The sequence below is a fragment of the Peromyscus eremicus genome, chromosome X (genome assembly GCF_949786415.1).
Source record: "Peromyscus eremicus chromosome X, PerEre_H2_v1, whole genome shotgun sequence".
Taxonomy (NCBI): Eukaryota; Metazoa; Chordata; class Mammalia; order Rodentia; family Cricetidae; genus Peromyscus; species Peromyscus eremicus.
The window spans coordinates 62,612,409-62,756,587 of record NC_081439.1 but is presented as its reverse complement, the minus strand read 5'-3'; the positions used below and the strand labels follow the sequence as shown (position 1 = coordinate 62,756,587).

Sequence of the window (144,179 nt, the reverse complement as noted above, 5' to 3'; positions counted from 1 at the left end):
TTTGATCAGCCTTGGTATAGGGAGGAGGGGACTGGACCTGTCTTGACTGAATCTACCAGGCTGGGCTGAATCCCCAGGGGAGTCCTTGCCTTGGAGGAGGTAGGAATGGGGGTAGATTTGGGGGGAAGGCTGGAGGTGGGAGGAGGGAGGACGGGGAAATCTGTGGCTGATATGTGAAATTAAGTTAATTATAAAATAAAAATATTTTTAAAAAGCCCGCCCTCATAGTGACACACTTCCTCCAACAAGGCCACACCTATTCCAACAAGGCCACACCTCCTAATAGTGCCACTCCCTGTTGGCCTATAGGGGCCATTTTTATTCAAACCACCACACTACTCTTGCAGAAGGACCCAAGTTCAATTCCCAGAACCCACATTGAATAGCTCAAAACTGTTTGCATTTCTAGCTCCAAGGGATATTCTGGCCTCCTAGGAACCCACACTCATATGCATATACCCATATATGACACATATATAATTAAAAATAAAATAAATTATGAAAATAAATGAATTAGAAAACCATATGATTTATATAGTTGTATAGAAAAGCAAAAGATTAGATGTTGAGAACTATAAAGAAAAGAATAATATTAAAATATGTGATGGTGGGGCTATGTTTTATTTTGTTTGCTATATGTTTACACCATGATCAGGCTGGACTTGAACTCAGTTCAAAGTGTGTTTTATTCACTGTTTGCTAACTCGTAAGTAGTAAATTTGTGGTTGGAAGAATATTAAAAAAAGAAACCAAAAACTTCTGCTAAAGAAACATAGCAATGAAATGATTCCAAATGACATTCTGCTATACCTACAGAACAGTGCCTTACTCAGCCATCACAAGAGAACCTTCTTCTTGCAGTAGATGCTAAGTAACATAGAGACCCATAACTAGACAATGTGTAGATAGTGAAACATTTTGGAGCACTCAGTACTAAATGGGATGCCTTATCAAACCCCTCCTCTTGGGGCTCAAGGAGATATGTGGAAGAAGAGGTGGAAAGATTGTAAGAGCCAGAGCGGACGGATGGCTCCAAGGAAACAGTGTCCTCCAGACATAACAGGACCAACGCACATATGAACTCAGAGACTTGCAGCATGTATAGGGCCTGCACAGGTTCAAGCCACACAGGATCCTAGCACTGAGAGAGGTGGGTGGACATGGGCTCCCATCCTAACCTAGAAGCTATCTGCTACTGGTACCCACTTGGAAAGGTAAATTTAGTTTTCTCTAATGGAGTGTCACTGGGTATATTAACCACGCTTCAGGGCAGGCTCCATGACCAGGAGTTGTTGGTGAACACAAAACTAACTCAATGCTATTTTCACAGACATTTAGTCTCATATAGCTTTGTTTGGGCAATTTTTTCTCTTATTATCTTTTGCTTGTATATTTTGGTTTCTGATTTTGTGAGGGAGTTTTGTTGTTTGTGGGTTTTGGGTGTGTGTGTGTGTGTGTGTGTGTGTGTGTGTGTGTGTGTGTGTGTTTTCTGTTTGTGTTTTGCTTATTAGGGTTTTTTTTTCTTGTTGTTGCTGTTGTTTTCGAGACAAGGTTTCTCTGTGTTGTTTTGGAGCCTGTCCTGGATCTCGCTCTGTAGACCAGGCTGGCCTGGAACTCACAGAGATCTGCCTGGCTCTGCCTCCAGAATGCTGGGATTAAAGGCGTGTGCCACCACTGCCCAGCGCTTATTACTTTTTTTAAGAGAGAAAAAAAGAGTGTGGAGTTGGGTGGGCAGTGAGGAGAGGAAGATGAAGGAGGAGCTGAGAGAGGGGAAACCATAATCAGAATCCATAAACAATTTCTCCCAATAAAAACGACTAAAAACTGAAAATTTTAGAGATCTTGCTTCAACTTCTATTTAATCACCTTTTCCTTAACTCTGGCTAACTGATCTGGAACTTTATGATCTGAAATAAGTGTAGTTTTCTCCAAACATCATGTTCTCTGTGACTTGGAGGCCTTTGAACATGTTGACTCCTTTTGTCTGGAACTGTCTTTTCAAGCTTGTCCTCCCATTCCATTTATCTTCAGTTGGTTAACTCCTACTCATCCGTCATGTCTATACTTAAATTTTACATTCTTTGGGAGGTACTCCTTGCCCTCCTCCCAAAATTAGATTAAGCGTTTTTATGCTCTCATAATACAATCTAGTTCAACTACAGCACTTAGCACAATGTACAGTATTTTTTTAATTATCAATATTTGCCATATACAAGACATGTGTTTTGTTCACCTTTTTATTTCATTATCACCCTGCCTGGCTACAGTAAGTATTCAGTATGTGTTGAAATAATAATAATAATAAAAGAATGATGGGGCTGGATAGATGAGTCAGGAATTAAGAGTACCTACTACTCTTTCATAGGACCTGAGTTTGGTTCCAAGCACCCACTTCTGGAAGATCACAGCCACCTGTAACTCCAATTCTAGTGGTATCCAGCGTCTTTGGGTACTGTGGACACTGCACACATGTGCGCGGACACACACACACACACACATGTATATGTATATATGTTTATAGACACATAAACATACAAATAATTAAAAATAATAAAAATAAATCTAAACAAAAGAATATTATAGAACTAAGTTTAGAAGTGGTATTAGGACTGCAAATATAAATTGGATTTCATTAGATCAAAGAAGGGAGCTAAAGCCCACAGAGTATGAATTACCTAGCGAAGAGAAACAGAAACTCTAAAGTTGAAAATATTTAGACTTTACTAATGAAGGTTAAACAGTGTGAGAAGAATTAGAGATGAAGAAACATATAAAGAACATTTAGAGTTTCTGAAAGATGAACAAAACATTATAGAAATATGGAAACTTGTGGAGGAGTTTCAAGGCATTTTTTCCCAAGCAACGAAAACAGTAGGGAAGCTGTTGAATTATGTAGCTTTTTTCAGTAGCAGTACAGAGAGATGTTTGATTGCACAGAGTTAAGGAGTGAATTAATCTGAAAAAAAAAATATAGTTTGAGCCGGGCAGTGGTGGCGCACGCCTTTAATCCCAGCACTCAGGAGGCAGAGCCAGGCGGATCTCTGTGAGTTCAAGGCCAGCCTGGTCTACAGAGTGAGATCCACGACAGGCACCAAAGCTACACAGAGAAACCCTGTCTGGAAAAAAAACAAAACAATATATATATAGTTTGAATTTAGAAATAAAAACTACACAATAATTTGACAGTCAATATAAGGAAAAGAATATTCTGGGCTGGGGATAAAGCTCAATAATATAGTGATTGCCTAGCATGTACAAGGCTCTACATATAATACCCAGCACAGAAGAAAACGTTATGTATGGGAAAATGGGGATAATAAAGGATTGGGAAGAAATAAGTAAGAAAACCTTTCAGCCGGGCAGTGGTGGCACATGCCTTTAATCCCAGCATTCTGGAGGCAGAGCCAGGCAAATCTCTGTGAGTTCGAGGCCAGCCTGGTCTACAGAGCGAGATCCAGGACAGGCACCAAAACTACACAGAGAAACTCCGTCTTGGGGGGGGGGGGGGAGGGAATCACCCCCCCACACACAAAAAACAACAACAAAAAAAAAACTTTTCAAGAATGCAGAAATAGGGGTTGGGGATTTAGCTCAGTGGTAGAGCGCTTGCCTAGCAAGCACAAGGCCCTGGGTTCGGCCCTCAGCTCTGAAAAAAAAAAAAAAAAAGAATGCAGAAATAGCAGAAAGGCACCCAAGAAAGACAATCTCCATTTCAGCACAGCCCAGGACTCAAACGAAGATTAGGAAGATTAAGCTGAAGTCACTAAGGTAACATCTTATCACAGAATCACCCCCTAGGGTGGGTGCCTACGGGTTTGTTCAAATGGAGTGGGAGGTATCTCACTTGAATATCTAAAGGGAAGAAGGGGTATGAGATCAAAGGAAGACTCAGGGGGTAAGAAGTGCCTAAGGTTGCAGGATTAAATATTTGGGAGGCCACATGTGATTTCTCCAGGACTACTGTCCATGCTGCCTGGATCTTGAGGAATCCAAGTGGTTTTGCAGGATTTACAAGTTACATGTTCAGTGAGAAAGACGGCAGAGAAACGGGTACCTGCATGTGAGAGAAAGAGCAAGACACTGCTTAAAAGAGATTTTAAGACAAAGTATATTTTGTCACCAAAGAACCAAAGTCTCTGCAAAACAACTTACAAAGGAGAAAAAGACAGTACCTAGAAGACCTGAGATGCAAAGGAAATACGGAGGTTTTGCGTCTTGAAGAAAATCAGAGACATAATACTTGCATCTTTATTGAATAGGTATTGAAATTTGAAATGGAAGAAAGAAGGGCATAAAAGCAGAGATTATCGCCATAGGATTTTAGATGTAGGGCAAGTCAAGTCATTGTATAGACTCTTTATAAAAGCTCCAAACAATTGTGTGATTTTCCCCTAAAGTCACAGTCAATGAAAGAACCAAGATTAGAACAATGTTTTTTGTTGTTGTTGTTGTTGTTTCTGACTCTCAAGGTATTATTCTATCATGCTGAGAAAGAGTTGTTTTGAGGGAAGTAGAACTAGTAGTGAGTTCATCAGAATTTCAAAGGACAGCAATAAAAATGCACTTTGATGTTAGCTCAAGTGGAAAGCTGGCTTAGTCAGGTAAGAAATGCACATCAGACATTCTTAGGGCAATAAAAAAGTTTGTATTTTAAGAAAGAGTGAGTATTTAAGGAGCAGGTGACTTCACTTCAGCCACAATGTTTCAAAATACAAAAAAAAAAAAAGCTGGGTGTGGTGCTTTCACATTTCTAATCCTAGGATTTGGGAAGCTGAGGCAGGAGGATTGATTGCTATAAGTTTAAGGCCTACCTGAGCTATGGCGTATTGCATGTCAATCTGAAATGAGATATAGGATGAGACCACGTCTCAAACAAAATTAAACTGAATGAGTAATATGGACTTTGATGAATTTTAAAGTTAACTACAGTACAATATGTATTAATTAGAGAGCTGGGAAAAGGATGGATTGTGACATGTATTGGATGATTAACCAGAATTCCTTAGAATTCACTATGGAATTTTTTTTCTTGAATTGGAATATATAGAATAATTAATTTTACAGAATACTGAATTCCATAATATTTTGACTATTTATATATATATTGATCCTAGGGATTTTCCTAAAATTTAACAAAAAATTCTTTTACTTTTTTGTTTTCCTGTTAAAAGCACAATAGCATAAAATCAATTAATTGAAATCAAGATGAGCAATTTATTTGGATACGAATATGATTTTATCAAGACTGGTTCTGTTTGTATTTGTGGACAATAATTAGTCATTAATATGGGGGTGGGAGATGGCTCGGTAGGTAAAATGCATGCTGCTCAAGCATGAAGACCTTTGTTTGATCCTCAGAACCCACGTAAAAGCCAGGTGTGGTGGTGCATATCAGGGATAGAGGTGTGTAGTAACAGGCAGATCCCAGGAACTCATTGTCCTGTCTGTCTAGCCAAATTTGTGAGTTGCAGGTTCTATGAGAGATCTCGTTTCAAAAAAAAATACCAAGTGGTAGCTCTGAAATCATATACATAAAATTGTACAGACTAAGTAGGTTGTATTTATACACTTTAGGAACACATAAATAAATATATACTTTATATATATATATATATATATATATATATATATATATATATATATATATATATATATATATAATTTCTCTCTCTCTCTCTAAACAACAATTAAAGAAAAAGAGGCCAAGAATTTGAAAGAGAGCAAGGGACATACATGGAAGGGCTGAAGGGCTCAAGGAAGAAAAGGAGGTAAATGATGTAATTGTATTTTAATTTCAAAAACTAAAAAGACATTAATTAAGAAAATAAATAAAATGGAGAGTGACGGAGAAGACACATGTCAAGCTCTGGCCTCCACATGCATTCATGTACACTTGCACACACATATGCACATACACACAGCCCGTTAAAGTCATAGATTTAAATTTTAATATTAATGAATAAATCCTTAAACTGTGACTATTTAGTTGTGTAACAACACTATATAATTTGTTCCCAAGTAAAGGATAAACAAAACAAACAAACAAAACAAATAAAATCTCTAGCACTCTGAATATAGAAAGGCAGGAGGATCAGAAGTAAAAGAACATCTTTGGCTAATACTGAGTTCAGGTCCAGACTGGAGTACATGAGACCCTACTTCAAAAAATATTCTTATTCATTAGTATCTTAAAATGATCTAGAAATAAAAAAGTGTGGCACAATAAATAGGATTTACTCAAGAATGGAAATACTGTTTTATACCAAGAAGTATATTACCTGGGCATGGTGGTACACACTTATAATTCCATCACTGGGGAGGTGGAAGCAAGAAGATTAGGGGTTCAAAGGCAGCTTCAGCTACAGACAATCTGAGGTATATGAGACCTTATCTCAAAAACATATGCATCAATATGAAGCACAATGTCTCCAATATTCATATAGTATGTTATAGAATAATTTTAATGTGGCTTAAATGCAGATAGCTGAGCTTGGTGGTGCACTCCTGAAATTCCAGAACTACAGAGGATGAAGCAAGGTTGTTGAGAGAGGGCAGCATAGTGGGTTGAGGCTGACTTGAGCTACACAGTAAGATGCTGTCTTCCAAAACAAAAACAAAATACATATAATGGGATTGATAAGATAAATGAAAGAGCAAGTAGATGAAAACAAAAATATCAAATGGCACCGAGGCTGAATGTGTAACTGAGTTGTATACATACACATAGCATGCACGAGACTTTGGGTTTAACTCTTAGCAACAAAACACACAGAAACACACATACAAAAATGTTTCCAATAAAAAGTTACCTTAATAGATAATACTCATGTATCTCAAGCTGACTTCACACTCACTATGTAGCTAATAACGACTCTGAATTTCTGATTGTCTTACCTTTAACTCCCAAGTGTTGAGATGACAGGCATGGCCACCATGCCCAACTAAAGTATTTGATTTATTTTAAAAAGCTATTTCTTTCTCTTCCTGTAGCATGATTTTTTCAACGTTCATTTATTTATTATATGTATGTGTCACACACATGCATGTGCAAACTATGGCCAGCACGTGTAGGTCAGAGGACAACTTGTGGGTATCAGTCCTCTCCTTCTATCATGTGGGTCCCAGGGATCAAACTCAGGTTACTTGGTGGCAGGTGCCCTTACCATTGAGCAATCTTGTCAGCACAAAAAGCCATTTCTGATTTTAAATTTTTCTTACACTATTAGGAATAACTGTTTTTTAATCATAATTAAGATTAGTCTTTTATTTATTCATTTTTTGCAAGGCCCACAGAGGTCAGAAGAGGGCATTGGACTCCACAGAACTGTAGTTACAGACAGTTAATGTGCTGCTATGTGGGCGCTGGGAACTGAACGTGAGTCCTCTGGAAGACGAACAAGTGCTCTTAACAACTGAGCCATCTCTCAATCCCTTATAATAAAGATCAATCTTCAAGAACAATCAGTATTATATAGAATACTAGACATATTCCAATGAAAACAATGACATTTTTGAGGTTTTAAGAACATGTTTATGGAGCAAGGAGTAGTGATATACACCTTTAACCTCAGCACTCAGGAGTAAGAGGTTGGTATATCTTCGAGTTTGAGGCCAGCCTGGTCTACAAAGCAAGTTTCCAGGACATCAAGGACTACACAGAGAAACACTGTCTCAATAAAACAAAACAAAAAACAAACAAAAAAGAATGTGTTTATGATTTTAAAATCAATTTTAAATCAGCAATCAAAGTAATGTGTTTCATAATGTTATTTTCACATGTATGTGTCATTATACTTTGTTTTTGCTTGGGGGCCAGGGTCTCATGTAGCTCAGGTAGGCTTCAAACTCATTACACAGCCAACAATGACCTTACACTCCCAATCCTGCTGCCTTCACCCCCAGAGTACTGGGATTATGTTCAATCCCTATCATACTCGGTTTAAAACAATGAATTTTTTTAAATTATGAACATTTAAATTATTATATTCATTCTTACTAAACATAGTTTGAAATTTCTCACCAGGGAAGTAATGTATGAATTAGATATTAGAGCGGGATGGAAGTTAAATCACTATAAATAATTGACTTAGCTATCTCCCTACTGAAACTCATCACTTGTAAAATTACTAGGATACTATTAATAATAGTATTTTTGAATGCTCACCATGCAGTAGGTACAGTTATCAATATTTCATTTCACCTTACTTATCTTGAAAATACTATAAATGTTGTATTAGTTACTTTTATACTGCTGTGCTAAAACTATGTGGCCAAGGTAACATATAGAAGAGTTTATTTGGGGTATATGGTTCTAGAGGGTTAGAGTTCATGATGGAGGGATAGAGACAGGAAGCAGATGGAGCAGAAACTGGGAGCTCACACCCTGAACCACAAACAGGAAGCAGAGAGCACATACTGGAAACTGTGGATGGTTTTTAAAACCTTAAAGCTTGGCCCAAGTGATATACTTCTTCTAGCAAGGCCAGACCTCCCAAGCCTCCCCAAACAGGGCTACTATCTGGAGACCAAATATCTAAATGCCTAAGGCCTCCATAGATATCATTTTCCCTTATAAAGATGAAGGAATTTAGGATTAGAAATTAAGTAACTTGCTTCTAGATCAGATGTCATAGCCTAGTATCAAATTTTTTTATTCAAAATAGACAATATCAAGCAGCTTTAATTTCTATAGAAGATAGCCTCAGAATTAAAAAAAATATTTATGAAATCTGGAGAGAAGGCTTAGTGGTTAACAGCACTGGCTGCTCTTCCAGAGGATCCGGGTTCATTCCCAGCATCCACATGGCAGCTCACAACCATCTGGTTGGCAATCTTTGTCAACAAGTAGAATTTTTCCAACAAAGTACATGGTGCCTGTCCCTTATCTCACATTCTTCCATAATAACAATCATTTTAACCGTTCTGGAGCCCTCTTCTAGCCCTTCAAACAGGTAGAAACAATGAAGATTTTCTGCTCAATAAGTAGAGAGGCAAACAAGATAAGTAGCTGGTTAAATGTTATCATTTAAATAGCCTTCTGAAATTCCAATTAAACCAATAAAATAATAAATGGCATCCAATTAAACAAGTGAAAAGTATGAAGAAGGAAAAAAATCTATTTTCAACAAAAAAGAGAACTATGGTGGTACATACCAACAATTTCAGCACTTGGGAGGTAGAGGGAGGAGAATCAGATTTTTAACCTTAGCACCAACTATATAGTGAGTACAAGTCCAAGCCTGAGCTAGATGGTATCTTGTCTCAAACAGAGAGTGAGGGAGAAAGAGACTGAGAAAAAGAGGGAGAGAAAGAGAAATAGTGGACTACATAGAAGGATGTTTAATATTTGCTAGTTTTGTGACATTGATCAAAACATTTAGTTTATTAGAGTTATTTCCTTATTTCTAAAGCGGAGAATAATGAATGCATACTACACAGGGTTCTTGTGACAACCACCAATAATACATGTGAATGTCTAGCTTAGTCTCTAGCATCTAATAGGTACTATTTATCTGTACTCTAAAGAAGTTGAAATTATGGAATAATAATAATCTTAACAAAGCATGTGTAGAATTCTTATAAAGAAAAAAAATAAAGAATTATGACTGTGGAGCTCTGGATATAGCTTAGTTTGTAGACTGCTTATCTAACATACACAAGGACCTAGGTTCAATCCCTAGTACTTTATACGTTGGGCATTGTGGTGCTTGCTTATGATATCAGCACTCATGAGGCTGAAGCAGGTGGATCTCCTTGAGTTCAAGATCAGCCTGGTCTACACACTGAGTTTCAGGCTAGCTAGGTTACAATGTGAGATACTGTGTCAAAAAATCAAAAAAAGAGCAAAAGGGAAGGAGAAACAAGACAAAATGTTTCTGAAGTTGCTTTAATAAAAAGAAGTATGCTAGCTTGCCTTCACTGAGACAAAGCACCTGAATTAAACAACTCAAAGCAATACAAATATATTCTGGCTCAAAGTTTCAAGAGGTTTAAATCCAGTCAGCTGACTATACTGCTTTTAGCTCTTTGGCAATGTAGAAACATGTAAAAGGGTATAGTGGGCCGGGCGGTGGTGGTGCAAGTCTTTAATCCCAGCACTTAGGAGGCAGAGCCAGATGGATCTCTGTGAGTTTGAGGCCAGCCTGGGCCACCAAGTGATTTCCAGGAAAGGCGCAAAGCTACACAGAGAAACCCTGTCTCGAAAAATAAAAAAAAAAAAGGGTATAGTGGAATTAAAGTGCATACCTCACCCAATCTTGAAACAGGAGTGAAAAGGGTCCAGTGAGAAGATACACCTTTCAAAGGTGTACCTTGTGACCCGCTTCTTTCATTGAGGCCCCCACCTCCTACTAGCCCATTTACCTCAGAATTTACCAATGCATTAATTAATTGATGAGATTAGTGCCCTCTTGATCTAATTATGTCTCAAAAACTCTACATGTTGGAGAAGCAAGCCTTTACTATATGAGACTTCTACAAGTCATGATAAGGAGATAACAAATGAAAAACAGAAATATTGGTGTGTGTGCAATCAAGTTTTGTCAGATGCTCAAATGCAATGTAATATAAAAAAATGAAATCAAAATGGTATTGGTACCAAATAGTGATGGTTGGTTTTAATTGACAACTTGACACAATTTAGAATCACCTAAGAATGGAGTCTCAATGAAGAATTGCCTAGATTATGTTGGCCTATGTGCATGTCTGTAGGGATTTGTCTGGATTATGTTAATTGATGTGGAAAAATGCAGTGGATATTGCTCTGTATGCTGTGAATGTGTTGCTCTAATCGGTTAATAAATAAAGTGCTGATTGGCCAGTAGCCAGGCAGGAAGTATAGACAGGACAAAGAGAGAAGAGAATTCTGGAAACAGGAAGGCTGAGTCAGGAGTCACCAGCCAGACACAGAGGAAGCAAGATATAAAGATACTGATAATCCACGAGCCATGTGGTAAGGTATAGATTTATTGAAATGGGTTAATTTAAGATGTAAGATCTAGCTAGCAAGAAGCCTGAGACATTAGGCCATACAGTTTTAATTAATATAAACCTCTGTGTTTACTTGGGTCCAAATGGCTGCAGGACTGGCGGGTGAGAGAGATTTGTCCTGACCACAGGCCAGGTAGGACACAGGAAAACTTGAACTACAGAAAGACTGAGCTTAAAAATGGGCAGCTCTGTTCCGTAGGGTTAAGTACTGGACTGTTAAAAAAAAATGAGCTGAGCACAAACATGCATAACTGTGGATGTGACTAGCTGCTCCAAGTTCTGGATGCCTTGAAGTGCCTCCAATGATGAAGTGTAACCTGGAGTTGGGAGCTAAAATAAATCCTTTCTCCCCTCCACTGCATTTGACAAGGTATTTTGTCACAGCAACCAGAAAGGAAACCAGGATATAGATCAATAGAAAAGAACACACAAAAAGAAACAGATCTTAATGAACACATTAATGAATGACAATGACTGCATAATGTACCAACTGGAAAACAAAAACATTTAATAAATATTGCCATAAAAATAGCTGTTTTTCACAAAATCCTCATACACAAATTCAGTTGGAAAATAGGAAGTCATACAGAAAAATATTAAATTATTGTTTTGTCTTTTGTTTATAGAGCATATTTTAATTACATACAAGAATGGTTTTCATTATGATATTTTCTTTTTCAAAGTTTTAATTAGTTAGTTTAATATTAGTGTGTTAGTGTGTTCGTGTGTTCATGTGTGTGTGTGTGTGTGTGTGTGTGTGTGTGTGTGATTTGTGTCTGTGGGTACATGAGTGCCAGGGCATGTATATGGAACTCAGAGGAAGTTTGTGGAGTTAATTCTCTTCCTTCTAGCTTGTACATGACTTCTAGGGATCAAACTTAGCAGTTAACCCCACTGAGTCATCTCTTTGGCCCCAGTTTCTTTCTTTCTTTCTTTCTTTCTTTCTTTCTTTCTTTCTTTCTTTCTTTCTTTCTTTCTTTCTTTCTTTCTTTCTTTCTTTCTTTCTTTCTTTTTTTCCGAGACAGGGTTTCTCTGTGTACCTTTGCACTTTTCCTGGAACTCACTCTGTAGACCAGGCTGGCCTCGAACTTACAGAGATCTGCATGCCTCTGCCTCCTGAGTGCTGAGATTAAAGGCGTGTGCCACCACTGCCCGGATCCCAGTTTTTAAAAAAGATTTATTTTATTTGGGCCCATGAGACTGATCAGGGGATGGATAAAGGTGCTTATAGCCACGAATTTGATCCCCAGAATCCAAGGTGAAAGGAGTTAACTCACCCCAAGCTGTCTTCTGATCTCTTCAAATCCACATGAGATACATGCTCACTGACATGGACACACACACACACACACACACACACACACACACAGGTGGGGGAGATAGAGACAAAGACACACACACACACACACACACACACACACACACACACACACACAGAGACAGAAAATAAACAAGGATACCTCAGTGTGTAAAGGCACTTGCTGCCAAGCCTGACAATGTGCGTTTGTTTCCCAGAACTCACATGATAGAGAGGGCTAACTCGGGCAAGTTGTCCTCTGACCTCTACATATGCATAGTATACCACCTACATATAACCAAATTCTTATAAATTAGATAAACACATGCAAAGTGTACTTTATTTTTTATATGCCTGTGTTTGCATGAGAATATATGCATGTTGGGGGGCAAGAAGAGTGCACACATGCAGAGGGCATGAGGGTATTAGATCTATCAGAATTGAAGTTACAGTCTTTTGTGAGAAACCTGGCTTGATCCATGGATGCTGAGATCTGGTTCTCATGATTGTGCAGCAAGAACCCTTCACCTCTGAGTTATCTTTACAGCCCCCATTATGACATTTTTTATGTATGCGTATACTGTAGTTTGATCATATCCATACCCTATTACTTCCTCTGGTCACTTTTCTATTCCTGCTTGTAGTGGTTTAAATAGGAATGACCTCCATAGGCTCATATATATAAATGCTTAGGTAGTGGCACTATTTGAAAGGATTTTGAGGTTTTCAAAACCCAAGTCCAAACCAGTGGCTCTGCTCTTCTGCTGCCTGTGGATCTGGATATAGAATTCCCAGCTACTTCTCTCTTTCTGCTGCCTTTTGAACCTGGATGTAGAATTCTCAGCTACCATGTCTGCTTGCATGCCACCATGTGCCCTGCCATCAGCATAATGGATTAAACTTGTAAAACTGTAAGCAAGCCCCAATTAAATGCTTTCTTTTGTAAGAGTTGCCTTGGTTAGGATATCTCTTCCCAGAAATGGAACACTGACTGAGACACTCTGGCCAATATCCTCTTCCCAAGTAGTCCATCTTCTATTTTCACATCTTTTGGTGTGTTCATATATGTGTGTGGTGGGAATGTGCGCATCCATGTATGCATGTAGAGTCCCAAGGCTGTTGTTCAGTGTCTTCCTCTATTGCTCTTCACATTATTATAATTATTATTAGACATATGGTCTGTCATTAAACCAGTAATACCATGGAATACAACTACACACACACACACACACACACACACACACACACACACACACACTAACCTAGGGTTATGCGTGTGCTTTTAGGTTTTATATGAGTGCTGAGGATCTGAACTCAGGTCTCCATGCTTATGTGGCAAGTACTTTAGCCATTGAGCCATCTTCCCAGCCCCTCGAGTTATTTTTGAAAGGCAATGGAAGGCTGCAAATGTATTTTAGTTGGTAGAGTCTTTCCGAACATTCATGAATCCCTGAGTTCAATCCACAGAATCACCTGTATCAGGCATGGTGACACATGTTTATTACATAAAGATTTGTAATGCAATCACTTAAGAGGAAGAAGCTGGATGATAGGAAGCTCCAGGTTGTCTCTAAATAAATAAGGAAATAAATATAAATATCAGTAGGAAAGAAAGACTGACTATGCAAGAAATCTCAAGATGAGGATTCCTTTCCAAGTTTACGAACAAAAGTGTATTAGGGTAGTCAGGATGCAGTCTAGGTGGGTAATCCAACAATGACTGGCTTGTGATAGAAAGGCCAAGATTCTGGTAGTTGTTTGATACACAAGGCTCGATGTCTCAGAAGTCCCAATGTGGCACTGGAGTCCTGGAAGAGTCCTGGACAGCCGCTGCTCTTCAGTCTGTTGGAATCCCAAAGAAATAGGTTTTAACACTAGTGAAGGAATTCTGTAGCAACAAGGCAGATGGACTTGCCAATGACAGTGAGGACAATCAGTCAAAAAGCGAACTTTCCTTTTTCAATGTTCCTTTTCTCTGGGCTGCCACCAGAAGGTGCCACCCTGATTTAGGGTGTGCCTTCTGGCTTCAAATAGTCTGATCTAGAAAATCCCTCACAGAAGTTAGTATCCAGCAGCAGTTTCAGACAGGTTGACAACCAAGATCCGTCATCACAAATGGAAAATAAATCAACAGGAAAATGGGGAAGATTGACTTTAAACTCTCCCCCATTATAAACAAAGTAAATCCAATTTTCAAAACAAGCTAGGCATTATTATTAATGTCAGTAGTCTCAGTACTTGAGAACTAAAACAGAATGGTGACGTAGAGATTGGCCCTTAAGCTGCAAAATTCTGTCTCAAAAATAAGTAAATTAATTAACAATAAACAAATAACAAAGGGAATAATAAAATTGGAAATGTTCTTGTAGAAACATGCATAAAATGGGTTTATAATCATATATATATTATTGATAAGATGGAAGATTATTGATAAGATGGAAGTAGGCAATTCTGACAATTCACAGATGAAATAAATGGCTAATAAACAGGTACAAAATATATTTTCAGGCAGCCAAATAGTTTCAACTGAAATAATAGATAGATGACAGATAGATAGATATAAATATATGATGGCTTATGATATAGAAATTTTATACAATGCTGAATGGAATATTAAAATTAATAGTTTTTTGTTTTTTGTTTTTTGCTTTTCTAGACAGGGTTTCTCTGTGTAACAACACAGACTATCTTGGAACTTGCTTTGTAGACCAGGCTGGCCTCAAACTCACAAAGATCCACTTGCCTCTCTCTGCCTCCTGAGTGCTGGGATTAAAGGCATGAACAACCACACCCAGATAAAATTAGTGGAAAAGTAAGTTGGAGGAAAAACTCATAATGCACTTGGGCGGTAGGGGCAGGTAGATCTCTATGAGTTGGGAACCAGTCTAGTTTATACACAGAGTTCTAGGTTAGTCAGGGCTGCACAATGAGACCTGTCTCAAAGAATTTCTTTAAAGAAAGAAAAACACAGACAAAAATTGATACCTCATGCGATAAATGATACTTTACTAATGAAAACAAAGAGGAGAAAATTCAAATGTAGAATATTAAGTTAAAGCAAATGTAATGTGTACAAGCCGTGACATTTCTACAAATATTAAGATACTTAATAAATATTATATGTGTGATGATCAAATCGAGTCCAGCACATGATAACCAAGGCTCTTAACACTGATATATGTCCTAACCCCTTACTGTTTCCTTTGCAAGTAGCAATCTGAAAATGTGTAAGAAAATGAAGGAGAAAAATGCAAGCCGAGATTAAAGAAACAAATAATCAGAATACTATTTGGTTTTGAAATATTCAATTACAGCTCCACGAGGAAAAAATGTTAAGAACATACTACGATCATAATTAAATTTATTAACCAAACACCCTTTTAATTAATTTTAAAGAAAATCTGGTTTTATTAGTTTATCTTTATTCAAAGCACCACATATTTTTAAGACCCCACTTGAGACATAATTTGCATACCATAAAGTTCACCATTTGGGTAATGAATGCATAGCCTTTTGAAAGGTAGAGAAGTATTTTAAGCACTGAGTTACATCTCCAGCTCAAGTTCACTGTTTTAAAATGTGAATTTAAGGCCAGCAAGATGGTTCAGTGAATAGGTAAAAAGGCTTGCCACACAAGCCAGGTGATCTGACGTTGATCTCTGGAATTCATGAAAAGGTAAGAGCAAAGAACTAACTCTACAATGCTGTCCTCTGACCTCCACACACGGATCAGAGTATCCACACCTATACACATGCATACCTACAGCACCCACACACTAATAAAAAATGGTTCACTCAGATGGTTTTCTATATATTTACAAAGTTGCCCAACCATTCTAGGTGTAGAACACTTCAGAGGTACTTCCCTCCCAAATAAATGTAATACATGCACACACATCCCCTTGCTCCATTTCCCTAGATCCATGGAACCAATAATCTACTTTTTACCTCCATAGTTCCACATGTTCTTCACATTTCTCATAGTCCCATTGCATGTGGTCTCTTTTCTGATTAGCTTCTTTCATATTTTTATGATCCATCCAGGATGTGTGTGTGTGTGTGTATCATGTCATTACTTTGTTCTTTTTTTTGTTAGAATACTCAATTTGATAAGTAGAGCATATCTTGTTTATTCATTCATAAGTTGATGGGCATTGTGTTATTACAGAACTATTAGAAATAACACTGTGCCGAGCAGTAGCAGCAGCGCACGCCTTTAATCCCAGCACTCGGGAGGCAGAGCCAGGTGGATCTTTGTGAGTTCAAGGCCAGCCTGATCTACAGAGCGAGATCCAGGAGAGGCTCTAAAACCACACAGAGAAACCCTGTCTCGGGAAAAAAAAAAAAAAAAGAAGAAAAAGAAAAAAGGAAATAACACTGTGAATGGGGTTTTTCATGAAAGCCAGGCTGGTCTTGAATTCTCTGTATAGCTGAGCCTAGCCTTGAAATGATTCTCTTGCCTCCATGTCCTAAATGCTGATGACAAACATATGCCACTACAACAGCTTCTTTTGTTGTTTTGGATGCTATGAACTTTGTGTACAATTTTTTTTTTTTTAGGTTGAGTTTCTCTGCATAGCTGTGGCCATCTTGGAACTCATTTTGTAGACCTGGCTGGCCTTGAACTCAGAGATTCCCCTGCCTCTGCCTCCCCAGTGCTGGGACTAAAGGTGTGTGCCCAGTATAATATTTAAGGTTTCTTTCCCTGTTTTTTTTTTTTTTTTTTTTTTTTTGGTTTTTCGAGACAGGGTTTCTCTGTGTAGCTTTGCGCCTTTCCTGGAACTCACTTGGTAGCCCAGGCTGGCCTCGAACTCACAGAGATCCGCCTGGCTCTGCCTCCCGAGTGCTGGGATTAAAGGCGTGCGCCACCACTGCCCGGCCTCCCTGTTTTTTGAGACAGGGTTTCTTTGTGTAGCCCAGTCTTTCCAGGAACTCTCTCTGTAGACCAGGCTGGTCTTGAACTCAGAGATCCGCCTGCCTGTTGTACACAACTTTATTGTACTGATTTTTCCATTCTTTGGGGTATACAGTGACAGTTTAAGTTTTTGAGGAGCTACCGAGCTGTTTCCACAAGCACCGTGTAAGAGTACCAGTAACTCTACATACTCACCACTATTTTTTTATATCCATCCTACTGGATAGAAGGCAGGTATTGTCATATTATGGTTTCAATTTGCACTTTCCTGAGTATTGATATGTTCGTGTTCTCTCTATATATTCTGGTAAGTAGATCCTTATTGCATATAATTTACAACTATTTTCTCTTTCATTGGGCTATCTCTTTCTTTTTCTTTCTCCTCCGCTCCCCTCCCCTCCCCTCCCCTCCTCCTCCTCCTCCTCTTCTTCCTCTCTCTCTCTCTTCTCTCTCTCTCTCTCTCTCTCTCTCTCTCTCTCTCTCTCTCTCTCTCTCTCTCTCTCTCTCTCGACAGAGTACCACCTTGTAGCCATGGCCAGCCTGGAACTGGAACTTTAAATGTAGACCAGGCTGGCCTCAAACTCAAACTCAAAGAGAATTGCCTGCTTTGGCCTCCAGAGTGCCACTACACTGGCCCTTTCTTTCAGTAGAAGGATTTATTTTGCTTCATGTTTTCAGAGTGTTCTTTCTGGCTGGCAGTGTAAAGCTGCTTGATGAATGGCCACAATTTTCTTGATAATGTTCTTTATTGTACGTTTTAAACGTGTTTCACTCTGACAACGCCTACCGTATCTCCTTTTTGTTAGCTTGTGTTGTAGGTATCATAACTAAGAAACACTTGTTTAATATAAAGTAGCAAATATTGACATATGTATTCTTCAAAATTGTATAGTTTTACCCTTTAGAGCTTGGAACAAATATGAGTTCATTGTTCTATGTATTATTATACTGTAGTGGTCTAAACTGATTTTTCTGCATGTGAATATCCATTTGTCCTAGCACTTGCTTTCTTTCCTAAATTGTATTGTCTGGGTACCAGCGTCAACAACTGAGAACAGCTGTGGGCTTAATTCTCAGTTCTCAGTTCTATTCCAATGATGTGGAGAAGCACTTTTATGTCAGTATCGCAGACTCCTCAGGATAGTTGCTTCTAGTCAGTAAGGCTTGAGCATGGCAAGTGTGAGCCTCCCTAATTTATCCTTCTTTCCAAGATGATCTGGCTATTCTGGGTTCCTTGTATGAATCACGTAGTTTCTGCCAAAATTCCTGCTGAGATTTGGCTACAGATTTTATGCAATGTAGCTCAGTCTGAGTGTATTGTTATTTTACTATTATATGTTCCAAATCATGGACATGGAATGGTTTTTTTTGTTTGTTTGTTTCTTTAGGTATTATTTATTTATTGATTAATTTTTTTGAGACAGGGTTTCTCTGCATAACAGTCCTGGCTGTCCTGGAACTGGCTTTGTAGTCCAGGCTAGCCTCGAACTCAGAGAGATTCACCTGCCTCTGCCTCCCAAGTGCTGGGATTAAAGGTGTGCACCATTACTGCCTGGCTCTTTAGGTGTTCTTTAATTTCATTCAATACTGGTTTACAGTTTTCAGTGAACTAGTATTACATTTATTTTGTTAAATCATATTCCTAAGTACTTTATTCTTTTTGCTACTGTAAATTGAAATAGTTTTCACTTCAGATTCTTTACTTCTGGGGTACAAAAATATACATTCTCTCTTGGTCATGTATCATGCATACTGGGTCTGCTCATTCATGTGCTCTGATAACCTTTTACATAAGTGCCTTAAGATTTTTGCTATGTAAGATCATAACGTTTAAAAAAGAGATCCTTTTTCTCTCCCACACCGGATCTATTTTCCTTTTTCTTAACTAATTGAACATGTAAGACCTCTGGGACAAGGGTGAACAGAAATAAAGGGCCACAGATGTAGCTCAACTTGTTGAGTACTTGCCTAGTTTTCACGAGACTCTTGCTTTGACCCCCCAGCATCAAATAAACCAGGTGTGCTGGTACATGCTGCTAATCCTAGCCCTTGGGAAGTGGAGTTAGGGGGATGAGAAGTTCTAAGTCAGCCTTGGCGCACAGGGAGCTGGAGGAGAGTCTGAGCTACATGAGATCCTGTCTGAAAGGGAAGAAATTCTCCCTTCAATTGGATCTCCTGATTATAAGTAAGTAGTACTTAGTTTTTCCCAATTACCTCTGATAGCAGCTCAGGTTTTTCATAGACACCTGTTATTAGCTTAATGAAGTTCCCGCCTTAAACTAGTTTGCTGTAAATATTTATTAGAAATGGTGGTGAATTTGGCAAAATGTGTTGTGTTAATGTGTTTTCTGTCTCTGTGAAAAATGTATGAGATAAAACAAATCAAATAAGAAGAGGTTTATTTTGGCTCAGGCTCTGAGAGATTTTAGTGCATGGTTGCTTAGTTCCATGGACATGAGCCTCTGATGGCATTGTAAATCACAGCTAGAGTGCATGCCAAAGGAAGCCTGTTCACCTCAATGTGACTAGGAAGCAAAGAGAGGGGAAAGGCAGCGTCTTGAGCTCTGATACCTTCAAGGTCATGTCCTCACTGACCTGGCCATACCTTCTATTTATTTATTTTTATATTTGTGCATAATCATGGCACAAAATGGTGGCTTTCCCTGCAACATTTTCATGTATGCACATCATATATTTTACTAATATTCTTCACCTTGTGAATCTTGTTGTCCACAAACAGTGTGACCTCTACTTTCCTGCCATCTGTATACTCATATATCTATGTACATATGTACGTGTGCAACCTAGATTCTTCATGAGAGAGAAAACTGGATATTTGTCTGTCCGTGTCTGGCACATTTTGCTTAATATGATGCTTTCTTTCTCTAGTTTCACTTGTTTCCTTGAAAGTAATGTAATTTTGTCCTTCTTTGGGAGGTAATACTCCATTTGTTAAAAGAAGCAGAACCCCTTAAATTAGTTAACAGCTGATGAGAGGGCTCAGCGAGGAAAAGCACTTGCTGTACAAGCTTCACCTGAGTTTGATTCTTTCTTTTTTTCCAAAACAAGGTTTCTCCCTGTGTAGCCCTGGCTGTCCTGGAACTCACTCTGTGGACCAGGCTGGCTGGCCTCGAAGTTAGAGATCCATCTCTCTGTCTTTGTGCTGCGATTAAAGGCGTGTGCCACCACTGTCTAGCCTGAATTTGATTCTTGGAATCAACAAGGTGGAAAGAGAGAACCTACTCTGTAAAGCTGTCCTCTGACCTCTACATGAGTCCTGTAGCTGGGCCTGTTGGTGTAAGCTTCCAATCTCAGCTACTACACAGGCTGACGTAGAAGACTGAAATTCCAAAGCTTGCCAGGTGTGGCGGCGCATGCCTCCCTGTCTGCTCAGCCTCTGGCAAGTAGTGGCAGAAAACTTAGAAGTTCAAGGTCACCTTCAGGTACATAGTGAATTCAAGATCAGCCTGGGATACATGAGACCCTTTCTGAAACAAACAAACAAAGAAACAAAGAAACAAACAAACAAAGAGCAAAAGACCCTGATAGCTCAAGGCCTACCTAGGCAACTTAGTGAGACCTTTTATCAACAACAACAAAACAAAAACAACAAAATAAAACAAAACACACAGATGTAGATCAATACTAGAGTGCTCGCCTAGTATTTGGAGGCGCTTGGATTTAGATTTAATTCCCAGTATTGTGAGAGAAGGAAACAAATTGCTTTTTTTTTTTTTAATTTTTCAAAACAGAGTTTCTCTGCAGCTTTGGAGCCTGTCCTGGAACTCACTTTGCAGACCAGGCTGGCCTCGAACTCACAGAGATCCACTTGCCTCTGCCTCCCAAGTGCTGGGATTAAAGGCTTCACCTTTGTTTTTAAAGTTAGCTTTGCTGAATATCGGATTCTGGTGTGACATGTTCATTCTTGGGTTACAATGTATATGCTATGCTATTGCTTCTGGCCTCCACTGTTTTTTTTTTTTTTTTTTTTTTTGGTTTTTCGAGACAGGGTTTCTCTGTGTAGCTTTGCGCCTTTCCTGGGACTCACTTGGTAGTCCAGGCTGGCCTCAAACTCACAGAGATCCGCCTGGCTCTGCCTCCTGAGTGCTGGGATTAAAGGCATGCGCCACCACCGCCCGGCTCCCTCCACTGTTTTTAATAAGAAATTAGATCTTAATTTTCTCTTATTAGTGATGCAGTTGTTTTCAAGACTTTCAATTTCAATATTTTTAATATGCTAGTGGACACTATTAAACGTTTATATTTGTAGTTCACTGAGCTTCCTGTGTATGCAAGTTTATTTTTAAACAAAGGCCTCTGACATTGGTGCAATAGCTCTTCAAAATATTCTATTATGTTTCCTCTCATTCGATAATATTTTCACTAACACACACACACACACACATATATAACATACACATATACATATATATGTTGGTGAATATAATGTCTAATTTTTTCCACGATCCCCTTCCATTTGTTCTCTTTAATTTTCATTGATTTTTTTGTTCTACAGAATTCATAATCTCTATTAGCCTTCAGATCAGTGGTTCTCAACCTTCCTAATGCTGCAACCTTTTAATACAGTTCCTCATGTTGTGGTGACCCCCAACCACAAAATTATTTTGTTGCTACCTCATAACTGTACCTTTGCTACTGTTATGAATTGTAATATAAATATCTGATACACAACCCCCAAAGAGATCATGCCCCATAGGTTGAGACCACTGCTTTAGATCAATAATTATTATTTTGCCTTCCTTGTTCAAGTTTTTGATTGTTCTCTTTGGTGAGTTTTAAATTTTAGTTATTATTTTGTATGCTAACCCAGAAATCTACTAATTGAGCCATATCCTTGGTTCATGAAATGTGATTTTACTTCTGTTACATTTTATTTATTGTTCTGTGGATGTGTACTCCTACAAGCACATACCATGGCACATGTGTTGAAGTCAGAGGCCAACTTTCAGGAGTCAGTTCTATCCTCCTCTGTGGATCTAAGGAACCAACTCAGGTTGCCAGGTTTGCTCCACGTGCTCTTAATGATCCTGCGATGTAATTTTTTTTTTTTTTTTTGGTTTTTCGAGACAGGTTTTCTCTGTGTAGCTTTGCACCTTCCCTGGCTCTCACTCTGTAGACCAGGCTGGCCTAGAACTCACAGAGATCCACCTGCCTGTGCATCTCAGCGCTGGGATTAAAGGCGTGTGCCACCACCACCCGGCTGCTGCAATATAATTTTAAGGAGGACAGTAAGTTCGATCTCTGGAACCCACATAAAAGTGGAGAGAGAGAACCAACTCCACAAAGTTGTCCTCTGACAGCCACATGCAGACAGGCTCATGCACACACATCCATACATGCATACAATAAGGGTAAATAAGATTTACTTAAAAAGACAGATAGCTGGGTGGTGGTGGTGGTGGTGGTGGTGGTGGTGGTGGTGGTGGTGCATGTCTTTAATCCCAGCACTCAGAAGAGGTGGAGGCAGGTGGGATCTCTGATTTGGAGGCCAGCCTGGTATACAGAGTTAGCTCCAGAACAGCCAGAGCTATACAGAGGAACCCTGTCTTGAATAAAATCAAACCAAAATAAAATGAAGATGATAATAAAGTAAAGGATACTTCAGTGAATTGTGTCACCTGCAAATTTGTTCATGTTCTACCCTAAGTACCAGTGAATATAACCTTACTTGGAAATAGGTTTTTGTAGGTATAATTAAGGCATTAATGTGAGATCATTCTAGATTCACAGTGGGCCTGAAATTCAATGACTTTTGTCCTCATAACAAACACATTAAGTGATAGAGTGCTTGCCCAGAATTTGAGAGGCTCTGGGTGAGTCCCTAGACTCATATATATATATATACAAATGGACAAAGGGTATGTGAAAATGGAGGAAGATATGTGAATTATGCTGTCAACAAGTCAAAGAATGCTAAGGATCCATCAGAAGCTGGAAAAGGTAAAAGAGATTCTCCTCCAGAGCCTTCAGAGGGAGCCATGAACTCTGCCACAGGCTGATTTTACATTTCTGGCTCTTAGGTGTAAAAGGACAACCCTCTGCTTTCTTAAGCCCTCTGGATTAGAAGTTGTTATGGTAGCCCCAGGAAACTAATGCGTCTACCAAGTAAACATTTTTTATTAACATTTTTTAACATTTATTTAGTCTGTTTGTGTGGGGGTGGGGAGTGCATGCCAGGGCAAGAGCATGGAGATCAGAGAACAACTTGAGTGTCTGTTCTCTCCTTCACTGTATTGGTCTTGGGGACTGAACTCAAGTTGTCAAGCTTGGTGGCAAGCAACTTCCCCCACGGAGCCATTTGCCAACTGTCTTAGTTTTCTTTTTCTTTTTTTTTCTTTTTTGAGATATTTTCATGCAGGCAGGTAGCCAAAGATGGTGCTGAACTTTTAATCTTCCTGCCTCAAATTCTCAAGTACTAGGATTATAAGAACACACCACAATGCCTGGCAACAATTCATATTTTTCTACATAAATCTATTCTTACTGTAACAGATGAAAATTTGCCTCCTCTCCTAATCAAAACTTTGAAAAAAAAAAAAAAACGTAAAGAAAGATAGTAACACGGGTCCGTGGGTAAAAGTACTTGCTGCCAAGCCTGACGATCTGGATTCAGTCCTGGGACCCACATAATGGAGGGAGAAAACCAACCCCCACAAGCTCTCTTTTCTGAGCTTCACATGTACACACATACACACACACACACATACACACACACACACACACACACACACACACACACACACACACACGGGGGGGGGGGGGGGGGTAATAAAAAATGGAGAAAACCAACCCCCACAAGCTCTCTTTTCTGAGCTTCACATGTACACACACACATACACACACACACACACACACACACACACACACACACACACACACACGGGGGGGGGGGGGGGGGTAATAAAAAATGGCCACAGAGTTAAGACTGGTGACTCTGTGTCATAAAATACTTCCAAGTGTCTGATTAGTTAGCATTAGTTCTGAACAATGAATACTTTTTGTGGGAATATACACATTTCAAAAACTTCCTTCTTACCTACTGAGTCCAGAAAATGTATGCTAGTTCATCAGTTTCTTGATCGTCACCTCCAAAAGTCACCCTTACTGACTGCTCTGTGGAAACGGATTTGGACCTTTACATTTTATCTTTCCTCTTCTCAGTTCACTTGTCAGTAGAGAACATTAGAAGCAATGTAAGAAAGTTTGCTTCCGGAAGTTCCTGAAGTCATGGAACACTCTCTCAGTCCCCTTCTCTCTATAAGTAGGGTATCACTGTTTCTCAGGCTGCTTTTGAATTAGCCATGTAGCCCAATCTATTTTTTTTTTTTTTTTTTTTTTTTGGTTTTTCGAGACAGGGTTTCTCTGTGTAGCTTTGCGCCTTTCCTGGGACTCACTTGGTAGCCCAGGCTGGCCTCGAACTCACAGAGATCCGCCTGGCTCTGCCTCCCTAGTGCTGGGATTAAAGGCATGCGCCACCACCGCCCGGCTCCAATCTACTTTTGAACTAAAGATCTTTCTGCCTCAGCCTCCCTAGGGTTGGGATTATAGGTGTATCAGACCGCACAAGGCCAATCTTTCTTTTCTTTACTCCTAATCCATTATCACTTCAAATTCCTGTTAAAACAATTATTTGCCTTGAGGGCAGCTGACATTTCCTCACTCACATACACAATAAATAAATAAATAAATAAAATTTTAAAAATAACTTTTTTTGGGGGGGGAGGGTTCGAGACAGGGTTTCTCTGTAGCCTTGGAGCCTGCCCTGGACTAGCTCTGTAGACCAGGCTGGCCTCGAACTCACAGAGATCCGCCTGGCTCTGCCTCCTGAGTGCTGGGATTAAAGGCGTGCACTACCACCGCCCGGCAAAATAACTTTTATAAAAATTAATTTCTTACCTTAAACTTCTGTAAATTTGTGAGGTTTTTATCTCTTAATTGCATCCAAATCAATAGTTAAGTGAGCACAGGGATAATTATGTCACATATCTTTTGAAATAGAACACAAATATATTCTCACATGACTTCTACAGAAATTCTATAAATTAAGTACGTATGGCAAGTATTATTTATTCTTATACTTTACACATAAGAAATATAATTAATAAAATGTGAGTGCTCTAAAGTCATAGTAGTCATTTTATTTGTATAATGAAGAAAAAAATAACCTATCTCTTAGGTCACTGTAAGAATCAAATGAGCTACAGCAGGTAACACATGTGGTAAGGACTTGATAAAGGTTAACTGTTGATTATATTATATTGAATTATGAAAATTGTTACTATTTCAGTAAACCCCTTCCAATTATTTTCTGAGGTTTTATATTATTTTTATCTATTTTTTTCAAATAATGATCATACCAAAGATAAACATAACATTTCACAATCACCTTGTGGTGTTATTAATTTCTGAATAAAAGAAACAGAAAGAGTTAGCGAGGATATACTAAGTTTATGTTAACTTAATGGAATTCTAGGCCCACAGTGGTACTGGCTGAGCTCACTAAATGAGAAAACCAAACTGCTACTATAGCCATAAATTTAGAAGGTGAATCTTCAAATTTGAGTATTTCAAATGTAAATAATGTATAGAATTCAAAGAGTTTGTTTTCCCATCAGGTTTAACTTCAATGAATTCTGATTTCAAAGTATAGAATGAGAACAGAATGTTAAAAGAAAGTGGGTAAGTGAACCAGTTTACTCTGTGTCTTTTTTATTATAAGATTTTTTATACAAATCCTTTGATCACTGAAGATTTAACTACCCACCACCAATGTCAGTGCTGTGCTAAGAGCTGAGGCTATATATTAAAACAGTTGTAGTCTCAAACCTGTGGAAAATAACTTTGTAAATGAGTGTGGTGACTTATGCCTGTGATGTGAGCACCAGGGAAGCTAGACAGGAGGATTGCCACTGAATTCCAGGTGAGCCTTGGATATATAGTGAGAGCATGTCAGAAAATACTTAAAAGGCAAAACAAAACAAACTATGATTTCTATCCAAATTTTAATGGATATTTAAGAACTTTTTAAGTGTTTTGGCAGTGTTTCAAAACAGAGTTCAAACTTATCCTACAGGAATGGGGAAAAATGCATTGTTGAACATTTCAGAAGGTGCAAACAGCTTCGTGGTTAAAGTGCAAATTTGTCATGCAATATTTATCGGGAGGATATTTTAAGTAGTTTTCTATAAGAATACTATCGGTGTATTCCGGTCATCAGGGAAGTACAGCACTTTCATTTGGAGCAATGCTCCTCCTATGGACACAGAATCTTTTAGTGGCTAGAGCCATTTCCTTGGGGGTAGTAACAGAACAAACAGACCAAACCCTTTCGGTGACCTAAGGTAGTTAGGTCAAGTTAGTCCCTTACAAGTTTCTTATGAAAGGTTCCCTCACCGGAAAGGGTCCGATCGCCCTCACAGGAAGGGTAAGCAACTCTGGAGCTCCGGGACGCCAACGCCACCACAGAGTTTCCCCGAGGTTGCCAGAGTGTCTGCCTGCGTTTAGCACCTCTTCCTCCTTCTCTGGGCAGTAACTAAGCAACTTCGGGCCGGCTTAGGCTGCTGGAGCTAGGCGGCTGCCTTAGTGCCTCTGGCGGCGAGCCGGGAGCGCTGCAAGCTGCTCCCTCCCCTTTCTCTCCCCCCCCTTTCTCTCCCTTTCCATGACTCCACCCCTTTTGCCCCCGCCCACCCCTTAGCGACTTCGGCTCCTCCCTCTCCTTCTCTCTCGCTCTCCTTCCTCCTCCGCCTCCTCAGCTCTCGGGCTAGAATATCTATGGGTCGAAACGTGATGCGATGAATCCGAGAGAGACCGAAACTGGGACGAGGAGTGCGGCGGAAGCGGCGGGACTCCCAAGCATGGGGGCTTCACCACAATAGAGGCAGCGCCCCCACCCGCCCCAGCCAGCCCTCCGGAGCGAAGCCCCCAAACCCCCTCGGGAAAAGGATGGCGGCGGCACCTACCCAGATCGAAGCCGGTGGGTAGCTGAGTCGGGGCTAAAGGGATGGGGGTTTGCGCGACGGCTGTCAGAATTTTTTTTTAAAGCTTGTATTTCTCTTCCTTGCCTCTCTCTTAACGTCTCCCCCCACCCCCCCACCCCCCACCCCTTCTTTAGAGCTGTATTACCTGATCGCTCGGTTCTTGCAGTCCGGACCCTGTAACAAATCCGCTCAGGTGAGAGAGAGAAGGATATCTGGGAGTGTTCGGGAATGGTCCCAATGGGGAAATTGAGGCACCGGGTGAGCAGTGCAGTGGAGGGTGAGGGAAAGGCCGGCCTCGATTAGTCCTACAGTCAGCGGCTGTGTTGGAAGTGGGGAGGGAGGAATGGGTTGGCGCCCCAATCTGCTCCTCACATCCGTGTTTCCCTCTTCCTCAGGTGCTAGTGCAAGAGCTCGAGGAGCATCAGGTATGGACCCTCTTTGGGAAGGACTGGGGAGGGCTGGGGAGAAACTGGAGGAAGGGTAAGGTAGGTCACGGGCCGAGGGCAGGGGCCCGGAGGGAGCCTTCGAGCTGGACACTCCGGGCTGTTGTCACTTGGGGTGAGCCGGGTTCTTTCTCAGAAGGGGCGGACAACGCAGGGGTCTTAACTCGCTGCCTTTTATTCCGGCGGGAGGTGTATTTTCAGGATTTCCTTCCCTTTGGCCTGTCCCCCCACCCCCCACCCCCGGCACGGCGGCAATCGCTGCCGCGACTGGAGAAATGAACATGCTAAAGGGTCTAGGACTGGGCTCCGGGCTGGGTGCTGCTGATGGGGAGCAGAGGCTTTTCCTTCACCTCCCCCCGCTTTTCTTTTCCTCTGGCCCCCAGCTGATTCCGCGCCGCTTAGACTGGGAGGGGAAAGAGCACCGAAGAAGCTTCGAGGATCTGGTTAGTAAACTTTTCATTTCAACTTAGCCCAACTCTTTCTCCACTCCCTCCCCACCTTGTGCCCCCAACCCGCCCCTGACCCTTCAGCCCGCAAGGCTCCGGGAGCCTGCTGTTTGGTGTTCGAACGACTGCCCCTTCCCCCTCCCAGCGTGTCGGAAAGGGTACCTTGCCCTCCTCCAGCCTTGCCTATTTTCACCCGAAAACTTTGAAGAATGTGAGTTGGTTAGTGGAGGTGCTGTGTTGTGGATTATGACTATGTTACAAACATCGGAGAAGGCCCATTGTAGGGGGAGAAGGGACAGAAACCAGGGGGTTATCTTGGGGCACGTACCAAGGACTGACGCTGGCCAATGACAGCGTTGGTAACAGCCCGGAGTTCCGGATTAGTGGAAGAAAACTGGTTTCTGGTTGGTCCTGGCTTGAAATACGGGAACTGAGGCCAGGCTTGGGTGTTTTTTTTTTTTTTTTCTCCTCTCGCTCTCTTTTTTTTTTTCCTCCTTTTTCTTTCTTTCTTTCTTTTTTTTTCTTTTTAGAGGGGAAGGGAGAAGGGGCTCAGAAGGGGAGCTGACTCGTAAATGAGAAAAAACGATGTAAATAAAGATACTAAGGACCACTGAGTAAATTCCAAGATTTGCCGTCTTCAGATAATGGACTACTGAATAAAAACATTGTTGTATATTTCAGATCTTAGAAAATAGCTCATCAATTCATTAGTAAATCGAATTTGTACAAATAACATTTTCACTAAATCAAAACTATGGATTATGACCTTTTGGGAATAGGTGAACATGATTTGGGGATTAGGAGACAACAATAGGCATTTAAAAAAATAGAATATACTTTAGTTAAGGACCAAAGCTATTGGATTGACTGCAAATACAATTCGTAGTGTAAGTACACCTTTTCCTCCGCACTGAGACAAAAAGATGATCCTTTATATTTTGGGAAGGAGGTTTTTGTGTTGGCCCCAGATGTAGAATTGTATGACAATAAAAGGAGTGATAAAATCTAAATTCAGCTTTCTTTCCTCCAAATAAGATCCAAATGAGGAAAATCAGACAAAGTGGAAAAAAAGTTAGAAGGCTAGTAGAATAAATAAAATCATTTAAAATATTCTTATAATAAGAAACATTTAAATTGCTGTGGTATTCATTTTGATAATTTTTGTATATTACAGGAGTGAAGCCAAATAAAAAAAGGTACAATTGTAATAACAGTGAATGCCACCACCATTACTATTAATGGTTATAATTTCTCACATGGCTACAAATTATTTCTGAATACCTGTTACTACTTTTAATTTTTGACCAGAAGTTTTATGTTATTGTTGTTAGATATAAGTCCTACTTGTACCACAGAATGTAAAACCAAAGTATTCACTAATACATGTTTTAGCAGGTAACTACTGATACGTTTGAAAATAGTTTTAATATCTAGGTGTATGGACAATATTTTTGTTTACATTTTCCCTTTCCAGTTTATAAATGTGTGTGCAGGTAGATCATCTTTGAGCAAATGGCAAAAGGAAACTTAAAAGGGAAAATATATTTTAAAAACGAATGAGCCAGGCAGTGGTGGCACATGCCTTTAATCCCAGCACTCAGGAGGCAGAGCCTGGCCGATCTCTGTGAGTTCGAGGCCAGCCTGATCTACAGAGTGAGATCCAGGAAAGGCACAAAGCTACACAGAGAAACCCTGTCTGGAAAACAACAACAACAACAACAAAAACAACAAAAAAGCCTAACATGATAGAAAATTGAATAATTAAAAATTTCTCCTTACTATACAATTTTAAAGCCAATTTACTAGTCCTTTTCTTAAACTGTAAAGGCAAATTTTTACACAATTACAATCAATGTCCATTTTCTGCTTTATATTTTTGACAGTACTTTTGCATGACTAGTGTTATTTGAATAGTCATCCATGTAATGGTAAGAAAAACAAGTACTTGCATTTGATTTGTCCTCAATTTCCAATTGATCATTTTTGAGTTACATTCACTTTTTTCACGAATATTTTTGCATAATCAGGTGGTCTTTTTCTGCTACCTTCTTCCCCAAGAGCCCCCTGGACTAAAGTGAATTTATGAATAAGGTCAAAGGAGCTCATCAGCTTTGTAGCTTTTGTTCTTATATTGAAGATCATTCTCCGGAAGTTGATTGAAATAGACATTTTTTACTTGTACTAAGGCGTACTTAACCTTTAACAGTTACTTTCTACAATTATTGTTAATGCAATTATCTGTTTATATGGACTTGATTTTATTTCATATACTTCTATTTTGTTAGCTTGTTTGAGACAGGGTCACATCCTGTTTGTAGGCTAACCTGGAGAGCTCATTATGTAGTCCAGGTTTGCCTCCAGCTCAAAGCAGCCCCCTGCTTCAGCCTTAGAAATGCTGGGATTTACAGGTATGACCCACTTCATCAGTATTTAGTTATTTAGTTAGTTAGTTGGTATTGTTACACAAGGTTTTATAATTTAGCCAAGGCTGGCCTTGAATTTGTGAGATTTTGTTTAGAATTTAACTATATTTCAGATAAACTATCTACCCTTGCTTTTTCATTTAATGTTTTTTTTTTTTTTTGGTTTTTCGAGACAGGGTTTCTCTGTGTAGCTTTGGTGCCTGTCCTGGATCTCACTTTGTAGACCAGGCTGGCCTGAAATCACAGAGATCCGCCTGGCTTTGCCTCCTGAGTGCTGGGATTAAGGGCGCGCCACCACCGCCCGGCTCATTCAATGTTTTATATCATGTACCTTGTTCTTTTTCTGATTCCCCCTTGTTCACATTTTTTATCCATGAAACTGAAAGCACTAGTTAGTAATTATATTAGAATGGCATAGGTTGTATTACCCTTATTTAATATACAAAACACATGAGGCAATGATAATATTAAATTAAATTTATCAAAGTTATATGTTCAAAAAATACTATATGTTCATTATTGTCTGTAAAAAGAGTATATGCGTTTATGAAGATAATTGTTATCATTCTAAGAATTTGTATTAAAACATTCCGGCTTTAAAACTTTCTTGGCAGTATTGGGGATTAAACCAAGTGCATCGTGCATTCAAGGCAAACCGTGTGACTGAGCCACAGCCCGGGCCCCATTAACAGTGTTTTCACATTGTCATTTGATTCATAACAACTACTTTAAAACAATTTATTAGCATTCCAGACATACCTACATTCTTTCCTTACCTTGCTCAGCTTTTGTCTAATTGCTAACACTAACTTAAATTGGCTACTAGAATAGCAGACTTAATTTTTCAGTGCTGGTAGCATAGTTATTGAATGTGTAAGCATGGACGCAATTGAAACATGTGTGACTTAAAATCTGCTCTGTGACACACAGTCTCAGTTACGAAGAATAGAATGGAGCATGCAAAACCCAAAACATGTGCTCCTCAAATCCAGTGCAGTGCAGTGTCATAATACTAACTGATATCATGGTAGAGCAGGCAGTCTCTGGAAGCTGGTGTTGCTATTGACTTACTACAGCCAGGTACACGTTGTTGCTCACCTAAACAGGTTTTTTAGCACGTACCTAGATTTGGCTGTAGGAAACTCACATTAGTGATTAAAACTTTTCTGGTGATTTATTTGATAATTCTGGAAAAACTGGTATCTCAGTACAAGCGCAGTGGTATTGTAAGTGAAGAGAGTAGATGACAGGGAGGTAAGAATTTATATTTCATGAATTCTGCATACAGAATTTTGTCTTGAAGTAGTTATCCCTGTCTCTCTTCCTGTGTGTGTGAGAAGAGAAGCTGGGGGAGAGATGTGTGTGAATGTGTGTGTGAGTATATGAATTCATGTGTGTTTTCTGTACATGTGGAGGTCAGAGGTTTATGGGATATCTTCCTCAGTCGCTCTGTGTGTGTGTGTGTGTGTGTGTGTGTGTGTGTGTGTGTGTGTTTTACTTTTTAGTAAGCACTAGAGTAAAATTTATTAGTTTTTTTTATTTTTAGTTTCATATAAATACATCATTTCCCCCTTCCTTTTCTCCCCCCAAACCCTCCAATATAACCCTTATTGTTCTCTTTCAAATTCATGATCTCATTCATTTTTCATTAATTATTGTTACACAAATATATCTATCTGTAAATACATATGTATTCCTAAATATAACCTGCTCAGTCTGTATGTTAATTGTATGTATATTTTCAGGGCTGACCAGTTGATATTGGATAATCAATTGGTGTGCTCTTTCCTGGGGAAGACTATTTTTCCCACTCTCAGCATTCCTTATTATTTTTAATAGGATATCATTCATATAGTCTTTAATAATTTCGTTCATATAAACAAAGTATCGGGGTTGGGGATTTAGCTCAGTGGTAGAGAGCGCAAGGCCCTGGGTTCGGTCCTCAGCTCTGGGGGGTGGAGGTGGGGGAAGTATCTTGGTAATATTCACCCCATACACCTTATTTTTTGAGACAATATCTTTCACTGAATCTACAATTTTAATTCAGCTACACTAGCTGGTCAGAAAACCCCAGAGATTTTCCTGTGTCCATCTCCTCAAGGCTAGGATTACAAGCCCGTGTTGCCGTGCACGTGGGTGCTGATTCCAACTAAGGTCCTCATGGTTGTGTGGCAAACACATTACCCACTGAGCCCTCTTCCCAGCCTGCCTGAAATCATCTCTGTCATGTTTTTCACATGACTGGTAGTAGAATTAGTGTGCTTTTTTTCCCTGTTGTTGTTTACTGATTGCTTAGGAACCTTTTTGGTAACAAATAGCAATTTAAAGGCAATATATTGTTTTATGTACGTTTGCAAATACTGTATTTGTGTACACACACACACACATACACAGATTATTTAAGCTGTTAGCTGATACTGAATTTATTCCCTTTATTTTATCTTTTCTACTGAGCAACCTGTAGACCGTAGATGTAGCCTCTGGACTTTGCTTTTCCTTTTTTTTTTTTTTTCTTCTCTTTTCTTGATTTTTATCTTCACTCAGGTTAATAGCCCTTTTAGCACTCTTCCTCCCCCCTCCCCCCTCCTCTTTTGTTTGTTGTTTTTAGACAGTTTACATTGTGGCTCTGGCTGTCCTGGAACTTGCTGTGAAGACCAGGCTCGCCTGGAATGTAACAAGAGTGCCTGCTTCTGCTTCCGCCTCTGGAGTGCTGGGATTAAAGAATTGTGCCCCAGGCCCAGCCACTCTTATCACTTCTTGAAGTGCTGAAACCTAGAGAATTCTTGACCCAAGGACGGTTTGAGGCTTCTTTTTCCTAGGGAAAATCTTTAAACGAGTAGAAAGAAAAGGAAATGCTATTAATACTGATTAAAATTCACAAAGGAGAGTTGTAGGCTGTCTTAAGACCTTGTAACCTGTGCTGTTAAAGAGTGCTCTGGAGTCCCTTTAATCCCAGAATTTAGGAGGCAGAGGCAGGGGAATCCTGTCTACAAAGCAAATTCCATGACAGCCAGGGCTGTTACACAGAGAAACACTGTCTGGAAAAAACCCTAAAAAGAGAGACAGGAAAAGAAGTATTCTGATTAGAGAAGACCCTGTTATTATTTCCATTTCTGCACAACTATCCCTGATTCATATTCAGTAACATTTTTTACATAATTATCGGAAAATCAGACATTTTTATTTCTATAAAGTTGCCACAAGATTTAAGATGTGAGTTTATGATTCAATCCTGACTTTTAAGTAAACCTAAAATATTGATTAGAGAACACTTAAGAGACACAGCTCTTACCTCTAGGGAAAAAAATACTTTATTTTTGCTGGGTTCTTTTTTGTTTGTTTTGGGCTTTTCCAGACAGGATTTTTCTATGAAGCCCTAGCCCATCCTGAAACTTACTCTGTAGACCAAACTGGCCTGAAACTCAGAGATTTGCGTGCCCCTGCTTCCTGAGTGCTGGGATTAAAGGTGTGTACATCACTGCCCAGCTATTTTTGCTTCTTTAGGTCTCCGTATTAACCCCTGATACTTGGAGTTTTGATTTATTTCTATTTACTAGTTTGTTTTCTCCACAGAAAACTGTCATTTCTCTTAGGGCAGTGGAATCTTTTTGAGGGGGTTGTAGGAGGGCATCATCACTTGTCTCTAGGTATACTCTACATCTAGGGTAGTTATGTAGATTGTTTTTTTTTTTTCTGAGACAAGGTTTTTCTTTGTAGCCCTGGCTGTCCTGGAACTCACTCTGTAGATCTGGCTGTCCCAGAACTCACTTTGTAAACCAGGCTGGCCTCGAACTCACAGAGACCTGCCTGCCTGCCTCTGCCTCGAGTGCTGGATTAAAGGTGTGGGCCACCACTGCCTAATTTATTTAAGGTTTTATAACAAGTTTGTCAAGGGTCAAAAAATATTTACCAAGAAAGACGTTAACTTACTACTCTATGCGGAGTCTCCCATATAACATTTACTTGTTATAAGGAACTCAGTTTGTTTGAGTGTTGGAAAATTTGCATAGTTTGCATGTATGTAAATAGACAGTCCCATGAGGCTTTTTTTCCTTTCACATACTGTATATATTTACATGCGACATACTTACTAAATAAGCCAATGTGAACGGTAACTATCATGCGCTGGGACATTAGGATATTGGTTTCTATAGATAATATTTTTAGATTGAATCATCAGGTGCTTTGATTTTAATATTACTTGCATATTTTAATGAAGTATAGTTCTTTTTAAGTATTTGCTTGTTAAAGCAAACTGAAGATATGAAAAATAACACAAAGTATGTCCTTGACCTTTGTCCCAAACCTAAAGGTAAACTTTCTAAATACAAACCTGAAACAGCATGGTTGCTCTTATTTCTGGGCGTCATGATCACTGCCTAAGTTCTACCTATTTGAGTAGATTCCAATTAATTTTGGCAAAAGCTTACAAAACAATTGACCCGAAGTGCTGGGTGTGTTGATATACACTTGTTAGCACTTTTCTTTTGAGAGTCTTGCTATGGAGCTCAGGCTGGCCTGTAACTCAGTATAGAGTGCATGTTGCCTTTAAACCTTTTGGAATCTTCTTGCTTCAGCCTCCAAGTGCTGGAATTTTAGGCATGTGCCGCTTTGCTAGACACTACTAGTTAAGATTCTTTTCTTCTTTTTTTCTTTGAGATAAGATCTCACTATGTATCTGTAGGGGGCCTGGAACCACCAGGTTGTCCTTGATCACACAGAACAGAGATCTGCTTGCCTCTACCTCAGATTCTTTTCATTTTTCTTTTCCTTTTTCTTACTTTCTTTTTTTTTTTTTGGTTTTTCGAGACAGGGTTTCTCTGTGTAGCTTTGTGCCTCTCCTGGAACTCACTTGGTAGCCCAGGCTGACCTCAAACTCACAGAGATCCGCCTGGCTCTGCCTCCCGAGTGCTGGGATTAAAGGCGTGCGCCACCACCGCCCGGCTATTTTTTATTTTTTATTTTCTGTTTTTTGAGACAGAATTTCTCTGTATAACAGTCCTAGCAGTCCTGAATTCATTTTATAGACCAGGCTAGCCTTGAACTCAGAGATTCACCTGCCTCTGCCTCCCAAATACTGGAATTAAAGGCATGGGCCACTACCGCCCAACTCCAGATTCTTTTCTTAACCACTTAATTCTCAGTACTCAATAGATGAAGTCAGAAAGTTTACACATCACTTTTTTTTTTGTTTTGTTTTTTGAGACTGGGTTTCTCTGTGTAGTTTTGGTGCCTGTCCTGGATCTCGCTCTGTAGACCAGGCTGGCCTCGAACTCACAGAGATCCGCCTGCCTCTGCCTCCCAAGTGCTTGGATTAAAGGCGTATGCCACCAACACCCGGTTTGCACATCACTTTTTATTTTTCACATGGTTGCGTTTTTCTATTTTGTACCACAGTTTATATAAAATTAAGTTATAGTGATTTAATAAAGATCTGTAGAATATAGTCATTGGTATGTAAATACTATGGCAACATTTAAAGATGCTATGCTTATTTTGTGTCAGTTTCTTTTATAAGAATTTGTTTGAATTATTTGTGTGTGTGTGTGTGTGTGTGTGTGTGTGTGTGTGTGTGTGTGTGTGAGGAGGGCAAAGGTTTTCTGGTATTACAGGCAGTTGTGAGCTACCTGATGTGGGAACTAAACTTGGACATCTGCAAGGTAGTAAGTATGTGCTCTTAGCTGCTGAACCATCTCTCCAGCCCCGCTGTGTCTGTTTCGTAAAATTGGTTCACATATTAAATACTTGATTTTAATTTTCTTGATTTCATACTTTACAATACTTTGCTCTATGATGGAATAAGTTGATACCTTGGAACTAAGTGGGTTTTTTTCCTGTGTTCTATTTATGATTTTTAGGTGGCAGCCAATGCACACATTCCTCCAGACTACCTCCTTAAAATTTGTGAGAGGATTGGTCCCTTATTAGATAAGGAGATCCCTCAGAGTGTCCCTGGGGTACAGACATTACTAGGTGTTGGTCGGCAGTCTCTGTTACGGGATGCCAAAGGTAAGAATTTTTTTAGATATTTAACACTGTTACAGAGGAAGAGTAGGAGATCAATGTAGTTTCAGATGAATATTCACATGCCTTTAAAAATACTTTCTTTTAGTTTCTATGAACTTGCTGGATTTTATTAATTTTCTAAATATACAAGTGAACGCCCCCCCCCCCCTTTTGTGAGACAGGATTTCTCTGTGTAACAACCCTGGTTGTCCTAGAACTTACTTTGTAGACCAGGCTCACAGAGATCTACCTATCTTTGCCACCACCTGGCTATGAGTAAATTTCTAAAGGTGTAAAATCAAGTCCTTTTGTCTCGAGTACTTGGAAAAAAAAAAGTTTTTCCTTTTTTTGAATGTTTATTTTTTCCTTAACTAACTTTTGGTCTTTTTTTATATAGACTGTAAGAGTACACTATGGAATGGGTCTGCTTTTGCAGCTTTACACAGAGGCAGACCTCCAGAACTACCTGTAAATTATGTGAAACCTCCAAACGTGGGTAAGTAATATGCAAGTTATAAACATATTCTTGATTCTTTGTTGTTGGTGGTGGTGTTTTTGAGACAGGGTTTCTCTGTAACAGCTCTGGCTGTCATGGATCTTGACTCATTCTTGAACTCTTGGTAGCCAAATGTAGGCACCATGATTGAATTTGAAGTATAAACACACTGCTTAGATTCTTAGAGTTAATTTTTTTTTGAAGATTGATTTATATATGTATGTGTCTGTGTATGTGTATACTTTATGCCAGAAGGTGCCCGAGGAGGCCTGAAGAGAGTTGGATCCTGCTGAGGTGGAACTACAAGCAATTGTGAACCACCCAATATGGGTGCTGGGAACTAAAATCCAGTCCTCTGGAAGAGCAAGCACTCCTAACCACTAAGTTTTCTCTTAGTGGGACCATGTACTTTAAAAATAACATATTTATTCTCGTGTGTGTGTGTGTGTGTGTGTGTGTGTGTGTGTGTGTGTGTGTGTGTACATACATGTGTATGTGCAACTGCACAAGTTTGGAGGTCAGAAAACAACTTGTAGATTTTGGATTTCTTCTACCTTCTGGGTCTCAGGTCAGCAGGCTTAGCTGCAGGTACCTTTACACAGAGAGCCATGTCATGGGCCTCAGGGCTGTATTTTTAAAGTCATTTCCTATCTAAAGCAAATGTCACTGTGTAAAAGATGACTTATTTTTTACATTTCATTTCTTTCTTAGCAGAAACTTGGTTTGTTTTTGAGACAGGATCTCATGTAGTTCAGGTTAACCTCCAGTTCACTGTAGCAGAGGACAACCTAGAATTCCTGATCACTTCTGCTTCCTCTTCACAAATGTTGAGATTGTTGTGGTCCCTGCCTCAGAAACATTTTGAACATATAGTATGGGTGGTTTTAGCCATATGGCTTTCTATTTCTAGATCTCTTCATTGAGTTTCCACAAATTTTTACAGGGAACTGTTTAAAGATAGCTTTCAGAAGGAAACAAATGTATGTTCTGTTTATATTTCTTTGCCAAGTTTATAATGATGTTATGTATTTTATATCAGTCATCTTTCTATTTATGTTTTGTTGTTTTGTGACATGGTCTTGCTGTTTCCCATACTGGATTGGAATTCACTGTGTAACCAGGCAATCCTCTAACTTGTCTCTTGATTCTTGGAATTCTAGACATGTAGCACTACACTTTGCTCTATTTTTTAAGCAAAACATCCCCATTTTTAATTTTAGTTTACAGAAACTCACACATCCCTAGTTATTCTTGTGACATCTCTGGCCAAATCATTTTGAAGAATTAATAGTTACTGGTCTACCAAGGTGGCAGATCTCAGTCCAAAACAATTTTGATTAGAACTAGGATTTACAAAGTACTTGTACATCCTGCTTCCATAAAAATTACATATTTTTCTATAGTTCCTAGTGCTTACACACTGTGCTTTAAAATCTGAATAGATAAATTTCAGATCAAAAGACAAGAACATTTTTTTTTTGTTGTTGGCTTTTTAAAAAAAATTTTAAGGCCGGGCGGTGGTGGCGCACGCCTTTAATCCCAGCACTCGGGAGGCAGAGCCAGGTGGATCTCTGTGAGTTTGAGGCCAGGCGCAAAGCTACACAGAGAAACCCTGTCTCAAAAAACCAAAAAAAAAAAAATTTTAGACAAGGTCTCACTATGTATCCCTGACTGGCAACAGAGATCTGCCTGTCTCTGCCTTCCAAGTGCTTGGATTAAAGGTGTGCATCACCTTGCCCAGCTTCTTGTTGGTTTGTTGGCTTTTTGAGACAGGGTCTCATACCCAGGGTAGCCTCATGGTAATCCTTTTGTTTACACCTCTCAATGCTGGGATTACAGACATATGCCTTGTCTATTAACAATTTTTCGAAAGGAATACTATTATATACAGTAAGTTAATAGAACTTATTAACCCCTAGAGGTTAAATGAATTGAGGTAGAGATTATTTTAAAAGATAATTAGAGAAAATCATTGCTTAAACATAGATGTTCATAAGAGAAATTGGTGACTTGGGAGTGAATTGCTAACAGTACTCTTTCATAGTTTGGATGGTACTTGGCAGAATAGACAACTGGGTTAAGCCTTAATGGATTTGTGTTGCTGATAATATTTTTTCACTTTATCAGGGATAGTTTATATACTAGTATTTTTATTTATAGTATATTGAGTTGAATTGAGGAAGGTTTTTTTTCCCCCCATGTACTTATTTGTGTTCAAAGATATATGTAAAATCAGATTCGGCTACCTCTACCTTCAGAGTGCTAGGATTAATGGTGGTGTGTGACACCCTGTCAGGCTTTAAATTCTGTTTTTTCTTTTTGGTTTTTTGAGACAGGGTTTTTCTCTGTATATTCCTGGCTTTCCTGGAACTCGCTCTGTGGACCAGGCTGTCCTTGAACTCACAGGGATCTGCCTGCCTTTGCTTCCCAAATGCTGGGATTAAAGGCGTGGGCGGCCACCACCACCACCACCACCACCACCACCACCACCACCACCACCACCACCATCATCGCCACCGCCACCATCGCCCAGCTCTTTTTAAAATCTTAAAACCTGCCTTGTATTTGGAGAGAAGCTTAGATATAATTCACTCAGTTTTCACATAGAACACACTAGTCAAGTTTAAGAGATTTAAATTTAAAAGATTTAGCTAAATTAGCTAAGATTAAGCTTAAGAGATTGAGAATTCAGACCATGATAAAAACTTTATTTGACTAAGAAAGCAAAGAATATGAATGCCAGATCTTTTAAAATTGTGATGTCAAAGCTAGGTGTGGTAATGCATTCCTGTAATCTAACACTGTAATCTCCAGGATTCAGGAAGTTCCAGGAGGAGACTCAGACAGAGTCTGGGTCAGCTTTGGTTTCTTAGCAAGTTTGAGGCCTGCCTGGGCACTGTGAGAGAATAAAATTACACAAAGATTTTCTGCACTCAGGAGGCAGAGACAAGTAGATCTCTGTGAGTTCAATGCCAGCCTGGTCGACATAGCAAGTTCCAAGTCTACAGAGACAAACCATATAACAAAACATTGTTAATTTCAGGAAGTGTTCTCATTGTGGGGAGCATTTCTCTGTACCTACTTCATTCATTCATTCCATTTTTGGTTTCTTAAGACAGGCTGGCCTCAAGTTGGATTTGTAGCCAAGGCTGACCTTTGAATCATGATCTTCCTTCGATTTTTCTTACTTCACCTCCCAAAGTGTTGAGATTCCGGGCTTGTATCACCATAGCTAGTTTGAAATTAGGGTTTTACAGACAATCAGTCTAACACAGAACTGTAACATGATGGTAAGTCTTAAAAGCTGTATAAAAAAACCTAACAACTAGAGAAAATTTGAACATTAGTGAATATGGAAAGCAGTTGTGTCTAAACCATACAAAGAAAATTTGTAAACTGTGGGTCTACTCTGAGCCTTTTTTTTTTTTTTTTTGGTTTTTCGAGACAGGGTTTTTCTGTGCAGTTTTGGTGCCTGTCCTGGATCTCTCTCTGTAGACCAGACTGGGCTCGAACTCACAGAGATGGCCTGGCTCTGCTAGGATTAAAGGCGTGCCTGGCCTTCTGAGCCTTTCATATGTAAAGTATTTTGTGCTTTACCTAATGATGGGTACTTCTTATGTAATTAGAGTTGCAGAAAAGACTAAAGAAAGGAATCAGGGAGGATATTAGCCTTTAGTCCCAGCACTCTTCAAGCAGTCAGGCCAGTCTCTTAAATTCAAGGCCAGATTGGTCTACTCAGGGAGTTCCAGATTAGCCAGGGCTATATAGTAAGACTATCTCAAAAAAAGAAGGAAGTAAAGAGTCTAAACATTTCTAGGGAATATATCTGAGAAACTAGCTTCTCTGTTTGCAGCATAGAAACCCTAACAAAATCCAAGGAAGTCATATAATTGGTTGAAGATAGTTTGCTTTTCTTATATTTTTTATTGCTATAGTCAGATGCTCATACTTCAAATACACTTATTCAGCTGCAAAAGTAGATAATTAGCTATATTATTTTTTTTTTAAAGACAGGGTCTCAGTATGTAGCCCTGGCTATCCTGGGACTCACTGTGTAGGCCAGCATGGCCTAGAACTCACAGAGATCCATTTGCCCTCTGCCTCCCAAGTGCTGGGATTATAAAGGTGTACACCACCACTGCCCAGCTATATGACTTTTTAGAATCTGTATATCTATCAATCAATCATCTTTTTATTTTTGATGTTAGAGATGAAGCTAGGACCTTATACATATTAGGTAAACTCTTTACCACTGAGCTCTGAAGCTATCTTTTTAATATTTTGATTTTGAAACAGTGTTTTGCTCCAGGCTAGGCTGGCCTTCAGTTTGCTGGCTCTTCCTGCCTCATTGTTCTGTGTGGCTGGGATGACAGGCCTTTGATACAAGGCCTGGCTGTTTTTAAAGTAAAGCATGTTAAAGTGTAGTGATATAGAATAAAATTCTCCCTTTTAAACTGTCCAGTTTACTGAACTTTGACATGTAAGCATTAGTGTAACTTCCAGAGTAATAAAGGATGTAATGTTTCTATCATTTTCTGAATTTCTGTCTCACAACCCCTGAAAATGACTTATCTTTTCTTCTGTGGTTATATATTTGATTTATTTAGAATACCATGTAAGTCTGGCTGGCCTGGAACTTACTATGTAGATCAGGTTCATCATCTCATCTTGTTTTTATTCCCCTATCGTGTTCTTGACCTTGAATTCACAAAGATCAACCTGCTTTTGTCTTTCAAGTGTTAGGGCTAAAGGTATGAACCACCACACTTAGCCCACAGATATATTTTTCAGGCAAGATCTTACCGTGTAGCTCATACTCACCTAGAAATTGCTATGGAGACCAGGCTGGCTTTGAAGTGTAGTGATTCTCTTGAGTAGCTCCTGAATGCTGAGGTCTAGCAGATTTCTTTTAGATGAGCATTTTATGAGACTTAAGTCATATCATATCAGTAGCATTCCTTTTTATTACCCAGTAGTATTGCATTGTATTGATACATTGCATTGTTTGTTTAGTTCCATCCGTTATTGGATATTTAGATTATTTTCATATTTTGGGTATTATGAATAAAGCTACTTTAAATCTTTTTGTATAGGTATATTCATGCATATAGTTTGATTTTTGGGAAGCAAATACATAGTAGAATTGGTAGATCGAATGCTACATACAAACTTATTTTATAAGAAACCATGGAACAATTTTAAAAGTGGTAGTGCCATCTTTATTTCTACCAGTGATACAGACATTTGCACTTGCTTCATCCTCATCGGTTTCTTGTATGATTATTTGGTATCTTTTTACGTGCATATTTGCCAGTTTCTTTATAAAAGTGTCTGTCCTGTGTTCATTTTAAAAACGGTTTGCCGTTTTCTTAACGAGTTCTTAATATATTTTGGTTACAATTCTTTCCTATTTTGGATCAGTCTGTGACTATCTTTGCATTTATTTTGTTTGTTTGAAAATTCCATTTATTTCACTCTAATGGTAGCGAATACATACAGCACAAAGTAAAATCCTAACAGTACAGATCAGGTCTCAGTATTTCAGCCTGAGTTTGTTCTTAACTCTGCCCGTTGCTGGCAGTGTGAACTCAGTCATGCTCCTGGGCTCTTTACATGGCTTTTCATCTAATAATGCCTGAAACCATTGTGAGGACTTATCTTTTTGCATTTTTTTTTTTTTTTGGTTTTTTGAGACAGGGTTTCTCTGTGTAGCTTTGCGCCTTTCCTGGAACTCACTTGGTAGTCCAGTCTGGCCTCGAACTCACAGAGATCCGCCTGGCTCTGCCTCCCGAGTGCTGGGATTAAAGGCGTGCGCCACCACCGCCCGGCTCTTTTTGCATTTTTTAAAGTCTTTAAAAGGACAGAAGCTTTTGATGAAGCCCTGCTCATCAGTTTTTTTAAAGTATATGGGTTTTTGTGTCATATCTAAGAAATAGTTGCCTAACACAAGATCAAAAGATTTTCAAAATTGTTTCAACATTTCTCATCCTTAGCCCTCATATAAAATTTATAATCCATTTTTCAATTACTACAAACAAGCTTTGGGGCTTTTCCTTCAAATACCATTGAATACATGGCTCAATTTTGGGAAGATTTTAGTTAGTTATTGCTAGGTAATAGAAACTACGTTTTCAGTTATTTTTGTATAGACCTTGTGATACTCATTTACTAAATTTGATGACAAGATACCTTGAGATTGTTTATGTGGATGATGTAAGCACACAAAGATAGTTTACATTTTTCATCCTTTTTCCCTTGAATTTCTTTCTTGTACTATGAAGTAGTTCGTTGAAATAGTAAAAATGGAATCCTTTGCCTTGTTCCTTATTTTAAGATTAAAACTAGGCAATTCTTATCACTAAGTATCATCATAGATGCTTTAATTGAATCAATTTGAAGATGATACTTTCTATTCCTACATTAAAGAGACTTTTTAAAAATCAAAAATGGATATATCCCTCTCAATTCTATGATTGGAATTTCATCAATAATTTATGTATACATTTTAAGCAAGTACTTTATCACTAAGCTCTATTCTCAATAGTGTACAGTTTTTTGATTCAGGGTTTCATGTAGTCCAGACTAGGCATGTACTCACTGTATTGCAGATGACGTCTGTTCCTGACATGATTCTCCTGTCTTCCATCCTATGAGCTGGGACTACAGCTGTATCCCACTATGATTTGCTTTATGTGGTGCTTCAGACTGAATCCAGGACTTTGTGCTTGCTAATTCTTTTTTTTTTAAATTCTTTGAGAATTTCAAAGAGTTTCCTTTTCTCATACTCTTTTTAAAAAGGAAAGTTTTACAGAAGTGTTTTGCTAAATACAATTCTGACCATTGAGACATCTCTCCAGCCCCCAAGGTCAGAATTGTATTGATTTGGTAAAACATTGTTGTAAAAATATACTTTATGAAGTTACCAAAGCATTATAAAAGGATTGATATGATATGATCTTTAGAGATCAAACCATTAAAAGTTAAGCATTTTTTTCTGCATAAAAAATGCAAAACTTTCAAATGTAGTAGGGCAGCTTTGAACCCTGAGACTTCTTATCTCTACCTCCCAAGTGGTGAGGTTATAGGCATACCAGAATTTTTGTGGACTGGAGATGGCTCAATGGTTAAGAGTACTTATTTTTATTGTTCTTCTAAAAGTCAGGGGGCAGGGGGTTCAAATCATAGCACCCACATGACAACTTCAGTTCCAGGGTATCTGACATCATCTTCTGGCCTCTGGACACCAGGCCATGCATATGGTGTACAGATATACATGCAGAAAAACACTCATACCATAAATAAATTAAAAAAATAAAATTTCTGACCTCACCTGTATTCTATACCATGATACATTGTTTAGTCTGATGTTCCAATGCTTTGTGCAGTTATTCAGTAATGATGCTTAGCAATGTAATGAAATGAGGTGAGGGAGCATGATGAAGGAATTTGGGAGTTAATTCCCAGATACCATTTTCCATACTAACTAATATACCACTTTAAATATATGTGTGGTTCCCTTGATCAAGGGTGAATTTCTAAATTTCTCTAGAGAAAGAACAAAATATGACTATAGGGGCTGAAGAGATGGCTCAGTGGTTAAGAGTACCTGCTGTGCTTGCAGAAGACCTGGGTTTGGTTCCCAGTACCCCATTGCGGCTCACAAAGCATTATAACTCCAGTTTCAGGGGATCCAACATCCTTCTCTGATCTCCACAGGTACCAGGTACACATGTGTTACACAAACATACATACAGAAAAACTCTCATGCAAATGAAATCTTAAAAATGAGATGGCATTTTTATTTACACTCCAATCATACTATTTCATTAGCTGGATGCTTGTCTAGTCCAACTGGCCGTTTCATTGTGCCAAGATTAAATCACTATAAATACTGAATATAACTTAAATAATGGGGCATATGCAATATTTGTGATGTTGCTTGGGGTCTTACCCTATTACCACTATATGTTATTATTTATTCATCCATTTAAAGGTTAATGTTTGTTATGGGAACTGGTAGTTAAGACTAAAATTTTATGCAAACACAGATCTACTGCTGAGCTAGTTTGTCATTAGGGAAGTAATATTAAAAGTTCAATGTGACTTTCAAAAACTAGTAATTATTATCCATCGTGGCAAAAAGTTTAGAAATTCTCCTATTTTCATATCAAAACAATTGTCATGCAGTTTCTCTTAGAAGGGCAAGGGTATGACTTAACTCATTTAGTTACATATTAACATTATTTCCCAAGAAGAAATATGCATGCTTTTGTATGTGTAGGCTGAGTCAAAGGTGTGATGCATTAAGATGCTATTTTTAAACTTTTTTCACTTTTATCTCCAGTCCAATTAAATTAAAGCTAGATGCTATAATTTACATAGCATGCCTTTAATTTACATTGTGTACACTTTAGGAGGCTTGCATTAATTCTGAAGCCAAATTATTATTTACAAGTTGACATAGGCTTCCATTTAGCATTGATTGTCTCTTGACTTACTGGCCATTGCATGTGTCATAGTTAATGCCAGAATTTGCTTGGAGGTGGGAAGGAAATCTGCCTCTTTTTAATATATAGATAGAAATTTGAAGAAAGTACTCTCAGCTAAACTGTTCTCTTGAGTAGATGACTGAGGTTCTGTCAGAAATATTTACCATTCTTCCTCCTTAATTTTCTGTAGTTCCTATCTCTTTGTCCTGTGTTGGTTGCCTCTCCCCATTTGCTCTTCCTCCTAATTGTACTTAGATAATTGTGCATGTCGTAAGTTGCTTCTAAAGTCCTTGCTTTTCTGTGTCTGGAGAGGAGGAAGAGCTGTTTGTCACACCTGCAAGTAATTACAACTGAACTATAAACTCAGTCCTTTGTATGTGCTACATTGAGTGCTTACTAAATAGTAAATGGATGGAAGTGCTATAATTACTGCCACATGGAAATGGAAACACCGTGGTAACTGCATTGTTTATACAGCTGAGTTTCTAGCCCTTTACATACATTTCTGGAATCAGTATTGCAGTAATATTAGGATTAGTAATTTTAGGACCTTTTGATTTTTATATTTTGAGATTATAGTATTATTATACCATTTCCCCCTTCTCTTTCTTCCCTCAACCCCTAAGTCTATTCTGAACTTTTCTTTTTCAATACAATACAAAATATTTTAGTCTTTTTTTCTGCACTATACATTTGATCAAGTGCTTTACAGAAATATAACTTTATAGTTTATCAAAGGAAGTTTTAAAACAAGTGTTAAATTTGTTAAATTGGAGAAGAGTGTATCCAAAACTTCTGGGTTAATAACCAAATCAGGTTTAAAGGCTTAGAGGACGATTAAAAGGATAAGAAGAAAAATACAAATGTAAGGTGGTTGTGGTGGGGCCCTCAGGAGGCAGAGACAGGAGGATTTCTGAGTTCAAGGGCAGCCTGGTCTATTTGGAGAGTTCTAGGACAGCCAGCGCTACATAGAGACCCTGTTTCAAAACAAAACAAAATTACGATGTTTGTTGTTCCACTTATATTACATTTAAATAACTGCAGAGTCTGACAGAAAGGCTGAGCAGAACTGGAAAAGGTGACTAGCTTTGTTTGTTTGTTTGTTTGTTTGCTTTGTTTTGTTGTAACTCAGTATTACCTAAGCAACAATCCAATGTATGGCCATTACCTAGTAAGCCTATTATACTAACTAGTGTTTCCTAATTTGTGCTGCCCATGAGAACTGTGGGATGGAATTGGCATCCTCTTTGAAAACTATAGACTTTTAGTATGAATGATTAAAGTTTTACAGTTATAATTTGATCCGTAATAACATTGAATTGATGAAAGAAATTATTCTGTAGTTTTATGTATTTACTAGACTTTCCAGCTTTTATTCGAATTTATTTTTACTCCTTCTCTAGTACCTTTCAAATTTAGTGGATATTAATTTGTCTTGTTAAAACATTTCTCAAAAAAAAAAAAAAGAGTTTTACTCAGGCTTCCTGTGATCCTTTGCAGATGTAGAGCTGACGCTGAATTTTACATGTTTTCTTTGTTTGGTTTGATTGTTTTTTACAGTGCTTCAGATGGGACTTGGGGCTTTATGCATGTAACATACTTGTTGTACCACTGAACTATAGCACCAGCTTACCATTTCCAGAATGGGTTTTTTTATGTTGTGTTCCTTTTGTTTTTAAACTTTTTGAGAGAGATTCACTTTGTAGCCCAGGGTAGCCTAGAGGTTGTGATGACTCCTGTGTGTGTGTACACCCACCTGTACCCACACACGTACACATCATGGGGCACATATGGGTCCCTGGCATTGGATTCAGTGAATGAGTCTGGCTCGGTGGCAAGTGCCTTTACTTGGTGCAATGCCTCACCAGCCTTTTCAGGGGTTTTGATGGGGCAGTTTCTTAGTCTGTTACTGTCCTTTGTATTTTTAGCCACTGTTTGCTTAAGGTCCCAAATATGTACTCTTTTCTAATTAAAATAAAAATAAAATGAACATTATTATTAGCCAAGTGACATTTTTATAAAAGAGAAGACAAAAAATTGGTTTGTCTTTCAGTGTCATTTAAGAAAACTAGAAGCTGCCGGGCGGCAGTGGCGCATGCCTTTAATGCCAGCACTGGGGAGGCAGAGGCAGGTGGATCTCTGTGAGTTTGAGGCCAGCCTGGGCTACAGAGCGACACCCAGGACAGGCAGCACTGTTACACAGAGAAACCCTGTTTCGAAAAAACCAAAAAAAAAAGAAAAAGAAAATTAGAAGCATTCTGTTTTTATATAATTTTAAAATATTTAAAGATTAGAAAACTACAGAAGGATTTCATAAACAGTATATAGAACCTATTATATTGTCAAGGGCAGATGAAATTGCTCAAGAGTTATCTGAATCATGTGAAAAAAAATCAGATATTATTACCAACCACTTTGTACACTTCTGATTTTATGTGATTTTTGGTGCTAGTTTGATATGTTCTCTCCCAGCCGATATAAAATTTACCTAGCTTTGCTTAAGTCCCATATTTTTTTTACTGTTAATTGATCACAATATTTATCATTATCATTTATCAAAATAATACATATCAAAATTCAGTGAGTTATTCTTCTTACAGTTTTGTTTTAGGCTCAAGTTTTATTCAGGGTAGGAGCTTTGTCAATACTAAACTGCAGATTATATAGGCTAATTTAATTATGTTTCCTATTTAAAGTGTACTCAGTAAAGAGAACCAAGTGTTAGCCTGTAATCTGACAAAATCAGATTTAGCGTTTCACAGAGTGGGGGAGTAAGCTCATGGAACCATGGAAGGTCTCTGAGGGATGGGAACAGCTTTATTACATTTTGATTAAACTAGAAAACTCTTAGGAGGGTTTAAAGGAAGCCAGATCAGTTCTAGATTGGTGTCCGTTTCTGAGGCAAATTAGGAAAAGGGAGAATTAGCTAGGTATTGGATGTTATTATTAAGCAAAGGTAGTTGAGGAGTTAGAGATTTCTTTCTTGGAGTAAATGAAAATAGCAAATGAGTCTGGGCATATCATTGGTAAGAAAACAGTAATGGCCAAGGAGTAAGTGGGGAGTTTATTAAGGATATTTTAAAACTGATATATAATCTTGGGTAAAGCAGTGTTTCCTGTTAACTTTGTAGCTGCCTTTATCTGTATCTGTCCTCCCGAATTTGAGTAATTTTAGGCTTTTGTTTTAGTTTTCAATTCTCACTGATTGACTCTTTCAGTCCTGGATAGCTTTGGAGTATTTTAAAACAGAGCCTATAAATCTTTTAAAGAACATGATCTGCAGATCGTCATTTGTCATTAAGGTTACTTAGGGACTCCTTGGGGTGTTCTTAATCTGTCGAGTTGAAAATCTTTTGAGGAGAGGGCTAGAAATATTTTGTAGTTGACAATTCAAGGTTCCGCACTTGTGGGGGAAAGTTGTGATATAAACTTCTTTTACTATGATAGTAAATGAATAAATTAGTTAGTGGTCTAGCAGCTCTGAAGTGGTCTTTGTGGAATATTCTTTGATATTCCTTGGGTCTTCTTGAGCTTTCTAGTAGAAGCCAGAATCCCTGCTGATTGTGTTAAGTGTCTCACAGATGGAAGTAAGATTGAGATATATAATATAGACTTTTTATTATTAACATTAAGTATTTTTAGGCTCACATTAGTTGTATATTCTGTAATGTTTAATTAAACAGGTAGCTTTTAAAAAGTGGAAAGACTATTGCAGTGAAATCAGGAAACCTGGGTTAAGTGTAGGCTTTGCCATTTGTTGGTTCTGTGGTACTAGGTAGCATTCCGTATTTCCTTATTTTCTCATTTAAAAAATGAAGAAAATACTTGCTTTCAGATCTATCAGAATTACTGCATACTCGAGATGTTTTGGAATTACATTTTGAACTTTAAATTGTTATGCAAGTGTAATTTATAATTATATCATATTAGTCATTTTTCCCATTGCTGTGACCAAGTGCCCTGAGAAAAGTAACGTAAGGAAAGGGGGTTTTATTTTGGCTCATGGTTTTCAGGAGACACAGTCCTTCATGGAGATGAAGGCATGGAAGCATGTGGCTGGGACTTCCCACATCCCTGTTAATCAAGAAGGAGAGAATGGACGGAGGACAGAGGGGGCTATAAAACTCCAAAGCCTACCTTCAGTGACCCACTTCCTCCAGTGAGGCTCAGTGTCCTAAAGGTTTCACAGTCTCTTAATCAGCCACCAGACGGGAACTGATGAACATTTCTCATTTAAATCACAACAGATTTGAATCATAGTTTCTAATAATACTGTTGGAAATGAAAGGCAGATGAGTTCAGTCATATTCCTTACTTTTCTGTTCCATTCGTGGTATCAGGGACTATGTTGAAGTCCTGGAATTGAGTTTTGTGCAGAATCAGAGAGGAGATAGAGTTTTATTTTTTTATATGAAGCTATCTACTTTCACCACCACCATTTATTAAAGATGTTATCCTTTCTCCAGTGTAAAATTTTTACCTATTTCTCAAAATCAGGTGGCTGTAAATTTAGGCACCTATATGAGTATAGGATTGTATCTGGATACTCAAGTCTATTCTATTGATCATTATGTGTCTTGTTTTCATATTATGCTGTTTTATTGCTATAACTGTGTAGTATAACTTGAAATCTGGGGTGGTGATCTGCCAGCAGTTTTTTTTTTCTTTTGTGATTTTTTTTTTTTTTACTGTGCTGGATGTTCATATTTCCATATGAAATTTAAGATTATCCTTTCAATTTCAATCCAGAACTGTGTTGGAATTTTGATGGGAATTGCTTTGAATCTGTAGATTTCGTTTGGTAGGATGGACATCTTCCTAATACCAGTCTATGAACATAGGAAGTCTTTTCATCTTCTGGTATCTTCTTCAGTTTCTTTTTTCAGTGACTTAAAAGTTCTTTGATTAGATTGATAATAAGTTATTTTTTAGGCTATCGTGAATGGTATTATTTCCTTGTTTTTTTCCTCAATGTGTTTGTCATTTGTATATATGAAGGTTACTGATTTTTGTGTGTTAGTTTTGTATCTAGCTACTTTGCTGAATGTGTTTATCAGGTTTAGCAGATTTCTGGTAGTCTTTAGGGTCTTTTATGTATCCAGTCTAAACTGCAGCTGTAGAAGGACATTTGATTTCTTCTTTCCTCTTTTTGTCTCCATCCCCGCTATCTCTTTGAAGTTAGATTTTATGAAAAGGGAAGTGATTTTAGACTGCCTTCAAGGTTAAATAGGGTATTGATGAGCTGATTGCAGAAGCTAAAGGAGTAGCTAGAGGTAAAGGACATCAATATAGTAATCTGAGAGTTTAGTTTAAAACTGAAGAGATTTCCTTTGGAAATGTCAAATGGCTTCCTCTGTACTTGTACTTGTTCATGTGTATGGATGTGTAAGCACATTAAAGTTTTATACAGTTTTATCACTTGTGTGTCTACCTCTGCTATTGACAAAGAATTTTCATCTCCACAAGGGCTCTTTACGTTGTCTTTTTATAACAGGCCCACCTCTTCTACCTAATCCTAACCCCGGGCTGTATCAATTACTAATCTTATACAGCGGTCACTTAGTATCATGGAGGATTAGTTCTAGGACCATCCTCTTGTGATGACTAAATTAATGGATGTTCAAGGTCCTTGTATGACACAGAAGTGCTATGGTTATATGTTAGTGATAGAGAGCTTTACTACTGTGTGTAAGGCTCTGGATTTAATTGCCAGTACTGCAAACAGTAAAATAAAATAAACAAACACATAGTTTTTGAACATAGCTTATATACCTTGTTCCATATATTTAAAATTGCCTTTAGATTATTAATAATTCTTACAACAATTTTAATGCTATATAATTATTATTAGGAATGGTGACAGAAAAACCATTTGTATGTATTTGATGCAGATGCAGTTTTATTTTTGTGGCTGTTATTAAACTCAGGGCTTCTCACATGCTAGATAAATCTCTTCCCCCTAGGTTACACTCCCACCCCATTGTTTCACATTTGCTTAGTGTGTATGTACACTCACATGCTGTGATGTACGTGTGGAGGGTAGAGGATGACTTGTAGGAGTCGGTTCTCCTTCCACTATGTGGGATCTAGGGATTGAACTCGGGTTGAGGAAGAATCTCTTGGATTCTGTTGCTTTGTGGACTCCAGATTAGCTGGCCTGCTAGCTTTCCAGCATTCTCCTGTCTGTGCCTTCTATCTGGCCATAGGAATGCTGGGATTACAACTGTGAGTCATTGTATATGGTGTTGCTTAGGTTCTGAGGACTGAACTGAGGTCACCAGGACTGGGTAGCAAGTGCTTATACCTGCTGAAGCCATCTCTCTAACCCTCAAAATATTTTCTTCTTTACATGTACATTTTCTCACTATGTAGCTCTTGGCTGGCCTGGAACTTATCCCATAGACCAGACTGGCCTTAAACTCAGAGATCTGTCTGCCTCTGTCTCCTGAGTGCGGGGACTAAAGGTGTGTGGCACCACTCCTGGCTTCTTTCATAGTTTTTATATTCCACATGAATGACATTATGCAGTACTTGTATGTCTGTGCTTATTTTATTTCAGTTAGCATAATTATATGAATTCTAATTCTGTGTTTGCTTAGATGACAGGATTTCATTCATTTTACGGCTTAATAGTATTTAATTGTGCATGTGTGCCACATTTTCTTTCTTTATCAGCTGATGGACAGTTTAGCTTCTGTTTCTTGTCATTTGTAAATAGGACAATAAATATGTGTATAGTATAGATGTTCCTTCTGTATATTGATTTTATTTTCATTGGCTGTATGTTATGTAATGAGATTGCTAAAGCATATAACAATTCCATTTTTAGTTTTTGGAGAAACTTTCTACACTGCTCTCTGTAATGGCTATACTAATTGATACCTCCCTCCACCAGTAGTATAGAATAGTTAGTCAAGGCAATGGGCAGAGGTTAGAGTACTGCTTGAAGCCAGAATAAGTTCTTCTTTCATTGTGGTGCAGGGGCTCAAACCCAGGGCCTGAGCCTGCTGGGCAGGCACGCCTCCTGTCTCACTGAAGGAGGGTTGGGATTAGAGCTGTGCATCACCACAGTGCAGCTGGCTTTTTTCTGTGGGTTGGGGTGTTGAACTCAGGTCATCAGACTTGCATAGCACACACTAAATTTGCTGATTTCTCTCCCAGGCTCAGTAACAGCCATTCTAACTGGGATAAGGTGATTATTTGATTTGCATTTCAATGATGATTTATAATATTGTCAGTTTTATTATATGTATTTTAACCACATGTTTGTCATCTTTTCAGAAAGGTCTGTTGCATATTTTTTCACTGTGCTCATTGGTTTTCTGTTGAGCTTTTGGATGCTCGTATATGTTGTCTATATCGATCCTGTGTCATATGAATAGCTTTTAAATATTTTCTTCTATTCTCTAGGTTGTTTTTTGTCTGTCATTTTTTGTGCAGAAACATTTTAAATTCGAGATAATAATTTGGCCTATTAATACTTACCTTTATTTCCTATGGTTTTAGGGTTGAAACAATCCTTGCCCACAACAATGTTCACTCTTCTCTTGTATTGTTCTCTGTGCCTATATTTATGCCAATACGGTATTGTTTTAAATGCTATAGTTTTAGAATATATTTTGAAATCACACTTGTTCCTCTTATTGAAGATGTGTTTGATTATTTAGGGTTTGTGGCTTCATACAATTATGTGATTTTTCTTCTAGTCGTAAAAAGATTGTTATTATTTTATTAAGATTTTATTTATAAACAGATTGTATTACAGACATTTAACATCTGTGATGCATATTTACTTTTTTGAATCTTGTTAAATTTCTTTAGTGTTTTGTAATTTTCATTGAAGACATCGTTCATTGGTTTACTAAAATTTACTTACAGGTATTTTTTGTAGTTATTGCAAATAGATTAGTTTCTTGATTTTTATCCCCTCTCCACCGTTTTAGAAAGTTCTATATTAGGACTTAAAAAAGCAAAACTCTCAGAAACCTAGTGGTTATTTTGGTAGTTGCACTCCAAGATAATTTGCTATTAGAATTTACTTATTTTACATGTTTGTTTTGCATTCTGCAACTTTGCTTAAGTCATTTATTTGTTTTGATAGCTTTTGGTAGAGTTTTCTGGAGTTTTATTTTTTAATGCTTTGAGATAAGTTCTCACTCAGTAGCCTAAGCTATCCTGTAATTTGCTCTGTAGCTCATGCTGGCCACAAACTATACTCCTTCCTCAGCATCTTTTGTGAGCCACTATGTCTGACTAAGACAATAAAGGAAGTTACACATTTTAGAGTGAAAGCTTTTGTGTTCTAAAGAGCCTTTATTAATTAAAGGGCTATTCCTTCTATACTTACTTTGTTCAGGATTTTATCTTTGGAGGAATATTGAATTTTGTTGATTTCTGTGTCTGGTAAAATAGTCATGATTTTGTGTTTCATTTTCTTGAGTTGTATATGTTGAACTATTTTTCTTCTCTGAGGCAAATTTCAATTGATTATAGTGAATGATCTTTTCAGTGTGCCGTTAGATTTAGTTTGCTGAATTTTCGTGAAGTTATTTACTTCTATTTTCATTCAGGCTTCTTCATCCAGGCTGCAATTTTCTTTTTAGAAAACAAGTTTTGATTTTCCCCCTGTGGTATTTGGGATCAAATCCCAGGGCCTGGTATATCCTGGCAAGTGTTCACTCTGCAACATAGTGACCCCAATTATAATCAGTTTCTTTTTGTTGTGTTCTATTCTTATCTTATGCTGTTTTGTTTTGAGAAAAGCTTTGCAGGCTGGGTAAGCCCAGGAACTCTTAATCTTCTTCCCTAATGCCTTTTTATTTTGCTATTAGGTGATACTGGCCTCTTAGAATGCATTTGGAAGAAATCTTTTTAAAATTTCTTGGGCATACCATAAAAACAATGGATATTAATTGTTCTTTAAATCAACATGTTTGCTGGTTCTGATATTTTCTTTGAGTGGAGACTTAATTATTGCTTCAATTTATTATCTATTGTTGATCTGCTGAGGTTTTCTATTTCTTTACAATTCAGTATAGAAACATGTATGTTTCTATGAATTTGTTCATTTCTTCCAGGCTATCACATTTGCTGATGCCTTTTTTCATAACTTCTAAAAACCCTTTTTAAATCTGTAGAGTCAGTTGTAATGTGTCCCGTTTCATCTATAATTTCACGTAAATCTTCCCTCTTTAAGGGTGGTTAAGGGTTTGTCTACTTTTAAGTCTTTTTGAAGCAGTGTTTTGTTTCATTTAATTTTTTTGTGTGTATGTATGTATATATGTACGTATGTGTGTTGTTTTTCTTGTATTTATTTAATGTGAATGTTCTCTGATCTTTTTACTATTTTTCTTTCTAGTTATTTTGTTTATTTTCTCATTTTTCTATTTCTTTAAGATGTAACAATGGGTTACTTGTTAGAGATTTTTCTACTTCACTCATTTAGGTGTTAATTATTCCACCATGTCATATTAGTTGTTTTTGGTTAATAGATTTGTATGGTTTGATGTTGGACACATACATATTTGGAGTTATTTCCTGTTGTTTCATTGATCCCTTTATGTTATATAATGCCTTTATCATTATTTTTACTGCTTTTCATTTAAAGAGTATTATATCTTAAATGAGTGTTCCTTCTTCTGAATCTCTTTTGAGTGGGATATATGGATATATTAGTCTATCTTTTCATTTTCAGTCTATGCATAATTTTCTCCTATGGAAAGTAAATTTCTTCTTAGCAGATTATTGTTCAATAAAGTTGATTTAAAGATAGAATTTGGCTATACTGAGCAGGCTGTTCTCAGGCATGTGAGTTTAAGTGATCCTTCTGTATTACCTTCGAAATAACCAAGGTTGTAGTGCATACTACCACACTTCGCTTATATCTTGGTTTTTATTTGCTTTTTTTTTATTCCACTAGTCACTCTAATCTGTATTACTTCAAAGAGAAAGTCAAAACGGAACTTTTTGTAAACTATTCCCTAGAGTCTCAGAAATTGTGACAAGGTCCTTAGAATCCACACTATTGTTGGTTTGCATTTTCGAGTGTGTTCTTCTTCATTTTCTATCTTTAGACTTAGTTACATTTAAATACAGATCCCAATGAAAACTCTGTAAGGCCATAGAAAGCGAGAAAAATACTGAATTTCTAATTGTACCTGTAGGCAAATATTTCTTCATGTGGTTGAATCATATTGAGTCTGGCTTTCTATAAAAAAGACCTTTTTAGTGTGCTTTAAATTTAATTGTTCAGAAAAGAACTGTTTTCAATACATTAATAAATAGCATAGCATAAGAAGACATATCTAAAATGTATAACTCCATTTTTTATTAATATATAAAATATACTAGCCAAGTGTGGAGCATACACTGTAATCCTGGTACTCAGGAGGCTTAGACAGGAGGATTGCTGCAAGTTCAAGCTCAACCTGAGATATGAAATGAAACACCATTCCAAAAACCAAACAAGCAAAAAAATTAAAATTTAGTGTAGAGTGACAAATATTTTATGGCTGACTATTGCTTTTCAATTTTAAACATTGTGGCCTTTCTACCTGTTTTATAATTTTCAGTGTGTTTCAGCATAGGCTTCCTGACATTTGGGGAATATAATAGTATTCTAGCTTTCGTATGTAAGGGCAATAGATGAGAATGTACTTTGAGGTATTTGTGGCAGAAGTAATGCATTTTCAGTGATCCTTCTATTTCTTGCTCACTGACCTAGGTGTTTTAATGTGATTGACTGATTTAGGAGAACAGACTGGTCTTAAACTGTTGTGGGAATAAGCTGGTGTACTGCTAAAGTGTTCTTAGTATAACAACCTTACAGTAAGACTTTGATTTGTTGTCATTGTGCCTCCGTTTTTTACATTTATACCTGAGAGTATACTATTAAGCATTAGCATTTAACACAAGATAGTAAATTAGCACATACTACCCCACAATGTAAAAATGTTCTAAAATAGATAAAACTTCTTGTTCTCTAACATTAGAATCTTAACAGGTTTTTGGTAATGTTTATAAAATGATGGGATGGATTGCTAACAGATATATTCTGAAGCAAGGAGTAAAATAAGAAAAGAATCATATTCTCTTTTTTCTTAACAAGACAGGGTCTCATGTACCCCAGGCTGTCCTTGAACTCATGTAACAGAGGGTGACCTTGTTCTATGATTTGACTGCTTCCACCTTCTGAATGCTAAGATTACAGGCATGTGTCACAATGTCTAGTTTTATTTGGTATTAGAAATTGAACCCAGAGCTTCATGAATGCTAGCCAAGCACTCTACGAATTGAGCTGTATTCCCATTCCAAGAATCTCATATTCTTGTAATAATTCAGTGTGCTATAGGGTGACATAAGCCTGTTGTAATCCTAGATACTTGGAGGCTGAGGTAAATGATTTGTAAGTTCACGGTCTGCTGGGGGCAAAGAGAATGTTCAAAGCATTGTATTGAAATCTTGTCCCCAAAATAAAATGTGAAAATAAAAGCAGTTGGTGATATAGCTCAAGTGGTAGATAGAGTGTTGTCCTATAACAAATGAGGCCCTAGTTTTACTCCTTAATACCTCACCCTACACACACACACACACACACACACACACACACACACACACACACACACACACAAAAGACTAAATGAAGTAAGTTAAGTTTAAATTTATTAACTTGGATTATGATATATCAAATAAGAACTTGGAAAGAAAAGGAAAGTAGGTGCTAGTTCACTCAGTTGAAGGAGTGTTTACTTGCCTAATATGCTTGAGGCCTCAAATACATTTGGCATGATGGTGCATGCCTACAATCCCAGCACTTTTGGAAGAAGCAGTAGGATCAGCATTTCAAGACAGTCTTGGTTATATAGCCAGTTCCAAGCTAGTATGGGATATGAGACACTGCCCTACCTACCACACACAAAGACAGAATTTAAGGACTCGGGCTAGGAATAGGTCTTAGTTGTACAGGTGCTTACCTAGCATGAGTAAAGGCCTGGGTTTGATCCTCAGCCACATAACGAGGGATGTAAGCATGTAAAATGCTCTATTAATAGTCTGATGTATGCACATTGTTGCACACTTCGAATTATGACATTTTTCTGTGACTTTAAGTATTTGGTAGTCTTAATTTCTGAGGTTAGTTTAACAGGACTTAAAATCTAGAGAGTATTTATCAGGAAATAGATTAATATGTCTAAAATATAAGAAATAGAAATAAGCACTATTATTTTCTCAGTCAACAAGAAGTGATATGTGAGTATCTAGCTGTTTTAAAAGGCCCAAATGAATCTAAGCCTACTACCTTACTCAAGTTATTTTCAATGACAGATAATCTTTATAAAGCCAAATTAGACAGGACAAATGCACCATGAGCCAGTGAGCAAGCATGCAGAGGGAAGGAAAAGTTTCAGAAACTATAAAGTGGTGACTTTAGCTTTTACTCCAGACAAAATTTTAGACAAGTCTATCGAACAAGAGATTGGTTTGTATTTTTAGAAACAGGAGGAGATTATTAGAAACTTTCATATTATACTTACTAAGAAAGAATCAACACTAGTTTTATTTCCTTTTTTTGTTACTAGGTTCTATGGCTTTATTTATTTATTTATTTATTTATTTATTTATTTATTTATTTATTTTTACTGGAGCTGAGGACTGAACCCAGGGCCTAGTGCTCTACCACTGAGCTAAATCCCCAACCCAGTATTATTTATTCTTATTGGCATATATTCATTGCATATAGTACATGGTTTCATAAAGGCACTTTCATATAAACATATACTTGAGTATTTCCCATGCCCCACCCCCAGTCCCTAGTATATCAAATTCTTTACATTTCACACATAAATGTGGTCGTGCTTTATCATTTTGTGTGTGACTTCATTTACCACAATGTCCTTCAGTTCCACCCATACATGACATTTCATTGTGTATACATGCATTTTCTTTGTCTATTCATCTGTTGATGCCTAGGCATCTTCCAGAACTTGGCTCTTCTGAATGATGCTGAAGTTAACATGGTAGTTCAGATATTTCTTCATCATTACAATATCATTTCTATCAGGCTAATTACTTGAGGAACCTCTGTACTATTCTGGAAAGTGATTTTATATATATAATTTACATTCTCATTCTTAACATGTATTCTTAACACTTATTTATCATGGCTGTGTATTGTGTGTTTCTTTCTTTCTTTTTTTTGGTTTTTCAAGACAGGGTTTCTCTGTGAAACAGTCCTGGCTGTCCTGGAACTTACTCTGTAGCCCAGGCTAGCCTCGAACTCACAGAGATCCGCCTGCCCCTGCCTCCCGAGTGCTGGGATTAAAGGCGCACGCCACCACCGGCCCGGCTGTGTTTATTTCTTGAGGTGTATCTATGTGTGTGTGTGTGTGTGTGTGTGTATGTATGTATGTATTTTTTCACGAGGTGTATCAGTCAAAGGACATTTTTCAGGAATCAATGCTTTATGTGTGGATTTGGGAATTGAACTCAGGTCCTCAAGCTTGGCAGTAGGCACCTTTACCCTACAGCCTTTTACTTGTTTTTTTCTTGTTATTTTTTTACAGCTTCATTTGAGGAATATCTCTTTAGGTTCATTGCACATTTTAAGAGTTTTGTTGTTAAGGTCTTTGAATTCCTTGTAATCTTCACATGATTTGGATACTAGTGTTTTATCAGATGTGTGATTTGCACATTCTTTCTCTTAATTGGTGAGTGAGCTCATCATTCTGTTGTTTTCTGTGGTATAGAGTTTTTTTGTTTGTTGAAATCTCATTTGTTCTTAATTTTTCATTATATGTGTTGTTTATAGTGTTGTACAAAGTACTTTTTAGTGGCTTTATGGTTTAAGAACTTTCATATAAGTCTTTGACCCATGTTGAATTGATTTTTATATGTGATATGTCCATTGTCATTCTTTTGCATGTGGATATCCTGTTTTCCCAACAGCATTTAATGATATATTTATCCTTTCCCCATTGTATGTGTTTTGAACATTTATTGAATGTCAGTTTATTTTAAATCCTTGTTATTGGACATCCTATTCTTTTGTGTTGATTGTATATTGTTTCTTTGCTAGAACCATACTGTTTTGTTTATAGTAGCTTTATAATGTATTTTTTTTTGGTTTTTCGAGATAGGGTTCCTCTGTGTAGTTTTGCACCTTTCCTGGAACTCCATCTGTAGTCCAGGCTGGCCTCGAACTCACAGAGATCCGCCTGCCTCTGCCTCCCAAGTGCTGGAATTAAAGGCGTGCGCCACCACCACCCAGCTATAATGTATTTTGTAATCAGATAATATGATGCTTTATGCTTTGTTCTTTCTACTCTAAAATCCTTTGACTATTTGGAAATTTTGTAGTTCCGTTTGGATTTAGGAGTATTTTCTACTTCTATGAAAAATGTCATTGGAATTTTGATAGTGATTGACTTGACTCTATAAATTACTTTGGTCATTTATGTTATCAAATGGATGACTGCCTAACAAAAGACTCAACTTCATACTGTGTATGGATGAATCACTATACATCTAATGAGATATGTAGTAAAAAAATATATTGCATTCAAATGGAAACCTAAACAGAATTAGGAGTAACTGCAAATGTTAGACAAAATTGACTTTAAATTAAAAATTTTAGGAAGAGAAAATGGAATGCAGCCCCACTAAAAATATTGTATAAAATATTCAGTGTATATGTGTAAAATGTATCCAAAACAAATTAAGTTTTTTTTTTTAATGCCGAATGCCGTTTATTGAAGGAGGGAGGAGGTCTTAAATACAGGCTTATGGCACAATGGGAGAACCCCCCCCCAGAAGGAAGACGTTTGTTAGCTACTGATGTTTTACAATCTTGCATCTAAGCTGTTAATGCCCATTATGCAGGATACACAGACAAGGAACTTCCTTTAAGCATTCAGGAGAGTGGAACCCGGCAGGGAATTAGCATAGGGAGGATATCAAGGTCAAGGTCAGCAAATAAGGCAACAGTTACCCAAAACTGGGGCCAGGGCCCTACAGGTCCCCCTTTTACTAAAACATGAGATTCTGACTTAGGTTGCGTGGGACATCAGCAGGTCACCTTACCCAACAAATTAAGTTTTTGTTAAGCTTGAGTCTCATCCCCAGGATATCTCATAATTTATATGCAAGTAATTCAACCCCCCCATCTGCAATTGTAAACATTTATTTTTCCAAGCATTTTTGTATAAGAAATCCATCTGTACGTGGAGGAATCATACCACACTTATTATATACTGCAAATGTAGTCCAGAGAACAGATTATAGCAATACATGTCTGTATGAAATAACCTACTACACTTAAGTGAAATGAAAAAAACAAGACTAAAGTAACCATAAATTCATTAGAAGAAGAATTAACGACTACAAGAACAGTACGAAAGATCAAGTTAATAGTGGTGGCTCATGCCTGTAAGTTTTCGATTCCTTGATGATTTCATCCGTGTATATTGTGTGAAATAATTCATTTTTGGCAGTCTACCTTCCCAACAAGTCCCTCTCCTATTTTCATGTTTTGTGCAGTGTTTTGACTTTTGTTTTGTTTCTGACATGCTGAGTTCAATTAGGGTTGCTTGCATGAGCAAGAGGAATGCATTCTTTATGGGAGCATGCAAAATGTGTCATGCCTAGACCTTGAAGAAAATAATTCCCTCTCCCCTTGCAACCTTTATCTACTAATAGCTCCTCTGGGAGGGCTGGGATCTCATGATCCATGAGTCCCTCTCCATCCATGATAGAATGTTAATGGGCCAAGTCTTTGGTAAGTTCTAAGTCAATGTTTGAAAAGATATGACCAAAGCCTTAGTTAGACTAATTTTAAAAAAGGGAAAGATTCAAACAGATGAAAGTAATTAAAACTCATAACACAGAAATACAAAATTCATAAGATGCAACTAAACATCAACAAATTGGATAGTCTATACTACAGTGAACAAGTATATAGCAAAAATTAAATAGCCTAAAAGAAACAAAGATTTCTCAAAAAATGCAACCTACAAAAAAAAATCAATCAGGAGCCCTGTGGTGGTGGCACATGCCTTTAATCCCAGCACTTGGAAGGAAGAAGCAGATGAATCTCTTGAGTTTGAGGCCAGCCTGGTCTACAGAGCAAATTCCAGGACAGCCAGGGCTACACAGTGAAACTCTGTTTCAAAAAACAACAACAAAAAACAAAAACAAAATTAATCATGAAGGAGCAGAAAATCTGAGCAGAATTGTAAGAAGAGACTTAATTAAAACTAAAAGCCTCCTAATAACTTCATTGCTGAATTCTACCAAACTTTTAGAGAGGGACTAATTTAATTCCTCCTCAAACTTCTGAAAGTTGAAGGAGGTACTGCTTCCAACCACCAATATCTTGATAATGAGATCAAAGTCACTGCCAGTATCCCTGATGGACATAGGTAACAAAAATCAAACAAAATGTTAACAACTAACACAGCACACTGAAATATCATAAAACACGATCAAGTGTAATTTATTCCCATGATGCAAAAATGTACAGGCAAATTAATGACCATGATATAGCAATTGATAAAATGAATTGGAAAATACTGGACACATTCTTCTCTAACATTATAGAAATGCATTTGACAAAATTCACCATCCATTAGTGATAAAATTACTAATAAGTATAAAATGTATATATCCCAGTGCTGTGGGATGTTCTGTATGTCACATGTGTTGCTGATTAGTCAATAAATAAATAAATCACTGATTGGCCGTTGGCTAGGCAGGAAGTGTAGGTGGGACAAGGAGGAGAATAAAGCTGGGAAGTGGAAGGCTGAGTCAGAGAGACACTGCCAGCCACCACAATGAGAAATAGCATGTGAAGATGCCGGTAAGCCACGAGCCATGTGGCAAGGTATAGATTAATAGAAATGGGTTAATTCATAATAGAAGAAGTAGATAGCAAGAAGCCTGCCACGGCCATACAGTTTGTAAGCAATATAAGTCTCTGTGTTTACTTGGTCGGGTCTGAGTGGCTGTGGGACTGGCAGGTGAGAGAGATTTGCCCTGACTGTGGGCCAGGCAGGAAAACTCAAGTTACATCCCAGTGAAGTAAAAGCCATATATTTCAAGTCCACAGCTAACATACCCTTCAGTGATAAGTGGTTTTTCATCTAGGATCAGGAACTAAACAAGGATGCGTTCTCTGTCTACTTCTGTCTAGCTTAATACTGTATATTGTTGTCAAGTTGATTGGAAAAGTAAAAAAGAAATAATACATCTGATTATGAAAGGAAAATGACATATTTATTGATGGCATAATGTTATACAGAAAAAATCTAAAAGACTGCACCAAAAAGCATTTGAAACTGGTGAGCAATTTCAGTCAAGTTTTCAGGTTACAAAAGCAACACATGAAAATCTGTGGTGTTTCTGTACCCTAATGATAAACTAGTTGAAAGAGAAATTATGAAAAAAAAATCCCATTTATAGTATCCAGTAATAGAATATATAGGAATAAACTTAACTAAGAAAATGAAAATTCTCTGATTAAAAACTGCAGCACTGATGCTATAAACCAAAGACTGTATGAATAAGTGGAAAGATATCTGTGCTCATTGCTTAGAATTCTTTTCTGGCTCTACCTGTTCTTCAAAGTTATTTATTTATTTTATTTCTTCCTGGTCTTAATTTTTTGTTACTTGTTTTCATCCTGCAAGAGTGATTTTTCAGTGAAGGTGTTTCTCCTACCCCCAAATCATATTTAGCAATGTAGGGAGCTATTTTTGCTTGTCACACTTGGTGCTGGTCGTGCTGTTAGCCTCCAGTGGGTAGAGCCCAAGGTGGCTGCTAGAACACCTTACAATGAACAGATCCACCCTTGTAACAAAGAAATATCCAGCCCAAAGTGTCAGTTGTTCCTCAGTTGAAATGCCATACACTAAAACAATATAACTTTTCTTCTGTGTACCTAAAAAAAAAAAAAAAAAGAAAGAAAAAAGAAAAGGAAGGCAGAAGTAGTTGTTGAGACAAGAAACTCAAAGCATTAAGAAGTATTTGACTAGAGAAGGAGCATGCTTACTCACTCCTGTCTTAGAGTTGTAAAAATTTCTATTTGGCTGGATAGGGAATGGCTACTAAAAAGAAATCCTCTTTTTTTTTTTTTTTTTTTTTTTTAAGAAATCCTCTTGTCTAGAATTTATCCTTACAAATTTTCTGTCATTTATATTTCTAACCATTACTCATTTACTCATTGTCTTAGAATATATAAGTGCTCAGATCTCTAATATGTTCTAATGATTTGCTTTCAAAGTTTTCTGATTACGACATTCATCATTCATATTTTTGTAATTTTGCCAGTTTTAAGCGGCCAGTGGTTGTACCTTTTCCTGAAAGGTAGACTTCATAGCTGTTTATACAGTAAGGCACTAAAAGATTTCATATTTTTATTGTGGCATGGTCTAATTATACTAATCTTGCAAGAACTGAACTCTTGCCTTAAGTTTGCTGTGCTTAAATATAGAATTGTTACTGTTTGTACCACACAGTTTTTGCAGGGTGCTAAGCTGCCAAAAGGTTTGCCTCAAAGTGACTTTGAACATACAGAGGTTCTCTGTTATGATTAAAGTACATGTTGTGAGTTACTTGGTTTTTTTTCAGTGTGCTAAGACAAGATTGGAAAGATTTCACAAGAAAAATGTGAAATGTGAATGTTGTAAATCCTTACATTATAACCAAAATCTCTATTTTAGAAGTGAACACAATCTAGGTGGTATTTGTTGAATTGTTCAGGTTATATTACAATCTTGGCAATTTTTAAAATTACACATATTTTTTATTTATTGTTTCTTGTGTGTGTGTTTGTGTGAGAGAGAGAGAGAGAGGGAGAGAGAGGGAGAGAGAGAAGAGAAGAGAGATAAAGCTTCAAAAGTTCAATGATAATAAACCAGTGGAAGAAACTCTAGTTAGAATCCTGAAGGTGAGAACTGATAGTCCTAAAAGGGATTATTCTTTTCCTTTTATTTAATTAAATTTATTTATTTATTCATTTATCTATCTATCTATCTATCTATCTATCTATCTATTTATTTATTTATTTTGCTGCTTAACACTTATGTAATGTCATAGAAAAGGAAAAAGAGAATGTGCTTGAGAAACTACAGAAAGCCAAGTAGAATATCAGACCCCTGAGACCTAACAGAACAGTATTGTTCGTCTGTTGAGTATAGAAAATAATGAAATGCATAAGGGAATTTAGACCTCTCATTATTGTAGAATTTGTATGGCAGGTATCCCCTACTTTATCTTATTTTAATACTCATAATTTAATAGAGTAAGTTTCACTTTTAGATTTTAAGATGTATTCTCGTATTTCATTTTATTTGCAGTGAATATCACCTCAGCCAGGCAATTAACCGGATGTAGTCGCTTCAGCCATGTTTTCCCCTCATCTGCTTACCAGCACATTAAGATGCATAAGAGAATTCTGGGGCACTTATCTTCTGTCTACTGTGTAGCATTTGATCGAAGCGGGAGGCGAATTTTTACAGTGAGTTAAAAATTTACAATATATGACGTTACAACTGAAGCAAGACTCTGTGCCATCCATTGTATTATACTTTATAAGTAATTTATTTTATTTGGACTTACTAATTCAAGAAAAGTTGTGTTGAAGTTGTAAATAATTTTTCATTTTTATAAATGAAGGGTAAGCTATGATATCCACTATCTTTTGGGAAATTTATTTTCAAAATTATGCTTTCAGGAGTCTATATAAACTCAAGATGGTTAATTTATGTGAAACAAATATACTCAGTTTTATTCTGTTTTACAGGCATTTATTAAAAGGCATTTTCCATGTGTAATTGCTGCAAGTTTGGTTTTAATAGTTATATCACCTTCAAGATTAAGTAGTTGAACTATACATTGAGGATTTTACTTACATTATATATATTTCTTTGATTTTAGCATTGGTTATTTTTAAAAACTCAATTTTATTAAGTTTTACTAAGTCATATTATTTGCCTTTAATGAAATCTATAGCATAATAATGTCTAAAAAAACTGATGTGATTGCTTCTTTACTGATAACGTAAGGTGAGAGAAGTAGCACAATTTCAACTCTCTATTTATATCCTACAACAAAGGAAGTGCTTTATATTTTGAGAAATTAAAACTCCTTAGATTGTATTACAGACTCTTCTGCTGATGACTTATGGCTCTAACTATGTGATATAATAATGGTGCATGTCTTTTAATAAATAGGTAAATACTTTACCATATTAGAATAGAATTCATTTTACTATATTTAAAACTCATTTGGAATTCTTAAAGGGAAGTACAACATACAGATTTTCACTAGGGATTATTATTGGCCTCGGGTCTCCAGAGAAATCCCTGTAGATTATAGACTTAAATTTTGAAATATTTGCAGAAAAAAAATTATTAAGATAATTAAGCCAGAGGCTGCTAGGCATATAGAAAGAAGCAATGGCAGAAATGCTTAATAGCTAATCACTTGAGTCTATGCATAAAATATTTAAAATGTTTTTAGGAGTGTTAGTTTTGAAGACTTTAATCATAAATGCTACTATTGGTTTGGACAATACTTAGTTCTAGCGTTTAAACAATGCTTATATTTGTTACTGGGTCCATATATTTTTCCTTAATAACATGTTTGCTTTGTAATGTTGCTTTCCTTCTGGCTCTAAATGGCAAATTTCTGTTTCATTATGAGTCTTCTGTCTTTTGTGTTGCTGTAGGGTTCAGATGACTGCTTGGTGAAAATCTGGGCTACAGATGATGGACGCCTCCTTGCTACACTTCGAGGGCACTCTGCTGAAATTTCCGACATGGCTGTCAACTATGAAAACACTCTCATTGCTGCAGGCAGCTGTGATAAAGTTGTGAGAGTATGGTGTCTTCGAACTTGTGCACCAGTTGCTGTCCTTCAGGGACATTCAGCTTCTATTACTTCCATACAGGTGAGAACAATGATACAGTCTCTGACATATTAATAAATGTAGCTGAGGATTTTCTCATTTGAGATTATGAATTATATTATTATAATTATGAATATATTTATGAATTATTAGTATTATGAATATATTATATATTACATGGATCTGTATTATATGGATAATAGCACAAAGAATGACAACAGGAAAATGCTGTCATAGAGCTTTGTTTCTCTTCTGCAGAGAAATTTTTTTATTTTTTTTCCTTTTTTTATAAATCTGTACCTTTAGAAATAAATAAAAAAAATATAATGGAGAAGGTTCTTCAAATCTTGACAGCATGAGACAACATATTTATCTATGGGTATATGTGAAGAGGGTATTATACTTTTAAATGCCTGCCTGCACACTAGTAAATACCTGTTCAGATATATAAACAGGTTTTAACATGAATATTGGTATACTCTGTTAATATTTAATTCAAAATGTATGCCAGATTTAGTATGTGTGTGTACATGTATTTTTAATATTAGGAAGAAACTTATATTTTTAGCTTCAGTGATTTTTTTTGTTTCAGTTTGGTATTTGATATAAAAATATGTTGTTGATATAATATTTTGAGCAGATGTTGGTAGTGAAAGTCCCTGATATCTCAAAAGCCGTTACTCTTAACAAAACTAAGCTGAAGTTTTACCATTCTGTTTTTCTCAAGAGAAAACCAAAAAAGTCTTTTTAAACTTTTACATGTAGATAATAGTTTTGTAAGAGGTCATTACTTACATTTATCATGTGCTATTTTAATAACATATCACTTATTTATAGGGATGCAGCAGAAAGTGCACGCATTCTGTATTGAATGAAAATTTTTCATTAAAATTTTGATTGGTTAAGATTATTATGTGGATTGTTTGGAGGCATAATCTTACTATATATATAGCCTTGGACTTTGAAAAATCTCACACCTGCCTTTAATGATATCATTTGGCCTTGTGTTTTTGAATTTTTGTCTGGATGCCGATTAAACTGATATATCAAATATCCCCATCTTGGGCCCATTTTATAGCTATGTTTTTGCCTATTCAACTGTGTACTTAGCATCATCACAAGAATGTCTCCTGGGTGTCTCAAACTCAAAATTTAATTCTTCCTCCCTCAAATTTCATTCCACCAAATCTTTCCTCATCTGTTTAAGTAATTTTTTTTGTCACAAATAAAATACCTGAAACATTTCTTACAAAGTAAAGAGGGTTTATTTAGCTCACAGTATCAGATATAAAGTTGGAATGGCTGAATGCAAGCTCCACAACTACTCCTAGTCTGTATGACTTCATGCTGTAAATAAGAAAGGCAGAAGAAGTATGATGGAATAAAAAAAAAAACGAATCATGGAGGAGGTATGTGTGTGTAAAAGCTTAAATCACTGTAGGAAGTCCCATCAACACAGTGGAGGTGGGTACAATCCCTTGAAGGCATACCCTCAATAATCTCTAGATTTCCCCTGATGTCCCTCCTCAGAAAGGTTCCATCATCTTTAATAACCTTTAATATGTGGACCTTTGTGGAGACATACAACAGCCTAACTATAGTATCATCTAAGCATATGGTGTTTCATGATTTTAATTAATGTTTATCTTCTTGTTCCCTTTGTCTAATCTGTCACCCAATCATGTTCTACTCTCAAAATATACTCAGAATCTGGAACATTCTCATGAATTACATCTGTACTGTGTTGTCTAAAGCTGCTAACATCTGTGGCCTAGATTGTTGAAACAGACTTCTCATTGCTCTTCCTGCTCTGAATTCTCCCTTGTCCTAGTCCAGACTCTCCATGGTAACCAAAAGATCTTAAAATAGACATCAGAACCTAATTTATAGCTTCTGTTCTCCACGTTAGAGGCTACAAGCCTTTCCAGTGATTCACAGGACTGTACCAACTGGAAGCCTATAGACATTCTCAGCCTCTAGATTTTCCTTGACCTCATCTCCTGTTACTTGCTTTTCATTTTCACTCTGTTTTAGTTCCTGGTAAGTTCTGTGTTGCTTCTTCTCCTTTTCCCCTTTTCTCCTTCTTGCCATCCTCTTCCTCTTATCTCAGCCTCCCATATATTATGCTAGGCTGAAATTCCTGATTTTCTCTTACTATTTTCTATCTCTGGATTAGTCATCCCCAAATACTCACATGTTTTGTCCCCTCACTTTGTAAATATTCTATGCAGATCTTATCTTCTCAAGGAAACCATCTCTGACTTTACCATTTTAATCTACTAACGATCTCTGTCTTCTTGCTGTATTTTTATTCATTTAATTAATTTAATTTTTTAGAATTTCACACAGGAGTACTGTATTTACATCATTTTCACCCCTCCCTCCAACCCCTCCTGTGCCACCCTCTCAAATTTGTGACCTCTTCAATTATTATTGCTGTATCTATGTACGTGTGTGTGCGCGCGCACGTATGCGCAACCTGCTGAGTATTCTTAGTGTTGCTTATATATGTATGTATTTAGGGCTAACCACTTAGGATTGGCTAATATAGCAACATACTTATCCCTAGAGAAAATTGATTCTCCCCCTCTCAATATCTCTTCATCTAGGGGTGAGGCCTTTTGAAATTTTATCCATGCACACTGGCATTTTGGCATGTCATTTTGTTCACAGCAAAAATTTCCCTTTGGCATTCTATATTATTTACTATGATTTATTAACTGTCCTTTCATTCACAATATATTATCCTTCCAATTTATTTCTTTTATAAATAACATCGAGATAAAATTTCAGGTTCCTTTTATGCTATTTATTTTTGATCAATTTTCTATAAGAGTTGTATATCAATTTATATGTTAGAAATATATGGGCTTTCTTTCATGTCAGATATGGTGGCACATGCCTTTATTCCTAGGAGGTAGAGTCAAGAAGATCTCTACAAGTTTGAGGCCAACCTGGTCTACGTAGCAAATTCCAGGACAGCCAGGACTAAATAGAGAGACCCTATCTCAAAAAGAAAGAGAAATATATGTGCTTTTTTTCAACAGTCTCCAACATTATTTAGCAAATAAAATAATGTAATTAATATATAGCAACATGTCAACATATAATAAAGCAATTTAAATTTAATGGGCATAATAAAGGTTTCAGAATTTTTTGAGACAATGAAATTCTCATTGTTTATGTTCTCATTCCTATGGATGACAGATCAGCTGCAAATTCAGACTAGTTGGTAAATATTTTAGATTTTGCAGAATATGCGGTCTTTGTAAAATTACTCAACTTTGTTCTTACAATTGATAAAATAGCCATAGACAGTATAAAGTTACTGTGTTCCATTAAATCTTATTTATACAAATGGGCAGCAAAGCTGACTATCATATGTGGGCCATAATTTGTTGCCTCCTACTATAGATTGTAGATTAAGCTTTTAGTAAAAGTTTATTTATCTGAAGTTTGAAACTATGTAAAAGGCATGCTACCTGAATCCTGGTTTCTTTATCTCTTAAGTACTAATAGATAACATTAATGGACAATCTTTATTTCAAATTTAAGTCTTTAGGATGAACTAATTAAATTAATTTTAATATGTATAATGATTTATTTTGATTTGAGTTCAAAATGTTTATCAATCTCATATATTAATCTTTAATTATTATTTCAATGGAAATAATTATCTCCATTTGGAATTTTAATTCTGGTATTAATGATTGAACACAGAGCCTTGTGCATGTTAGGCAAATATTCTACCATTGAGCTATATTCCCAGCCCTTCAGTTTTGATTTTAAAATTCATAGCCATACTGGGAAATATAGTCTGATTTTAAACTTTTTCCTATGTCTTAGCCATCTTGAAGACTGATGGTTCCTCCCTTCTCTCTGATTCTCTTCTGAGGAGATGTAAAATACCAAGAGTCAGAGTCTGAGAAGTATACTGTTATAAAGACTGTGGTCCATTTAGAATGGTTGTAATTCTTTAAATTGCAGACTTACCTGTGTCTATTTTTTCTCAGTCTGTTTATACTACAATGATATTAATAAAGATTTAGTATATTTAATTATATTCAAGAAAACAATTGAAAATGATTTAAATTTTAAAAAGACAAAATCCATAGAGTGTAGTAACATAAACCTGTAATCCAGCATTCCATAGGCAGAGGTAAGTGCAGGGCCAGCCAGTCTACATAGTAACATGCAGGCAGGGCAGTTTACAGGAGTTGGTTCTCTTCATCTACTGTCTGGATTCTGTGACTCGAACTCAGGACCTCAGGCATTTTGGCAAACACATTTATTCACTCAGCCATCTCACTGGACTGATACTGAATTCTTAAATGATTTATTTATATATTTGTACAAAATAGTTTGAACAGGAAAGCTTTATTTTTGTTTTAATTCTCTTTTTTAAGTTTTGTCCATCAACTAAAGGCACAACTAGATACCTCACTTCAACTGGTGCTGATGGAACAATTTGTTTCTGGCAGTGGCATGTAAAAACAATGAAGTTTAGGTAAGTTTAAATACATTTTAGAAATTTGGGAAAAATCAGTTTGTATATCTTCATTACCTTGGTGATATAATAGTTCATGTTTTGAAATATGTACATGTAAATAAACCCCTTGTGTGTATTTATAGCCATACTTATTTTCATGTTTAGAGATAGAATAAATATTTTTATAAAATCAGTGTTAAGGCTGTGAAATTCATAGGGAAAAGTGTGATAAGATGTATTTGAACATTTCATAATAATGGCATTAAATAACAGCAATATGTTTGCAAAACTGTTGTCAACATCTGACGTCATCAATTATATTTATGAGGTTTAAAAAATTTCAACTGAAAATGTAATAGCCATTATTAGCTTCTTTCCTTTAGCTTTTTAAAAATAATATTGATGCTAAGTAGATCAATACTCATCAGTGTGCTAGGATTTTTGCCCTTTAGATGAGCCTGATAGAATTAAAATTTTTTCTTTATTCTTTTAGAGATCGCCCAGTAAAATTTACGGAGAGATCTAGACCTGGAGTTCAGATATCTTGTTCATCTTTCAGTTCTGGTATGTATCAAAATTTGATGCTTTTAGTACTCAAAATCATCCATGTATAAAAGATTGATTTAAATTTTTTATGAAGAAAAAGTATGTGTGCTTGAAAACTAAACCTACCAAAGTTGTAAACCGTGTGTTATATGCTACATGAACCTTTTTGATTAATTAGCACCTAGTAATAGTTTTTCTTAATTTAATACATTTTATATAATGCTGGTTTTATTTGGCAAAGAGTAAACAGTCCCCAGCCCAAATACCCATTAACCAAATTTCCTAGCTTAACTTATAGAAAATGTACATAGTGGTGGCTTCATATATAAGGTGTTAAAAGATAATTGTAACTATTCTTAGAGTTTTGACATAGTATTTCTATATAAAATATAGTTAATTATTAAAAGCTTTGACTTTTATTGTTTTTAATCAATAAGCCTATGTTTAATATGTAATTGGTACATTTTGTTAGGTGAAGGATATATTTGTCTTAAATGTGTCTGTCTTTTTATCTTTCTCTCTCTTTGTCTCTTATGGCAATGAGTATTGGACCTAAGGCCTTGAACATGCTAGCAAGCACTCAGCCACTGAACTGTATCCACAGTATTCTATCTTCTTTTTTACTTTTTATTTATTTATTAATTTTTAACTTTTTAAACCTGGAGGTCTTTTTTTTCTCCCCTGAGACCGGGGTTCTCTGTGTAACAGCCCTGGCTTTCCTGGAACTTGCTTTGTAGACTAAGCTGGCCTCCAACTCACAGAGATCTGTCTGCCTTTGCCTCCTAAGTGCTGGGATTAAAGGTGTGTGCCACCATGCCCAGCCAGAGGTCTTTAATTTTTAACATTTATTCATTTATTGTATATGCGTGCATATGCGCCGTGGCACATTTGGGTAGGTCAGAGTACAGCATTTGGGAGTCTTCTCCCTCTACCATGTGGGTTTTGAGGATTGAACTCAGATCCATAGAGCTTGGCAACAAGCACCTTAATGCACTGAGCTGTCTCATTGGCCCTTACTTTCTTATTTGGATGCAAGATTTCACTTAATTGCCCTGGCTGACCTTGAAGTCACTCTGAAGCCCTGGCCAACTTTTAGCTTATGATCTTTCTGCCTTAGCCCCCTAGTAGCTAGAATTATAGTTGTGTTAATTGGCACAACTCTCTTGTTTTTCTTGAATTTTATTTCTTTTTCTTTGAAATATTAGTATGATATCAGTATTTGGAAGAAAGTTTTGTGTTTCTTGAAGGCTTGTTAGTAATACAAAGTAAAGAATTAAATAGAACTAAAAAAAGCTCCTTGGTACTATTTGCTTTTGTTTTGTTTTTTTATCTTTCAGGTGGTATGTTCATTACAACAGGTAGCACTGACCATGTTATTAGAATATACTATTTGGGTTCTGAAATACCAGAGAAAATTGCTGAGTTAGAATCACATACGGTAAGAGCAAAATAAGAAACTTGTATATATTCCCTTATTTTTTTAATCTCCCTCTCTTGTCTTTTCTGATCTGTACCATACTTTAATGTAGATGAGTATTAAAACTTTTAACTCAAAAGAAAAAAACCTTTTAACTCAAGATGCCTCTTTAGTAATAAAGATAAAAGTGAAATTCTGGAATTATTATGGTTTTAGTACATAAGAAGAGCCAATTTGACTGTACATAAAAGTTCATATACTTAAAAAGCATTTTAAATATATTCATAGGAAAAATACTTTATGAATTGAGCTTATTGATTTCTATGTTTTTCACAGTATCATCAAAGGCTCAGTAGAATCTAATCTTCCTTAGCAATAGCAGTCTTCATTTATTTTTGTTATTAATGTTTTTTAGCATACAAAATAATCATATTCAGTGTCATTTTCATACGTAGATCTTGTGCTTTGTTCTTATTAAAACTCATTCCTCCCCCTCCCTTCCTTCTTTTGATGTATCCCTTTCCTCTCTTTTCATTTAATTTTACATATATTCAATTACCCTCTCTTATTCCTCTCATCCACTTGAGTCTCTTTCTCCTCTCACAGTCTTCTTTCTAATTTCATATCATACACATACATACATATGTAAATATATGTATATATACATAAGCGTGTGTGTGTTTGTATCTAGATTCCATGTATGAGAGAAAATATATTTGACATTCTGTGCCTGGTTTATTTAGCTAAACACAATGATGTCCAGTTCCATCCAATTTCCTGCAAATGTCATGATCTCATTCTGCTTTATACGTAGACAGAATCACATAATATGTATGTTCCACATTTTCTTTATCCATTCATCTACTGATGGACATTTAGGATAGTTCCACTTACTAGTTATCCTGAGTAATGCAACAATGAACATGAATGTCCAAGTATCTCTGTTATAGGTTGATTTAGAGCCATTTATATGAATACACAAGAGTAGTATACATGAGTCATATGGTAGTATTCCTTTTTAAATTTTCAAGAAATATCTATACTGGTTTTCATAGTGCCTCTCACTTTACATTCCCATCAGTAGCATAGGGGATGCTTTTTCTTCATATCCTGGCCATCAATTTTTTGTTGTTTGTTTTCTCTGTCATAGCCATTCTGACTATTCTGAGGTGAGATGGAATCCTAATGTAGTTTGAATTTGCATTTCCCTGATGGATAAGAATATTGATGCCTTTTCAAATATTTATTGACCATTTGCATTTCTTCCTTTGAGAACTGTGCAATTTTAGATATAGCAGATCCAGCTTGCTCTCATCTTGCTGCTTCATATTCTAGATACTAAATGTTGGAAGTTTATTTAAGTTGTGCAAGAGAAAAACTTAGCCCATGGTCAGGACAAATCTCTCTTACCCACCAGTCCCACAGACACTCAGACCCAACCAAGTAAACACACAGAGACTTATATTATTTACAAACTGTATGGCCGTGGCAGGCTTCTTGCTAGCTGTTCTTATATCTTAAATTAACCCATTTCTTTCTATTAATCTATAAGTTGCCATGTGGCTGGTGGCTTACCGGTACCTTACATCTCGCTTGTCATGGTGGCAGCTGGCAGCGTCTCTCTGCCTCAACCTTCCACTTCCCAGAATTCTTCTCCTCCTTGTCCCGCCTATCCTTCCTTCCTGGCTACTGGCCAGAGTTTTATTTATCAATCAATCATCCACAGCAGCTAAATATAAGAAATCCATTTGAGCCCAGCATGATAAGGAAATCCCTCTGCACTGTATAGACAAGCATGGTCTAGTTCATAGAGCCCTGAGAGAGGAGAAATACATGAGTCGGAAAGAATTAAGGGGGGAATGAAGAAAATTTAATTTACAGGGGTCCAGGTAAGTACAAAAGTGTTACCAAGTAAAAATCTCCTGTTGGAATGAGTGACTTACCACTCATGTTAGTTGTTAAGGTTATATTATTTCATCAGGACATCTAAAATTAGTTAGGAAAACTGTCAGTGAGAATTCAGAGGTTATCAGTAAACACCACATTGAAACTATAAAACAATATAAATCAGAAATATGTGGCTATATAAATAGCTTAATTTAAAAAATTAAATTAATTATAAACAAATTGCTTCTGTTTTATTAAAAGTTAAGTTCAAGTGCAATTTGACAACTGGAGATTGTGAAAATGAGTATAGTGTGTGAGGATGCATTTTAGCTTCATTGTCAAAGAAAGTGAAAAGAGTTGTAAATTTCAGCTTACTCTTTAAAGAACACATGGAAAACAAGTAAATAAATAGTTTTCTGAAGTTGTACAAATAAAACAATTGGGAAATCTCATGGAACTCAGTTGTCTTAAGAGGTAGGAAGTCACTGGTGGCTGTTCCCCTGCTTCTCTGATCGTTCAGGTTCTTACCCCATAACTGACTCCTGGCTTTTATTGGTAAAGAATGATGAGATTTACACATCATTCTATTACTGTGTTGTCTTAGGGAGGATGTAATACAGTGATACCTATTCAGAACTATGCATCTCTTGAGATGATTTACAAGCAGATTTGTTTATGTCTAGTTTGTTTGAGAATGCCACCAACTTACTTATTTTGTACATTGTTAGAGGCTTCAGTGATTTATTGTTTTAAGAAATTTTTTTAGAATTGAAAATCATATTTAAATAGAATCTACTATGTAAAGCTGTTGTGTATAAATTTAGGAGGGCATTTTGTTTTTCACATAACTTCATTTTATCATTTTAATCAAAAGTCTGTTCTGTTTTAGGATAAAGTTGTTGCTGTTCAGTTCTGTAACAATGGAGACAGGTAATTATGGAGTACATATTTGTATAAAGAAATATTTGATGCTTTTTTAAATTACTCCTTCCAAACCAGTACGGTTGCTATCCAGACATTGACTTCTCAGGAAACTCTCTTAGAAATCCTTTGCTATGCTAAACGTCTGTGTTCACATCACCTTCCCCAGAGCTAAGCTATTTGAGCTCAGTTTACCGTTACTGCAGTTGCACCTAGAAATTTTGTACCCCAAGCCACCTTCTGTAGACCTGGAGATTCCCTATTATACCCCAGTTTCACTAACTGCCAAAGGGTTTTTACATGATCTTGGTTACTTGAATTGTTTGGCTAGTTTGTAAAGATAAAACCTAAAAGATGCATTTGTGCAGAGGGGGAGATTATTTTGTATAGTCCGTGGTACTGATGCTGTCTGCTATCGTTGGGAGATAACGTTAGACAAAGGAGCTCAGAGTTCCTTCTCACCTTACAGACACATGCATGAGGCAGAAAATAGCTATTTTGTTCCATCACTAGGTTCAAAGTCCATGTCTGTCTTCCTTGATATCTTTCTCTCTCTGAAATTTTTTAACTCAGTAGTGACCATAGTCTATCAGCTCTTCATCTTCCCGAGTTCTTTCTTGTTTACTTTGCTTTTTCTGTTTTCTTTTTTACCACCTAACTTAATCAAGAATTCTTCTGTTATTTGATTAATATGTCTCTGACAAGTAAACATTTGTTCTATTCAGAAAATTTTTTTAGCATTTTCTCTTCTATTGCTCTAGAATAAATTTTAAACATCAACATGGCATTTCCAGATTCTGGACAACAACTTGACTTAGTTAGACACAGGCATTCTTTTTTTCATGTGAATCTGTACATTTTCCCTAGTTGCTTTATGCATTGTTCCTATTCCATATGTTCATATTATTTCATCCATTACTTCACTTCTACTTTCCCTCACATAAGTCCTAGCCAGAAATGTCATTCCCTACCTTCTACCTTATTTTTTTCCTCCTACATGTCCTACCTCCCTTCTCCTTGTCTCTTTTTCTTCTTCTTCCTTCTCTGCCTCCCTTTCTCTCCCTCCTGATTCTATCTTGTCTATGTCTCATCTGGCCTTGAAGGTTCATGTCCTACTTGGAGCCTTTCCTGGGGCCTCCAGATTTTATATTTATTTTGCCATCCTCTGAACATTTGTATCACTGGTCTCTGCTACTCATAAGACACATTCCCTATCTCTGTAAAAGCATATCTTAGATACACTTAGCTGTGAACTCTCTAAAATATCTGATCTCCAAATGTAATAGTCTATGCTGGTCTAAAATTTGATAAAAAAAATAGATCAAGTTAGCATACATTTGTATCTATATGCCTATATGACAACTCTGTGGGTGACTGTTTTATTTCTAAGTACTTTTGAACAGAGTAATTACAAAGATGAATTTTGACCAACTTTGTGAACTATAAAAGCAAATAACGAGGGTTGACAGTTTATCTGTATTAAGAATGACAAAACCTAAAAGCAAAATTTAAGAATAACTTAACCATATTACCATTCTTAATTGACTTTTAAATCTATTTGTGTGTGTGTGTGTGTGTGTGTGTGTGTGTGTGTGTGTGTGTGTGTGTGTTTGAGACAGGGTTTCTCTGTGTAGTTTTGGTGCCTATCCTGGATCTCGCTCTATAGTCCAGGCTGGCCTCAAAGTCACAGAGATCTGCCTGGCTCTGCCTCCCGAGTGCTGGGATTAAAGGCGTGCGCCACGGCCACCCTGCTTTAAATCTGTTTTTATTTATTTGGGTGTATGTGTTTGTCTGTGTGTGTATTTGTGTGTGTTAACCACATATATGTGGGTACCTGCATAGACCAGAAGAGGGGCTTGGATGTCATAGAGCTGGAGTTATAAGCAGATGTAGGCCATATGACATGGGTGCTGAGAGCCAAATCCAGGTCCTCTAGAAGAGCAACAAGTACTCTTAACTGCTGAGCCACCTCTATGAGTTATTATTATTATTATTATTATTATTATTAGGTTTTTTTCGGTTTTTTGTTTGTTTTTCGATACAGGGTTTCTCTGTGTAGTTTTGGTACCTGTCCTGGATCTTGCTCTGTAGACCAGGCTGGCCTCGAACTCACAGAGATCTACCTTCCTCTGCCTCCTGAGTGCTGGGATTAAAGGTGTGTGCCACCACGACCTGGCTAATTTATTAATTTTTTAAGATTTAGGATTTTTTTTATTTTTAATTGTGTGTGTGTGCATGCATAAATAAGTGTCCACGTATGTGTGGGTGCCTAAGGAGGCTAGAGATCAGGTCCTCTTGAGCTGGAGTTAATAGATTGTGAGCCTCTTGATATGGTTATGGTTCTGGGAATTGAACTTGGGTCTTCTAGAAGAGCAATATATGGTCTTAACTGCTGAGTTATCTCTATAGCACTTATTTTTACTTTGAATTCTGTGTGTGTGTGTGAGTGTGTGAGTGTGTGTGTGTGTGTGTGTGTGTGTGTGTGTGTGTGTGTGTGTTTCTACAAGCGGGTATGTGAATCTGAGTATAGTTGCTTACAAAGAGAGTCAGAAATCCTGCATTGGAGTTACAGGCCTTCTTAACCACTGAGCCATTTCTTCAGCACCCATGTTACTATTTTTTCCTACTAAAAGAACCTGAAATTTTAATTTCTTGTCTATTTGTAAATGTGTATTTCCAAAGCATTGTTACTACATCTTAACTATCAGAATTTTCTTTAAAAAATTATAGGATATTTAAAAATTTAATATTCAATATATTAAGTATTATAAATTGATCCTTTCTTACAACTTTTCTTCAGATTCTTATTTTTTTTCAAAATATAGGGAAACAATTTGGCAGTACACATCAAGAGCTTTTAAAGATATGCCTCTTTTAACTCAGTACAATATATGAGATTCTACAAAGACAGCTAGAGATGCCCGTCATAACATTAAGTTTAAAGCTGTAAAGTAAAACGAATATGTCTTAGTTAGGGTTTCTATTGCTGTGAAGAGACACTATGACCATGGCAACTCTTTTCTAGCTTTTAAAATTTTTTTTTATTAAGAAAAGTTTTTTATTCGTTTTCCATGCCAATCAAAGATCCTCTTCTTCCCTCCTCCTGCTCCTCCAGCCTCCCCCTCCCAACCCACCCCCTATTCCCTTCTACAAGAAGGTAAGACCTTCCATCAGCCAACTCTTATAAAGGAAAACATTTCATTGAGGTGGTGGCTTACAGTTTCAGAGGTTTAGTCCACTATCATCATGGCAGGAGCATAGTGGCATGCAGGCAGACATGGTGCTGGAGAAGGAGCTGCTGCTACATGTTGATATGCAGTCAGCAGGAAGTAGACAGAGAGTTCTGCATCTTGAAGGCAACAGGAAGGGTTCTGTGACACTGTGCGGTATCTTTAGCATATATGAGACCTCAAAGTCACCTCCACAGTGACACACTTCCTCCTACAAGACCACACCTACTCCAACAAGGCCACACTTCCTATTATGAGCTTCATTAAGTAAATTTTGATATATCCATATAGTTGAACACTTACTGAAATTGATATAGCTTTATACTTATAAATGTAGATTAAGAGCTACAAAATACAGTTATGAACAATCTTGTATATGGTGGGATTCTGTTTCCTAAGGGGGAAATGGGTCAATATATATGTTTCAATGGATTTTTTTTTTCATAAGTCTCTTAGTATATAGCTCGTGCTGGCCTTGAACTTGTAATCTTCCTGCCTCATCTTGAGTGCAACAGGCATGCAAACATGTCTGGTTTAAATGCATGTCTGAAAGATCAGAAAAAATGCAATATCAAACTTGTGGGTGAACAAATATACTATAAAAGGTAGCTCATAATAAAAATGTCTGTATATTTATAGTGTTGTACAACCTTCAGTGTTAATCTTTGAGCAAACATGTTCTTTAACCCTATAGCATGCTCATTCCCTTTAGTTGTGAATCCTCAAGCCTATCATCACTCTTTCCCAGCACTGGGCAACTGTCCTTCTCTTTGTCATTAAACTTACTTGTATGTTCAGTATTCACCCACATTACAAAATGTATCAGGTTTTATTATTGAATAATAGTCTGTTATATGAATGCCATACTTTTTTTATCCACTGGTAAACATTTCATTTTTTCTGCTTTGGGGATTATTGAGTGTTTATGTGGACTAATGTTTTCATTTCTTTTGGTGGATTTGTCCCTGGAATAGGATTGCTGGGGCGAAAGGTAACTTTATGTTTAGCATTTCAGGAACTGACAAACTGTTCTCTAAAATCAGTGTACTGTTTTACATATTCCAGTAGTGTATGAAGGTTATTCATTTTATAATCAAGAAACTGTGATGAGTTTTGGAAAAATAACAAGGTTATTTTAACTTTTTTCCAGTTTAAGATTTGTTAGTGGAAGTAGAGATGGAACAGCAAGAATATGGCAGTATCAACAACAAGAATGGAAGAGTATAGTGCTAGATATGGCTACTAAGATGAGTGGGTAAGAATGGATGTTAGACATTTCAGGGGGTCTCCCGTGGCTTATCGTCCTTTGCATTGCCCCATATTTAATAATGCCTATAATGTTTATGTTAGTAAATAGTTTGAAATTAATTACTAGACATGAAATTTACACCTTTATTCAGTCTCTTAGCAATTGTTCCTTTGCTGTTTACCTTTTACTCTAATTACTGAGGACTCCCTTATATTTCATATTGTTAGCATTTATACTTGGCATTATATATGCATTTAATCAGTATCTGCTTTCATCAGAATACTTATTAGAAGATATGTCAGTCTCTTTGAAATAATTAGATTTATTCATGTTTGACCTTTAAATTGATTACCTTATTATTTCTTACTCAGAACCTCCTGCCCAGAGGTGGTACTGCCCAGAGTAGGCTGGGCCCTCCCCCATCATTAATGGTTAGTCAAGAAAATGCCCTAGAGTCTTACTTAAAGACTTAATGGAGGCACTTTCCCAATTGAGATTCCATCCTCCCACATGACACAAGCTTGTGCAAAATTGACAGAAAGCTGACCACAACTATTTACCTACCATATTTTTTAACCTTCACTGCCATCAATATATGAGTAGTATTCCATGATGGGGTACAGGTTTTTTTTTCATATATACTCTTAGACTTTTTTTATCTAATCATTTGCATTCTCATAGAAAATTTTGTCATAGTTTGCTGTTTTGTGTTTACCTTTGTTAAAATATGCAAGATACAAATATTTCAAATTTTTGCTTCAGGAATAATTTGACATCTGCAGAGGACAAAGTCACTAAGCTAAAGGTGACCATGGTGGCTTGGGATCGTTATGACACCACTGTTATTACTGCAGTGAACAATTTCCTTTTGAAGGTTTGGAATTCTGTCACAGGACAGCTTCTTCATACTTTGTCTGTAAGTATTATACTTTTTTTTTAATAGTTTAAATTTTTCTTTTATTTTTTATTTTTTTAAATTTTTTCAGATTTTTTTTATGCCGAATGCCATTTATTGAAGGAGAGAGGAGGTCTTAAATACAGGCTTACAGCACAATGGGAGAACCCTGGAGGGCAGACGTTCGCCACAGATGGTTTACAATCTTGCATCTAAGCTGTTAACGGCCATTGTGCAGGATACTAGACAAGGAACTTCCCTTAAGCATTCAGGAGGGTGGAACCCGAGAGGGAATTAGCATAGGGAGGATATCAAGGTCAAGGTCAGCAAGCAAGGCAACAGTTACCCAAAACGGGGGCCAGGGACCAGTATTATACTTTTTAATAGGAAAAGAAACTAGGCCTAATGAAGTGGTGTGTTGTAGGTCCAATGCTTAGGAGGATGAGGTATGATGATTACTTTAACCTAATTTGAGAGCAGTCTGGTCAGTATAGTGAGACCTTGTCTCTAAAAAGAATGAAAAAGGTCAAAGTACATTATTCTACGAACAAGACATGTAAGTTTTACTTTGATTTCTATTGCTTACTAGCCTTTGGAGAATATTTTGGGGGTCTTTTGGTACATCCACCAGATAGGTTTAATACATGATTCACCACTGAAAACAGGAATGTTTTTATTATTAATTAAATTATTCATTCATTTCACATCCTGACCACAGTTTCCCCTCCCTGCTCTCATCCCATTCCCCCAAAACAATTCCTTCCCCATTTCTGTTATAGCTGTTAATTTAATAAATCTTTGTAAAGTTCCGTCTTTGTAATTACCTTAAAGCCTTGTTTAGTGACACTCTACTTCTGGGCTGACTCATAGATCATCTGTTTTCACTGAATTGTATAGTCATAGACAAAGCTACTTTTCTCTTTTTTTTGTCTTTGTTTTTTTCCTTCTTTGTTTCATGTAGCCCAGGCTAGCCTTAAGTTTTTTATTTAGCAAATGAGGACCTTGAATTTCCTGTTCTTCCTGGTTCCATCTCCCAAATCCTGGGATTATACGCATGTGCCATCACATGGTTTTATGCAGGGGTGTGATATTAGGCAAGCACTCTGCCAATTGATCTAAATTCCAAGCCCTTCATTTCATATAGTACTTACATTTCAATTGTAACAATTTATATCAGGATCTTGGTGGGGCATAAAGCTATTCCATTCAAACAATGCCTCCTGAGCATCTACTGTGTGAAAGGTTCTGGACCAGGTATTAGAAATCAGTGGAAAATTAAGCAAAATTTTCTCCTTGCAGCTTATTAAAAGAGAATACCTTTTATTCAAATAAGGGTTGATTCTGAAAAGTGCAAGATGTACCAATTCAAATTTCTACCAGTGATCAGATCTGATCTGGGAGAGACTTTTTCCTAATGTACTCTGAAGTAGATATGCAATTACCATTTGAATTATCAATATCAATTCATGCTTTATTGACTATTCTTTTAGGAAATTGAAAAATAGTGGCTGTTCAGATTGGTTCTTTAACAGAGGTCTTAGTTACAGAATAGAAAGAACATTTTTAGTAGTCACAGGAAAGAATTTTGGTTGTCTTCAAGTTATTGATGGTACTTTCTGTAGTGGAATTTTACCTATTCATCTTAGCAATTTATATTTTGGCCCGGTCTGCACCTATTTTTTTTTTTTGAGGTAAGCTTTCACTATATAGTTCAGATCAGACCTGTGAGTTCTGACACTGCAGATACCATGGTGAAAATGTTAGATGGAACCAGTCAAGGTTTTTTATCATGGTGGTAGGGGTGGATGGTAATGAAATATAATATTCTATTTTCTTTTTTCCTTTTTTTGTCCTCCAACCCGTATTTTACTTTGAGATCGTATCTTGTATAATTCCGACTGGCTTGAAACTCACTTTATAGTCACAGGTGGCCTCTGATTGCCCGCATGCATGCCTTGACTGCTGGAAGTACATATGCCATCACACCCTGCTTGTTGTATTTGCTGTGGCTTTTAAAAAATTATTGAAGTCCTACATCTCCAAATTACATTTCAGTGGTTAGTGAGCCTTAATTATCTTTCCGTGTCTTATCTAAGACTATCAGGTTTATAAAACCAGCAGTTCTGCATTTAAGGCCCTCTAACTAAAATATTTATTTATGAAGTACCCATGAGTGGATGCTAGTCAATTGGTATGTATTAATTCATCTCAACTAGACTTCTAGTGCTCAAGATCTTTTGGACAAATAAACCAGACATCTGGTGTTGCTTTTCATTTCTAATATTGATTTTCATCACAGGGGCATGATGATGAAGTATTTGTTCTAGAAGCACATCCATTTGATCAAAGGATCATACTTTCAGCAGGTCATGATGGGAACATTTTTATTTGGGACCTTGACCGAGGGACCAAAATTCGAAATTACTTTAATATGGTAAGAAACCTGTGTTTAAAGTTCATATTAAATCTTACTTTGCTTTTTTGATAATCCAGTGGCCTAGGACAAAGGAACAGCTTGTCATCTGTGTATAAGTCAGTGAAATAATTCAGAGAATGATTCAGGGGCTTAGAGTTAGATCTTTCAGCATGGCTACTTATTTTGGTGTTAGCATATTTCATATTCTGATATGTACATCTAAACTGAAATGTTCAATCAAATTTCTTACAATTGGATTGAAAATGTAAGCTAAAATACCAAAAGATCAATGTTTAAACTGTAATTTCATTTCATGAATACAAAGAAAAAATTAAATCATGAATCTGTCAATGGTATACACCTCAACTGTGTGAGTTTCATAGTCCAAAACTTACTTGGAAAATATATATTTGTACATATATACATGTTCTTTTATTGTTGTTGTTGGAGGAGACAGTGTCTCATATAGCCCAAGTGTACCTCAAACTTTCAGGGTAACCAGCAATGACCTTTAACTCCTGATCCCCCTGCCCTACCTCCTGTGTGCTTGGATTTCAGATGTACACTGCCATACCTGGCTGTGGCTTATTTATTTGTTTCTGAGACAGGATCTTGTGTACTGATAGAGATGGCTGTGACATAAATCTCATAGAAATAACATAAAGACTTGATTAGTTATAATTTCTCTGAGTAAAACATCATTCTTCTATGATGAGCATACTCATATCTCGCACGTTTAGGGTCCTTTTCTTAAGAATAGTTCCAAATAAACAATGCTAAACTGTGGCTGGACCTTTGAGCTCACTTCTGCAGACTTTATATATAGATCCAGATCATTGATAATACTATGTCTTTTGTTAGTGGATTATTTGCATAGTTTACTTTTAAGATAGTTACTGAAAGGCTTATCTTATAACTGAAGATATAAAAATAATATCTTCACTTTGTTGAATAGCACCATTGTCAGTTTGGGTGCATATAGATCCTTTTAACTCTCCTCCTTCATCCATTTATTATTTCATACGTTATTATGTTAGGTGCAGTTGTTCATTGTGTCCACCTCAATTTTCTCCTCCATAATTATAGTTCAGAGATTTATTGTTTACTCTAGGGTTCTGGCTACAGAAGCCAGAGAGTACACTGGAATGTTGATTCATCACATAATTCAAGGGAATAGCTAGGAGAAGCTATTGCCTACTTAATATTTGAGAAGGACTCTTAAAATGACTTAAAAGACTCCTCTGAATTTCAGATTGAAGGCCAAGGTCACGGGGCAGTGTTTGATTGTAAATTTTCACCAGATGGAAACCATTTTGCCTGCACAGATTCCCATGGGCATTTGTTGCTCTTTGGCTTTGGATGCAGTAAATACTATGAAAAGGTTAGTATATATAATTTTTGTTACAGACAATAATTTGGGATTGTACCATTCATTGAAGGTTTTCATTGTATGTATTCATGGAACATGGTACTGTGTTGCATAAGGAGATTTTTGTACAAGTCTATATTGTATATTGAGAATATGTCCTTCCCTTCCCCCCAGATAGTTTCACTTCTTCATTCATGTCATAAATATAGATTGCTTTTTGTATCAATATGAAATCTACGACCCATGTATGAGAGAAAACATATTTCTCTTCTTCGGTGCTTTAAAGTTTTCAGTGTACAAATTTTTTATCTTCCTTGGTTAGGTTTATCACAAGGTATTTTAGTTTCTTTCTGAGGCTGATATGAGTGGGGTTGTTTTCTTGATTTCTTCTCGCGTGTGTTTGTCATCAGTATAAAGAAAGGCCACTGATTGTTTCACATTTATTTCGTATCCTTCCGCTGTTCTATCAGCTTTATCACCTCTAGAGTTTTTCTGCAGAAGTCTTCTAAAATGTTTTTTAGATTTATTTATTTTATGTGTATGGATGTTTCACTTGCATGTATATATGTGCACCATATGAATGCCTGGTGCCCTCAGAAGTCAGAAGAGGGTACCCTGGAACTGGAGGTACAGATGGTTGTGAGCCAACGTGTGGGAACTGGGGATTGAATCCAGTCCTCTGCAAACAAGTGCTACTAACTGCTGAGCCACCTCGCCTAGTCCCATGTGGTGAAGTCTTTAGAGTCTCTTGTGTATACAGTCATATTATCTGAAAATAAAGCAACTTTGATTTCTTCGTTTCCTGTTTTTATCATCTTTATAGCTGTCTCTTGTCTTAGTCTTCTAAGACTTCAGACACTGTATTGAATGAGAGTGAAGAAAATAGGCCTGTTTATTCTGGCTCTTGTTGAAAATACTTTGAGTTTAACTTATTTACTTTGGTGCTTACTATAGTTTTTTTTTCATATTTATCTTTTATTATGTTGAGATGTTATGTGTTTTGAACTTCATTCATTTATTTTACGTGTATGGGTATTTTATATGTATGTATGTTGGTACATCACACGTATGCCTGGTGCCAGTGGAGACTAGGAAAAGGTGTCAGAGCCCCTGGAACTGAGGTTACAAATGGTTGTGAGCAACCACGTGGGTGCTGGAGATTGAACTCCAGTCCTCTGGAAGAGCAATCCGTGCTCTTAAGTGCTAAACCACCCGTCCAGCCCACATTTCTTTTCTTAGAGATTTTATTCTCATGTGTAGATTTGTGTGTATCTGTGTGGGTATGTTCACATGAGTGCAGTGCCTGTGGAGGATAGAAAAGGCCGTTGGATCTCCCTGGAGCTGAAGTTGCTGGTAGTTGTGAACTGTCTGATGTATGTGCCAGGAAATGGATGTGGGTCTTCTGGAAGAGGAGTGTGTACTCTAAACTGCTGTGCTGTTTCTTCAGCCCTCAAGATGTGCTGCTTCTAGTCTTTAGTACTTTTGTCATACCGGGATTTGTCAGGAAGAAGCCTTTCTGTATTAAATGAGATGATCCCCTGATTTCTGTCCCTGAGTCTATTTGTGTGATAGATTTATTGACTTAGATATGTAGAATCATCTCTTGTGAATTGAAGCCAGCTTGATCATGTTGCATGACATTGTTGATGTGTGCTTGAGTTTGGTTGGAAGTATCTTATTTTTGCTTCAATGTTCATTCGGGATACTACTCTACAATGTTATTTTTGTTCTGTGTTCATCTGGTTTTTGTATCAGGGTAATAATGGCTTTGTAAATAGATTTTGGTAGCATTCTTTCCTTTTTCTGTTTTATGTAATTACTTGAGGAGCATTGGTGTTAATCCTTTAATGGGCTGATAGAATTCAGATTTTTTTTTAAGTTGAGAGTTTTTTCCCCCTGATTGGTTCAATCTTGTTGCTTGTTATACTTCTGTTTAAATTGTTTATCTCGTTTTCAGCTAATTTTGTTAGGTCATATATGTAGTCCTCCATTCACATCTTTTAGTTTTTCTGCTAAAAGTCTGGCATCAAACTTACTGCAAACCTCTCCAAGTGCTAGGATTATAGGTATGCTGTAGCACACACAACTCTTTCTTTGTATTTTATTAGCTATGAATCTAGGGAGACTGTGGAATATTATAGTGGGAAGAGACCTCACCATCATTGAGGTTAGCTCAATAGCTTTTAATATTGTTGATTTGGTTGATGTTTATCACTCTCATTATGCATATTATGCTTAATTTATTCTTACTTGAATAAAAATAAGAACTCAAGTTATATAGGTTTGTGTGTTTGTTATAAGTCAAATCAAAATACACAACTTCTGATAGATTGTTGCCTTATTTCTTATCCTAATTAGGGAAGTATAATATGAGGTCTTCAAAATAATGCAAATCATAGAATTTCATAGATAAGAAAACTACTATCTAGGTCATTTGTTTCTTCCTAGAGGAACATATGACAACATAGAACTATGAGAGAACATAAAAACTGTGTGATTCAAAATATATATGTGCTATAGGAACAAAAATAAGGGCCCAGACTATACATCTCTGGTATGTTAAACACTAACAAAACATCTCTCACAAAGATTCCAGATCAGATGTTCTTCCACACTGATTATCGACCACTTATTAGAGATGCAAATAACTATGTATTAGATGAACAAACTCAGCAAGCTCCTCACCTCATGCCTCCCCCATTCTTGGTGGATGTTGATGGAAATCCTCATCCTACAAAATTTCAACGGCTGGTACCAGGACGGGAAAATTGTAAAGATGAGCAGCTTATTCCACAGTTGGGATATGTGGCTAATGGTATGTTATCTCCTAAAGCAAATTTAAAGTGTTGCAGATGTATGTTCCTTACTAAATTCTGAAAGAGGTTATAACAGGCATTATATATTATTTTTATTAATTTTTACTTGTACATTACAGCTTAACAGAGTAGTTTTTCATTGTTTAGCTCTGCTATGCAAAAGTAACTGGTTTAAGACAAACAGTAACATGCCCAAGAGGTAATTTGTTCACCTACCACAGTGGAAACCATTACCATATGTATGACCTTGTTCTGTATAGTGACTTCTGGTAATGATTAAGCTTACTAACTTTACTATATTAAGCTTAATTGGTAAAATTATATTGATTATAGTATGAATAGCTCATTTTGAAAGCTGCTAGTTAGTGAACCCCCAAAAAGGAGACTAGGTTTCTTTAGATAGATGTTTCAGCTGTGTAGACTGACTGTCTTTTCTGCTTCATCTTCCATAGAATGCCTTTGTATTGGTTTGATACTTAACAATTTTCATTTAGTTATAGAGGAGTAAGTTACAGATTTGCAAATAGAATTTCCTTTCCTCCTTAAATTTTTTTTTTGAGACAGGATCTCACTATGTACTCCAGGCTAGCTCATTTGCATTTCTGTCTTAGGCTTTACTGTTGGGATTACAGGCATGTGCCACCACACCTGTCTTCTGGATTTTCTTTCTTTGCTAGGAAATTGATGCTTGAATTGACCTTCATTAAATAAAATGAAATAAAAATTTGTAAGGCAATGTAGTAGCATTTGGTTACTCTGATGATTTAATATTTATTAACTAAGAGAAAAATGTAAATAAGAAATAGAATATCAGACTGAAACTATCTAAATAAAAACTAATTTAGCATACTTAGTATTACAAGAACTAATTACTTTAATATTCTGTCAAATGCATTTGATCTAATTTCAGGGCGAGATGAAAAACAGGACATGATGCATTTAAGAAAGATAAAAGTTAAAGTTTTCACTCAGAAGTAAATATTGAATTTGAGTTTATCATAAAAATAATTTTCTACTTATTAAGACACTAGTGTTATAAAAACGAAAATACTTATTTACTTAAAAGACTTAATTTCTTTCAGAATGAAATTTTCATAAGAAAAAGATGCAGAATCTAGGTAACTGTGACTAAGCTTGTTTATAAATTACTTAGGCCAGGCATGGTGGCTCACAGCTGTAATCCCAGCACTCAGAAGGCTGAGACAGGAGGATTGCCATGAACTCAGGCCATGCCAGACTATATAGTGAGTTCCAGACCAAGTTGGGTTACAGAGTAAGACTCAATGTAAAAAAAAAAAAAAAAAAAAAAAAAACTTACTTAAATCTCTAATTCTTAGAATATAGCATATAAAAAACTTGTTTTAAAATGGATTATTTAACATTATAATCATTCCTTAAAATGCTTAGATAACAATGTCTAATTTAGGACTATTGGTTAAATCAGGTACAAATGCTGAATCATTAAATATATTTTTAAAAACTCCCATAAAGTGTTATTTCATGTATACTTTATTTTCAATTTAAATTATTTCTAATTACTTCTCTCACAATTTATAAGTTAAGCTTACTTTTTTTTAGACCATATGAAGGTATACTAAAACGTAATAAATTTATCTGACTTTCTTCTGTCTTTGGTCTCATTAAGGTGACGGTGAGGTGGTAGAACAGGTAATTGGGCAACAAACCAATGACCAAGAAGAAAGCATTCTTGATGGGATAATCAGGGAGTTACAGAGAGAACAAGATCTCAGACTAATTAATGAAGGAGATGTTCCACATTTTCCAATTAATAGATCATATTCTGTTAATGGTGGTAAGTAGTTGTATATTTGTGGAAAGTACAAAAACATATTTTAGCTATTTTACTTATGCCATGTATAATGTGATAACATTTCATATTTATAAATGCAAACATTTTAATTAATTTATAACTTTAATATCAGGTATTCCAAAGTAGTATGATCTCATTGTTACCATTTATGACTAAAAGGATTCAGCTTCTTCAAACAAATGTAGGTAGTGTATTGAAATACAATATTCTTCCTGACTCAGTTTATTGTCTTGGAATAAGTCTGGCCCTTTTGTTGGGGACCCAACCTATGAAGTTTTTAAACATAAACCACCTTAAGTGTAGAAAGTGCCATTCCAGTAGTTGGCCCTTCTTGTTGAAAGGACAGTAGCAGCATATCATCCTTCACTTCTGAATGAGCGAAATAGGCTAGGAGAAAAAAGTCTGGTCCTCTCTTAGGGAATACAGATACGACTCCTGAACAGGCTTGCACAACAGCTTATTCTGAATACCAGTAGAAGCTATTATATAATTAATTATTCTTTTCCGCATTTACTTTGCGTGTAAGTGGTGTATATGTGAGTATGTGTGTGTCCACGGTTTAGAACTCAGGTCACCAGAACAAGCACCTTTACCTGCTGAACCATCTTGCTAACCCCAACATGAATATTATTATTATCTATTGTACATCTTCTTTCACTTACCATGAAATGTGCCTATGTACCTGAGATTAATATGTATATATATTGAATTGTTTCAATCCTAATTTGTCAAGAAATGTAAGTTTTTTGAGACAGTGTTTCTTTGTGTAGCCCTGGCTATCCTAGAACTCGCTCTGTAGACCAGGCTGTCCTCTAACTCACAGAGATCTGTCTGCCTCTGCCTCCTTAGTGCTGGATTAAAGGTGTGAGCCACCTCCACCTGGCAAGATTTTTTTCTTAGTGCTAAGGATTGAACTCAATGTCTTATGTAGCAAAGTCTCCACCACTCAACTACATCTTGAGCCCATTATTTTTGTTTATGATTAAGTTTTGCTGCATTGTCCACAGTGGCCTTAAAGTTGGCAGCCATCATGCCTTGCCCTCACAAGGACCAGGAGTTTTAGGCCTATACCAGTGTGTCTGGTTGTTTCTTTTTATACTTACATAATTACTGTAATTTTTTGGTAAGATCACATCACATGTAGGTTTGCACAGAAATGAACATATTATTTAAATTTGAGGCAATACACAGAATGATTTTACTTATTTCTTGAGTATTTCACAAAATTATAACAAAACGGTTCTTCACTTGGGTCCCTTGGGGCGTCTAACTCAGTTAAGTTTTCCTGAACCTTGGACAAGATTAGTAGACTGGCAATCCTGTATCACAGAGTTTCTTAGATCCTAATTTAGATGTTCATTAGGGAAATCAATATTTAGCTCTACTTCTAATACTAACTTGCTATAGGTTAGAAATTCCATTAGCCAATGGAACCCCACTCACTTCTGTTTGCAATGCTCATTTTGTTTGGATTGTTTTTGAGTGCTTATTTCTATAGCTGACATTTACAGTTTTCTATTTCTGTTTTATTTGCAAATATGAAAAAATTAACAGGAAGCTTATTAGAGGAATAAAAGAAAAATTTCTGTCAGTGCATTTTTCTTATTGATTATTAATCTTAAAATGAATTTTGATATTAAAAATGATTTGCTAGCTGGATGTGGTGGCTCATGCTTTAAATTCTGTCATGGGAGCAGGATCACAGTGGTTTCAAGGTCAGTCTGAGATGCATAGTGCGTTCCTCAACAGCCTGGGTCACAGAGTGAGACCCTGGTTGTTGTGGGTTTTGGTTTTACATTGTTTTTTTTTGTTTGTTTGTTTTGTTCTGTTCTCTCTCTCTCTCTCTCTCTCTCTCTCTCTCTCTCTCTCTCTCTCTCTCTCTCTCTCTCTGTGTGTGTGTGTGTGTGTGTGGTGTAGTGTATGCATGGGGAGGCGTGACTGTCTCTCATTGAATCTATTGCTAACCAATTCATCCAGACTGGCTAGCCAGCAATCCCATGGCCCCTCTTTCTGCTTCTCGGGCTGCTGGTGTTACAGGCACAGACACTGGAGCTGTGTGCTAGACATCCAGACTCAGGTCCTCATGCCTGCGTGGCAAGCGTTTTTCTGACTCAGCTGTCTCCCGAGTGTCTGCTTGTACTTTTCAATTTTTTTGTTGGTTTTGAAAGTTTTAAAAGTTTTATTCTGAAATATTATTTTTAGCAAGTATCATACTCTGTAGCCTAGGCTAGCCTACAACTCATAATCTACCTCAGGCTTCCAAGAGTTAGAATCTCAGGTGTGCATCTCCACACTCACTTAGTTTATTGAGAAATGTCCTAATTAAGTAAACAAAGATAGATAGAATTTAGATTTTTTTAAAAGGTGCAACTTAAACTATTATTATTGCATACGTGTGAGTCTTTCAGATCATATTTGAGCATAGTTTTGTATTCTGTATTTAATAATGTCTGATAAGCAGTGCTTTGAAAAAAATGAAAGGAATTGAACAAAATTTCAACATTTATTCAGTACCTTTATATTTATAACAGTCTAGAAACATGAAGATGGCACAGAAAAATATAGAACGGGGGCAACAGTTACTTTCATATTTCCAGAAGTCTCTTTGGTTTTTTGCCTCCTCTCCTCTCTTGTAGGGATCAAATCTAGGGCCTCGTACATCCTAGGCAAGCAATCTAACACTGTTACAGTGCCAGTCCAGGCATCCTGTCTTTGAAATTTATGTTTTATTTAGAGCTCTAATCTCCAGCACTGGTGTCTTTGTTCAGAAAACTGTTTTTCCTTGCTTTTGCTTTAGCTCTGAGTAGTCCAAATATGGACATACCTTCTTCCCCAAATATTGGGCTTCGGCGTAGTGGTCAAATTGAAGGTGTTCGGCAAATGCATAACAATGCTCCTAGGAGCCAGATGGCCACTGAACGAGATCTCATGGCCTGGAGCCGAAGAGTGGTGGTAAATGAACTAAATAATGGAGTCAGTAGGTGAGTTGATATGGTAACCTTCATAAGAATATTCTAAACTGTATGTTTACAAATGAATTATTTTAAATTAGCCTAATAACCAAGATATTCTAATCTAGTTGCATCATGTATTAGTTTTTCCATATTAACTAATTCTAATTAGTTTATGTTGTAACAAATATCATCTTAAATGTGCTCAGCTTTTGATAAATGCTTTGGGAAATAGTGAAAATGTGAAGCATTATTGCCAATGCATTAGGTTATCATCTAAGTTAGGGTAAGAATACAAATATTATTCAGAAAGAATTCATAATAGATCATATGTGAACATGAGTAGCATATTTATCATGTATTTCACAGTGCCACGAAAAATGATCACCAGCTAAATATTGGAGCAGTTTGTATATGCAATGTAGATGTGCTTGAAAATGTTGTTTAAATGGTCTTCGTTGGTGAAAAGATTTCATTGACATAATTTCAAATCTAGAATCACTATTCTTACTTGTAAAACTACCTTTTATTATAATATATAATTAATCACAATGAGAAAATGGTTATATATGTGCTATATATTTATATATGAACTATTACAAAGAACATATATAATTTATTTTAACCATACCACCTAGCCAAGTATTTTTAACAGATAATCCAAAAGTAGCAAAAAATATTTAATTTCCATTTTCCCCTCTACTTTCTGGTGTAAGTAGGAATCAAGAAAGAAGACATCTAATTTTACGAGTTGCAACTGCTAGAATAGAGAAAATTGAAAAAAATCTTGTTTAAAAGTAAACAGGAAGCAGGGTATTAAATATTTGCAGACTAATATTCATTGCATTGTTATTCAAATGAGCAAGTGGTGGAACAAATCAAAAATAAATCAGTAAATAAATAGATAATCATACAATGGTATTTTATTAGTCCATAATAAAGCCATTCTGGTAAGTGCTGAAACGTGAATAAAATTTGAAGCTATCCTGCCAGGTGAAAGAAGAGAAGACATACACAAAAAGGACAAATATTGTGGAACTCCACTTAACATATAATATTTAGAGCTGGCAGATTCATAGACATAACAACAGATATCAGAGGTTTTCAGAGCCTAGAGGAATGGAGAAATGAGAAGTAACTGCTTAATAGGTACAGAATTTATCTTGGGAGTGATGGAAAACTAGTCGGAATAGGTAGTGGTGGTGATTGTAGAACATTGCCACTTTGGATATAGCTAAAATGACTACAGAGATAAAATTTTTATTTTGAAATTGTTCAGTTTTCAGATTCGATGTTTAAAAACTATTGGATTCTTTTTGATTATTTTGACTTGCAATATTTTATTAGGGTTCAAGAAGAATGTCGAAATGCAAAAGGGGACCTAGAAATTAGTCTTTATACAGTTGAAAAGAAGAAAAAGCCATCTTATCCTATCCAAAGAGTAAGTTTGCTTTTTCCGTGCTTTGTAATCTAATGTTTGCAAATAGAAGTTATTTGAAAGGCAACAGTTATCAATCAGGAGGATATTTAAAGTTGATATCTGCTTACAGGGATCCTAATTAAACCTCAAATCCATACACATACTTACCTATATATACATACATACAAACATCCATACATGTTCATGGTTATTAACAGAAACATTTAAATAAAAGGTTGTCTTTTAGTGTATATTATAAAAATACTATTTTCATATGGTTAAATACAACTAACTTTTTATTGATCATCCGTCACAACGTAAAGCAAATGCTAGATCCATTAGATGAGAGGTTGACAAGCTCATGAATGAAATCCTGTTTATTTTAGTTAATTACATTTTATTGAAGTATAGCCACATGCTCAGTTATAGCTTGCCTTTAGTTGTTTTTTTGTTATATATAAAGACAGAGTTGAGTAGTTGGAATAGAAATTATTTTACCTAGAAAGCCAGACATTCTGACCTTCTACAGTTTGCTGACCTTACTGCAAACCCATGTATAGCCTACCTAATCATGTAAGCAAAATCTAACAATCCATTGAGATGTACTGGATTCATTTCCCAGTAGACCCTGCTATGCAATGAATGGGATACCTGTACTGCATTTGTCCTAATAAGCTTATTAATACTCCTCATTCACCAGTCAAAAGGCATCAAATGGAAACTATTTCTTCCCAGGTTACAACCACTCTATCGAATATGGTTAATTGGAGACTCTGATGATTTTTCAGTGTTTACAGGAAAGCTAAGCAATGTATCCTGAATTCTAATTATTTTTTCAATATCAATGAACAAAATTAGGGGTAATTATCATAAATACCTCAAAATATTTGTACGTGATTTTGATACCTGCTTTAAATGTGTATATTGTGGGTTTTTTTTTTTTTTAGTTTTTTAAATCTCTAATACAAATCTAATCCATGGTTTCTTTTGTTTTGCTTATTTGCCAATTGTCAATTTATCTGGAAATGCTAGGGTTTAGACTAGTTATATAAGCATTTAGGTATTTCGGCCAGTATTTAGACATTTTCATATACGTTGAAGATGAAAGAAGCCAGACATGGTGGTGCTTATCTCTAATCCCAAAATTTGGGGGCTGAAGTAGAAAGATAATGAGAGTTTGAGGTCACTCTGGATAACATAGTAACATTTACATATAAGGAAAAGAAACTGGCCCTTCAAGACTGGAAGAGTTTTAAACTTACTCCCAATGACATATTAAGGCTGTAGCTTTGCTGTGTGACATTATCAACATTAATGTTTTCTACTTATATGTATTAGATATTGCAGAAAGGTAGATATTACATTAAATTTTATTTGTTAAAATTAAGTACCTTTTATTAATAGTCTCCTGATGTAACCCTGCCTAGCCTGGAAGCCCTGGCTAGCCTAGACCTTGCTATATAGACCAGGCTGGCCTTGAACTCAAATAGATTCACCTGCCTTTGTCTCTGACTCCTGAGCACTGGGATCAGATTCATGTGCCATCAAGCTGGGCCCCTAATTAAGTATGTTTTAAACCCGTATACTGAATTGATAATCTGCCAGCTCTGGGTTAGAATATCAGCTGAACTGCCTGTTACTAAAATTGTCTGTTTTACATTGTTCACAAAGAGTAGGACTAACTCCAGTGAGATAGAAGAAGTTAAGTTCCTTGCTTGTTATCTGATTGCATACCTCTGTGCTCAAAAATAGAATTTTTTTCGTTTTGGTTTTGGTTTTTGAGGCAGGGTCTTTCTATATAGCCTCTGCTGGCCTAGGAATTACGATGTAGACCATGCTAATCTTGAACACAATGCTCCTTCTGCTTCTTGACTCTTGAATGCTGGAATTACAGGCGTGTGCCATCATGCCAGGCAAGACCTGACAATGCTTTATAAGGGATTTATGCTCAGGGTTAAAGATGACAGCATATGGTGCAGGGCTCTGCAACAGGCTGGAATCTTACTATTTTTCTTGTTGTTACTATTTTTGAGACCATGTCTCATATAGCCCAGGTTTGCCTTGAACACTGTAGTTGAAAATGACCTTGGACTCCTGAAGTCCATATCTTACTTCAAACTCCTACCTCCATTCATAGGTTTGGGGAGTATAAGTATATGCTACATATCTGATTTGAATACTTTTTATATGTGGATTATTTTGAGTCTTTCATCTTCTATGCTTAATATAATCTAAAGTTTATTTTATGTCTATTGATTCTCTCCGGGCATTTTTCTACAAGGAAGATGTGCTAAATTGCTTCTAAAAATTATTTTTCTGGGGCCAGAGAGATGGCTCAATAGTTAAGAACACTGGCTGCTCTTCCAGAGTGCCCAGGTTTGATTCCTTGTACTCACACTCACAATCATCTGTAATGCCCATTTGAGGGCAACCAATGAATGCTCTTTGTGGCTTCCATAGGCACAAGGCATGCATGTGATATACAAACATGTGTGGAGGTAAAACACCCATATACATGAAATGAAAAATAAATACAGTCAGAGTCTCACTCTAGCCCAGGCTGGCCATGAACTTATTTATGGTCCTTCTGCTTCAGTTTCCCGAGTGCTGGGATTACATGTAAAGCTGTGTGAAATTGACTTAAAGATATTTAATAATCCTTAAGAATCTTAAGAATGCTAATCTAGAATGAAAGAAATATAAATGACTAAGTCTAATTAGTCTTATATTTCTTTTAAATAAATAAAGTACATTTAAGGATTACATTAAATATAACATGGGTTTTTATTCCTGCTATGATAATTGTGAATAATGTGCCATCTATAAACTCTAAAGGGGCAAATTCTTGCAACCTAGGTATTCAGTTTTGTATTCCTTCTTTTCAAATACAAATGTATTTTTCCTCCTTTTTTCCAGAATGATTATCAGCCCAGCTGTGGGCGGTCTTTACGGAGAACACAGCGCAAGCGTCAGCATACTTATCTAACACGGTCCAACATAGAGCATAACTCACAGGCGTCATCTCAAACTTCAGGTGTACAAGAAGATTCAGACAGCTCCTCAGAGGTTAGTTAGAGCTGCTATTATTTATTTAATGTAAATTTTGTTGTTTTCTCTTTTGTACCATTCATTCAAGTTTACTTTTAAAAGTCACTTGAATAGAAAATTAAGAGGTTTACTCATTAATAAGGCGCTTACACGGATTTGGATATCCCATTTAGTCCTTTTGATTGTCTTTCCTTACTTCTACCTAAATCCTAACTTCTGCCTAAGATACTATCTTGGCAAGAGTATAGTATATGCCAGAAAAAGTTTGTCTCTGTGACAGTGAGATAAGATAGTGACAGGAAATCTTCCTAGAAATGGAAAGAAATAAGACATAAATAATAGAAATAAGACAAACAGTCGCAGAAGTGATTCACTCTGTAATTGGCTTGTACATCCATTTTATTTTATTTTATTACCAACTACCTATTCTGGAAGTCATTGAGTGTTGATTTATCTCAGACCTATCATGCCAGTGAACAAAGAGTATGGCAGTTCTTTTCGTCTTGTTCCTCTGTTCCCCAATCCTATTGTTCTTTTAGGTGCATGAGAGTTTTACTGCACATTGACATTATATAGTACTTTCTTTCTTCTGCTATTCATGGTTCTTAAAGTAATATTTCCCCTTTCCTCCATGAATATCTTGACGTTAAAAGTGTACTCACATAATATTTTTAAAACTTTTTTTAGTATGTAAGAAGGCTATAAGTATTTTGAGATTTAAACAGTTTTTTTAAGAAGTAAAAATGTTTTATATCAATAAACAGTATAATACCAGACCTTGTAACATAGCCAGTAGGTTTGTTTGTAAATTTGAGATCTATGTCGAAAATAATTATGTGCATTTGAACTAGAATGTTTGATGAAGTAATGAAGTGTTATAAATCAAATAGTTTTTTCTGTATTACACCAGCTGCTCCGAACATATATCTGAATTGCTGTCTCTTTACTCTAGGAAGATGAAACTATTGGTACAAGTGATGCTTCTGTGGAAGACCCTGTGATTGAGTGGCAAAGTGAAAGTTCCTCCAGGTACTTTTAATTGACCCCAAAATATTCAACATTTCATATGAGGTTACGATTTTGTAGGAATTTGATAAAGTCATAGATAAAATAGTATCATGTAATAGAAAAAGTTCTGGGTTTGAAACCTACGTACCATTTATTTCTTCATGACTCCAGTACTTTCTCTGGATATAACTGTAGAGGTTTGTTTCCTTTATTTATAAAATAAGCTTTTTTTAAAATTTATGATTCTGCTTCTTTGCAGTTTTGTATAATTATTTCAGGTTTTGGTCTTTTGAGATAGAGTATTATTATGTAACTCTGGCTGTCCTTGGACTCACTATGCAGACCAAGCTAGCCTCAAACTCACAGCAATCCTGCCTGCCTTTGGGCTTAAAGGCATGCACCACTATTCCCAGCTTTTATTTCAGTTTTAAAACTGTATCTCTTTCATCATTTCAGCAATAGGATTGATTATGTTTATTTTTAGGCTGTTTTGTGTTTCCAACAGGGATTTTAAATCCTGCTATAGTAAATTAAGTGTTTTTATTCAAGAAGCATTTCATTAAAATAAAATAGTGATCAAAATTCTGTATTTTCTTCTTTCTTTTTCAGTCCTTGTCATGTAAGTGCTCTTCGATAACAAAGTGATCACTTTTCCATTATAATTTTGATTTATTTACAGTGATTCATCAAGTGAATATTCTGATTGGATAGCAGATGCTGGGATAAATTTGCAGCCTCCCAAAAGACAAACGAGACAGGCAACACAGAAAATATACAGCAGCTCTGAAGATGAAAATGTGAAGTCATTGGAAGATAGGCAGAAGAAACCTAAACAGACTAGAAAGAAGGTTTGTAATATATAAATTGTTTATCTTTGCCTTGGTTTTCTTTTTTGCCTTTGATATTTGAATATTTAACAGTGACATGTGCTTTTTGTCTAAAAATTACATTGTCTTAGAAGCCAATTAAATAAAATTTTAATTGACTTGAAAGCATTATTTTTAATTTCTTATTATCAAAGGTAACAGTTAAATGTCATCATTATAATATGTTATTAGACTAGAATGTTGACAATTGCTTGTTAAAATGTAGCAAAGTTCCACAAGAATAAGCCATTAATAATATAAAATGATTGTTCTTGTCATTACCCAATTATAAATTTGTATTCCTATATACATTTTACTCATAGGATAGAAGAGTTTGATGAATTTGTATTTTATTTTACCCCATTATCCTTCCTTTCCACCACCATAATTTAATTTAGGGGACATAATACTTGAATCTGCATAGTTCTTTGAATTTGATAGTTTAAGTTTACATGTTAATGTTGTGACAAGAATATGCTGTTTCTATACTTTCTATTTTAAAAGAATTGGTGTTCTCTAGAACACCAAAAAAAAGAATCTGTGTATCTAAATGGAAAATGGCTGATTCCCTTAACATGAGATCTGCATATTCTTCTTACACAAAATTTAAAAGATATTAGTAAACTAATATAATAATCCTATTAGTATTCGTAAACACCAATACTAGGGTTTGAACCTACTGCTTCACACACTACCACTGAGGTATATATACCAGCTTTTTTATGTACTTTTTCATTTTTTAGACAGAATCCAAGTTGCTCAGGCTGGACTTGCGCATTCTTCTGTCCCAGCTTCCTGAATATCTGGGATTACAGACCTGCAATATCTGCTCTGTCTTAAATTCTTAATAGTCACTATTGTATTACTATTGTTTGAGTTGCTGTGGTCTAGAAACATGAAGAGAAAAAATGTGTTATTTTTAGATGGTAATATAATGTCAAGCTATTATCTGGGATCCGTTCCTATTGGATATGTTTAAAAATTACGTATTTTCAATGTGAATTAAGCCTGCTATTTTAAATAATATTTTCCTGTGTTTTTCATACTACTATTCATGAGTTTGCACTTATGAACTATTGTTATAAATATTGTAATTGGGTTTTTTTTATTTGTTTTGTTTCAGAAAGGGGGACTTGTTTCTATGGCAGGCGAACCCAATGAAGAATGGTTTGCCCCTCAATGGATCTTGGATACCATACCACGGCGTTCTCCATTTGTACCACAGATGGGAGATGAGGTACTTGTTGCCCAATAAAAATCCTTTTGCTTTAAGAACACTACTGGGCTTGAGAGATGGATCAGCAGTTAATAGCACTGTTTTTCCAGAGGACCTAGGTTCGATTCCCAGCAACCCACATGGCAGCTCACAACTGTCTGTGACTCCAGTTCCAAAGAATCTAATGCCCTCTTTTGGCCATGGTGGGCACCAGGCATACACATGGTGCACAGACATTCATGCAGGCACATAAAGTAAAATAAACAAACAATAACAGAAAAAAATTTTTTTAAAAGAAGAAACAATTAACATTGCTGTGCAGTGGTGGCACATGCCTTTAATCCCAGCACTTGGGAAGCAGAGGCAGGCGGATCTCTGTGAGTTTGAAGACGGCCTGATCTACAGAATGAGTGCCAGGACAGTCAGGACTGTTACAGAGAGAAACCCTGTCTCGAAAAACCAAAACAACAAACAAACAAACAAAAGAATAATTAACATTATTCAGTCTTGGTATATTACATTGGTTTTAATTTTTAACTTGATTTATTATTGAGTATATGTGCATAGTTGAGGGGAACAGAAGCTACAGAGCACAGATGAAGTAGAGGACAGCTCTGTGGAATCATTTCTCTTTCTGCCTTTTACATGGGTTCCAGGAATTCAACTCAGGTCACACAACTTGGACAGCAATTGCTTTTAATGACTGAACCATCTTGCCAGCTCCAGGAAAGTCATATTGTAATTCTGTTGTAACTATATATGTACTCTTTGTGTCTTTGGTCAACTGCGTATTTCTTGAGGAACGTGACTCAATATAATCAATTTTTTATCCTTCGTAGGGGTCTGATATTATGGAGTCAACATAGTAGATGCTAGGTTAACATGGAGTTAAATTTATTTATGACTGATTTCTAAAGTTATGAAAACAGTTGGTTTCAATTGTAATTTTGTAGAAATGAGTGGTACTTTGAGTCCTCATTCAAGAACTAATATTGTTTAAAAAATTCAACCTGATAGAAAATATGCTAAAGCAGGTATGTCCAATCCAGAATATCTGTGAACGTGGTCCAACCCATTTGTATATAATATTATATTGCAAGATCAAGAAGTTGAATCCCTGTGCTAAAGAATAATTACTGAATCTGTGATTGAAGAAACGTAAATACTCATTTATAATTAGGCATAGAAAAATCTAATATAATATTACCAAGTAGAAACTTTTAGTATCTTAGTGAAATTATGGTTACCTTGGAATGTCCTTCCTCTAGTTAGACTGTTTTGTCTTATGTATTGACTGACTAAATATTTAAGCCTTTTTTGTGTGTGCTGGGGGTTGAACCCAGGGCTGATACATACTAGGCAGTTGTACCATTCTGTTGTACTCTCAGCCCCTGCACACCATTTTTAATTCAGAATTAACTATAGGAATGTGAAATTGTCATTTCAATAAGCGACAGAAAAAAAACCAAGTAAATAATGAGACCAAATACAAATTTGACCTAATTTTCTCTTAAAGAGATCTTGTAGCAGAGACAGCTATCAAATAACATTATGAATAAGCTATCCTTTGCTTATTTTGTTTAGGGATTATTAAAATGTTCCTTTTTGGTGATGTTGACTTTTGGTTATTGCTTGTTTGCATTACTGTGCTAATAAGTTTCTGATGATTAGTGCTGTATTATAAAACTTAAAAAGCCTTAAAATTTTTGACAAAACTGAAATCATAATTTATTATATTTAATGCCTGTTTGGAGACACATGAGGTCTGTGGTAAAGTTGAATTAGTTGTAGAGGACTTCACAGAAGAAAATAAGCCTCTGTATACTTTTAAAGTCTGATGAGACCCTTCTCTCCACTTCATGACCATGTCTGTCAGTTCATGCCTTGATGGAATCACTGTCCTTGTGTTTTATTAAACTGATTTCATCATATGCTTCAAGCTTATGTATTAGGCTATGACAGTTCTTTAGGGGAATGGAGAAACTATTGTAGTGAATCCAACAGTTACATAGCAATTTGAGAATGTTTTTTAAAAGAGCTCATAAAGGCACACATGTACTGTTCATGTAATCAGTTTCTTAATTACAGCATTACTTAGTACTTTGTCTGGCTGTTAAACCCTTGTTATTTTGCTTAGAATAACCCTACTGATAAGCGATTGTTTCTCAAAATGCTTCTTCTTAAAGGTCTAACTCAAATGCCAAATTCTGGTTTGCCTTACCTCTTTCTGTATGAGTTTTCATACCTATATTGTATGTGTGATTGTGTATGTGTTATATTACTTTCCCTTTAAAGGAAAATATTACATTTTAATACCTTATGATAGCATCTAGTACTTTGTGCTATTTTGTCAGTATTGAGTATTAAAATGAATATATAATAATGTCCTTAGTTTGCATTTTAACTCCTATGATTTTTATTTACTAATATTTAAATACTTTCAATTCTATGTAGGTTTTTTGTTTTCTTAGGTTTTGTTTGTTTTTTTTTTTGTTGGTTTTTTTGAGATAGGGTTTCTCTGTGTAACCCTGGCTGTACTGGAACTCTCTGTAGATCAGGCTGGCCTCGAACTAACAGAGCTCCATCTACCTCTTCCTCCAGAGTGCTGAGATTAAAGGCGTGCACCACCACTGCCCCACTCTTTATGTAGGTTTTGATTGATAGAGTATGCTCATGTATTTTTTGGCTTTATATAATAGGAATTTGTTCTCCCAAACCATTTTGAAAGGTAAAAATATTATAATGTGGCATTGGCAGAACCGTGTCCTCTCCCAAATCTTTAAGGCTGAATCCTTCCCCACTTCCCCTACCTTTTGGTAGTTCTCAGAATCATTGGTGTTTGTCAACATGTGGCCCCAGTACTTCAATTTCTATCCTACCTTCATGAGGCAGTCTTCCCTCTAATTCTCTCTGCATCTTGCTTTCTGTCGTCTTATCTGTACAATCATTTAGGGTGTACATACATCTGCAATGCACTCACGTACACTTAAATTGATTATATCTCCAAAGATAGTATTTTCCAAGTAAGGTCACAGTCACAAGTGTGCGAGTGTCTGTGTGCCTGTGTGTGTTCGGGTACACTGTTCACCTGCATTTGAGAATTGAGAACTGAAAACTTAGGAGCATTTCATTGAAGGCAAGGAGAAAGGAACTTGCCTTACTTAAGTGCCACCACTGTGGCAGTAAGACCAAAGGGTCCAGAGGGAACCTAGGGCTCCTTCATTCTCAGATAGTAATGTCAGCAGCATACCTAAATTAACCACAATGCTGGATCCACAGTCTGATGCCTCCTTTATGTGCTCACTTGATAGCATTTGTGGTTGGGAAGTACCTTTTTGTCTTCTCCATAAATAACTTACAGTAGGAGTTCTGTCTTACAGGAATGCTATGAGGATTGGTTAGTGTACTATATGTGAAGCATAGTCTCTTACATGAGAGCAAATAGAAAAAGTAGCTGTTATTACCATTTGGCCATTGCTACATGGTATGAAGTATTTGAGGCATGTCACAGTGTGTCTTATTTACAGATGAGATGGCAGATGTAGACGAATTGCTGAATGGTCTTATTAAATAAAAAACACAGAGCCAGATATAGGGGTGAAAACCTGAGAGATCAGGGAAATAGGAAAAGCCACAAGCTAACCTCACCTCACCAGCTCTGCAGCTTCCTGTCTACCCATGCCTATATGCCTTGCTGTTCTGCCATCTCATTTGCTCTCTCTGCCCATCTACATCACTTCCTCTTCCTGCCTAGCTCTATTACTTCCTGTCTGTCTGTGCAGACCTCCAGACCTCCATGGTTAACTAGTGTTGGAATTTAAGGCCTGTGCCATGCCTGTCTCTGTTCCCAGTGTGGCTTTAAACTCAGAGATCCAGACAGATACCTGCCTGCCAAGTGACAGGATTAAAGGCGTGTGTTACCATTGCCTGACTTCTGTATAGTGGCTGGCATTTTCCTCTGATCCTCAGATAAATTTTATTGGGGGACCATAGTACATCACCACAGGCAGAGAATTAGAAAGGTAATCAAGTTGCCCAGATTTGCATGTAATTAGATGTTAGAGTCACAGCATACTGGTACAGGACTTTCAGAACCACAGCATCTCATGCTTTTATGAGAACTGGTCTACAGGATTCTGCTAAAGATGAGAAATTGAATTCCTTGGGTTACCTTGCTCATACCTCATTGTATATTTTAAACTCTCCTAATATGGTATTTCATGTTACCTTATTCTATTTGTTTATATCTGTCAACATTCTGAAACCACTGAGGAAAAGAAACTTTCCTCAATAAATGTAGACAATAGTAGTAAATACTATCTTTTAAGAAATTGAAATGTCTTACCAAATGCTTGAATTCCTTCTGTGCTCAGCTAGTGCTGATATAAACTCTTGCAACAAACACTCGATTTGTCTTCATATCAATACTGTATGTAGTTGTTTTCCCAGGTGCTTCACACTGAAGAAAAAAAATCATGGATGTACACAAAACTGGTTGCATTTCCAAGAATTGTTTAAACTCATAAGTAGCATTCTAAATATCTACAATTTAAATTATTATTGAATGTAATAGCTTTCCCTATGGCACTTTCATGAATGCTTGGTTTGGGTCGATTCTCCCACTCTTCATTGCCTACATCTTCGTGCCCCAGTTCTCCTCTTGTACCCTTCCACTTTTAGCTCGTTCTATTTAATGTCACAGGTGTTCTATTGCCCTCCCCTCCCCCGACCTTGAAACCTCTTTTTCCTCAGTTGACTTTTCTTCAGTTGACTTTTGCAGCTGCTTGGGAGAAAAAGACTGCATATATTATTTATGCATTGTGAAACTTGGCACAGGGTTAGATAGACATGAGTGTTGAATGAACTTCATTTGACCAGGAAAAGTTTTTAAAAATTATAATTATTTTATGTAAATGGAAGAGGATGTTTAGACAGTATATATTGGGAAGTGTAGAGTTAAAATAAATATGACTGTGTAATACATTGTTTTCTGTTTTAGCTTATTTATTTTAGGCAAGGACACGAAGCATATGTGAGAGCTGTAAGGAAATCAAAAATATATAGTGTTAATTTACAAAAACAGCCATGGAACAAAATGGATCTCAGGGTGAGTTTGCCTGATGGACTAGAATATAATCAAAGGGTTTGGGGATTAAGTTGCGTTAAGCTTTTTTTTTTCTCCTTCTCAGTTTCATGGGTATTTTGATGGTATTGTATTTGCAAAATTAATTGAGGCATGGTATTTTGTACACTGGATAATATATAGTTCTTAAAATTTGTATGCTAAGGTGTAGTGATTTATACCTATGGTCCCAGTTCTTTGGGAAGCTGAAGCAGAATTGCTGAGAAAGTGAAGCCAGCATGGACTACATGGCGAATTCCAAACCTTCCTAGGCTATAGTGTGAGACTCAGTATCAGAGAAAACAAACTGGAACACTATTTTCAAAAAACATTTTATGGGGCTAGAGAGATGGCTCAGTGGTTAAGAGCACTTGCTGAGGACCTGAATTCAGTTCCCAACACCCACATGGCAGCTCATAACTATTCATAACTACAGTTCCAGGGGATCTGATGTTCTCTTCTGGCCTCCACAGGCACCAGGCACTCACATGGTATTCGTACATACTTGCAAGCAAAGCAATCATACACATAAAATAAATCATTAAACAATTCTTATGCTGTGTGTTATCTTATTTGCCCTACTTTTCTGTAAGCTTTGGGTCCTCATGTTGTTACTGTTTCTCAACTACAGAAAAGCAGACATTCCTTAGTTTGAATAGTTTCCCTATCAGCAATTGAGTACATTCCAGAGTAAACTGTGTGTAGTACAGACATTCTCAAGGTTCTGGTAGTTTTGAAATAGGTTAAATAACATAAACCACAAGAAACTTAAAGACTTGTATTTTGTGGGATCGTCTCTGTTGATGTAATACCCACATTGCTTTATAACATCAACTAAAACAGAGAGTTGTTACTGTTGAGAAATTTTGTCTTTTTGTTTTGTTTTGTTTTTGTTTTTCGAGACAGGGTTTCTCTGTGTAGCTTTGCGCCTTTCCTGGGACTCACTTTGGAGACCAGGCTGGCCTCGAACTCACAGAGATCCGCCTGGCTCTGCCTCCCAAGTGCTGGGATTAAAGGGATGCGCCACCACCGCCCGGCGAGGAATTTTGTCAGTTAATATGAATTTATTCTTTCTCATACATAAAATATGTATAGGCAGGCATAAGTATGTATTCCTATTTGAGTTTTATTTTTTTTTTCTGACTTAGAGAAAAACAAAGGGAAGTTTTACTATGATTTTGTATGGAAAAATAAGAGTTGCTGTTTGTTTATCTTGAAGATAAAAGATATTCAAGTAGATATTTAGACATTTGCAGATAAAATATTAATGTTTTAAGGTATTAAAATATCCTGTCAAATCATCTTTACATGATCATCTCTATTGCCTGCTTAATCTATTTAGAATCAGATGAGAATTGAGTACTCTTCTAGAACCAAGGGAATGGATAAGATTTATAATGTCTTATTTCTAATCACAGCTCTGTGGTTCTAGGAAATTATTCAGGGATAGTATGTGTAAGATATAAGAGCATGGGCTTTGGAGTAAGACCTGAATTTCAGCTCTAGCTCTCCTATATGCTGATGTAAACTATATCCAGGAAGATTAGTTTTTTTTCTTATTTCTTAAATGTGATCAATAAACTGTAAGATTGTGACATAATGCTCTGTCTGAAAATCTGTCATCTCAAATACATGTACATATAAATATGTATGATTATTTATTAATTTTGCTAATAGGGTGGGTGTTTTTTCACTAGACAGTATCACAGTCCCCGTGAAGTTTGATTTTTTTTTTTTAGTAATTTTTCTAAATTTTGAGATTATAATATAATTACATCATTTTCCCTTCTCTTCTTGTCAAACCCTGCTGTGTACCCCCTTGCTCTCTTTCAAATTTCTGATCCCTTTTTTTAATTGCTGTGAATATATATATATATATATATATATATATATATATAAAATTATATTTATTTGTATATATAATCTGCTCAGTTTGTATGTTATATGTGTATATTTCAGGACTGTCCATTTGGAATTAGAGGTATCCTATGTGCACATAATTAATGTGCTCTTCCCTGGAGAAGACTTTTTCTCCCACTCTTAATTGCCTGTAGTTCTTTTTCCAGGGTTGAGGGCTGTTCAGTATTAAGGTTCAACTTAATGTAGTTCCTACCATTTGATGAATAGTCATATGATTTTTTGATTCAACAAGTTATAGTGTTTTATTTGTATATATTTAACATTAATAAAGAAAGAGGCCAGCAGTTTGAGAGTGGAAGGGACTTGGGAGGGGCTGAGGGAAGAAGAAAAAGGGGAGGAAGTAGTGAATTAAATTTTAATTAAAAATGAAAAAATAGAAGTAAAATACCTTTAAATAAAAAAATAAAAATAAAACTTCATGACTGCAACTGTTACTATATTAGACACTAAATAACATTTTAGTATTCAGAGAATTCTTAAATTATTCAGGTAATACTGAAATGTATTAATAAAAGGTAGTCATTTATAGAAAAATAATGTATTGGTGCTTCCATGAATAGGAGCAAGAATTTGTTAAGATTGTAGGAATCAAATATGAGGTTGGACCACCCACGCTATGCTGCTTGAAACTTGCATTTTTGGACCCCATTTCAGGCAAAATGACTGGAGAGTCTTTTTCTATTAAGTAAGTAGCTGTTTCTGATTCTATGTTTGTTTGTATGACTTTTAATACATTGTTACTAATGTATTTATATTCAATTCAGAGCTCAAAAGCAATGGGAGGGGAAATACTGTAGCACTTCTATGTAGTTTGGAATTCCAAAGATCTGAGTTTAGTTCTTGGTTTGTTGCTCTGTATATTGTATGATATGAATGGATGAACTGATCCCATGAGCAAAGCAGGTTACTTAATTTGCTCATGTAAAATGGACATGCCTGAATGCTGACACTTTCTTTAGAATTGTAGGAAACCAGACAGATGTTTATATATGTTTGAAACCTAGTAGTTGGTGTTGTTTTTGTTACTAATAATAGGGATAATAAGTAAATAACTATTTGTAGGATTTAAATTTAAAATTGAAGGGAATGAAAAAAATATAAATCCATATTTTTTTTGAGGCAGGGTCTCATTTTGCAGCCCTGGCTAGTCTTGAAGTTTCAAGACCCACCTGCCTCTGCTTCCCAAGTGCCAAGGTTAATGGTGTGTGCCACCACACCTGCTGATCCATTTTTTTTTTAAAATTTTGATGAAGATCTTCATGTTAAATTTTTAAAGCCTTTATTCATATCTTTTTATTATTTAAGTAAAGGCATTTCTGGAGACCATGGAGTTTATAAAATTTTGCTTAATGACCTCTTTGTCAAATATTTATCCTTGGAAATGGAGCAAGTGATAAATACTATTATATTACAGTATTAAATGCTTTATTTTCTATGTAGGTATCATGACATGCCAGATGTCATTGATTTCCTTGTGTTACATCAGTTTTATAATGAAGCCAAAGAAAGGAACTGGCAGATTGGTAAGTATAAATTGTCACTCATAATTACTAAGCTTGAAGTACAGTATTAACCCTGGTTTAACAAAAGGAAATTAGTTTAAGATTTAACTGAAGAAAGAAGTCAAATTTATAAGGCGAACAAAAAAATTAAACATGATGTCAAGTAACTTGATTTTTTTTTATAAATGGTTCACCCTTGTACCTCATTTCACACTATATGGTTTTACTTGCCTATGTTCAGTTGTAATTTAAAGATATAAAATGGAAAATATCAAAATAATAACTCAAAAAATTTTGTTCCTCATTCTGCATACTATAATGAATTCTTGAACCATCACATTCCTTCTTCCCTGGGATGCCCGTTTTTCCAGCAAACATGCTGAACCCACCTTTACTTCTCAGCTGTGTCTTCCAAATGCTCTGGGTATTATAGTGCTTAAATTCCAGTACTTAATGATGTCATAGCCTAATATGTGACAATGCCTACATTATTCACTGCACTTCATCTCACTGTACCAGCTCCCATGATCACAAAAAGAAAGGGTGAATATAATACAATAGACTACTAAAGAAAAACCATATCAGAAGCTTTTATTACATTATATTATATTTTAATTGTTGTTTTATTATAGCATACAACTTCTAATCTCTTACTATGCCAGATTTATAAAACTGACCATAGTTGTGTGTGAAAATGCTAAACACAAGCTACTTCTGTGTTCAAAACTATGTAAGCATGTGAGTGGGAACAGAGCTCATTTTGTTTTAATTTTCTTAAATTCCTTATAGGTGATAGATTCCGCAGTATAATAGATGATGCCTGGTGGTTTGGAACTGTGGAAAGTCAGCAACCTTTTCAGCCAGAATATCCCGATAGCTCTTTCCAGTGTTACAGTGTTCAGTAAGTATAGCTCATTTGTGACTCTGATAAATACTAAGTGCCCTACAATATCAATTTTTTCACCTGAAATTTGTTTTCCAAATAGATCATTGTATTCTTTCCTGTGGATTAATTTTAGATATATTCTTGATTACAGCAGCATCAGCAAAGAAGCAAAGCTACTATAAAAGAGTGGGCTTCTGTCTTCTTAGCTTCCTATTGGTAGCATATTTTCTCTGTCAGTGGCTTATTACTGTCTTTATATAAGCAGAGTTGTACTTTCCTGAGTACTATGTTGCTTTTTTCTAAATTTCACCCTCAAGAAATCATGCAAATTGTGTTACTGCATGAAAGGCAATGCTTGGGAATCTGATTTGCATCTTCTTCTTTTGTTGATAGCTGGGACAATAATGAAAGAGAAAAGATGAGCCCCTGGGATATGGAGCCAATTCCAGAAGGAAGTAAATATACCTTTAAAAATTAACTATAATTCTTGGGAAAGCAAAATGACAGCAGTCTGATGTTGGGAGCTAATCGTTTTGTAATTTTTTATTTTGTACCTAGCTGCTTTTCCAGATGAAGTTGGTGCTGGTGTTCCTGTGTCCCAGGAAGAACTGACCGCTTTGCTATACAAACCCCAGGAAGGAGAGTGGGGGGCTCATTCCAGAGATGAGGAATGTGAACGAGTTATTCAGGGCATCAACCACCTTCTTTCCCTGGGTATGGTGAATGAAAACAGTAGGAAAAGAATGGGGAGCTTGGAAAGCCAGCAGAATTTTAAGTTCTACACAAAGAAATATTGTTTATCACAGTATACTTTACATTTAATTCAACAAGCATAATGATTTTGGTTTAATATTAACATTTTATGGTTTTGGCTAAAGTAGTTACTAATAAAACTTTTTCATCATTCTGTGGGCCAATAGTGAAGGCAGGCATATAAGCCTCTCTTTCTTTCCTGAGTCATTTTGGCTCTTTAGCTATTTCCTGAGCCTGACTTTGGAAGGAAGGGTTCCTTGGTAAAGACAGTGGGTGAGAAATGTATTTTACCCACATTAATAGCTGTATTTTCTAAAACATATCACTGGGAGAAGTTCGGCATTTATTCAGGAAAGACATAAAAAACTGAAATTTGGCACATTTCTCATTTAATTTTGTTTTATTTTATCTAATTTGAACAATATATCATGCATGATTCAAAGATACTATGTCCAAAGAAAAAGCGACATTAATTTATATAATTAGGTATATTGCACTATGTGAATATTCACTATAACAAGAAATGCTGTTCTCTGTAATAGCTGGGTATTTTCTTTGTTTTGGTGATTTTTGCAGATTTTGCCAGCCCTTTTGCTGTTCCAGTGGATCTCAGTGCCTACCCCTTGTATTGTACTGTAGTTGCTTATCCAACTGACCTCAATACCATCAGACAGAGACTTGAAAACCGCTTTTACAGGTTGGTTTTCTTTTATACTTTATTACAGAAGTCGTAGTTTTATGTTTCTTGTGCCTTTTTAAGATCCGTTTTGTTTTTTTTTTATGTCTGAGATAGTCATCCAAAAACATGCTCCAAAGTTCCTCACATTTTATCATACTAGCAGACTAAAAATCTATATGGAAAAAAGACAGAGTGGAAAACATAAGTAGCACAAGTGTGTGAAACACAAAAACTACAGTAAATTTGTTTATTCAGTGCAGATTAGGTAGTAATCCAATGTATCATGATCAAGATGCTACAGAGATAATGCAGCACATTTAAAATCCTCCTTGGGGAATTAAATATATATAAATAGACCAAGTTATTTGTTCTTTATTTTAGCTGAGGAGAAAAATTATTATAAAAAGGTTTTGGAGGTCGGTTCTTGGTGCTTTACAATAACTGCAGTATTCTGTCAGCTAGTTAGTCTGCCTCTGGTACTTGAGAAATGGGTGCAGTTTATAAAATTGGTATTATTTCATTTGATAATATGTCAGACATAATTAGGTGGAAATGTGTTATTTTCCACACTAAAGTTCCTTCCTTCCTTTTCTTCCTTCCTTCCTTCCTTCCTTCCTTCCTTCCTTCCTTCCTTCCTTCCTTCCTCCCTCCCTCCCTCCCTCCCTCCCTCCCTCCCTCCCTCCCTCCCTCTCTCTCTCTCTCTTTCTTTCTTTCTTTCTTTCTTTCTTTCTTTCTTTCTTTCTTTCTTTCTTTCTCTCTCTTTCTTTCTCTCTCTTTCCTTTCTTTCTTTCTTTCTTTCTTTCTTTCTTTCTTTCTTTCTTTCCTCCCTTCTTCCCTTCTTTCTTTCCTTTGTCCCTTTCCTTAAACTACACATGATTTTTTGATTTATCAGTGAACTTTTTGGTTGGTTTTTATTTATTTTTATGTGTGGGGGCGTGGCATCACACCTGTGGCACCACACACATGTGGAGGGCAGAGGACAGCTTTCAGGAATTGGTTCTCTCCTTCTGCTGTGGGATCTTGAATGTCGGGATCAGGTTTTCAAGTTATCCACTGATCCGTGCTGATGTTTTAAACATGCATAAGTCACACAACATATATGTATCACATACATGTATTGAAATACCTTTGACATATTGTGATAAAATGACTAATAGTCTAATAATGCATATTCTAGGCATATAATTCAGATGTATCAGGCCAAGACTAACAGGATTTTTTTTATTTCATAGGAGAATATCAGCATTAATGTGGGAGGTACGCTATATTGAGCATAATGCTAGGACTTTCAATGAGCCAGATAGTCCTATAGTTAAAGCAGCCAAGATTGTGACTGATGTCTTACTTCGATTTATTGGGTAAGATGTGGTGTTATCTTCTACAGAGACTAACATTCTATTTTTTAAATATTGGAATGTATTTTGCCTTACTTATCTTGTTTCTTAGGGATCAAAGCTGTACTGATATTTTGGATACTTATAAGAAAGTTAAAGCAGAAGAACTAAACAGCAGTGATGCAGAGGAGGTACGGACCACAGCTTGATGATTATGACTGTTTCTTTTCTGGTATTTGGGGCACAGTAAATATTAGTGTATACTATAATTGATTATGAATAGTGAAAATTTTAGGAAGGTGGCTGAACATCTGAATCTTTAATATTAACATCTTGTGACCTGTATTCAGATGGTATGTACCAAAATTTAATGATGTGCTATATACAAGGCATTGTCAGAGATAGGTAACCAGTCATCCCATGAAACTTGGTCCATTTATATAATGAACAATCAACAACTGGTTTCTAGCCCTTAAAAAAATAAGACAAAGCACTCGCATTTTATTTTATTTGGTGAGTTTCTTGTGTGTTTTTTGTCTTTTCTTTGCATTCAATATTTTAAAAGAATGTTTACTTAGAGCTAGGCAGCGGTGCTGCATGCCTATGGCCCCAGCACTTGGGACGCAGAGGCAGATAGATCTCTGAGTTCTATGGTCTGCCTGATTTACAGAGAGAGTTCCAGGACAGCTAGGGCTGCACAGAGAAACCCTGTCTCGAAAAAAAAAAAAAAAAACTGTTCAGTTGATGCTAATTTTAGTAATGATTTTATTTCAATATTGTATGTAAAATAGCAAAAGATCTTTAAATAATGCATTTCAATGTCTAAATGTTTAGTAGATGCATGGAGTTGCTACCTCATTCCTTTTTGGAAGTTTTAAATACAGTCAATCTTTTCTGAATGAATGGAATTAATCCTCTCAGCAAGACCATCATGTACCACTAGCTAATTCAGAATGTTTAGTAGAAAACAGTTCATCCTACAGATAAAATAAAAAATTCAAATATGCTAGATCCTATTGGAGGGCCATAAGATACTTTCCATGTTTATTTTGATGTAGCTAGTCTTTCTTGTCAGACTTTCTTTGGACCACCAGCTCCCAAATAATGACATGGAGACTTATTATTGATTATGAAAGTGTGGCCTTTTGCTTAGGCTTGTTCCCAAGTAGCTCCTATAACTTAAATAACCTGTTTCTATTCATCTATGTTCTGCCACATGGCTCTTTACCTCTCCTCCATTCTGTGTGACTGACTCCCTCCATGTCTCACTGGCATCTTGTCTCCTGCCTTCTGCAGCGCCAGATTCTAACCCTGAGTTCCTCTCTCTGCCCAGAAGTCCCGCCTAGTCTCTCCTGCCTAGCTATTGGCCATTCAGCTATTTATTAAACCAATTAGAAGGCGCCTTAGGCAGAGACACATCTTTACGGTGTACAACATCTTGTTTGCATCATTCATCTTTAAAATGGTGAATCTCATGTGATACTTTCCTGGTAAAAATTTATCTGACTATAAAATCATGTATTTTAATATACCTAAATGCTATTTATACAAGTAATATGGAAAATGTATAATACACTGGTTAGATATTAACCTATTAAGAATCCAAGCAAAATTGTTTATTTTTTCTTATATTTTTTTCTAACCATTAACATAAACATATTTTAATTTAGGATTTGATATAATAAGAATTTCTCCACAAACTCGCACTGTTTTGCTTAGACTAGAAATTTAAGGTAAAGTTTTAACAGCTTGATTTAATTGGAAAGTAATAGCAATAAGTCCTTATCTCATTTCTCCTATGTATTGTGTAGTTATTTTGCCCTTTACCAGTGGTGCCTAGGCCTTGACTTTGGGTTGACAGACTTATCTCTCAGAGACATAGTTAACTGAATTAGGATAAATTTATAATTCCCTAGGGAAAATGTACTAATTCTTGAAATAGTATATTTAATTGGGAAGTATTCCCAATACTGATATATCAGATGAATGAGTTAAATAGAATAAGGGTTTTTTTTTAATACTCACATTTATTTGCCTACAGAGTTCACCTTTTTCCTCATTTCCTGTTCTAGTTTAAAGGGAAAGCCTTCTCAGTTCTTCCCCCAGTGTATTTTCTAACCTGTCCACAGCGTATTGGCAAAGTTGGAAGTGAATCTCCCTCCTACATTTGCTCTGCTGTCTGCTCCAGTGAAGGAAAGTTAACTGTCATTGTCTTTCCCATTCACTTGTGACCACCTATTTACTTTTTAACACTTGTAATGTAACTTAGCAGCTCTCACTTTCCTCTTTTAATTTAGGATACAGAAATGGTTGATTTAGATTCGGATGGTCCTGGAACTTCATCTGGAAGAAGGGTGAGTAAATCAGTGACTTGCTGAGAACAAAAAACATTTCCAGGTTTCCTCAGTCACTAGATGCTGAAGTCTTACCCCAATCTTTGAGAGTAGCTGGACTCTTGGAAGCAAATACATAGCTTACACGTGATGTAGGTTTATTAGAGCAGTGGGTCAGGATATACAGCCCAATCACAGGAAAAAAGACAGCGAGGGCTGGATGAAACCATACAGGTTCCCATATGTCCTCCCTCTCCTATGAGGGGCCATACAGCACATTCTTCCCACAGCAATCAAAACAGAAAAACATGTGTGTGATTAGTGACTCAGTTACCAAGAATTTTACTAGTGACTGCTGCTAATGGAGGCAACTTCTGACTAAGGCATACCTTCATCCCAGATTCCCACAAGAGAAAGCAGGCACTCTGCACAGATTAAGTTGTTTATACTGTTTAAATAAACAGTCTTTACAATTCAAGAAACAGTTCAGGCTCCCAAATACTGGCCACAGGCCAGCATTTGAAGTCAAGGGGAGTGGGGAAACATTTACTTGTCTGTACTTTATTTGCATTTGGGTTTTTTTTTTTTTAAAGAAAATTCAGAATACTAGACTTGATGGCATTCGCTTTGGTTTATTTTTTGCTAGGCAGAATGATGCTTTAAACTAAGAAACATAAGCAGTAGCTGTTGTGTCTTATACAGGGGACTGCCATTCAAATGACAGATACGTTAGCTCAGCTGGCTGGAGTTTGACTTGGATAATATTAGGCTTTTATGAGAAAATCAAGGAATGGTTATGGAAAAATTAATTCTGTTAAATTTGTAGGCCAAATGCCGAGGCAGAAAACAGTCCTTCAAGTGTAATCCTGATGCTTGGAAAAAACAATGCAAAGAACTACTGAGCCTTATTTATGAACGTGAAGACTCAGAGCCGTTTCGACAGCCAGGAGATCCTCATTCCAGCGAAGTAAGCTTACCATTGTTTAAATAATTGCCAACAGGATGATTTCCCATTATTTATCCAAGCCTAGTATCTATCTATGAACAATTTCCACAATTCTTTCCATTTAGTCATAACTTTTGAAAATAGTTATCATGGACTTAGTATGTAAATTATACAGTTTCTAAAAGAAACTTGAATCAGCTGGAGGTGGTGGCACATGCCTTTAATCCCAGGCAGAGGCAGGTGAATAACTGGGAGTTTGAGGGTAGCCTGGTCTTCACAGAGATCCAGGCTAGCTAGGACTGAATAGTGAGACCCTGTCTAAAAGAAAACAAACAAAAAAACCCTTTTCTTTCCTTTCATGCTTTAATTTATTTGATTAGTATAGTCTACAAACTTCTAATGACACCTTTACACACTATAGACTTAATAATAATGTCAGATCTGTTTAATTTATAGTAAATTTGTTATCAGAATGGCTACTTAGAGTAATCCATATACCAGCATTACTTTTCAACATTATGACAATTTAGATTATAGAATTACTTTTTACTTTTAGACAGGGTCTAACTGTATACTCCAGGTTGGGTGGGACTACTGTGTCCTAAGCTGACAATTTGCTTCTCAAATGCTAGGATTAAAGCATGCACTGCTCTGCCCTGTGGCTAGGATTTCTTTTTGTACATATATGACAACTCCATATAGTGTAGACACTTGAGAACATCGTGTGTATGTCTTGGAAAGAAAACTAAGTAACAATATTACATTCAACTAAGTTTGATTTGTTTGTAGGAAGTTTAAGGAGGACACATTAGGCTTGTGTCTTTCAAAGCAGAATATGGTGAATACAGAATTCTTTCAAGTAAAATATCATTTTGATTTGTGGATTTTTGAGCCTGGACTCACAGTTTCGTGATACTCTGGAGCGGTGATGTGGAAACCGTCTGTGTTCTTTGTCCTGACAGGCTCAGCAACAGCAAGAAGGAGAACCCTCAGCGTCAGCTCTTCCAGACAGACAAGATCCATCTCATTCTGAGGTAGGCTTAGACTGGTTTTGTGGTGTTCTGTTTGAAATTTTTCACACTGTGCGCAAATTTTGTGCAATTTGCTCAATTTGCCTTTCAATTCAACTTAGTTTCTTTTTTAAGTTTGTTTATTTATTTTTTTTTGGTCATTTTAATTTTTTTATTTTGGTTTTGGAATCAACATGTGTTCCCAGCTGTTCTTCATGACATCATATAGTTGTTTATTTGGAAATACAGGTAGAAAGCCATGCAGCAAAGCAGAGAATGTTCAGTGTACTGTATTAGGTCTGTAGCATAGATGCTAATTCCCACTTGGGTCTCCTTAAATAGTCAGCTGAGTAATCTGAGTTTTTGTCTTATTACACATGTTCTGACATTATTCCTTATGAAAGTATTAGTGCTTTATAAGGCATAATCTTTTGGAATATACTTTTGGTGTTTTTATAACTTAAGGAAATCTATTTAAAGCAATTGTTTTTCATACTTTGGAAAACATTTTCTCTTCTTTATAATACCTTTTTTTCTGTTACTTTTTTCCTCTTTTCACTTTCTTCTTAGACAAAAATGTGGTAGTTCTACTTCTTAATATTCTAAGTAACATGAGTGACTGAATACTTACTATGTATTTTACTCAAATTCATGAATTCATGGTAGGAGGAAATATAAGTCTGTTTGAGATATTATCATATACTACAGCCCTAGGAAAACCATAACTAAAAAGACTTAAGCTAAAATGGATTTTTTTCTTTCTCCTAATTAAAATCAAACTAAGCTCTGAATCAGTGAGACTGACAACTAGAGATGAAATAAAAAATCACGTTGGTTAAAGATCCAAAAGGAAGCCAAATGTGATGGTGCAGAAGTAGAACCCCAGAACTTGGGAGGCTGCTATGGGAGAATAATGAGTTTAAAGGCAGCTTCCACTGCATAGAGAGACGGAGCACAAACGACCAGTTAACTTTGACTTTAGTGACTACTTATGTGAAATCTCATAACTCAGAATGCTGGAAATGTGTAGGTAGTTTGTGCAGTGGAACTATTCAGTTACACCTGAATAATCCCATCATCTGTCCTTAGGTAACTTCATGGTATCAGCAGCTCAAGCCAGTGACTTTGACTTTTCTCTTCTAACCCTTTAAACTCCTAGTATTTTCAGAAACCTAAAATGGAGTGGGTTTGGGAGTGGGAATAAGTAGTTGGTAGACAAGGTAGTGTTTGTGTCAAGATAACTTGCATCCGTGGGTAATGTAATTCTCAGTGCTATTTTATTTAGAATTGTTTTGTAATTTGAGTATTTAAATGTAACACATTATTATTTGTAGGATTATCAAGATGTTATAGACACACCTATGGACTTCAGCACTGTGAAAGAAACTTTGGAATCAGGAAATTATGATAGTCCTCTGGAATTTTATAAAGATGTTCGCCAAATATTCAGCAACTCCAAAGCTTATACTTCTAATAAAAAGTCAAGGGTATGAAACTAATATTAAATGGGCAGTTATGTATTTCAGGCAGTTTTCCTTCCACAGTTTTTAAGATTTGTAAACAAGTATATTCTACTATTTTGACACAGTTACTGAAGTTTCATTCTCAGTATCTTTTCTGAATTCTGGATTTTTTCAAGGCATATGTAAATATACTTTCAGAATAACCATTCTGAAATTAAGCAGCTTTTTTTTTCTCTTATCTTACTCTTCTTTATTCTTTAATGATAATTACATCTGCCAGAGAAAAGACAAAGAAAAAAAAGTTAATAATTTAAATACTCAAATCTCCAGGAAATGAACTGATAAATATAAAGGTAGTTGACAATATTAATTTATATGAAGTGTTTTAATTAGCTCTTAATATGGATATTCCCATTGCTATCACAAGTAGCGATCCCTATTGGGAAGTTACAACTTTATTCATACTCATATTAAATAAATCCCCTATGTGTTGTCAAAACTGCAAATATCCCAAGAACAAGAAATAGTAACAGTAATATTTATCTTTTGGAGTGACTAGTGTCCAATTAACTGTTAAATTAGTTACATGCTAGGTGTATATCTACCTGTTTCAACTACTTTATATACAATCAATTTTCACCAATTTCTCTAGGTGTAATTCTTTTTACATTTGCTTTTCCACTTTCATCATAATTTTTAGAGTAACACAGTCTCTGTAGAAAGTTTGGAAAATATGGAAAACTATTAAAAATCAAACTTTATCACATTTTTATTTATAGTTAATATTTATTGTGCTTACTTCTAGGCCTATCTATGCTAATACTTAACATTCATATGCTTTTAAAACTTTAGGTTTCATATTTCAAGTTATTGTTATATGTATTATGACTTTAAAAATAATTTTTATTAATTATTTGAGAATTTCATACAATTTTTTAAATATAATCACTTATTACCCTTCCCACCCAACGTTGAGATTACTTTCTTCTTTTAATTCATTTCTCATCAAGCCAATTTGTGTTGCCCAGACAGTCTGGCAATTGGGGCTTGTTCTGTGTGTCAGACCTTGTTCTGGTCAGCCAACCAGGGGCTCACAGTGTTTAAAAAAAAAAAACAACTTTCCTGCTCCCAGCATCCATTAAATGCTGTAAATCCTCTGCTAGCGGTAGGATTACATGTCAACCTTCCTGCCCTCTAAGCTGAAATTTTTGTCTGTCTGGACCTTGTGCAGGTCTTGTGCATGCTTTCCCATTCTCTGTGCATCTGTCCTGCTTTGTCTGCCAAGCACTGTTTCCTTGAAGTCATCCACCACCTCTGGCTCTTACAGTCTTTCTGCCCTCTCTTCTGTGAAGATCCCTGAGCCTTGGGCTGAGATATGAAAGTTTTAGTGGGGCTGAGCACTTTACCCTTTGTTTTCTGCACATTGACCAATTGTGGGTCTCAACTTTAAGTGCCATTTTCTGCAAAGAGAAAGTTTCTCTGATGAGGGTTGAGAGATGATCTGATCTATATTGTGACTGTTTAAAATAAAGTTATATGATCATTTCATGGTTTATTGGGATTTTGTTAGTTTTATTTTTTACTAGTATCCAAATTTGGAGTCTTAAAAAATAATTTCCCACTTTACACAAATAATGACTGTAGCCAATGTCTTTAATATCATTGAATATGCTTATCATGGGTGTACAGTTCCCTGATGGTTCCTTACAACAGATTCCCAGAGGTAAAATTATTAGCCAAAGGACAGGTATATCTTTAAAGTTTTATGGTACATATTTTAAATTGTCTTATAGAATATTGTTTCAGTGAAAATTCCCTCTTATATAAGGATTTTTTCCCCTGTCTTTCACAGCACCAAATATTATCTTTTAAAGTTTATATTATTTTTTAATACATGAAAATGACATCTTAATTCCTCAAGAATTTTTCAAATAGATAGTATGTGTTTTTCATCTGCAATGATGTTCATATTGGTCCAGATATGTTCATGCTTTTCTCATAACTAAAGGTAACTGCTAAAACAAGGCTATACTTTCTACCTTTCCAGATCTATAGCATGACGCTGAGATTGTCTGCCTTATTTGAAAGTCACATTAAAAATATCATCTCTGAATATAAGTCAGCAATCCAAAGTCAGAAGAGGAGAAGGCCACGGTACAGAAAGCGCCTGAGAAGCAGCAGCAGCTCATTATCTAGCAGCAGAGCTCCTAGGTATATTATAGCGATGTGGCATTTTACGTTTTAAAGCATTTTGTATGTGTTACCTCATCTGCAAAAGTTTATGAATAAATTCAGGATGTCTCAAGAGACCCAAGAACTCTTGTTCCTGTGGAAAAATGGAGTTTGTAAAGTATTGTTTATGTGGGTTTCACTATGCCTTTAAATTTTTATTTATTTATTTATTTATTTATTTATTTATTTATTTATTTATTTATTTATTTATTTTTGGTTTTTCGAGACAGGGTTTCTCTGTGTAGTTTTGCGCCTTTCCTGGAACTCACTTGGTAGCCCAGGCTGGCCTCGAACTCACAGAGATCCGCCTGGCTCTGCCTCCCGAGTGCTGGGATTAAAGGCGTGCGCCACCACCGCCCGGCGCAAAGATTTATTTATTTATTATATATACAGTATTCTGCCTGCATGTACACCTGCAGGACAGAAGGGGGCACCAGATCTCATTACAAGTGGTTGTGAGCCACCATGTGGTTGCTGGGAACTGAACTCAGGACCTCTGGAAGAGCAGTCGGTGCTCTTAACCGCTGAGCCATCTCTCCAGCCCCCCTATTTATTTTATTAAGTGATTGAAGCTTAACTTTGTCAGATCACCTATTTTAGGCATTTCACTTGAATTTTAGGTAGTTGCCATTTTGGTCACCTTAAGAATTTTGTGTCATGTTATTTATCATATTGAGTTAATAACAGAAAAAAATGGTCATAATTATATATTTTTTTATTTACAGTCCGAAAGGGAAACAGAAGCAAATGAAGTTACAGCCTAAAAATGACCAGAATACCTCAGTGTCTTATGCCAGGACTAGTTCTCCTTTTTCTTCTCCTGGTAAATATATATTTGGGTTTTGTGCTCTACAGTTTGATGCTGATTAAAGGATATAGAAGTGCTATCACTCTTTATAGTGCAAAGAGCAATAGATTTGGATTTAGAAAAATTGCATTTTAATCATTATTCTACTTGCTAGTTGTGTGGCCCTCCAGTAAGATACTAGGTAAAGTGATTTGGTTTCTTTGTTTGACTATGTGATTTTTCAAATTCATTTTTAAAAAATTTATTGTGTGTTTATAAGTATTTTGCCTACATGTACATTTGTACACCATCTGCATGCCTGGTACCTGCAGAGGCCAGAAGAGGATGTCAGATCCTCTGAAACCGGAATTACAGATTGTTGTGAGCAACCATGTGGGTGCTGGGAATCTACTTTGGATCCTATGGAAGAATAGCCAATACTCTTAAATGCTGAGCCATCTCTCTCTCTAGCACATAACTAGATGAATCTAAATGTCCTTTTGCAAGTTCTGTAACTGTATGATTTTTACTATCCATATATTTGTCAACATAAAACTTGAAGGTAAAATATGTGATGGAGGTGTTTCCTTTGGTGGTTTTTTGACATTCTGTGTTTGAAAGTTTAGTGATGATAAATTATTTGTTTTCTTGTTGCCAAATATTCATATTTACTTTGAGGGTTGGACTTTAGGGTCTGAGTTTCCAAAAGTTGGGAATATACATGTGCTACCAGTTATAAAGCAACATTTAATTTTATCATAAGGTAGTAAATGTAGAATTTTAAAAGCAGCCTATATTAAATTTCCTGAAAAAAATGAAATTAAGTTAACATTATATATAATCTTTTTAAATGTAAGTTTCAGATGCTGCTGAAGGCGTTTCACTATATCTACTTGATGATGAAGGAGATGGGCCATTTTCTCCATCGAGTTTCAGTGGATATAGCCGAAGTGGAAATAGCCATGACCCAGGGAAAGCCAAATCATTTCGTAATAGAGTCTTACCAGTTAAACAAGGTAGGAAATTGAGTATTGGAGAGGTAGCTTATTCTCTATTTTCTTATGATGAATGATGAGTCATTTTAAAAGCTGATGTATTAGGGTAGTACAACTACTATGTCTTGGTACTTAATAAGAATTTTAATACAGTCAAATTTATGTCAAAAGAATTTTATAGCCACAATTAGGAACAGATGTGTACTATTGTTTTTATAATAGTTGTTGTTTTTACTATGGTTGAACAAAATGTAAAATGAAATGAATAAGGAAAAAAAACTAAATGAAGAATTCTTCCTCCAAGTGCATAAGAACCATACTGTCAGAAACATTGAGGATTTTTCATATATTAAGCCATGTCAATAAGAAATGAGAAAAACTCAAAACTCATATTTTAAAAGGTCTCATTCCCACAGGCTATTTCAATAACTTCATATTTGAAGAAAAAAATGTAGGGCTTACAGAAATCATTGACCTAATTCATGATCATATTTTGATTTTATAAATATTTGAACTTTACTATTATTTGGAAGCTCTTATACAGGGTCCTGTACATACCTTGAACATGCTCAAAGAAAGTTCTATGTTCAACTATTTGAAGTTTGTAAAAATATTTAATTTGTTTTTACAAATATGTTACTGGAATATCATTTTAACTTTATATACATTTTAGTGGATATTAATTTTTCTTATTCATTGTTTTATAATCAACAGATGACCTAAAATAGACTATAAGTGTATTATTGGTTATATGAAAAATATTGGAACATGTTGTAGTTGATTTGAGTTAAAGACTGACAAGCAATTGAAACTTACTAATTTAAAATGTTCTTTTATAGTTGCCATTTTATAATTTTGTTCTCTCTGATTCTGTTGCATTGTTCATATTTAGGCCATAGACTTCCTCACTCTTCTTCATGGGAAAAGCTTATAGACAAAGTAGCCTGTATTTCCTGCCTCTTTTTTCATCCAGGACCCTTTATCTCTTTATAGCCTGGTTTCTGCACCAGGCACTCTCCAAAAAGCTCTTCCCCCCAAATCACCGGTAATAGAGACAGCCCAGCCGGTGTTCCTTTTCTTAGTACGTGACTTCTTGATCTCTGTGTCACTTGACACTGTTTACCACCTCCTCTTAAGCTCTTTTTTACTGTTTAATAGACTCTACTGGGATTCCTATAGAGTTCCTTTGCTTTGCTTTGCTTGTTCTGAGCTTTATCTGCAGTTTTCTGCTATTGTAGCTCACTTGATTTTTGGCTCCTGCAAATAAAGAACTCTAATAAATCTGTTGACTAAGCCAGTCATCATATTTCTTATAGATAGGCCAGAGTCTCACTATGTAGTTCTTAGATGGCCTGGAACTCACTATGTAGACCAGGTTGGCCACAGACTCAGAGTTTTGCCTGCCTCTGCCTCCAGAGGGCTGGGATTAAAGGCATGTGCCACCATTTCTAGTTTAAACCAGTCTGCTTGATGCTAGTGGCTGTGTAGTGTATCAACTCAAACTTCTATTCGTTCCACCAGTCTCATTTCCAAGTGCTTCCTAAAAATAAGTTCCATTCATGTTCATTATCTTTGTGTCTCAAGGTCATCCTTTTCATTCAACTTAAATCTCTTCTTTTCAAAGGTGTGCTCTCACTATGTAGTCTAAGCTCACCTCAAATTCTCTTATCTTTTTGACTTACCCTTCGGAATACTGAAGTTTGAAGCATGTACCACCATGCCCTACTCAGTAATTTTGAACTCTCCATTTACCTCTCACATCCACATAGTTGTAAAACCTTGTTAAATCTGTATATCTTTTTAGATTTGTGTTTGTGGTTATGTGTATATGTCTGTGTCTGATTGTGGGTTTGTGCATGTTGGTGCAGTGCCCCAGAGGCCAGAAGACAGAATCCGATTCCCTGGAGCTGGAAATATAGGCACTTTTTAGCTGCAAGAACAGCAAGCCCTCTTCACCATCTCTCCAGTCCTGTTATAACTCTTAAATACTACTGAATATCTTATCTCCCGTTTTTTTTTTTTTAACACCAACTTAGTCTCTAGCTGAGTATATTAGTCACGTTAGGTAGCTATAACAAGATACCAAAGTGAGCAGCTTAAACAACAGACTTTGATTTTACCACACTTCTGGAGGCTCTAAGTCCAAGGAATCAAGGTGCATGGAGATTATTATCTGACAAGCTTAATTTTCCTCAGGCTTATAGAATACCACATTTAAGTTGTATTCTTTGTCGCCATTTATCTGGCTCTATATTTCTGTTTTTGTGTGTGTTCCTCTGTCTCTGCCCCTACCCCCTACCGTGTGTGTTGGGGGTGGGTGGAGAGATAGAAACTTCCAAGTCTCTTCCTTTTTCTATGATACTTAAGACCTTGATTAACCTTCAGTCTCTAAATGAAGTCACTTTGGCAGTTAGGGCCTCAGTGTAACAATTTTATCTTTAAATGTTAACATAACATAGCTTGCTTTCCTCGTCCATTTTTTTCCCTTTGTTTTCTCTCTGTAGACTGAAAATTTCCAGAATTCTCTCTCTAGCTCCAATCTTATGAGATCCAGCTTGTATACCTATATGATTTTTCATTTCTTTTTGGGTATGCTTATGTATGTACATGTACAAATGTATATCAGGAGCTGAACCCAGGATTTCATGCATGCTAAGCATATTACCACTGAGCTACCTTCTGTTTGTTTTTCCATTTCTTTTTTTAGATTTCTCCTGGCATCTAGAACGAGAAAACCTGACTTTTTTTCAGCACACTGCCGGAACTTGTTCAGGCTTCACTGTTTCTCATCTTAGCCAACAGTTCGGCCCATCACCCAGTTTCTAGACTATAAAGCTTAGGAACTGTTTGGTTCTTAGTATTTGACATGGAAACCCCCTCAGCAGGTCCCATTGTTTCCACCTTTGAAATAAAGGATTTGTTCTGGTGGGCCTTCCATGAGGAAATGTTCTAATAGATTGGCTATCACTTCTTGACACCTCATTATGTCTTACCTAGACTACTGACTGCAGAGGTCTTTTAGCTGATCTCCACTTCTGTTTAACCACCTTCTACAATCTGTTCTCTGTGTAACAGTAATAGTTTTTAAATGTAAATCGGATGTTGTCTTTCTCTAATCATCTACCATTTCATGTTTCTAGTCCATCCTGGCTGAACTAGATTCCCTTAGATCTTTTTCTACTGCTCAGATTTACCCCCACATTTCATGTCATTCATTATTTAAATATTAAACCCTAAGACATCTCATTGATTTTAAATAGTACCCCAAAACATAGTCAAATACTTTTTTGCTCTTATTTTCATTCTTTAGCTCTCTACTTAAAATTGCATTAGTTATTTATTCACTTTGTTTTTGTCCAGACTCTCCCCAGTAGTATATGAGTTAATGATATATGATAGCAAGGACTTTATCTCATTCATCATCAAGTTCCAACCTCCTACTAATACCTGTTCCATACTAGTTAATTGCTAAGTACCTGTTAAATGAATGAATGAAACTTGTAATTTATGCTTCCTTATCATTATTAAATTTTTGCTAAAATTTCCGCCCAGACAACCTACCAATCCTTCAGTCTACTTTCTTACTTCAAAGAAGCAGTGGAACGGGAGTCAAACATTATCTTTCATTTCAAATAGATCTAAGTATCTGTTCCAACACCTTTGATGATTCTGTCCAATCAGTTTGGGGCACTAGATATTTTTAATAGATTTTTTTTTATTTTGAGTTTGAATGGCTATCTTACAATGTCAAGACTTAATTTTTAAAAATCATTCATTTTGCTTTAGATCACTCCGTTGATGGGCCTCTTACAAATGGTGATGGCAGAGAGCCCCGAACAGGAGCCAAAAGAAAACTACTCAGTGCATCAGAAGAGGACGAAAGCATGGGAGGAGGAGGAGAAAAAGAGATGAAAGAAACAAAAGAAAAAGCACATTTATCCTCCTCAGAGAGTGGAGAGTTAGGATCCAGTTTAAGTTCAGAAAGTACCTGTGGCTCTGATTCTGACTCTGAATCTACTTCCAGAACAGATCAAGATTACGTAGATGGCGATCATGACTATAGCAAATTCATACAAACCAGACCTAAAAGAAAACTCAGAAAACAACATGCCAATGGAAAACGAAACTGGAAGATGAGAGGCACAGGAGGAAGAGGCAGATGGGGGAGATGGGGGAGATGGAGTAGAGGAGGCAGAGGAAGAGGTGGCAGGGGACGAGGGGGTCGAGGAAGAGGTGGAGGTGGGGGGAGAGGGAGAGGGCGAGGGAGAGGAGGAAGAGGTGCCTCTAGAGGAGCTGCCAGAGCCAAACGAGCACGTGTTGCAGATGACGAATTTGATACGATGTTTTCAGGACGTTTCAGTAGACTTCCTCGGATTAAAACAAGAAACCAAGGCAGGAGGACTGTTTTATATAATGATGATTCAGATAATGACAATTTTGTGTCCACTGAGGATCCTCTGAATCTTGGTACATCCAGATCAGGCAGAGTACGTAAAATGACAGAAAAAGCCAGGGTTAGCCATCTCATGGGATGGAATTATTAACAGTTAATGAATTTAGAGTAATTTTTAAAAATAAAATCAATGGCCTTCTACTGCAGGGAATTTACCAGAAAATCTACAAAGCAAGTTGTGTGGGGACTTTTGCTTCCTTTCACATTGGTGCTTTTCCATTATGCCAGTATACATTTGTTTCAAGACTTTTAATCTCCACACTTCATTTGTTCAAACAAGCCTTACTCATTAGGCCTTAAATTAAAACAAATTCTGCCCACACATATACATGTGTACACATACACATGTGTGGAGATGCATACACAAGCGGGCATACACATACATACACATACACACACACACACACACACACCACAGACACACTACAGATTTACTACATAAAAGGAGCATTCTGCTTCTTAAGAGTAGCATGACATTTTTATCTCAATAAGATATCCCTCTTTGCTTTTGTATCACAGAAGTATAGCACCTTCTTACAGAGTTTTATATAGTTTGTTTTTGCCATTTGATTCCTATACCCAGTAATAATAACTTTTGCACAATACACCAATCCTAAAGGCAGCTATTAAATGTTTACAGTTTCTATATTGTAAGAACGATCTGGATTATTTTACTCTTCCCAGGCCAAACTTTCATGAACTGTACTGAACTGAAGTATATATTTATACTGCAGTTTTGGGGTGGGGTGGGGGGTATCTTGATATGCTTTTCATTGATTTGCTTAATTCACGTTTAAGGTGAGAAAGGGTTGGTGCCTTGTAAATATGTAGCAAATCTTTGTGGTGTGTCCTGATGTGTGCATTAACTTTATTAAAAGAGAATACTTGAGGTATCAATCTAGACAAGGTGCCAAATGCAAAAGTTTCTTGCATCCATTTTTCTTTTCCTGTTATATTTTATTGCATTAATAGAAACTTGTGTAGCTTAATAGTAACTTAAACATTTGAAAAATCCTCATCCACAAAGAGTAACTTCTTTGAACAGTAGCTCAGCTACCTCTATTAACTACAACTACTGGAAATCCTAAGGAAAATAGATGCTGTTACTCATTACTAAGGAGAACTAGAACAAGCTTGGTAGGGATGAATACTCCTAAGTTATAAGCTGAGAATTTTCAATAATCATATTGGCTCTCAAATTAATAGTTGTAACAAAGTTTCCTAAGTATTATATGCTCTAGGCTTTTGTAGAACATATTTATGTAAGTAGACTTGTTCTACTGCTTATCTATCTCTGCAACCACTTACTATTTCACAGCTGTGAGTTACTAGTTTTCATTTGAATCTTAAAAGGTAACCAAGTACCTAACTTGAGTTGGACTATTTTGGCTAGCTGATACTTAGAATCAACTTTAATGGGTTCTTCTATTCTCATTCCAAAGGGTTCTTCTGTTCTAGACTTCCAGAAAAGAGCCTCATTGCACTGCAGACAGATATTTTGAATCATTATTTTATAGTTGAGAAAAAAATCTTTAAAATCTTTTTTGGTCTTGTTTACAGTAGTAGAGTGCACATGGTTCCATAAGTGAGCTTCAGTCCAAGATCAATTGTATTCCTCAAAGTTGACATCACAGTTACGCTACTTAGTTAGATACTCCAATTCTTGAAATGGGGGGTGGGGGGGATAACAATTGATCTCTGCTTTTGTAACAGCAATTTCATTGCACTTAGATCAGACTTGTGTGATAAAACATTTTCTTACTGTACACCTGGTAGTCCAGGATATTTCCTAAGCTGACATGTTTGTCTCATGCTTTCAATCATTTCATGCATCTGAAAATCTGTGAAGTGCAGAGGAAGGAGTGCACACATAACTTTGCTTTTTGGTGGGATTGGGGAGGGGTGGTTATTCTTGAACTAATACCCGTAAGCAATTTTCACTTGCAGTAGAAATGATGTTCAGGCTTTAAGAAAGTAGAATGAACTGTTAATGGCACCAATGTCTGTTACTAGAGAGCAGACCAAGCTGATCTTTTTGTTGTTGTTGTTGTTGTTTTTCTTCACTAGATACCAAAACTATTTCTGGTTATAACTCAGCTGCCATTTTAACCATAGTATAGATTCCAAATGTTCCCATTTTGAGAGTCTACATTTGATTTTTACTAAAATATACAATTTCAGTTATTCATCTCTTGGGCATTTAGACTAAATTGTGCCTATGATTTCCTCAAGTCAGTAACATTTTGTCCTACAACAACCAACATAATATAGTTGCTTAAATTCCTGGATGTACCCAAATATGTGTACCATTTTAGTGTGAAATTTGTGTTGACATTCTTCTATGAAGAGCTGACCTCTTCAAATGTAGAAGAATTGCCATTTGTGAGATGTTAGCTGTCTGGAGCTTTATTTATAATTTATTTTGAAAAATAAAAATGCCACATTTATTCCCCAAATCTCAAGATTTTCTAGGCTTACATAATTAGAATAATAAGGCTAAAGACATTTTTAAGCATATTTTATATGTAGTGAATTACTGTGAAATACTAGTGAGCGGCATTTTGCTGTGATGTTGATTTCAGTTATTAGAATTTAAAGAGTTAGTCACCAGGGTATGTTAGGTGAACGTAGTTATCATTTATTATAAAACAAACAGATACTTTTCTGTTTGCATGCAAATTATTTTCATAAGTGTGAAAATAAAAAGTCTGGGAAATGATATTTTTACTTTTTTAATCTGGACTTCCCCTTTTCCTCAATTTATATTTTAGGTTTTTTAACACCACTTCCTACAAATGTGTCATAATTTGTATCATATTGAATACGTTATCATTTCATTTTCTAGAGATCTTTTAAACCTAAGTAAGATCTGGGTTCAGCCATAGAAAGAAAGTAGGGAATGAGTTAAGAATTCTGCAAATGAAGACCACTGTTCTATTTAGGCCCATGAGAGCATACATATGTATAAGTTTAATCCTATGCTATATCTGAATAGTCAGTAAGCTATAATATTTCTCATAAATACTAATGTTCAGATTCCAAGCTTTATGATCTTAGCATGTGTATATGTTTATAAAACTGAATCCTGTGTTTCTTCACTGGCTTGCTGTATGTATCTCATCTAGCAATAGGATATGCTCTCCAAAACAGTCACAAACCTACTAGCCTAATAACTAAATTTGTTTTTGTATAAGTGTTTGTGTACTTCTATGTATGTAGCTTTTTTCCACTTTGACGTACCTTATCCCAGACATTAAAAAAGAGAATATTTTATATGGAAGACACTGTCTACCAATTATTTGCCTCTTTAGAGCTCAGCCTGTGCATTTATTAATGCTTAATCATCCATGTCATCATGTCTTTTAGATAACCAATTCTGATTTTGTCATACAACTATGCCCCTCTATTCTTTTAGTTTAATTTGCCCTTTGTTTATTTTTCTCTTTCCCTCCCCAGAAATCAGACTTATTCTAAAATTCCTCCATATAGTGTTTTGTTTCACCCAGAGGCAAAGCAACTGAGTAAAATACCCAAGTGTCATTCTACAAAATTGAGTTCTCATACATCTAAATTAGATTTCAGATATTTTAAAGTAGATTGTCATCAGACAATACAGTGATTAAAAGAGAAAGATGTGAATACCACTTCTAACTTTTTAATAAAACTTTTTTGAGCATTTTTCAAAATTTGTAAGTTTGTGGTAATGATATATATGGAATCATTTTATACACATTTGCCAACTGGTACTTATCTTTAAAGTTGAATCTTCATCCCTTAGAAAGGAGTCTTAACGTGATTTTCACTACATTTTGATGCCCAGCCATTTAAGCCATTACAATAACATTTGAAATCTGAAATGAATAGTTCCAGGGGAAGGAATAAGACTTTCGATATAAAGTCCTTTATTTTAATTGCTAACCACATTCCACAACATCTTTGTGGTACAAAAGGCTTTATGAATGTTTTATTGAAAATATTCTAAGATCACTTTTAAAGCTTGTTTTTCAAATTAATGGTGAAATATTTGCATGCTGTTTTTACTTTACATCTCTTAGGAAAGCTTCTTTACCAAGTGGTAATTTGTCATAGTTCCACAGTTTGGGTTAAAATCCAGTATAAGGTTAAATATTTTCATGGTGCTGTATTTTGGGGAACATGGCTAGCACTCAGGTTTCTTGATACTTAGTCCTTGCTCTAGTCTTCTCACCCTTGAGTATTACTCCGGCCATCTTTCCTCTCGTGCTTGCTCTAAGCTCCACTTCTCTTTCTGCGATGGAGATTGCACCTCACGTAGCATTCTTCAACCAGACTGGAAATTTCGGATTCATTTCTGAGAGAAGTACAATAGAAAGGCCCTGCAGTTTAGAGTTAAGGTGTGTTTATTTACATGTATGCCCATTTCTTATTCTTATACCTCTCTTAATTAAATCTAGAATATGGGACTTAGACATATAAAAGCATGGTAATTATTTTCTAAAAAAATAAAATAAAATTATTGCTACATATTGAGATCGCCATTAGTAATTTACTTTTAAAAATCCCATATCAAAATACCTAGAAACCCAGTTGGAAAATGTGTTCTTTGCATATGTCACCAAATATACATTAGGCAGTACTACAAATGTTAATTCTTTAAACAATACTGTGGTGATGGCAATCAGTAATTTATTTCTTTGTTCTGTAACTTATCATCTCTGTCTTTTGTAGTCCTTTACACAGTATTAACAAAACTGTACTTTATGTTTGTTCTTAGTGTCCATAAGTTTTAAGATGGAAAAACATTCATTTAATAGTTGATGTGATGCTGTCTATGGGCAGAATGTCCATTAAACTAAAATTGAGTGGGGAGAAAAGGTAAACAAAACTGGCTTGGTTTATAAAAGATGTTTTGTTTGGCAGTTGTCGGTCATTATAAGCAATTACCTTCAAAGACAAAAAATACTGGACTAATTTGTTTCCATTCTTTATGGGATGTTTACAATAAAATTCCAAGTTGTTTGGAATCAGTTGCACTCTCGCTGCTTTATGCCTTAACTCATACTAGAGATAAATTAACAAGACAAAGAAATATAAGAAATATGAAGTTAACCTTTCTACTGCCCAGCTTTAGAGATTGTATCGTGTAATCCTTGGCTCTTTGTCATAAGATATTTTCTTACTATCATTTTTTAATCTTGGAAACTCAGTTGCTTCCTATGAAAGAAAAGGTGTTTCCTAGTTCTCGCTGATGTGCTTTGGATCACCATTAGGTGATGAGTATGATGTTAACACTTTAAAATGTGGGCTGCTTGGTGCCTTCAATAGCAGCTTCCAAAACACTCGTCTGATTGTTCTGCAGAGTTTCTTGAGATGGACAGATTTCTAGTATATTTCTTGTTAAAGTTTAGCAGCTAAGCTATGGAGACCTAGTACTTTTTATTTGGGGTTAAATTGCCTATCAACTTTGAATTTATTATAAATGGTGCTTTAATTCAATGTCAATCTAGGAGGGAGAGGAATGAAGTGAGCCAGCAGCTGAACGTTTTACCAGGAACACTCGTCTTTGGCCATTAATCTATCTCCACAAGTTTTCTCCCAGTGTCAAGAATTCTACCGAGTTCAAGATAAATAAGCTGGCTAAAGACTGCTCTGCATCTTTCATATGGAGGCTGTTTTGTGTTTTTAGAAATAAATGAGATGACTCAGTTTAGGTCACCTCTTTTCTGACATTGGATCTATTGACTGACAGCCCAGTTTTCACAATACCCTGAGTGAGGTCTGGGGATACTTGTTATTTTTGTTTAGCTGTTTGATTGCTTAAAAATAGCCCTCTTTTACAATGTAAACATGTTACATTAAAAATTATTTGTTAGCAGGATTTGGTATTTTCTTCACTCGCTAGATTTCTTAAATAGAAAAATTAAAGAATTTTTATGACAAAACTTTACTGAAGTATTCAGAAGATTGTTTGCCTCGTTGAGAAGATCAAGAGAAGAAGTGCTCTTTGCCCTCTCTATATATTATTTACCCCTTACTTAAAGCTACTTTCCAAAAATGCACAAAATAAATTGAAACCAATACATTGAGCTTGTGAGTTAATTTTTACATGGGACTTTGGTGCTATATTTAAGCTCATGTACTTCATTTACTGTCTTAAGTTTTTTATATAAGTACTGAAGGCATTTTTATGCATAATGCTGGTAGACCAAATATAATATTAAATAAAATAAAAATTTTTATGGTGTCATTTTTCCCAAAAAAATTGGAGTAACATTTTTTTCCTCGTTTTGTAACTTTTTAGTAACGTTTCCTTTGCCATCTGTAGTAACTGACTTAGTAAAGTTACTTCTCACCTCGAGTATAAACATCTAGTAGCTAATTTTAGCAAAATTGTTAGCATACTAATCTTTCAGCATATCCTAAGGACTTTCAAATCTCTGTGATGCTAATATGCTTTCATTAATTTGTAAAGTTCTACTTAATAACTTGGCTACTCAGTACCCTTAGAGTCTTCAATTTTATAAAATTTCTTGCAGACATTTTAAGAAACAACATTTCAAATAACTTAATACAGGTCACTAATATTAATTGATAAATTTTATTAATTCTTAGAGGTGTTATGTGGTTCATGTTTGTCCTGTTGAAATTCCAACCAGAATTTGTATAGTAGTACATTAGTTTGTACTAGGAATTTTGTGTACTCTGTCAAGTACTTTATGGAGGAAACTTGTCCTAAGACTTTCTAGTTTTACAAAATTCATTTTGAATGAAATATGCCTCCCAAATTGTATAATAGACATTTTCACAGGAGATTTTGTTACTTTTGGGTATTGTTCATTTAAAATGTCAGTAATGAAGTGCTGATAGTTCTGGATTGTTTCCATATGTTAAGTTTAATTTATAAACTAGAGCCACCCTTGTATACAAAAACAAAACAAAACAAAACAAAAAACCAACCCGTAACTGTTACTTAATCTAGTCTGACTTAATAACATATCTTGCCCTTGACAGTTTTAGTTACTAAATCTTTTATCACATACTTCTAATTGTTCAACTGAAAATTGTCAGGGACTGAGTCATATTCTTTCTCTGAGTTACATAGTGCTTTTCTTCCTATAGAATATTTACCAGCAGCATTTACAAGAAATGGCAGCAGGAAGACTGTGCTGTTCCTTCCTAGGGTTGTTCATCTGTACCTTCTGGGTTTTTAGCACTGTAATTTCTTAAAGAGCTTTATAGTTTACAAAATTTATCCCTCAAATATAGTCTCAATCACTAGAAAGTATCTGTTGACTCCCATTTATTTTCTCAAATGAGAAAAATGAGTTTCAGTAAAATCAAGTAATTTGCCTAGGTCCATGTAGCTAGTAATCAAAAAGTAAATCAAAAATCCTTGATTTATCCTGGCGGGTGGTGGTGCTGCACACCTTTAATCCCAACACTCAGAGGCAGGGGCAGGGTGATCTCTTGAGTTCCAAGTCAGCCTGGTCTACAGAGCCAGTTCCAGGACATACAGGGTTATACAGAGAAACACTGTCTCAAAAAACCAAAAAAGAAAAAAAAAAGAAAAACCTGATTCATCCAGGGTACCTACTTATAGTTTTTCTTTAATTCCGCTGGCTTGCTTCCCTAACTGCTATATGAAATAGAAAGTCCTAAGTCATGTATATAAGTGTAACTTAAAGAGAACTTTTCTGTTTGCTTCTGGTCCAGATTTTCCCCTGCTTTAGTATATGTGCTGCCAAAGTGAGCACATGGTTCACATTTTTAATGAGGATGTTCACTGAATTGTGTCTTTAAGCCTCTTTCTTCTTTGGGGACATGGTGGTTACAGGGTCTGATGCCGTGTGTAATGTGAGTCATGGGATTGTTACTGATACTTTTGATGCTGTTGTGTCCACATTGAGCTGATGAGAACTACTATGACTCGAGTGGTCCTTCAGTCATGATATGGTACTGTGTGGTGCTCTCTTTTCCATTCCTTGGTAACTAGAGGGGGTGTGCCTGGCACAGTATCATTTCGTTATGCTGCAAAATGATCTGACAAGGCTAACAACAAAAGGAGAGAGAATCCACTCTGGTTCAGGAAGAAGGTTCTATTCCCTGTAAAATGGGAAAAGTTGGGTAGGTAAGGCTGACTTATTTGGAACTATGGTAAGTCTGGATACTTGTTCAAATAAGTTGTGGACAATAGAGTGTGCTCAGTGAGAGGAAGAACAGTAGAGGAAATGAAACAAGACCTTGGGACTCTAAAAGACAGGTTGTAATCAGTGGTAGTGCAGTTCATATTTTAGTAAAGAAGTGTTGGAAGAGAGAACACGAAATCAGGAGAAATCAGTTTAACTTACAAAAAAAAATCGGTGAATGAGTTGGCCAACAATGATGTCAGATGGCCTGAATAACAGCTGAATTAATCACCTATATAGCATCTTAATTTTTTTCCCCCAGAGCATGGACGCATGCTTGCTGACTTCATTCTCAAGTAATGAGGTTTCACAATATACTTTTATTTATTTATTTATTTATTTATTTATTTATTTTTGGTTTTCCGAGACAGGGTTTCTTTGTGTAGTTTTGATGCCTGTCCTGGATCTCGCTCTGTAGACCAGGCTGGCCTCAAACTCTCAGAGATCCGCCTGCCTCTGCCTCCTGAGTGCTGGGATTAAAGGCATGCGCCACTACTGCCCGGCTTTTATTATTGTTTTTTGAGATAGAATTTCTCTACATAGCCCTGGCTATCCTGGAACCCACTGTGTAGACCAGGCTGCCTGGAATTCACAGAGATCCTCCTTCCTCTGACTCCCCAGTGGTGGGATTAAAAGCATGCACCACCATTCCTCACTGGGATTAAAAGCATGTACCACCACTTCTGACTTTGCAGTGGAGTTTTAAAATTCTCCAGGACTGCTTCGGTTACATTTGATTATAATCTATCTTATTTTAGGGTGCCACAGTTTCCCTTCTAAATACCTACTTGTTCTTATTCCCATCCAAGGAGGATAAGTGTTGGTTCCAACAGATAGCTTATGAAATTCTAGTAGTGTAAAAAAACCAAAAAACAGAAAGGGAATAGAAAATAGCATATTACTTTTCTCTGGACTCCCTGCCTCCTTTATAGAAAGTCATTTCCAGTCTGTTGTCACCCTCAAAATAAAACACGACAATTTCTATTATGCCTATTTATACTAATACTTATCTTTGCTTGCATTAATAGAATAGAATTTAGAAATCTGTTCTTTGCGTTGTAATTAGATATCGTTCTGTGCTCTGCCCTGTATATTTCACAGTGTGTCTTTGGATGAAAGTGCCCGTGTTACCAACACCTAAGGTGGTTCCTCCATTTTTCTCTCTACAGTTAGCAGATAAAAATTGGTGGAAACAGTTTTTACGAGAACTGGGCAAAAAGAAATTTCCCTCTGCCTTGCCATTAGTGATATAGACAATATGAAGCTAGGATATAGGAATGTGTAGATTTGGCTGAGTGACAAGTTCCTCTCCTTTGGGTGGCCTACCTTCATCCCTGGCATGGAATTTCCTGGAGAAATTCTAACCCTTAGGGCCCCTGACCTTAGGAGAGGTAAGGGAGAGAGGGAAAATGAGGAGACACCTTAAGGTCTCTAAGATTCATCTCAGGAAAGAGAGGCTAGCAGGTTTGGGGGGATAATAAGGAGTGAAAATCTTCAGTGTTGAGTGGATGTAATTTGTTCCCAAACAGCAGCCTGGGATCCAAATCACAGGGAAGCTCCTGAGGTGTCTTTTTGTATTTTTGCTGTGAGATGGATGGGAATGGGGGCATTTCCATTTTTTAGTGCTAATCTGTAGTAGTTTAATGTCGGAATCATTGAATTGCTTAGAATAAATAGGCTTCCCGAAGTGTCAGACCTTATTAGGAAGTCATTACCATTAGCCTCATTTACCAGGGAAGAACTTGCAAAGTTGCTAAAGTTCTCACTGGTGATACATGGCCAGCTTTCCCCTTGGATCTCAGCAAAGGTTGTGTGGATTGGTTTAGTCAGAAATTCGCTGAGTCGCTTTGGCCGAGTCTTGTTTTCCTTGGTTCCGGTTGTTGCTATCTGTGCAAGGTTGAAATTGAACATTAACTTCTAAGGGGCTCCTTGTTCTGTTCTTTGAACTTTCGTGCTTGCTCTTTTTGTATCTTCTTCATCTCTAAAGTGAACTGCTATTGAAGGTTCCTTGTTCTCAGGAGCTTGGTAAGCCCCATGTCCTGGTTAAAGTAACTTATTTGAAGTGTTTGGGAGACTTCACATTTTGTAATGGAAAGTTTATCAAATCCAGTTTAGGACATGTAAGGTTATTGGGAATTGATTAATGGCATAGATAGCAATATGAACTCCAATGACTTCCTTCTCAGTGAAACTTGTGGGAAATACTTTTGAAATCACTAAGAAATGCTGGAAAAGGTCCAAAGGGCAAAGGAAAATAGACAAAACTATTCAAGAAAACCTATGAAAATTCATTAAGTGAAAACCTGGTATTTAAGCTCCTACACACACTTTCTTCCTGGTTGGAGGATATATCAATACCCCTGGGCCTTGTGCTCCGCTCAAACACTGAAATTCTGTCTTCCTGCTGCAGCCTCAGATGCCAGATCCCGATAACCCTTGCCCCGGCTTATGAAATATTTAAATACCATGAGAAAACCTCAGCTACCGCCCTGCCCCTGCTAAATGCTCAGCTCCCAGAAAGTGTGTGTAGGGGGTCTTTCACTCAGAAGTTTGACATTCCAGAGCCCTGACTCGCAGATTTTGCCTGGGGTTGGGGAGAAACCAGAAAGAAACTGTAAAACACTGATCTCATCCTAGAGGCAGGAAGTATTGCCATGAAGTCTAAAAGTGATCTTAAGGACAGTGAAATGATGGTCTAGGGCTGACCTGCATATGGTGTCTTGAAGAGATTGTGGAGAAAACTGAACAGATTGCTAGGCAGAGACAGGGACGGGCAGGGAACGGGACAGTTTAGATTGGATTGATTTTTTTTTTTTTTTTTTTTTTTTGGTTTTTGGTTTTTCGAGACAGGGTTTCTCTGTGTAGCTTTGTGCCTTTCCTGGAACTCACTTTGGAGACCAGGCTGGCCTCGAACTCACAGAGATCCGCCTGCCTCTGCCTCCCGAGTGCTGGAATTAAAGGCGTGCGCCACCACCGCCCGGCTCTGGATTGATTTTAAGTGTAATTTATTCTGGCAATGAATGGATTTTAAAGTGTAGCCAGAGGTAGAAGAGACCTCTACCAAATGATTGATTTGCTGAGGTGGTTATGAACATACCACAGGCTGAACTGCATTCAGGAGGGAAGTGAGTCTTTTAACAACTGGGAGAGAAAATTTTCAATAAAATAATCCAGCTAGTTACTAAATATATATCACTACACATAACCAAGCAAATAACAGTATTAAATGTCTAACCTCAGGGCTGGAAAGCGGTATCACTGTCTAGAGTTGCTACACTACATCATCTAAAAGGCCAGCCACTTTCCAACAAAATATATACAAGTTATGAAAATGAAAACAAATATGGCAGAGGGAAATTAATACATGTAAATAATAACATCAAATGTGAATGGACTAAATAATCCAATCAATCAATAAATTCTTAAACAAGGGCTGGAGAGATGGTTCAGCAGTTAAGAGCATTTGTTGCTCTTTCAGATGACCCAGATTTGGTTCCTAGCACTCTTGTGGTGGGATCACAACCATCTGTAACTCCAGTTCTGGGATCCGATCCCCTCTTCTGACATCCAGGGGTACCAAGCATGGAGGTAGCATAATACATACATGCAGGCAAAACATTCACATACATAAATCTAAAAAAACTTTTAATTCAATTATATGCCGTGTACACGAGATAGTTTTACACGAGATAATTTTTAATTCAAAGATATAAATATATAAGCAAAAAGATGGCAAGAGAATGCAAACAGAAACCAAAGGAGAAAGGGGTAGTGTTAAATAAATAAAAATAGCTTTAAGATTAAAAACTATTATTAGAGATCTCTAAAACTGTAAATATATGAAGAAAAAAGTTCTAAAAATTAAGGGATAAAGCGTAAAGCAAGCCAAAGTGGAAGGACATTTAAAGAGACAAGCTAAAATGAAAAGAAGACTAGAAAACTGCCAAGGGTACACTAAAATAAAAAACAGTTTACAAATATTGCTGGGTGGTGGTGGCACACTCCTTTAATTCCAGCACTCAGGAGGTGGAGGCAGGTGGATCTCTGAGTTTGAGGCCAGCCTGGTCTACAAAGTGAGTTCCAGGATAGCTAGGACTGTTGCACAGAGAAACCCTGTCTTGAAAAACAAAACAAAACAAAAAACTACAAATATCAACAAAATTAAGCCAACATTCACTACATCCATGAGAGAAAAAAAAAAAAACTAAAAACAAGAATGTAAAATAAAATATTACCTACCTCACAGAAATCAAAAGGGAATACTATGAACAGACTGAGTAGTTTGAACAATTGAAATGAATTTTCTCACTGTCCTGAGACTGAATGTCAAAGATCAAAGTACTGACTAGATTGCTTTCTCCTAAGTCTTGTTTTGGGCATGTGTATGTCTACTTGGAGAGAGACACACAAAGACAGAGATATATGTCTTTTGTAAGGACACCAACACCAATCACCTACCCTTTTGATATCACTTAAATTTTGCTTCCTAAAGACTATAGCATCTGATAGAGATAGGAGAATAGAAGCTGGACATGGAGTTTAAAGCTAGGGGAGGACAAGATTCAGGCTACAACAATCAGCAAGCCATTAGATTAGATAACATTCATGACCGACATGTTCCTAGGAAGTCTCAAACTGCCAAAACTGACTGTATAGACCTATGCAAGTAAAAAAGATTGAATTCGCACTTTAATTTTTTTCCCCAGAAACAAAATCCCAGTCCAATATGTTATCACTGGTAAATTTTATCCAATATTTAAAGGAAAATCAATACTAATCTTTGGCAAAGTGTTGAGGACAATTTTAAATATCCAACTAATTCTGTGAAACCTGTATTACACTGATAACTGAGTCTGACAAAACATCACAAGAAAACAACAAAATAATATTCTTTTTAAATTTAGATACGAAAATTGCCCAAAGTGCTGACAAACCAAATCAATAATGTAAAAAGCTATATACAAGGAAGACTTGTCCTCAGAGTGATGTTGGTGAAGTCTTTGAGAACAATAGAGACTTTCTCATCTCGGGTGTCCGAAACTCAGGCTAAAGTGCCAGATGTCCATGGTCATCAAAACTGCCAGTGAGTGACTCTGAGTTCTTTGTCTTGTAAACTTGAGAAATGAATTTTTTGACAGCAGTTTTAAAAGGAGTTTTACTATAGAGTAAAAGCTTTTAAAAGAAGGATTAATTGTACAGAGAAAGCAAGCAGGCTACTGTACGAGAGGCGTCCCAAGAGAGGGTTGCCTCTGAGGGGCTTTGTCTGGGGGATCAGAAGGCTTCTTACTAAGAAAGGAAATTTCAAATGACTAAGCTGAAATAAGGAGAGGTGGGCTGGTTAGTCCAGCTGGTCCAACCACCGATCTCCAGGAAGTATCCCCTAACCTCTCCATCCTAGTGACAGGAGTAGGGTTCTGATGCACACCTCTGAGGACCAATGGACTATCTGATCACGCATAGCTTCCAGGCAGCTGTGCTCATTAGGTTGCTATGCTGAGGAAGAAAAAAAAAAAAGTGCATCTAGCAGATGTACTTCTGGCTCCTGGCCAGGACAGAGCTGCACACAGGACCAATGACACTTCTGGCCAGATTAGAACCGCTTGTCAAAGACAAGAAGCAGAGCTGCTGCCTCGAGAGGTCTAACTGCCTGACAAATTTCCTCTATTTACATCCAAAGCAGGTTTATGTAAGTCTAAACTTAATACAGTGTATTAATACAATGAAATGAAAACGATATGTTCATGGTGTTAGAGTCCAGAAAAGCATTTGACGGAATGCAATGCCATGTGCACGAAAAGCTTGCAGCAAATGATGACAGATAGAAGGAAAATTCCTCGAGCTGATAGCTGCCACTTGAAAACCCCACAGCTAACATCATACTCAGTTGTGAAATGTTGAGTGCCTTACTCTTACAAGCAGCCAATCCCTAAAGTAGGATTTCAACTCTCAGTATTTTCCTTAAACATCATTCCAGGGCTTTTAACGTGGAAAATTCGTTTTTAAAAAAGGAAAAGATATCAATGTGGAGTGAAAAAAAAAAGCATCTGTCTATGTAACTGTTGTGTTCTTTGTTGTGTATCTCTTTCTTCTTAATTGAAACCTTCTTTCCTGGAGGGAGGGAGGAAGGAGGTTTATTAGAATCAGGAAGTAAATGAAATAAGGCTCAGGATGCTGCTGACCCTTGATTAACAACAGCCATCCAGAAGGCCACATCAGCAGTAACAACTGGTTACAAGTTGAGAGTTACAAGACTCTCCAATCAGCTAAGCTGCCTGTAAGTTGTGCAAGAAGCTCCAGGGATGCAGCTTTCCTGAGCCATCGTTCATGCTGGGGTGGGCTTTTCAGTAATGCATGTGCATTGGAGTCACTCATGCTCTGGTAAGTAACCTCAATAAAACATTGATGACTAAGCTAGACTTGGATGATTGCTTCTTTAGTCTGTTGGTGCGCTATCAAGAGCGAACACACATTGGTTCTCATCTCTCTGAGAAAAGTCACACAGAAAGTTTAGCACATGAAAAGGGACCAAGAGAACCAAAGATTAATAGGGGAGGAGTGGTTGCATGTTTTATCATTCACCACAGGGAGCATCAGCTTCCACTACAGCAAGGAGGAATACCATTCCCTACCACCTGGAGCAAGATAACCGTATCAGGATTGTCCTAGAGACACTCTAACCTCTCACAGATCAAAATTAGTTTCCTGTCTCATCACCACTGACAGGGACCATAAAACCATCCCTTCTCGCACAACTTTTAAGAAGCTCAGCTGACTGGAGAGTCTTGTCTCCTCACCAATTGTAACTGCTGATGTAACCTTCTGGAGGGGTGTTATTAATGCTTCCTGTGATGAATGATAAAATATGTAACAAAGGCCAAGCCATCTTAAAGTGCAATGTCATTGCCATCAAAAATGCAATGTCATTCAAAGGAATCTCAGGGTGGCCATATTCCTCATGGTATGGGGTGAAATGCCTCACTGATAAATGGGGGCTGCCATGCAAGTATGTAGATGCTTCCCAAATGGCTGATGGACTAAAGAATATATTGTTATTTCTGATGCAAGTGAGGGATGGATAATAAACAGCCTACGATGCTCACTTTACTGGGTCACATAAGGTTCTGTTCACAAACCAGGTAGGAAGCTAATTCAGTATGAATTTCAGGACTGGTGTTAGGCTTTGGTCACTTTGCTGAACCCTAAGGTGTGATTTAAGAGATGCTTTGGTGGATCTAAACGATTTAGATAAGCATGTAAATTTGGCTCATAAAGTATAATAATGATCAAGAAGGGAAGAACATCTGGGTCACCCAAAGGCAAATATAGCAAGATCCGTGTCAATCTGCAATTCCAAGGAGAAAAAACTAATAGAAAGCCAAATGCTGTACCAACAAGAGTCTGGAAAACTTTGAAGCCTGACCAACAGTTCAAAGAAGACAGAAATGATAAGATAGAGCAGTTGAAAATGTTTCAAAAGCCTGCTGTATGGATGGTCACTACCTCTAGAGTATCCCATGCACATTTTTCCCTTGAAAGAAAGTACACAGGGAACAGATTATCTACCCTGTGTTGGGGGCCTTTTAGTGGCCAGGTGCGGCAGATGGAAAGGTACTAGCCACCATGCTGGATGGGAAGCTGTCAGAACCATGGGTCTGGTTTCAGAATTAAGCACATCAGCCTAGAATATAATCCTGCTGCATTTTGGAACGGAGAATGGCTGAGCAATGCAAGTTAACCCCAGCAAGACTATTAGGGGTGTCAAAATGCATTGTGGTCCCAAGGACATGGTAGTGTCCCCCTTATATACTACTGTTTCCAAGATTGAGCTTTTAAAAATTTAATAATTGAGAATCCTATACATACATATAATGTGTTTCTATCAAGTTCATCCCCCAAGTCCCTCCCCTCCAAACCTCCTCTATTTTCATCACAATTATTCTCTCCAAATTTCTTGTACTGTTTCCCAAGACCATGAAGTCTACTTATTACTGCCAAGATGTGCATGAATGTATGGCCAACTACTTACTGAAGCATGAGTAGCTTCTCAAGGGCTGCATCTCTGTAGAAAACTGACCCTCCCTCTTCCCAGTGGCCATCAATTAGAATAGCTCCATATCAAGAGTTGGGACTCCCTGACCAGCAGCCCTTCTATATCAGGATTTTGTCTGGCTTGAGTTTGTGCAGGTCTTTTGCATGTGTGCAGCTGCCTTATTGTATCCAAAAAAACAATGTTTCTCTGTATTCATCCACTGCCTCTGACTCTTAAAATTTCTGTTCCAAAGCCAGGCAGTAGTGGTGCACACCTTTAATCCCAGCACTCAGGAGGCAGAAGCAGGTGAATCTGAGTTTGATGCCAGTCTGGTCTACAGAGCAAGTTCCAGGACAGCTAAGGCTACATAGAAAAATTCTGTCTTGAAAAATAAACAAACTATTTTTTTCTGTACCCTCTTCTAAGATGATCCCTGAGCTTTGGGACTAGAATTTGTCCCATTTAGTGGTAAGCATTCTGCAACCTCTAATTCTCTGCACATTGAGCAATTGTAGGTGTCTTTGTTTATTGCCATCTACTGCAAAAATAAGATTTTCTGATGGGGGTTGAGAAATGCATTCAGTTATGGATATAAACACAATTCCTTGGGTTAATACTATGTTCATTTATTGGAATAATAATAGTGGGTTCTCTCTTAGGGCCTATTACCCACATAACCTTAGGTTCTTGGCCCCATTAATGATGACAGGCATGAGTTCCATCTCATGGAACAGTCCTTACATTCAATTAGAAAATGATTGGTTACTATCATAATGTTGGTGTGATGTCACTATTGCACCAGTGAACGTATCTTTCCAGGCTTTTCATGACTATAGCTTGCAGCATTCACAGCTTGGCAAGATCTATGATAACTTTTCTTTCCTGGTGGCATGCATAGCAACTTCTGGTATTATGAAAGCCAGTGGGAATGAAGCTTTCTTCATGTTCTATGGTGCAAATATTTTGAATCTTTGGCAATAGTGTCTTACCATCAAGTTCTAGATAGTAACCAAGAGCAATGGCAATAGCCATTAAATGTGGTCATCATCTCAAAAGCCATCAGGGTCCATTATGCAATCAGTGAGTATCTGCAAGGTCACTTTTGGCCCTAGAATAACAGCATCTTCTGAGCATCAGGGATCTTCTGGCCATAGTGACTAGGCCAGAGGCAGGCTAATGGGGTGGTGTCTGGGATGTAAAAACAGTGTCAAGAACAGGGAGCAGTGAAACTAGAGACTACTCCTCCCCTTTTTGTGGGAAATGAGGTTCTGTAAGAAGAAGAATCACCCCAGATGCTTAGAATATGTCAGTCTTCTACCAATATGCTCTCTGATGCTTCTGGGGCTTCTCTGTGTTTTCTTGATGTTTTGGTGAGCCTAGCCTTTAATGACTGAATCATCTCTTCAGCTCTAAAAGTGTTTTCTCTATTGACACACTTGGTAGAAACTGCGAAGTGCTTAGGAAATACAGGGACCTGCAACAGTCTCATAAGCTTCCCCAGCAAGAAACCAGTCCATCTAGCTCTCAACCCCTGCCAGAGTCTGTCCACAGCTGTGGAGACTTTCTACTCTGTCAGTTTTTTTTTTTAACA

The 144,179-nt window shown here is 36.5% G+C and overlaps 1 protein-coding gene across 1 annotated transcript; it reads left to right on the top strand.

Annotated features, from left to right (window-relative positions):
- The first annotated feature begins 27,164 nt into the window (after positions 1-27,164).
- Positions 27,165-132,574, top strand: Brwd3 (bromodomain and WD repeat domain containing 3). Its single transcript, XM_059251486.1, has 41 exons — positions 27,165-27,195; positions 27,334-27,392; positions 27,595-27,624; positions 28,026-28,085; positions 36,370-36,520; positions 36,915-37,013; positions 64,852-65,012; positions 66,225-66,446; positions 70,811-70,911; positions 71,387-71,457; positions 72,777-72,877; positions 75,633-75,673; positions 80,045-80,149; positions 80,906-81,059; positions 83,338-83,472; positions 84,707-84,835; positions 87,413-87,638; positions 89,285-89,452; positions 92,268-92,451; positions 93,769-93,862; positions 96,758-96,907; positions 97,842-97,918; positions 98,577-98,745; positions 99,887-100,000; positions 104,979-105,086; positions 107,582-107,706; positions 108,462-108,544; positions 109,313-109,424; positions 109,803-109,864; positions 109,968-110,123; positions 110,739-110,859; positions 112,074-112,199; positions 112,288-112,366; positions 114,473-114,529; positions 115,335-115,475; positions 116,417-116,488; positions 117,799-117,951; positions 119,975-120,138; positions 120,885-120,982; positions 121,804-121,962; positions 125,728-132,574. The coding sequence occupies exons 1-41, from the start codon at positions 27,165-27,167 to the stop codon at positions 126,483-126,485; spliced, it is 5,406 nt and encodes a 1,801-aa protein (XP_059107469.1). The 3' UTR covers positions 126,486-132,574.
- Positions 132,575-144,179: the final 11,605 nt, after the last annotated feature.

Coding starts and splice junctions, on each gene's coding strand:
- Brwd3 (XM_059251486.1), top strand. CDS start 27,165: ATGGCGGCGGCACCTACCCAGATCGAAGCCG. Junction 28,086..36,369: donor GAAGAAGCTTCGAGGATCTG/GTTAGTAAACTT, acceptor TATGATTTTTAG/GTGGCAGCCAATGCACACAT. Junction 36,521..36,914: donor TCTGTTACGGGATGCCAAAG/GTAAGAATTTTT, acceptor TTTTTTATATAG/ACTGTAAGAGTACACTATGG.